We start from the raw sequence: 129,324 nt of genomic DNA, 5'->3' as shown, positions 1-129,324 counted from the left end.
TTTCCACAAATTTGCAGAATTTTTGCCAAATTCTGAATCGAGTATTCACATCAAAGATTTAGTTTTATCTGTATTATTTCTTTCATCATTTTATTTCAAATTAAAACCAACATCACCATTCAAAACCGTATAGTTTATGGACTATATGAGTATATTTAGTGGGGGACCCCCACAGTACCCAGTTTCTGAGACAGACTCATATACACAGAGAGAGAGAGAGAGAGAGAGAGAGAGAGAGAGAGACATACAGACAGAGAGAGAGAGAGACATACAGACATACACAGATTGAGAGAGAGAGACATACAGACATACAGAGAGAGAGAGAGAGAGACATACAGACATACACAGATTGAGAGAGAGAGACATACAGACATACACAGATTGAGAGAGAGAGAGACAGAGAGAGAGAGAGACATACAGACATACACAGATTGAGAGAGAGAGAGACAGAGAGAGAGAGACATACAGACATACACAGATTGAGAGAGAGAGAGAGAGAGAGACATACAGACATACAGATAGAGAGAGAGAGACATACAGACATACACAGATTGAGAGAGAGAGAGACATACAGACATACAGATAGAGAGAGAGAGAGACATACAGACATGCACAGATAGAGAGAGACAGAGAGAGAGAGAGACATACAGACATACACAGATTGAGAGAGAGAGACAGAGAGAGAGAGAGACATACAGACACAGATTGAGAGAGAGAGAGAGACATACAGACATACACAGATTGAGAGAGAGAGAGAGAGAGAGAGAGAGAGAGAGACATACAGACATACAGATAGAGAGAGAGAGACATACAGACATACACAGATTGAGAGAGAGAGAGACATACAGACATACAGATAGAGAGAGAGACATACAGACATACACAGATTGAGAGAGAGAGACATACAGACATACAGATAGAGAGAGAGACATACAGACATACACAGATAGAGAGAGAGAGAGAGAGAGAGAGACATACAGACATACACAGATTGAGAGAGAGAGAGACAGAGAGAGAGAGAGACATACAGACATACACAGATTGAGAGAGAGAGAGAGAGAGACATACAGACATATACAGATAGAGAGAGACATACAGACACACAGATTGAGAGAGACATACAGACATATACAGATAGAGAGAGAGAGACATACAGACATACACAGATTGAGAGAGAGAGAGACAGAGAGAGACATACAGACATACACAGATTGAGAGAGAGAGAGAGAGAGAGAGAGACATACAGACATATACAGATAGAGAGAGACATACAGACACACAGATTGAGAGAGACATACAGACATATATAGAGAGAGAGACATACAGTACACAGATTGAGAGAGAGAGATACAGACATATACAGATAGAGAGAGAGAGACAGACATATACAGATAGAGAGAGAGAGACATACACAGATTGAGAGAGAGAGAAACATACAGATTGAGAGAGAGAGAGAGAGACATACAGACATACACAGATAGAGAGAGAGACATACAGACACACAGATTGAGAGAGAGAGACATACAGACATACACAGATTGAGAGAGACAGAGAGAGAGAGAGAGAGAGAGAGAGAGAGAGAGACATACAGACATACACAGATTGAGAGAGAGAGAGACAGAGAGAGACATACAGACATACACAGATTGAGAGAGAGAGACAGAGAGAGACATACAGACATATACAGATAGAGAGAGAGAGACATACACAGATTGAGAGAGAGAGAGAGAGAGAGAGAGAGAGAGACATACAGACATACACAGATTGAGAGAGAGAGACATACAGACATACACAGATAGAGAGAGAGAGAGACATACAGACATACACAGATAGAGAGAGAGAGACATACAGACATACACAGATTGAGAGAGAGAGACATACAGATTGAGAGAGAGAGAGACAGAGAGAGAGAGAGACATACAGACATACACAGATTGAGAGAGAGAGAGACAGAGAGAGAGAGAGAGAGAGAGAGAGAGACATACAGACATACACAGATAGAGAGAGAGACATACAGACATACACAGATAGAGAGAGAGAGAGACAGAGAGAGAGAGAGAGAGAGAGAGAGAGAGAGACATACAGACATACACAGATAGAGAGAGAGACATACAGACATACACAGATAGAGAGAGAGAGACATACAGACATATACAGATAGAGAGAGAGACATACAGACATACACAGATTGAGAGAGAGACATACAGACATATACAGATAGAGAGAGACATACAGACATATACAGATAGAGAGAGACATACAGACATACACAGATAGAGAGAGAGACATACAGACATATACAGATAGAGAGAGAGACATACAGACATACACAGATAGAGAGAGAGACATACAGACATACACAGATTGAGAGAGAGACATACAGACATATACAGATAGAGAGAGAGACATACAGACATACACAGATAGAGATAGAGAGAGAGACATACAGACATGCACAGATAGAGAGAGAGAGAGACACACATACAGACATACATACAGATAGATAGTTATATACACACAGACACAGAGAGAGAGAGAAAAATACATATACATATAGAGATACAGTACATACAGACAGACAGACAGACATACAGACAGACAGACGCACAGACAGACAGATACACACACACACAGATAGATAGATAGATAGATAGATAGATAGATAGATAGATAGATAGATAGAGTAACGAGTTTAGACCTAACCTCTCTATCAGCATGTAACAGACAGACAGACACCAATGTGTGTTTTTCAGTTTATTTTACATGTATTTCGTTTTGCTTTTTTCATTATTGTGAATTGTATTGCACTTACAGTATGTTTAAGAAAAAAGCAGAGCCTTTTCCAGCACTGTACTATTTTATCTTACAAAAAAATTCCACACTTTGTCCCCCTTTAAAAATTAAACAGATACGTACAGAGCCATGTACAAGCATCACAGAAAAACACCAATATCATCTAATCAATAAACAATAAATCGGAATTATTGGAACACATCAACAGCTTTTGGTTCCTAATTTACCTTGTCATTTTTGAGCTGTCCACAATGTTCGGTCCAACCGCCGAGCGCAGCAAGGTTGTTAAATACAATTTAAAATGTTATTAAATGTTTATATCACAATATCATTAACACCTTCATTAAGATGGCCTTCTCAGAAAAAGGGTGATAGTTATTTTTGAAATGTCCATGTGTTAAATCATGTGATATGTCATATAAATTACTAGAAGTGTGCAGGCCAAGTAATGGCCACCAAATTCAAACCCGAATACCTCAGCAATGATTTTTACAATTGGGGTTATTGTACAGCCGTATGCACTGATCAACTGCAAAACACAAAATGAACTGGTCCTTTAGTGTTTAGTGGTGTAAAGGCATCAGCAACTCGATCAACCATAAAAATCAAATCAACACAGGAAAAGAACTCATTCACACAATAAATAAACACACACTACTGAGCACAAATCTTTACCATCATTACCAGTGCCAGACCATCACGATGTTGATTGCTTCATCATATTACACATATATTACATATAGTTCATCAATAAATAGTTTTAAATAAATATGTAATAAGACAGCACCCTATTTGAGCAAACCCCTGCTCTGTTTAATGACAGCAAGAATACTGGAGTAACTGCATGGCAAGATCGGTGAAACTGCATGTAACCATAACGGAGCAGAAAAATGTACATCAGTGTAATATACAGTAGCCCGTCTTTCTTAATCAGACTGATATCCGATTGCAGTTTGCATATCTTAGGGAAGCCATGTTAGCCTAATGGTTAGAGAAGCAGCTTGAGGACCAAAAGGTTGCCGGTTTGATTCCCTGGACCAGCAGGAATGGCTGAAGTGCCCTTAAACGAGGCACCTAACCCCCAACTGCTCCAGGGATGTTGTACAGTATGTTGCTCTGGATAAGAGCGTCTGCTAAAGGATGCAGCTTACTGTATACTTTTAATTGCCACTCTTTACAAACGTGGTGAGCAGAAAAGCATCTCAGAATACACAACATGGTGAAACCTTAAAGCAGATGGACTAACCGCACAAAATGTCATCAGGTTCCACTCCTGGCAGCCAAGAACAGTAATCTGGTGCTACAGTGGGGGCACAGACTCCAGATTTGGCAGGGAGGCTCCAAGATGCATTCAAGATACGTTATACATGGGGAAAACCACTTCCAATAAGTATAAGCGATACACGTGCTCTGCGAATGCCAATGATGCCGCTTTTAAAAGTGGCTCGATAATAATCTCACTCCAGACAAGTCAAGATTGCATTACATCACAGGCATTTAGCAGATGCTCTTATCCAGAGCGACGTACAACACACCCAGAGCAGCCTGGAGAGCAGTTAGGGGTTAGGTGCCTTGCTCAAGGGCACTTCAGCCATTCCTGCTGGTCCAGGGAATCAAACCAGCAACCTTTTATATCTCAGTTTAGTCATTAACCAACATCTCACTTGGCATGATCGTGTTGAAAATGCTACACTCTATAGTTGCACGACGGCTTGGAGTTTTAAAGCAGATAAAACATTTGTTGCCTTGTTGTTTGCAAGGAAACTCTATGTCATGACATTAATAGCCCCTCTATGTGATTATGCGTCCATTGTCTGGAGTGATAAGGACAATTCCTGGGTTTCACATGACATCACATCCACCTCATTAGTTATTCAGAACTTTAGCTGGTGGTCTACTAAAGCTCAGTCGACAAAGCGTTTGTACGGAGAAGGTGCATTGCTTGCATGAAAAATGCCTTACGCTTGCGTTGTTCGAATCGATCAAACCGTGAAACTGATAAAAGTTTCTTCAGGGTTCGCCGTGAACTAATAAAAAAGGGTGAACGAACACAGGATTTCACAAAAAGGCGTCGAGAAAGGTGGCTTTTGAACCTCACCTCATCTCATCTCATTATCTCAAGCCGCTTTATCCTTCTACAGGCAAGCTGGAGCCTATCCCAGCTGACTATGGGCGAAAGGCGGGGTACACCCTGGACAAGTCGCCAGGTCATCGCAGGGCTGACACATAGACACAGACAACCATTCACACTCACATTCACACCTACGGTCAATTTAGTCACCAGTTAACCTAACCGCATGTCTTTGGACTGTGGGGGAAACCGGAGCACCCGGAGGAAACCCATGCGGACACAGGGAGAACATGCAAACTCCGCACAGAAAGGCCCTCGCCGGCCACGGGGCTCGAACCCGGACCTTCTTGCTGTGAGGCGACAGCGCTAACCACTACACCACCGTGCCGCCCCGCTTTTGAACCTCTCAGTGAAATCGAAGCGAGCTGAGTCGAAGCCTGATCGAGTTTGCAGTGATCACTTGGTGAAAGGTTTGTATTTCCCTCTCAGCTCTGGCCTTAGTGTTTTCCAAGTACTTTTCTTATTCGTTATTTTACGGTACTTTTTTTAGTCCCGAAGCACTAAAGTCCCCAGCTGTTTCTTTGTTTCCTCCTCACAAAGTTCATATGCATGAAGGTCGCGACAAAATTCTTCCCCAGCCATAGAGTTACAATGCGCCGTGATCACTTCTTCATCTTGTTTAACTAAGATCCAGGTCTTTAAAGGGGTTTCTGGTGATGTCTGTGAAGATTCTCAGTCATCCAGGTCATAGTAAACTGTGGGTGGTAAAAGAGAGCAACTGGACTTGCTTGAAGATTCTTGAAGACGTTTCACCTCTCATCCGAAAGGCTTCTTCAGTTCTGTCTGACTGATACCCTGTCCACACTAGGGATTTTGTACCGATACGAAACTACTTTCGTACCGCAACACCTGTCCACACTAGCAACTATACCGGTACTGTAGCGGTATAACTGTATCGGTACGAAACCCACAAATGTATGGGTTTCGTACCGGTACAGTATCGGTGCTGTAGTGTGGACAGATGAAGCGGCTCTGTATCGATACAAATATAATGCGCAAGCGCAAAGTCACACACCTCAATCGATATCTTCGCTGAATAAAATAGTGAAGAACGGAGATTCGTTTGTTTCTTTCTCAACTGCCTCGCGCGTTTTATACGACTCGACTGAATAAATGACCACCAGAAATACAGACTCTACACTGACAAAAAGCGCACACACGTTGTTTCATCCGTACGGAAGCCGAGAGAGGCCCTTCATATAATCCTTTTTTTTTATTCACCTTGTTATCCCGAGATAACGACATAATTAATTCAGGATCTCGAGAAAACACCACAACTAATTCGAGATCTCGAGAAAACAAAACCGTTATTTCGAGATCTCGAGAAAACAAAACAATTATTTCATGATCTCGAGTAAACAGCTGAGAAATGGTTCATTCAGGTGCGCCAAGAGACTTGTGATCTGCTGACTTTGGGGCTATTTCTCATTCTGTATAGACGCAAATTTGGTCATTAGAATGTCTGGAATAATCGATCACCTAATAAGGCAATATTTTGATCAGGGGTTGACACAGGGAGAGATTGCATTAAGTCTTTTAATAAGGGATAATTTCAAAATTAGTCCGCGGCACCTCCGCAGAAGACTGGCCCGGCTTCGTCTCTACCGACGGAGATACAGTGATCCAGCTGAGATCATGAAATAATTGTTTTGTTTTCTCGAGATCTCGAAATAACGGATGCCATATATTCTCGGAAGGAAGTTACTCGGTAACCATGGAAACATTTCGCGCACGCGCATTTCAACTACCGTGAAAGAAAACCGCAAACATTTCTCGCTAGTGTGGACAGATGCACTAAACTGTACCGGTATACTTTGTATCGATACAGTTATACCACTTTCGTACCGGTATAAGTGTGAACACAGCATAATAGGGAGCATCAGGTATTTATCCTCTCATGGATGAAAAGCAATCCTAAGGTGTCGTTGAGTCATCCTGTTGGTGTGGGTCACTGGGGGCTGGGTGTGAACGGCCTAGAGAGTCGTTGGGGTGATCAGTGGATTGTTGGTTCTCGCTGTCCTCCTGTGAGTCACCGAAAACAGCTGGGTTTTACTGAGCATTCAGTTGTCTTTGAAGTGTGCATAGGTCTTATGCCGCTTTTCCACTACCAACGCGGCTGAGTTGGGCTGAGCCGTGCCGTGCTGAGTTGGGCTGAGTCGAGCTGAGCGGGGCTGTTGGAGTTGCATTTCGACTACAACCGCGCTGAACCGTGCTGGCTGGAAGTGGGTGGACACACTGGGTGGAGTTAGCGAAAGTGGGTGGACGTCACGTGATGTCGTTAGGCGGCGCAAACAGTGACATCAGTGATCTTTTAAGCGGTAGTCTCACGACCCGGATAGTAAACAATAAACATGGAGGACATGGAGTCGTTAGTGTTGCTGGTCTTGGTGCTGTGGCTTGTTGTCACCGACAACGCCAACAGATACTGGCAAGAGCGTATAGATGAGGTGAGGCGCATAAGGCTTCAGAAATTCTCATAATTCGTAATTCTTCTTCTTCCGGGTTTACGGTGTTTACAGATCCCAGCGTGCTCGCGGGGCGTGTGTGGGCATGTGAGGACACTCCTCCTCACCAATCAGTGCACAGGGGAGTGTCTGCTCACGCCCCTAGCCTCATTCGGCTCGGTTTGGCTCACTTCAGCCCCACTCCAAAACCGTGCGAGTTTTAGGGGCTAAGCAGGGCTGAAGCGAGCTGAGTCGTGCTGCTCTAAGGTAGTCGAAACGTGAGCCGTGTCGGGCTGAAGTGAGCTGAAGCGAGCTGAAGTGAGCTGAAAAAGGGTAGTGGAAAAGGGCCATTAGACCCCCACTTCTGTTCAGTGATGGCTGTTCCAGGTTGACAAAAATGGCTTCTTTAACTCCTCGCTCATACCAACGATCCTCTCTGGCTAAAATGCGTATACTGCAATCCTGAAATGAGTGTCCTTTGTTAAGATGAAGATAGACAGCAGAGTCCTGGCCTGAGGAACTGGCTCGCCTGTGTTGAGCCATGCGCCTGTGAAGCGGTTGTTTTGTTTCCCCCAATATACGAGTCCGTGCATTCCTCACTGCACTGAATTGCATACACTACGTTGTCCTGTTTGTGTCTGGCTATTCTGTCCTTAGGGTGGACCAGTTTCTGCTTCAGGGTGTTACTGGGTCATCCTTTCGGATGAGAGGTGAAACGTCTTCAAGAATCTTCAAGCAAGTCCAGTTGCTCGCTTTTCCCACGGTTTCTGATGATCTTTGTGAATGATTTACCTGAGAGATAAGAGCTAACACGTGAGAATCAAGCCAACTGTTATTTGTTCACACTATGTTGTAAAGACGCCAACGAAAAGCTTAAAAAAATACTTCCACGGGCAAAAACAATACAGGATTCATTGGGCAGCGACTTGATAGCGAGGTCCTTTACCCAGCCACATACAAAAAAGTTGTAAGCCTCTGTACTCTTCGACGCTTTAATGTGTTTTGTGGTGTAGAAGGACGTCTACAACACCAGATAGTTCGAGATGTCGGGGAACTCGACTGAAGGGTAGTTTTCAAGATCGTATGACAAATCCTTCTTTCCCAGACTGTAGGGGAGTCGATTCCATTGCACATAGCAACCTTCTGAATATATCTAAAGCCAGCAGTGGCTTCTAGATTACGAGCGTACTCTGATAAAGTTATCGCTAGTTGTTTGCACTACGGCAGGCGTTTAGACCACCAGCTATTTCACTTCAGGTAAAACCGCTAAGAAAAGTCACGTGACTGAAACCCAGCAATAAAACGTTAACGAACTCACTCCAGGTACTTCATAACAAAGCAGGCAAATTAATCCTGAATCGATCACCATGGTCCTCCTCTACTGACATGCTCAAAGAACTCAAGTGGCTGGACTTCTCAGTAAAGAGAACTCCACTGCTGTGTAGAACAAAGTATCTGAAGATACATCAAGTTTCTCTCAAAGCACGGATTTCCACAAGTACAATACATGCAATAAGAACAGTTCAATCCGACATGAACTGGGGTTTATTTGTTAAAATCTTAAATCTTGTGTCTACACAGCTGGAACTCTTCACCAGGTGACACTCAACTATTAAGAAATTTGAAAGAGCGGTGAAAATTTCCTTCATATGCCGCTTTTCCACTACCAACGCGGCTGAGTTGGGCTGAGCCGTGCGGTGCTGAGTTGGGCTGAGTCGGGCTGAGTGGGGCTGTTGGAGTTGCATTTCGACTACAACCGCGCTGAACCGTGCTGGCTGGAAGTGGGTGGACACATTGGGTGGAGTTAGCGAAAGTGGGTGGACGTCACGTGATGTCGTTAGGCGGCGCAAACAGTGACATCAGTGACCTTTTAAGCGGTAGTCTCATGACCCGGATAGTAAACAATAAACATGGAGGACATGGAGTCGTTAGTGTTGCTGGTCTTGGTGCTGTGGCTTGTTGTCACCGACAACGCCAACAGATACTGGCAAGAGCGTATAGATGAGGCGAGGCGCATAAGGCTTCAGAAATTCTCGTAATTCTTCTTCTTCCGGGTTTACGGTGTTTACAGATCCCAGCGTGCTCGCGGGGCGTGTGTGGGCATGTGAGGACACTCCTCCTCACCAATCAGTGCACAGGGAAGTGTCTCCTCACGCCCCTAGCCCCACTCGGCTCGGTTTGGCTCGCTTCAGCCCTACTCCAAAACCATGCGAGTTTTGGGTGCTGAGTAGGGCTGAAGCGAACTGAGTCGTGCTGCTCTGAGGTAGTCGAAACGCGAGCCGTGTCGGGCTGAAGTGAGCTGAAAAAGGGTAGTGGAAAAGGGCCAGTAGTAAATAATTAGGCTTTGTTTTTTTTAATCGACATCACTGCTAATTTTTTACATTTTTTATATTAGAATCACTCACTAACTGTTTCCTTAAGTGTAGTTTTTATTTTTTTAGTTTTCCAATTCATACCGTGTAACGTGGGTCTTCTGAATAAAAATAAAATCACACATTTGGTCCGAAAGCTGCTTCCCGAGCCATTAGGTCATGGTTTCCCTCCATCATAGTTCGAACAGCAAGAGCTATTTGTTTTTCAGATGTGTGAAATGACCAAGCGTAATCCATTGAACAACCTGGAGAATGGTCTTGATTTGCTCCTGAGATATATTTGTAATTTTGGGTTTCATAAATAAACCTGCCCTGACTATCCCGGTGTCCAAAATCGCTCACTTCTCCCTATATAGGGAATTACTATATACAGGACTATACAGTGAGCTCATTGGTAAAATGAAAAAACGCTTTCGGACACTACTCCGTCGCGCTGGTATTTACGTCGTTACTGTCGCACAATTAAAACGTGCCGGATCAGTCGGCTGGTGGGTTTTCGTTCAAAATAATAAATACATGCGTGTGTTTTTGTGATAAATCCATATTATACTGAGCGCATTTCCCACATTAATCAATACAAAGTACACTACCGTTCAAAAGTTTGGGGTCACCCAGCCAATTTTGTGTTTTCCATGAAAAGTCACACTTTTATTTACCACCATAAGTTGTAAAATGAATAGAAAATATAGTCGAGACATTTTTCTGGCCATTTTGAGCATTTAATCGACCCCACAAATGTGATGCTCCAGAAACTCAATCTGCTAAAAGGAAGGTCAGTTTTATAGCTTCTCTAAAGAGCTCAACTGTTTTCAGCTGTGCTAACATGATTGTACAAGGGTTTTCTAATCATCCATTAGCCTTCTGAGGCAATGAGCAAACACATTGTACCATTAGAACACTGGAGTGAGAGTTGCTGGAAATGGGCCTCTATACACCTATGGAGATATTGCACCAAAAACCAGACATTTGCAGCTAGAATAGTCATTTACCACATTAGCAATGTATAGAGTGGATTTCTGATTAGTTTAAAGTGAACTTCATTGAAAAGAACAGTGCTTTTCTTTCAAAAATAAGGACATTTCAAAGTGACCCCAAACTTTTGAACGGTAGTGTACCTGCAGCTTTCATTTTTTAAAAATCAAGCCTGAATACTTTCTTCTTTGCCGCTGCCTTTTATTAAATCACATTTGAGACTTTTAATTTGATTTCTTTCAGCACGACCGCAATGCATGCTGGGATATATTGCTTTGGTTAGTGACCGTCGTTGTACGCTACTTTTCGTGATGCATTGTGGGATACTTTGAGTGCACTATATAGGGTGTAAATAATCCTCACTAAGGTTTCGGACAGCACTACAAAATGGCGTCCTCACTATATAGTGCCCTATATAGTAGGGAGCGATTTCGGAATGGTGCGAAAAACAAAAAACATCGAGTGAGTCAGGGTTATGTGTCGGAGATTTCTGCTGTACATTTGACACACTATCAGAAAACATGTCAGTGTGACTACGTTCAGACTGCACCCTGAAACGACCCATATCCGATTTTTTTGCCCATATGCGACCTGTATCCGATTTGTTATTGACAATCTGAACGACACAGATCCGATTTTTTCACATGCGACCCAGGCCGCTTGGATATGTGGTCCTAAATCTGATGCATATCCGATATTTTCACATGCGACTGCAGTCTGACCGGACAGGTCGCATTCATGCCACCTACACGTCATCAACAAGAGACAAACGTCACTATTCTGCGTTGGCTAATCCCGCCTCTTTGGTGGAAAACAACAACATTTGTACAGTTTTCAGAATTTAAATAGACTTTTATAGAATTGATCAAGCTAATGGTGGATTTGGTAGGGACCTGGATGTTGATCTGTTAGCCTGATTAAATAAAACAGTTTCTATAACTGATTTATAACTTAAACCATCCTGTATTACAAGATTATAAGATTGTTCTGGAAATTTCCAGTAATTTGACACCTTCGGTCTCATTAGTCTGCTGCCCACATTAATCAGATTATTGTGTGAGTTCCGCCGCCGCCACAAAAACCACATCGCCAGGTCTCGCCTCGTCTCCATAGCAAACTGCACTGGTGTTTCTGCACCTTGAGCCAGCGCTGAGAGAAGTTGCAGAATTTAGCTGGCTATAAACAATCTAAATAAATATTTATAAAAATGTAGAAAAAAAGTTTATTAATATGACGAAATAAATATGTGCAAATTATTAAGCCTGAATTAAGAGTTTGGTAATACAGCGGCCGCATCCCAAATGACTGCCTACTGAAGCTCGAGTGCACTATATAGAGTTTAAAAATCCATTACTTCCTAGTAACATGTAGTGCACTTATACAGAAATTAGAGAGACATTTAGGAGTCAACCCTCGTTACCAGGCTACACGTTTTCATTTCAGTTCAGAAACAAAAACACACACGAGACCTCACACTTTAACACTAACCAGATACTTAAACAAACAAACAAACAAACAAAAAATCATTAAACTTGAAGAGTGCGCTTTTTTTTTTGTTTACGTATTACGTAGATGTGCTTATTACGTGTCAATTTGTGCATGCGGGACACTTTTGGGTCGTTTTCCGTTCATATTGGAGATCGCATACAAGTCTCATATAATTGGTAATGTGAACGGCCTAACAAAAAAAAAATCGGATTTCACAACAAATCGGATACGGGTCGTTTCAGGTTGCAGTCTGAACGTAGTGTTAGTGTCACTAACGACTAACTAACGTTGATATGTGTAAACACAGAACACACACGAAAAACATGTACACTGTAAGAGCAGTAAGCGTTCAGCCAAAAGGTCCTGACTCAAAAAAAAAAAGTCAAATCAACAACAAAAAAATTTATACTCCTGATCACCCCTGGTTCTCTCCTCTTTGCTAGCAAGAGTTAGCCATGCTACCAGGTTCCCACCATCTTGAAATCATTATGACACAGTACACAAACTGCCCAGTGATGGTTACTGTTCACACAGGTGTAGTGCTGCCGTGCTGTGCTTGAATCCGTTAATGCCGCGATGGCTGCGCTTTACTGGAAGATCTCCTTGTTGATCCACATGAGGCTGCGCGTCTCGTTGGGTTTCACTTCGTACTCGATGCAGCTGAACTTGTTGCCGAACTGGCAGTGCTCACGCTTGTAGTAGTTGTAGTACTTCACCTGCCACACCGTCTCGAAGACGCCCGCCTCCTTGAACTGACGACGAGACAGAACATCAGACATGGGTTTCAACAACAGCTATTTGTTTTTCATTTAGTTTAGCAATGAAACCACTGACAAGCCTTTCCCCTCCCCCACTGTCCAAATGACCACACCCCCTCAGATGAAACCAGGAAATGAGAAGTCGCCGCCTCATTTCACATGTTTGTCTTTTATTAGCAACAATCTAGCTGGCTAACATTAGCGATATGAGTGATGGATAAATATATACTGTACTACAACCCCGATTCCAAAAAAGTTGGGACAAAGTACAAATTGTAAATAAAAACGGAATGCAATGATGTGGAAGTTTCAAAATTCTATATTTTATTCAGAATAGAACATAGATGACATATCAAATGTTTAAACTGAGAAAATGTATCATTTAAAGAGAAAAATTAGGTGATTTTAAATTTCATGACAACAACACATCTCAAAAAAGTTGGGACAAGGCCATGTTTCCCACTGTGAGACATCCCCTTTTCTCTTTACAACAGTCTGTAAACGTCTGGGGACTGAGGAGACAAGTTGCTCAAGTTTAGGGATAGGAATGTTAACCCATTCTTGTCTAATGTAGGATTCTAGCTGCTCAACTGTCTTAGGTCTTTTTTGTCGTATCTTCCGTTTTATGACGCGCCAAATGTTTTCTATGGGTGAAAGATCTGGACTGCAGGCTGGCCAGTTCAGTACCCGGACCCTTCTTCTACGCAGCCATGATGCTGTAATTGATGCAGTATGTGGCTTGGCATTGTGATGTTGGAAAATGCAAGGTCTTCCCTGAAAGAGACGTCGTCTGGATGGGAGCATATGTTGCTCTAGAACCTGGATATACCTTTCAGCATTGATGGTGTCTTTCCAGATGTGTAAGCTGCCCATGCCACACGCACTAATGCAACCCCATACCATCAGAGATGCAGGCTTCTGAACTGAGCGCTGATAACAACTCGGGTCGTCCTTCTCCTCTTTAGTCCGAATGACACGGCGTCCCTGATTTCCATAAAGAACTTCACATTTTGATTCGTCTGACCACAGAACAGTTTTCCACTTTGCCACAGTCCATTTTAAATGAGCCTTGGCCCAGAGAAGACGTCTGCGCTTCTGGATCATGTTTAGACACGGCTTCTTCTTTGAACTATAGAGTTTTAGCTGGCAACGGCGGATGGCACGGTGAATTGTGTTCACAGATAATGTTCTCTGGAAATATTCCTGAGCCCATTTTGTGATTTCCAATACAGAAGCATGCCTGTATGTGATGCAGTGCCGTCTAAGGGCCCGAAGATCACGGGCACCCAGTATGGTTTTCCGGCCTTGACCCTTACGCACAGAGATTCTTCCAGATTCTCTGAATCTTTTGATGATATTATGCACTGTAGATGACAGACATGTGGACTCGAGTCATGTGACTTGGACTCGAGTCAGACTCGAGTCACCATTTTGATGACTTGAGACTTGAAATCCCTAGATGAAGAATGACTTGCAACTCGACTCGGACTTGCACGCTGTTGACTCGAGACTTGACTTGGACTTGACAGTTTTAGCTTACAGTGACTTGGTGTATCAGGTATAAATATTCTCCCCCCCCCGATTTTGAATCCAAGTACACTCGTTATTATTTGAATGCGGTGTAGCTCCTTGTCCTAGGCTACGGCAGCTCAATCCACTAGCACTAGGTGTCACTCAAGCACTTCAACTGGTTCAAATGAAAAACCAAACGGTGATGGGCAACGAGGACGCTGAATGATGAACGGACGGATAAAAACATGATTCCCCGCGTAATTTCCTTTGGATTTAAAGAATACTCCAATACAGATGGCAAACGCATTGCTACGTGCAGAACATGTGGAGCCACAATTTCGGACAGCCAGTCAACCACATCAAACTTCGCTCGTCACCTGAGGCTGCATAAGGAAAAGTAAGTAACAAAGCTAGGCTACAGCTAGCAATAATCTGTACAGGCTAGTTGGTGGCTAGAAGTGGAATGTGTTAATGTATTAACGCTGTCAAGGATTTGTTTTGCTTTGCTGAATGTAAAATAGTGAAGTAGATTTTTTTATTGGATTGCTTTTGTGTTCAGTCTAGTGTTAGATTATGTGGGCTAGGCTACCAGTTAACACACATTGGGAAGGCATAGCCAGAAGGTGGTGATTTGGTCAGAGCAGAGAACGTTTACAAGATTGTTATTTGGCTCTGGTCAGAACGACACAGACTTATGATAAGAACCGGACAGCAAAGGATAAAACGTGAATCAAATAAACAGTTACCCAGGCTGCAAACTAAGTATGTAAAACAGAAGTTCGCTCTTTGCAATGGGAAAGTCAGTGCTTGTCATGAAAGGCATTTAAACCACTGAGACGAGATGACTAGCAATGCAAGTTAAACCAGGCGTTTAACTGTTTGCTACGTACTGCACCAAGTCGTGGACGCTGTGCGATGTGTGTTATTAGTGCTGGGATTACGTGTCATCAGAGACATTCAATTCTATTCTCTTCCTCTCTCTGGTGTCATGTAGGCAATGTGAATAATGGGCCATTTGGGCTATGTAAAATGTAAGCTCAGCTGACGTTTTATAGCGCAGTACATCCCGACAGATTGGAGTGTAGCCTACTCCGACGCGAAGCATTATCCCACAGTCTTACCCAAACGACAGGGCACACAATGCCTCTACATAGCGTGGCTTTACCAGTGCATTTATTAGTCTCTGGCAAGAAACCAAATTCGCCAAAAGCACACAACTTGGATTTGGAGGATTCCGCTGAACATTCTGAAATTCACAACAACTGTTTATTCTACTTTATTATACGGCTCTCTAGAATGTTGCCAGGGCTTCATTCTCACATTCTGGCCAGAGCCCTAGAGGACTCTGATTCTGGCTACATCGTCACAACGTTCTGTGTTTACTGAGGCTACCGGTATTTTAGCGAGTGCTTAGTGAATGCATTGTGGTCTAGCTGAACTGCTTAAGGGAACATCCTGGCTGGCTTGTATTAAACATTATACTGTGTATAAACAAATATGTTCAGATTAAATGAACTCAGACTTTGATATTGAAAATGATAAAAACATGTTAATGTCTACATGATTAAAAACAGAAAACAAGTAGGCCTACTAATTTTACATTTTTTTCTTGTTTAGATTTGCAGAATATCTGAAGAACAAGATCATCCCAAGTGAGACAGAGCAGCCGTCCATTTCTAGATTCCTTACTGCAAAAGATACACAGTACAATGCTCCCCACCCACAACAAAAAGCCATCACAAATTCAATACTAACAGATTTGGTCATTGGATGCAACATCCCTCTCTCAGTAGTGGAGAACAGATATTTCCGGAATTTTTTATCAGTTAGTTGGTCTCTCTCTCACACACAAACGTACTCAAGTCACGTTGTATTGTGTTAAAGGCGTGTCATGTTGAATGTTGGGACAGTGCCTAACTTCAGAAGGAAAACCATTCTTTGATTCTAAAAGTACACAGATCATCTGTTAGCTTGGACTTTGAGTTTCATGTCTTAAAATGCACATAAAAAGCATTTTTATGTGAAAAATGACATGAATGAAATGAAAAGAAAATGATTTTTGTTACACAGTACCAGTACTAGTTTTGTTTAGAATTTTGTTTTAATTTCTCACTAATTTTCCAATAAAAAATTTAAGGAAATGGTCATACTTTCACTCATTCTCACACCCTTAGCCTCAGATGTACACTGACTCACTCAAACTAAACTCACTGAAAATTTAGGATGCTTTACTAACGTTAACTAACTAATCACTGTCTCCTCTGAGATTCTTTGATTGTCTTGGGGCACAAGCTCTAAAACATTTTAAAACGGAAAAGAATGGGTGTACTGTAGTTACTTGTGCTGACTCTATCAATCATTGACATTACATTAAGCAGACATTTTTATCCAAGGTGACTGGCAAAGGACGACATACACTGCAGTGTGGAGAGGTAATACATTTGTGATCAAAAATGTGTTGATTGCCTGTAGAATAAATGGTGACTTGTTAGGGACTTGGAAAAAAATGAGACTTGGACTTGGACTCGACTTGGCTTGGGTAGGACTTGGACTTGACTTGGTCAAAAGTGCCTTGACTTGTGACTTGACTCGGACTTGAGTGGTAGGACTTGAGACTTACTTGTGACTTGCACATTAGTGACTTTGTCCCACCTCTGGTAGATGATGATATGTTCAAACTCTTTGCAATTTTACACTGTCGAACTCCTTTCTGATATTGCTCCACTATTTGTCGGCGCAGAATTAGGGGGATTGGTGATCCTCTTCCCATCTTTACTTCTGAGAGCTGCTGCCACTCCAAGATGCTCTTTTTATACCCAGTCATGTTAAAGACCTATTGCCAATTGACCTAATGAGTTGCAATTTGGTCCTCCAGCTGTTCCTTTTTTGTACCTTTAACTTTTCCAGCCTCTTATTGCCCCTGTCCCAACTTTTTTGAGATGTGTTGCTGTCATGAAATTTCAAATGAGCCAATATTTGGCATGAAATTTCAAAATGTCTCACTTTCGACATTTGATATGTTGTCTATGTTCTATTGTGAATACAATATCAGTTTTTGAGATTTGTAAATTATTGCATTCCGTTTTTATTTACAATTTGTACTTTGTCCCAACTTTTTTGGAATCGGGGTTGTACACTCACCGGCCACTTTAATAGGAACTTGTTCTTGATTCTAAGCAATGCGCTCTTCTGTTCTGCTCACCACAGTTGTAAAGAGTGACTATGAGTTTTTATATCCTTCCTGGCATAAAGAAAGCTCGAACCACAAATCTGTCCATTTTCCTCTGATCTCTCTTATCAACAAGGTGTTTGTTTCCACCCACAGAACTGTCCCTCACTCACTCGATGTTTTTTGTTTTTCGCACCATTCCGTCTATGTAAACTCTACAGCCTGTTTGTTGTGTGTGAAAACCCCAGAAGATCAACAGTTTCTGAAATACTCAAACCAGTCCACTTTAATCGGAACTTGTTCTTGATTCTAAGATCCCTGTTCTTGGCTGTAGGAGTGGAACCCAGTGTGCTCTTCTGTTCTGCTCTTGACATGCCGAGATGCTTTTCTGCTCACCACAGTTGTAAAGAGTGACTATATGAGTTACTATATCCTTCCTGGCGAAAAAAAAAAAAAAAAAAGATCAAACCACAAATCTGGCCATTTTCCTCTGATCAACAAGGCGTTTGTTTCCACCCACAGAACTGTCACTTATTCACTCAGTCAGTGTTTTTTGTTTTTCGCACCATTCCGTCTGTGTAAACTCTCGAGCCTGTTTGTTGCGTGTGAAAACCCTGGGAGATCAGCAGTTTCTGAAATACTCAAACCAGCAGTCCATCTGGCTCGAACCAAGACCCATACCACAATGAAATGAAAGTCACACTTTGAGATCGCAATTTTTCCCATTCTGATGTTTGAACATTAACCGAAGCTCTTGATTTGTATCTGCAGGATTTTATGCATGTCAAGAGATCGGCTGATTAGAAAACTGCATCAAACAGCAGGTGGATGTATGGGTGTTCCTAATAAAGTGGCCGGTGAGTGTGTATATTGCTGTTATACTGGTACGATAGTGGTATAACTGTATCGATACAAAGTATACCGGTACAGTTTAGTGCATCTGTCCACAATAGCGAGAAATGATTGCGGTTTTCTTTCACGGTAGTTGAAATGCGCGTGCGCGAAATGTTTCCGTGGTTACCGAGTAACTTCCTTCCGAGAATATATGGCGGATGAAACAACGTGTGTGTGCTTTTTGTTGTCAGTGTACAGTCTGTATTTCTGGTGGTCATTTATTCAGTCGAATCGTATAAAACGCGTGAGGCAGTTGAGAAAGAAACAAACGAATCTCCGTTCTTCACTATTTTATTCAGCGAAGACATCGATTGAGGTGTGTGACTTTGCGCATGTGCATTATATTTGTATTGATACAGAACCGCTTCATCTGTCCACACTACAGCACCGATACTGTACCAGTACGAAACCCATACATTTGTGGGTTTCGTACCGATACGTGACGTCACAGGTGACGTGACGCCCCGGTGTCCGCCATTTTGAAGGTCAAGCTAGCTAATGTCAACAACAGTAGCTAGTATGTTACTGTAGCAATGTTTACGTTCAGTCATTTGGATGACTGTTAAAACCTTTCAGTCTCAAGTTTTTCCTTTACTGTATTTACTAGTTTACTGAGCTAGCGCGCTCGCTCCCAGCCTGCCTGAGCGCGCTAGCTCAGTAAACTAGTAAATACAGTAAAGGAAAAACTTGAGACTGAAAGGTTTTAACAGTCATCCAAATGACTGAATGTAAACATTGCTACAGTAACATACCAGCTACTGTTGTTGACATTAGCTAGTGCTAACAGCTAGCTGCTAGTGCACTGCTACAACTACACCGACCCTAATAATACAGTTCTTGGTCATTGCCTGGTAACAGCAAATTTATAACGGGTCATGTCTCAACAGACTAAGAAGTTATTTCAATGACATTTAATAACATTTTGTTTATCCTGAGGACCGAAAGTAAATGAAAATGTGAACAAACCTTAGCTGTAATAAGATGGCGACCACCGGCTCCAGGGACGACCCGCTGATGTAGGCATGTTACCCAGCCTGGTTTTTAACGACATAGGTATACAGATCATGTGGGCCGAAGTCAGGTAAAGACGAGGGCTTCGTGTACTTCCGTACGTCAGTGAACAATCCTGGTGGAAGCAGGTAAACGTCGTTCTCTAAGCCTGCTAACCTCAATTTTTGCAAATACCTCTCCCTCTGCTCGCCCTGTAAATGCCCTACGTTGCTGGATAGCGAAGGTGTTTTCTGCATCTCGCTCCTTTTTCTTTTATGTTTTTCCCTGGTATTTCCCACACGCCTGACTGCAGGTCAGGAAGATCACCTGCGCTGCAGCGCCAGAAAAAGATAGCCTGGTAACGTGTACGGATCACGTACACCAGCATCCTTGATTTTCTGGTGATATCGCTTCTTACTCGCGTCATCTAGGCCGGATAAAATACTTGACAATGAGACTTCGTCATGATCAACAGTGTATCGCTACCGGTAGTCGCCATATTTGTGACCGTCAAAATGGCGCCGTCTACTTGTTGACATGGCAACGGTCACGTGGGTCGAAAACCTCTATAGTTGCTAGTGTGGACAGGTGTTGTGGTACGAAAGTAGTTTCGTATCGGTACAAAATCCCTAGTGTGGACAGGGTATAAGTTGACTTACCTAAAGCAACCGCTTATACACACACACAGTGTAACTTATTTAAAGGTAAGACGTGCATCTTTGTTTACTGTTGATGCCGTGAGCTGCATCATGTCGATTTGACCTTCTTGTTCCGAAGTCTTGGATGAGGAGACTGACTTTCTGTGGAGCGATACTGAATTCAGGGGGCGTTTGCTCGTTTTCCTAGTCAGAGGTCAAAAATTGCAGAGTTTCGAACTTCAGCCAAATACAGCATATGTAAACATTGGGAGTTGCCTTTTAAAGAAAAGGAGCAGAGCTTATTTCCAGGCCAAAATAAAATAAAACCAAAGTCTCATCTAATCTCATCTCATTATCTCTAGCCGCTTTATCCTGTTCTACAGGGTCGCAGGCAAGCTGGAGCCTATCCCAGCTGACTACGGGCGAAAGGCGGGGTACACCCTGGACAAGTCGCCAGGTCATCACAGGGCTGACACATAGACACAGACAACCATTCACACTCACATTCACACCTACGGTCAAAACCAAAGTCTGGCATGAAGAAACAATCCAGATGTGTTACTTTGCAATATTGTGAATGACAGTTTTATGAGAGTAACTTTGAAAAGATCTGATGTTTTACAGGTCTAGAATGAGGTGGAACATTTCCACATTGCACCTTTAAAGGAGCAGGAAAGGAGTTTTTCTGTCTGAGAATCTCGAATATCACAAATATGAATTGTTTTGCGATCACTGCATGGTTGTGCGAGACATTGAGACACTCACCATAAGGTGAATTTTGTATTGATATTTATCAACATTACATCACAACACTGTTGAATCTGATTGGTGAGAAGGTTGTTCATTAATTTCCTACAACAGCAGCTGCAAATCACAATGCACTCATTTTGATACCTTATCGTTTCTGGAGTGACAACTTACACTGGGTCTTATAGCGGAGCCTCATAGGCATAGAGTTTGGATACATAAAGAAACCCATTGAGTTGTTTTCTGATGGTTTCGGTCCTGCGCCTGCCACCATACCAGTGTACCAATCATACACACCGCCGGTGGCACGGTGGTGTAGTGGTTAGCACTGTTGCCTCACAGCAAGAAGGTTCTGGGTTCGAGCCCCGTGGCCAGCGAGGGCCTTTCTGTGCGGAGTTTGCATGTTCTCCCCATGTCCGCGTGGGTTTCCTCCGGGTGCTCCGGTTTCCCCCACAGTCCAAAGACATGCAGGTTAGGTTAACTGGTGACTCTAAATTGAGCGTAGGTGTGAATGTGAGTGTGAATGGTTGTCTGTGTCTATGTGTCAGCCCTGTGATGACCTGGCGACTTGTCCAGGGTGTACCCCGCCTTTCGCCCGTAGTCAGCTGGGATAGGCTCCAGCTTGCCTGCGACCCTGTAGAACAGGATAAAGCAGCTACAGATAATGAGATGAGATGTTGATTTGGGGCGGCACCACTGTCGCCTCACAGCAAGAAGGTTCTGGGTTCGAGCCCAGTGGCTGGCGAGGGCCTTTCTGTGTGGAGTTTGTATGTTCTCCCTGTGTCTGTGTGGGTTTCCTCCCACAGTTCAAAGACATGCAGGTTAGGTTAACTGGTGACTCTAAATTGACTGTAGGTGTGAATGGTTGTTTGTCTCTATGTGTCAGCCCTGCAATAACCTGGCGACTTGTCCAGGGTGTACCCCGCCTCTCGCCCATAGTCAGCTGGGATAGGCTCTGCGACCCTGTAGAACAGGATAAGCGGCTACAGATAATGGATGGATGGATGTTGATTTGGGTCAGTTTTAGAAATGTGAAAGAAAAAGGAGTCAAGACAATTCTCTATGCCATCACAAAACGTCAAAATGGCTTTATTTTATTTGAATATAAAGTACACTTTTTATTATTGCTGCTGTTTTGTGTACAGCCATCCAAAGTGTTAGAAAGGCGCTCCAAGACATTATTGTTATATTATTTTGGTTATTTATAAGATTTATAATATTTAGAGGGGCGGCACGGTGGTGTAGCGGTTAGCGCTGTTGCCTCACAGCAAGAAGGTCCGGGTTCGAGCCCTGTAGCCGACGAGGGCCTTTCTGTGTGGAGTTTGCATGTTCTCCCCGTGTCCACGTGGGTTTCCTCCGGGTGCTCCGGTTTCCCCCACAGTCCAAAGACATGCAGGTTAGGTTAACTGGTGACTCTAAATTGACCGTAGGTGTGAATGTGAGTGTGAATGGTTGTCTGTGTCTATGTGTAGCCCTGTGATGACCTGGCGACTTGTCCAGGGTGTACCCCGCCTTTCGCCCGTAGTCAGCTGGGATAGGCTCCAGCTTGCCTGCGACCCTGTAGAACAGGATAAAGCGGCTAGAGATAATGAGATGAGATGTGTATAATGTGTGCCATTTAATATAAATGAAAAACAAGCGGCTTAGTGGTTACCGTAAACCCCAGATGATAAGCGCACATCAGTTTCCCCAGCAGAGGGGAAAGATCAGGTTGTTATTACTCCACACACAGCATCATCTTCCTTATACACAATTATAAACCTTTAGTAAGCTGTAAGCTCGCTGTAGATGGTAGTTTACCTGTATGGAAACCTGCACAGGTTGTCTGTCTCCGCTTTTGGTGTGAGGGACGCCCTCAGTGTCGTAAAACCCGTGATAGACGGCAGATTCTTCATCTTTAGACTGCTGCTCCAGATCAAAGCCTTTTCCGCCGATTCCCATCGTGCTGACATCATCAACAACAACAACAACAACATTTTTAGTTTAAGCTTAGGGCTTTGATCACATGTCATTACCCAACAGTATTTGTATTTTCACAGTAAATGTGCACATTTTTAATGCATCACGCGCTCATGTCTGCTACGTGCCGTTTCCCGGACAGGTGCACCGAGCGCCACGCCCAGAACCTGCGTGAAAACGCACGCGCTTTATTTCAACCAGACCCCCATAATCCCATTGTGTGAGTCTCCCGTTCGTGCACGCGCTTCCCGCAGGACACTTACACGGGTTCGACGCTGCCCGGTTTGATCACCACCTCCATCTTATATTTGGAGCCCGTCAGCAGTTTTATAGTCCGGGTCTGTCCGAACCGCGAGCCGTCCGCTTTAAAGAACACCGGGCCGTCATTGGGCTGGATCTTTAACGACACGCAGATGTTAATTAACGCTGGAACTTCTGCCATGGTGAAGGAACTGATAATAACGGGCCTGTATGCGTCTCGGGCGCTCCCTGCATGGAAATGGATGGTGGAAGATCCCAGGCCGGGTTGCCAGATCCGCGTGAGAAACTCATGACCCAAACAAGACCGATGCCCAAGCAAAACCAGCCCCCAAACAAGATACATGTCCAGTCGAAACTATCCCACAAATAAGACCCATATCCAATCAAAACCAGCCCCCAAACAAGACCTGTTGTCTGCTCAAAGCCAGCCCACAAACTATACCCATGCCCGGTCGTAAGCACCCCTCAAATAAGGCCCATGTCCAATCAAAACAAGACCCCATGTCTTGATCACCACCTCCAAACCAGACCACAAAATATACCCATGTCCAATCGAAACCAGCCCTCAAACAAGACCCCATGTCTGCTCAAAGCCAGACCACAAAATATACCCATGTCCAATCAGAGCAAGGCCCCAAACAAGACCCCATGTCTGCTCAAAGCCAGACCGCAAAATATACCCATGTCCAATCGAAACCAGCCCTCAAACAAGACCCCATGTCTGCTCAAAGCCAGACCGCAAAATATACCCATGTCCAATCAAAACAAGACCCCATGTCTGCTCAAAGCCAGAATGCAAAATATACCCATGTCCAATCGGAACAAGGCCCCAAACAAGACCCCATGTCTGCTCAAAGCCAGAACGCAAAATATACCAATGTCCAATCAAAACAAGGCCCCAAACAAGACCCCATGTCTGCTCAAAGCCAGAACAAAAAATATACCCATGTCCAATGAAAACAAGACCCCATGTCTGCTCAAAGCCAGACCGCAAAATATACCAATGTCCAATCGAAACCAGCCCTCAAACAAGATCCCATGTCTGCTCAAAGCCAGACCGCAAAATATACCCATGTCCAATCGAAACCAGCCCTCAAACAAGACCCCATGTTTGCTCAAAGCCAGACCGCAAAATATACCCATGTCCAATCAAAACAAGGCCCCAAACAAGACCCCATGTCTGCTCAAAGCCAGAACGCAAAATATACCCATGTCCAATCAAAACAAGACCCCAAACAAGACCCCATGTCTGCTCAAAGCCAGACCGCAAAATATACCCATGTCCAATCAAAACAAGACCCCATGTCTGCTCAAAGCCAGAACACAAAATATACCCATGTCCAATCAAAACAAGACCCCATGTCTGCTCAAAGCCAGAATGCAAAATATACCAATGTCCAATCAAAACAAGACCCCAAACAAAACCCCATGTCTGCTCAAAGCCAGATCGCAAAACATACCCATGTCCAATTGAAACCAGCCCTCAAACAAGACCCCATGTCTGCTCAAAGCCAGATCGCAAAATATACCCATGTCCAATCGAAACCAGCCCTCAAACAAGACCCCATGTCTGCTCAAAGCCAGACTGCAAAATATACCCATGTCCAATCAAAACAAGGCCCCAAACAAGACCCCATGTCCAATTTAAATCAGGCCCCAAATAAGACCCCATGTCTACTCAAAGCCAGACCAAAAACAAGACCCATGTCCAATCAAAACCAGCCCACAGACAAAAGATTCAGATAGCTGTCATTATATTGGAGTTAGACAGCAACAGTATAATGAGATTCAGATAGCACTCCCTGAGGGACAAACAGAACAGTTAAAAACAATAAAAAGATTCCTAAACAAAACAAAACAGTTACAAAACAAACAATTCAGAACAAAAGTCCATGTCTACTCAAAGTCAGCCCGCAAACTAGACCCATATCCAATCAAAAGCAGCACCCAAACAAGACCCATGTCCATTCAAAACCAGCCCCCCAAACAAGACCCCATGTCTGTTCAAAGCTAGCCTGCAAACTTTCCCCATACCCAATCAAAACCAGACCCCAAACAAAACCCATGTCCAATCAAAACCAGTCCACAAACAAGCCCTCATGTCCAATCAAATCCAGCACCCAAAAAAGACCCCATTTATACTCAAAGCCCGCCCGCAAACTAGACCCATATCCAAACAAAATCAGGCCCCAAACAAGACCCATGTCCAATCAAAACCAACCCACAATAAAACCCATGTCTACTCAATTCCAGCCTGCAAACAAGACCCATATCCAACCAAAACCAGCTCCCAAACAAGACCCCATGTCCATGCCCAGACAAAACATTTCAGTGTCCAATCAGAAATTGGCCAGAAACCAACTCAATATCAAATGAAAACCATCCCAAACCAAACCATTATCCTATTTTTAAACCAACACCCAAACCATACTAATATCCAATCAAAAACACCCTCTAAACACCCTTATCCAACCCAAACCAGACTGCAAAAAGCAGCCCAATGTCAGATAAAACCGGCCGAAACTGGACTAACGTTTTCAAAACTAGTTCTAAAATGAGCAAAATGTCAATCAAAACTTACTTGAACCAACCCAATATCCAGTGAAACCTGGACCCAAAACCAGCACTCCATGATAAAATAAATTATCTCGGAGAAATCCAAAATCCAGTCCAATGTCCGATCAAAAATATGGAGAATTTAGATATTTGTTCAACTTTCATACTGTGTACAAAGTAACTGCCAATTACTGATATCAATATTTTATTTTATGTTACATTTATGCTACATTTAAAGACCGATTACCTTAAAAGCATATTTTACAAAAAAAGAAAGGAAAAAGAAAATACTTCAAAATATATATTATTGTACTTCTATATACACTGATGTATAGAACAGGATAATAGTCTTGCTGTAAAATCCATAAACATATCAGAGCCATTTTAATGTAGCAGAAGCAGGACAATCACACATAGTTGATTTACATTTGTTAGTGAAATAGTAATGAGACCAATTTCAGTGGCATGCACAGATAGACACAAGGTGGTGCTCAAGCACCTGCCCCTCTGCCCTCTGTCCAAAAAAGTGCCCTTTTGAATTTTTTTTTTTACAGTTTACTGAGGCCAATGTCGACATGATCTTTTAGAAAAACCGCGGCATTAAAAGCGTGTGTGAAAATAATGCCCCGATGTGTGCCCCCTCCGCACACACACCGGACCTCTGTCTCTCTTGCTCTGTCACGTGAACAAGCGTGCAGTGCATTCAATGTGAGGTTGCAGCAGCATAGCGTCCTGGAAGCCACGGCCTTGTCGTAGCACAGACAACACATCGGGCAGTCAGTCAGCTCTTCCCCTGCCCCACCAGCCAGGTAACACATGAATCGAGTGAAAATGTATTGTTTGCCCTCTAAGCCCAAGCTGTAATTATTTTGTCGTGAAGTAGCCCGTCGCATACAGAAACAACTGCACATAAGTATTATATTTTTTGCTAGACCATTTTCAGATTTAGGAAAACAAAAATTTCTTTTTCTATTTTGTTCAACTAGAGATTCCTGGCAAAGTCAATAAGCCTTGATGTAATAAATTAAGTGGTTGTTTTACACCTTTAAAAACTAAAACGGGTCAGTGGTGACCCGAACACAAGAGGAGGGTTAAATCTCAGACTTTTATAATAAGGTGTTCCACATGCGCAAAAAAGTGCCCTTTTTTCCCCCTAGAGCACTTGCCCCCCAAAATGTCTGTGCACGCCACTGAATTTATTGACCTAAATACATTCATACGTAAGAGTACAGTTAAATCCCAATCAGAAAAAAAAAAACCACTAATAGAAAGAAAGAAATCAACAGGGGCGGCACAGTGGTGTAGTGGTTAGAGCTGTTGCCTCACAGCAAGAAGGTCCGGGTTCGAGCCCCGTAGCCGGCGAGGGCCTTTCTGTGCAGAGTTTGCATGTTGTCCGCGTGTGTTTCCTCCGGGTGCTCCGGTTTCCCCCACAGTCCAAAGACATGCAGGTTAGGTTAACTGGTGACTCTAAATTGACCGTAGGTGTGAATGTGAGTGTGAATGGTTGTCTGTGTCTATGTGTCAGCCCTGTGATGACCTGGCGACTTGTCCAGGGTTTACCCCGCCTTTCACCCGTAGTCAGCTGGGATAGGCTCCAGCTTGCCTGCGACCCTGTAGAACAGGATAAAGCGGCTACAGATAATGAGATGAGATGAGAAATCAACAGCAACAAATGTGTCCGATTTAACTCTTGAAAAACGAGGACTTGGCAACCCGGATGCTGGCTGCACCCAGGAAGCTGCAGTGGAGGATGCTGTGATGGAAAAACAGTTCACAGAAGTAAATAAAGTGAAGTGTTGAGGCATATTTAGGGTTCCATCAGGTAAAAATAATGGCTCATAAAATCAAATTATGTTCCTTAAACATTCCATTCCTCTGATTAAAGGTGCAATAAGCATTTTCTCACTGATCACCACACTGAAGTATGTTTATCTTTAAACTCTAGTTTATCTCTTCTTAATTATGTATAGAAGCATATCACTAATTTTTGGTCTTTTTTTTCATCAGTTAAATGATCAATAACCTGAAGATCTAATCAACATAATTTTTCCGGAATGCATTTCAGATAAACAATCAGTTCAGGAAATATAACTTACATCATAAAAATATCCCATAATTGGTGCGTTTGCATTAAATGAAGCATTTTCTTTGTTATTATAAAACCTGATGTACATTTCCCCATGCAGCACACATTTTAATGGGTTTTACATTATTTTTTTGTTAACAGAACTAAAGAAATTAGTACAATGCATCAAAATGAAAAAGAAACAATCAAACAGACGCATTATTCAAGTTTTGAATTTAATAAGAAGAAATGAAAAGGCGTGTGACATCATATATTATGTTTTTTCTTTCATGTAGTTGACACAGCAATATGAGTGACAACTTTAGATATGAAAATTAGCAAGATAATTTAATTTATAGGTACAGTAATATATTACATTTAAAAAAAATTTCAAATAATAATAATGATTTCAGTTGTTATCTTTGGCTACGGTCACACTACAGCTCGTGATGGGTTTGCGAATACTTGGCGAAGAAAATGTTGTAGCATCGCCACCAATCGTACAAAGCACGGTGAATGTTCTCCGAGCTTCACGAGTTGCTTTTTGGTGTGTCTCCACCTCATGAGTTGCCAAAAACTTTGCGAAAAATTTCAATGCATGCATTGAAATTTAGTGGTGATGTTTTCGTTGGCAAACTCCGTGGCGAATACTCGCAGATGGGTTGGGGAATATTTCCCGAAACTTGGGGAAGCATCGCCACCAAATGCTTCACTTTCATCGATAACCCATCGCAAAGCATCGCGAGCTGTAGTGTGACCGTAGCCTTAACAGTACATAAGCAGGTGATATGTATATTCTGTTTTGAAATCTTTGATTCACAATTCCAACCCTCCTTTCTGACAAATTTTCTGGTCCTGGTTAGCTGGAGGAATAAGATCATTTCTCACACCAACATCCTGGCAATTATGACATTCAGTAATCATTTTCTAACACATTCTTTTTAAAATATTTAAAAAATAAATTATATATATATATATATATATATATATATATATATATATATATATATATATATATATATATATTAGTGCTGTCAAGCGATTAAAATATTTAATCGCGATTAATGTCGCGACTGTATTTTTGTCACATGAAGAACCATTGTAATTCTCTTATCAGCATAAAAAAGTGAATGGGCTTGCTTTGTACCAATTTTATTTTTATTGCAAAGCATAACACGTCTTGACACAGCCACTGCAACGTGAAACCTAAGCCGAGCACCGGTGCTAGCAAAAGAACCATGAGTGAAGTGATCTACTGCTTGAGTTAGTCTACAACTCACAGTGACGGTAGGCTTGACATGCTTGATTATAATATAAAGTACACTATTATATTAACTTTAAGTTGTTCGTTGATAAATATTGCATTGAATCTGATCTTTACTGTTTCAGCTCACTTAACATTTTGTACTTTTACACTTTCTGCCTGTTGATGCGTCGCGCTGTCCAATCAGAGGCGGCCAAATTTGCATATTACAGGAAGGATTTCTGGGATAGCATTGAGTTTACAGTTCAGAGGGATCTGGCTTCTTTAGACGCTGTCTTCTTAAAACTGAATAAATATTTAAAAAGAGCCAAATGAGCCAGTCTTTTGAACGGCTCTTTTCAAAGAACGGATCACAAAGATGCGGATCCCATCAAAGAGCCATAAATCCCATCTCTACTAGCGCGCCCTGCCCGCGCTGGTTCTTTGGGGGGGGCAAAGGACTCTGGCTGTGCGGGGCATTACAGTCTAGCTGCTATCGGTTTTCTGTTCCAAGTTCCTGGCAGTTTCAAAAGCTTATGAAAAACCTACATCATGTCACAGAGCGTTAATCGCACGATAAAAAAATTATCGCCGTTAAAATTGAGTCAAGTTAACGCGTTAATAACACGACATTTTTGACAGCACTAATATATATATATATATATATATATATATATATATATATATATATATATGATGTGGAAGGTCAAGGGTTGCGTGGTCCCCGTGGTAGTGGGGGCACTTGGGGCAGTAACCCCCAAACTGGGAGAGTGGCTCCAGCAAATCCCAGGAACAACATCTGAAGCCTCAGTCCAGAAGAGCGCAGTCCTAGGAACATCGAAGATACTGCGCAGAACCCTCAAACTCCCAGGCCTCTGGTAGAGGACCCGAGCTTGAGGATGACATGGATACCCCCCCCCCGCCGGGGGTGAGAAGGAGATTTTTATATATATATATATATATATATATATATATATATATATATATATATATATATATACAAAATCATTATGTTAAGAGTAAAAGCAAGTGCTTCAGACAAGTTTGTGCTCAGCAGATAGTCCGTCCATCGTTTCATCTTCATTGTAAAAGTCTGAGTTGTTTATCGGTCGAGCTCTGCCTCCAGGATTTCCCCCCAGGTCTCCACGTCCAGAGGGCACATGCTATTCAGGGGCAGATCTTCAGCACAGCAGATATTGCTGTACTTGCCATTCAACCACCTTCTTTTCACACGGCTCTTCTGGTAATTACGCACCAGAGTCACCTAGAGGAAAAAATAAAGAAATGAAAAGTGTAAACATACTGAGTAGACAGATGTTCCTCACCTCCGTGAGACTTACAAGCACAGAGGTCCCGTTCATACTTTGAATTGTTGATTTCTGTCCCTACCATATATTCCCATATACACTCACAGAGCAGTTTATTAGGAACTCTATACTGATACTGAGCAGGGCCTCCCTTTGCTCTCAGAACAGCCTCAATTCTTCGTGCTATGGATTCCACAAGATGTTGGAAACATTCGTTTGAGATTCTGGTCCATGTTTATGTGATTTCTGTGTGATTCAAATCTGTGATTTCAAATAGACTGTGGCATTCAGCTGATTGGTATTAACAGCCCAAATGTGCCAAGAAAACATTCCCCACATCGTTACACAACCCCCACCAGCCTGGACTGCTGACACAAGGCAGGTTGGATCCATGGATTCATGCTGTTGGTACCAAATTCTGATCCTGCCATCTGTGGTGAAAAGTGGTTCCATAATGTAGTGGTTATCGTGTCTGCTTTACATGCAGAAGGTCCTGGGTTCAAGCCCCAGTAAAACCAGATGTTTGGGGCAGGGCTTTACATTAATCAAATCAAGTTTATTTGTATAGCGCTTTTAACAATAAACATTGTCGCAAAGCAGCTTTACAGAATTTGAACGACTTAAAACATGAGCTAATTTTATCCCTAATCTATCCCCAATGAGCAAGCCTGTGGCGACGGTGGCAAGGAAAAACTCCCCCAGACGACATGAGGAAGAAACCTCGAGAGGAACCAGACTCAAAAGGGAACCCATCCTCATTTGGGCAACAACAGACAGCCTGACTATAATATTAACAGTTTTAACAGGTATAACCCTCAACTGTCCTCATGGGGCCGTCCTTCACAGGAGTGGGGCGATAAAACTCCGACCAGACACAGGGCACCAGGATGGATCAAGCAGGTCCGAGGGGCAGAAGAGGCCAGCATCTCAATCCCAGGATCAACATGTAACTCAGAGACATGTAACATTAACTTTTTTGCTCACCGGCCACTGTGGCTAGTGGTTTTCGCGAGTCACTAGCCACTCAGCCTTTTCACTAGCCACAATTTTGTTGCCAGGAAATCAAAGTTTTTTCATCACCATGATACGTTAAAGTTCGGAAGATCTAGATTTAATTATGAATGGCAGCGTGTAATGTATCTCTACAGTAGCACTCAAGTATTCAGTGCTGTTAAGGTCGCTCCCTATATGAAAACATACAACCAATTCAGACAAAAATATAAACAGAGTATTCTGTTTATTGAATTCAAATTCAAGCCCCTTACAATATGAAATATTGTATAATATGAAAAATAACATTCAGTACAACTGAACTGATTCTAATATTAAAAGTCCAATTCAAAACATTTATCATTGAAAAACATTTGATGTTTTGACATGCAAGTATTACGTGTATTAAGTATTATTATGCATATTATGTATTATGGGGCGGCACGGTGGTGTAGTGGTTAGCGCTGTCGCCTCACAGCAAGAAGGTCCGGGTTCGAGCCCCGTGGCCGGCGAGGGCCTTTCTGTGCGGAGTTTGCATGTTCTCCCCGTGTCCGCGTGGGTTTCCTCCGGGTGCTCTGGTTTCCCCCACAGTCCAAAGACATGCAGGTTAGGTTAACTGGTGACTCTAAATTGACCGTAGGTGTGAATGTGAGTGTGAATGGTTGTCTATGTGTCAGCCCTGTAATGACCTGGCAACTTGTCCAGGGTGTACCCCGCCTTTCGCCCGTAGTCAGCTGGGATAGGCTCCAGCTTGCCTGCGACCCTGTAGAACAGGATAAAGCGGCTAGAGATAATGAATGAGATGAGATTATGTATTATCTATTAATAGTGTGTGAACATGTGTAGAGAGAGACATTAAATGTCCTTATTACATTCAGGGGAATTAGCTCAAGTGGTAGAGTGTTTACTTAGCATGTAAGAGGTAGTGGGATCAATACCCATGTTCTCCAAAACAGCAACTGCCCTTGCTTGTATTTTCTTAATTTCCTGAGGGAACCCGCCCAAAGGGATCAATAAAGTTTTATCTAATCTAATCTAATCTAATCTAAATCATCAGATGAGTCTGAATGGTCCATGAAAAATAGTCTTCGTGAACTGAGGCTTCCAGCAGGCCATAAGTCGATAGCTGGGGCAAGATCGACTTCTTTACAATCGCGTGAACGTTTCTAAACAGCAGCTCCATCCTCTCCAGCTCAGCCGACTTCATGACAGCCAGGGACATGACAGCCAGGGACTCAACACGACAAGTTGAGTTTTTACCAAAAAGTTCTATTTTGGTTTCATCTGACCATATGACATTCTCCCAATCCTCTTCTGGATCATCCAAATGCTCTCTAGCAAACTTCAGACGGGCCTGGACATGTACTGGCTTAAGCAGGGGGACACGTCTGGCACTAGAGGATTTGAATCCCTGGCGGCGTAGTGTGTTACTGATGGTAGCCTTTGTTACTTTGGTCCCAGCTCTCTGCAGGTCATTCACTAGGCCCCCCCCGTGTGGTTCTGGGATTTTTGCTCACCGTTCTTGATCATTTTGACCCCACGGGGTGAGATCTTGCGTGGAGCCCCAGATCAAGGGAGATTATCAGTGGTCTTGTATGTCTTCCATTTTCTAATAATTGCTCCCACAGTTGATTTCTTCACACCAAGCTGCTTACCTATTGCAGATTCAGTCTTCCCAGCCTGGTGCAGGTCTACAGTTTTGTTTCTGGTGTCCTTTGACAGCTCTTTGGTCTTGGTTGGCCATAGTGGAGTTTGGAGTGTGACTGTTTGAGGTTGTGGACAGGTGTCTTTTATACTGATAACGAGTTCAAACAGGTGCCATTAATACAGGTAACGAGTGGAGGACAGAGGAGCCTCTTAAAGAAGTTGTTACAGGTCTGTGAGAGCCAGAAATCTTGCTTGCTTGTAGGTGACCAAATACTTATTTTACCGAGGAATTTACCAATTAATTCATTAAAAATCCTACAATGTGATTTCGTGGATTCTTTCCCCCCATTCTGTCTCTCATAGTTGAAGTGTACCTATGATGAAAATTACAGGCCTCTCTCATCTTTTTAACTGGGAGAACTTGCACAATTGGTGGCTGACTAAATACTTTTTTGCCCCACTGTAGCTACTTTTGTCTTTGCTAATTTCTTCTATCTTAACTGTTCAAGCACCAATCACCAAAGCAAATTCCTTGTATGTGAGAATGTACTTGGGAATAAACTTGATTCTGATTCTGGTCATCCTGTTCCTACTGCAGCTCAGCTTTCTGCTCTTGGCTGACAGAAGCGGAACCCGACGTGGTGTTCTACTGTTGTAGCTGATCCATTCCAAATTCTGACGTGTTGTTCATTCTGAGATGCTTTTCTTCTCCTCACAATTGTACAGAGTGATTATCTGAGTTACTGTAACCCTTCTGTCAGCTAAAACCAGTTTGGCCATTCTTCATGAACCTCTCTCATCAGCAAGCTGTTTCCATCCACAGAACTGGTGCTCACTGGATGTTTTTCTTTATTCTGAGTAAACTCTAGAGACTGTTGTGTGAGAAAATCCCAGGAGATCAGCAGTTATAGAAATACTCGCACCAGCCCACCTGGCACCAACAATGTCACGTTCAAAATCACCGAGATAATTTTTTTTTTCCCTCAATTTGATGATTGATGTGAACATTACCTGAAGCTGCTGGTCTGTATATACATGATTTTATGTATTGCACTGTTATCACACAATTGGCTGATTAAAAAATTACACGAATGAGTAGGGGTACAGGTGTTTCTAATAAAGTGCTCACAAGACACTAACCTTCCAGGACAATCCGTCACTCCGGTCCCCGTCCACCTCCCTGCGGCAGACAGCCAGCCCGCTCAGACAGTGGCTCCTCCACAGGTTATCGCTGCTCTCGATGATCACGTTCCAGCGCTTGCAGGTGACTGAGGCACGACACAGGCTCCTCACATCCAGCTCACTGAAGATCCTTACAGTCATCTCTGTTGGAAGCATCTCCATGATGTTCGGCTCAGGTCTTCCATTCCTGATGGACATCAAGGAGACGACATCTTCTCCAATAGCATGGGGGTTGAGGTTCCTTTTAGAGACATGTGGCATCTCTCTGCATTGCCATACACTCCTTTTAACGAAAGCTGCAACAGATGAGAGTGGAATTACCGACGAGGTTTTGCAGACTTTGACAGTGATGCACAACATGGCAACGCAGCTCCACTTGATCATGACAGAGCTTAGTCCTGATTGGCTGGATGCCAATTCTATGACCTTCCATAGTGGAATATTTGAGAATTTAAGAAGAAATCTTTATTCGTCACATGCACACTTCAAGCACAGTGAAATTCATCCTCTGCATTTAACCCATCTGAAGCAGTGAACACACACTCAGAGCAGTGGGCAGCCACACCAAAGCGCCCGAGGAGCAGTCAGGGGTCAGGTACCTTGCTCAAGGGCACCTCAGCCCAAGGCCGCCCCACGTCAACCTAACTGCATGTCTTTGGATTGTGGGGGAAACCGGAGCACCAGGAGGAAACCCACGCAGACACGGGGAGAACATGCAAACTCCACACAGAAAGGCCCTCACCGGCTGCTGGGTTCGAACCCGGAACCTTCTTGCTGTGAGGCGACCGTGCTAACCACTACACCACTGTGAATAATATTGTGATTTTAGCTAAATACTGTATCCCAAAATGTCTTGAAAGTATAGTGTCTTCTGCTATTCTCTTTATTATATTTTCTACTACAAAAATAGATATTGCTGGGTTCTTTTTTTATGTTTGGTGCTCATGCAAAGGAAGGTGGAGTAATAATAGTAATTCTTCTTCTTGAGCCTCCACAGATTATGGATGGATGGATGGATGGATGGATGGAGCCTTCATGACTGTGTCACATAGCACCTCAACCATTGACCATTCCTTTCTGTCATTGGCAATTGTTACTGTTTCATCAAATGTGATCCTTCTAGGTCTTTGATAACACTCTATCTATCTCATTCTTTGTCGACCAGGTTAAAGAGGGGTTAAATGGCCAGTGAAGCATCTCTATTGGGTATTACACTTGGCAATACCCTGGATGTCTATAGGTTCATCCTGGAAAAGCTGAACATTGGTAGGCCTGACACTAACAGCCTCTTCTGAGCAAGTCCTACTGTACCTGCACATGCTGACCCCTGCTGTACCGAGGCTAGATACTGATCTAGGGACCAACACAGAAGGGGTAAGGGAAGGAATAACCCTGACAAAAACCCTCCACAGTGTGCCAGCAACTCACTTGGAGTATTTACTCGCGACACCCAAGTGAAATCCCAAATGTATGGAAGTGAAACATGGAGCTTATACCAGCATGAAGTCAGACAACTATGTACCATCCAACAACGTCACCTTTGTCTTATTATGAATATCAAATGGGACCAATATGTTAGCAATGGGGGTGGCACGGTGGTGTAGTGGTTAGCGCTGTCACCTCACAGCAAGAAGGTCCGGGTTCGAGCCTCGTAGCCGGCGAGGGCCTTTCTGTGCGGAGTTTGCATATTCTCTCCGTGTCCATGTGGGTTTCCTCCGGGTGCTCCGGTTTCCCCCACAGTCCAAAGACATGCAGGTTAGGTTAACTGGTGACTCTAAATTGACCGTAGGTGTGAATGTGAGTGTGAATGGTTGTCTGTGTCAGCCCAGTGATGACCTGGCGACTTGTCCAGGGTGTACCCCGCCTTTCGCCCGTAGTCAGCTGGGATAGGCTCCAGCTTGCCTGCGACAGGATAAAGCGGCTAGAGATAATGAGATGAGATGTTAGCAATGAAGAAGTCTTAACATGTGCAGGTGCTGAAGACATAGAACTGAAGTTGATTAGGAATCGCCTTCACTGGTTCGGCCATGTTTGCAGGATAGATGATGACAGACCTGTAAAAGCACTTCTATATGGTGAACAATCTCAGGGAACTAGGGTTCGGGTTAGTTTTTGTTCTTTGTTTTTTTGTTTAAGGTTTAAAGACACTTGCAAAAATGCCTTGAAGGATGCTCATGCATTAAACCAATGGAAAGCTGCTGTAAAGAATAGATAAAGATGGAGAGAGCTGGTTCGAATCATGTGTGACAGTCAGAATGACACAAGGATAGAACTTTACGAGAAAAGGAGAAAGAGAGGAGAACAAGCTGTGCTATAACCATTTGCGGTTCACAATGCGCTTATTATTTTGAATCCCAAATTATTGTTAATTACAATAAATCTAATATCTATTTTTGTCTGTAGCTCTATGTGGTAATGAGATGTGTAATACATCCTTACACTAGAGTACAGTCTCTTTTTAAGTGATCATAATCATAATTTATCCAAATAATATGAATCAAATCTCAAACTCAGATAACAGTCGTGAAGGAATCTCTTGAAATAGATAGAAACCATTACTTCTGCTATTATACAACCCTAAATACATAATAAAAACACTACACTCTCACTAAAAAGCTGTAGAAAGCTAACTTCTTCACTCAAATACATATATGTTCAATGACCTAAAGTGCAAATGAGATAATAAGTTACAATAACATTATATTGTTGTATACAGTAGGCACTGAACCCAGGCCAAGAAAATAGAGATCAATAAAATATGAAGTTCAGAGTCTTTTCCCAAAATTAATAATCGTAAATATAAAGCATGCACTGTATAATCCATTATTTGAGAATCTTAATCATAACAAATTAACAAAAAATAGTTAAATATACCCCCAGGGTCTCCAGTTAGTTTCCCTTTCGTGACAGATCACACTTTAAATGTCTTGTTTATTGACAAGCAGGACACCGCCTATCTTCTCACTGCGCATGCGCAGCGGTTTCGAAACCTTACCGAAAAGACGGTTCTATTTCCCCCCCCAACATTTATATATTATAAACAAATTTACACAACCATTACACATAACTAAAAACAAAATACAAGTTTTCGAATTGTTTAAGTAGGTGAATTAGACAGTGAATAATAAAAAAAAGGTTTCATTTCTTTCGATAAATAACAGCTCTTCTGCGCATGCGCGACGGTTTCCAAACCTTTCCAAGACAACAAATATTTAAAAAAAAAAAAATATATATATATATTACTCATAATAAAAAATAAAAATAAAATTATCTAATAGTTCGATTACAGCATTAATTGTTTATTTTAAAATGTTCGAGTTAAAAAAAAACAACGCGCATGCGCATGCGTCGGAAAACCCGGAAGTGTCTGCAAAAACGTGCAAGAATGGAGGGATTGTTTTGCTGCTGAATATTTTTGTCTTTTTTTTTTTTACGTGCACAAAGTTGTTCGAGCAGGTAGACCATAGTTTATAAGCACAGTTTATTTAGTTGGTTACATATAAATAAAGTTTTGAATGCTGGATCTAATTAATTCACTAACCTTAATGCACTTCATTAAGAGATCACTGCATAGACTGGCATTTATATCTCAGGGTCTATGTTATAAATGTGTGTAGGTGGTTAACGTGTGCTGATTAGTGTTGTATTAAATAAAATGTGTCTCATTATTAGGTCGTTTACTCAGAATGCCAAGCTTTGAGTTGGAGCAGGTGGATGAAGGAGGGGGAAGAAGAGAAGAGCCTATTGACCTGCCACATGGAGACTCTGTGATTGGGAGAGGACCATTTCTGGGAGTGAGTCATTTATTATTATTATTATTATTATTATTATTATTATTATTTATTACTACAAGATGGAGGACTCACAGAATGTAAAATATGTCATTAATCCCTGTGGAACCTTAGTCCTGCACATATTAGTGTTTATCCTTCTCTAACACCTGATTAAACTAATCAGCTCCTTCCTGAGTTGAGGTGATAGATAGATAGATAGATAGATAGATAGATAGATAGATAGATAGATAGATAGATTTACTTTATTGATGCCAAGCTGGGAAAATGTTGCTACAGCAGCAAGTTCTCAGACATGCGAAAAGAAAAAGACACACTGTACAACATAAAATAGAATCTTAAAAAAAATCCCAAGAGCATACGGACTATAAAATACACAAAAATCTATCTATCTATCTATCTATCTATCTATCTATCTATCTATCTATCTATCTATCTATACAAAGCATATACGGTATATGTATGTGTGTGCTTTGTACAGATGAATGTGCATTATTAGTAGTGCAAAAACAAGAATTATGATGAATGAAAATAAAAACTGTGCAGAAGTGCCAGTATTGAATGGAAGATAAGTAAACAAATAACAAAAAACATTAAAAGGTGCAAAGTGATTAATGGCAGTAAACAACTAAGCTCTGGAGGTGCAAAGTTACAGGAGTGTGGTAAAGCAGGGAAAACACAAGAATGTCCAGGACAATAGGGTTTCTCCTTGATCAGGGTTGCGAACATATGCTCTGTCATGTCAGAAAATGAGAATAATGACAATCACAATCCAAGTTTCAAGCAGCAACTTCAGAATCCTGGATCAAACTTTCACTTTCAGTTGCACAAGAAAACTTTTCCTCCTGTTGTAATTACAATCTCAGTCCTGTAGATAGCACTGTACTGTGTCTCCACCACATGTGTGTTTCTTTCTTATTTCTTTTTAAAAATCATCAAAGAGGCTTTTAAATGTTAAATTCACCAGTTTCTCCTAAAAAAACAATAATAGTAACCATGTGAAGAGTTACAGTGGTATGAAGGGTTCATAACAGGAGTCTTATGGTCTCTAACGGCTGTGGTGTCGTTGTAACGTAACAGACCTAATTACCTTCGTCATTTACATCTGCAACGATTCTACATAATTCTACACTTCAACCATGAAAAGAAGTACATTACGTATATGCAGCCATCCTGCTGAATTAGATCATATACAGTATATACACCATATGGCCAAAAGTATGTGGACACCTGACCATCACACCTGGATGTGGTTCTAAATCAAGCCGTGAAGCACACAGTTGCATAGAGTGTCTGGATTAGAATGTCCATAGCAGGAGAAGAACCGAAGAACCTGAGTGTCCTGCATAGGATCCTTGACATTATGTCTGAGATGGTCAGGTGTCCACAAACTTTTGGTAATATTCCATAGTGTGTGGGTGGTGCGTGAAAGTTTGTGAACCCTTTAGAATTTTCTATATTTCTGCATAAATATGACCTAAAACAACATCAGATTTTCACACAAGTCCTAAAAGTAGATCAGGAGAACCCAGTTAAACAAATGAGACAAAAATATTATACAACCCTGATTCCAAAAAAGTTGGGACAAAGTACAAATTGTAAATAAAAACGGAATGCAACGATGTGGAAGTTTCAAAATTCCATATTTTATTCAGAATAGAACAGAGATGACATATCAAATGTTTAAACTGAGAAAATGTATCATTTAAAGAGAAAAATTAGGTGATTTTAAATTTCATGACAACACCACATCTCAAAAAAGTTGGGACAAGGCCATGTTTCCCACTGTGAGACATCCCCTTTTCTCTTTACAACAGTCTGTAAACGTCTGGGGACTGAGGAGACAAGTTGCTCAAGTTTAGGGATAGGAATGTTAACCCATTCTTGTCTAATGTAGGATTCTAGTTGCTCAACTGTCTTAGGTCTTTTTTGTCGTATCTTCCGTTTTATGATGCGCCAAACGTTTTCTATGGGTGAAAGATCTGGACTGCAGGCTGGCCAGTTCAGTACCCGGACCCTTCTTCTATGCAGCCATGATGCTGTAATTGATGCAGTATGTGGTTTGGCATTGTCATGTTGGAAAATGCAAGGTCTTCCCTGAAAGAGACGTCGTCTGGATGGGAGCATATGTTGCTTTAGAACCTGGATATACCTTTCAGCATTGATGGTGTCTTTCCAGATGTGTAAGCTGCCCATGCCACACGCACTAATGCAACCCCATACCATCAGAGATGCAGGCTTCTGAACTGAGGGCTGATAACAACTTGGGTCGTCCTTCTCCTCTTTAGTCCGAATGACACGGCGTCCCTGATTTCCATAAAGAACTTCAAATTTTGATTCGTCTGACCACAGAACAGTTTTCCACTTTGCCACAGTCCATTTTAAATGAGCCTTGGCCCAGAGAAGACGTCTGCGCTTCTGGATCATGTTTAGATACGGCTTCTTCTTTGAACTATAGAGTTTTAGCTGGCAACGGCGGATGGCACGGTGAATTGTGTTCACAGATAATGTTCTCTGGAAATATTCCTGAGCCCATTTTGTGATTTCCAATACAGAAGCATGCCTGTATGTGATGCAGTGCCGTCTAAGGGCCCGAAGATCACGGGCACCCGGTATGGTTTTCCGGCCTTGACCCTTACGCACAGAGATTCTTCCAGATTCTCTGAATCTTTTGATGATATTATGCACTGTAGATGATGATATGTTCAAACTCTTTGCAATTTTACACTGTCGAACTCCTTTCTGATATTGCTCCACTATTTGTCGGTGCAGAATTAGGGGGATTGGTGATCCTCTTCCCATCTTTACTTCTGAGAGCCGCTGCCACTCCAAGATGCTCTTTTTATACCCAGTCATGTTAATGACCTATTGCCAATTGACCTAATGAGTTGCAATTTGGTCCTCCAGCTGTTCCTTTTTTGTCCCTTTAACTTTTCCAGCCTCTTATTGCCCCTGTCCCAACTTTTTTGAGATGTGTTGCTGTCATGAAATTTCAAATGAGCCAATATTTGGCATGAAATTTCAAAATGTCTCACTTTCGACATTTGATATGTTGTCTATGTTCTATTGTGAATACAATATCAGTTTTTGAGATTTGTAAATTATTGCATTCCGTTTTTATTTACAATTTGTACTTTGTCCCAACTTTTTTGGAATCGGGGTTGTACTTGGTCATTTATTTATTGAGGAAAATGATCCAATATTAAATATCTGTGGCAAAAGTATGTGAACCTCTAGGATTAGCAGTTAATTTGAAGGTGAAATTAGAGTCAGGTGTTTTCAATCAATGGGATGGCAATCAGGTGTGAGTGGGCACCCTGTTTTATTTAAAGAACAGGGATCTATCAAAGTCTGATCTTCACAACACGTTTGTGGAAGTGTATCATGGCACGAACAAAGGAGATTTCTGAGGACCTCAGAAAAAGTGTTGTTGATGCTCATCAGGCTGGAAAAGGTTACAAAACCATCTCTAAAGAGTTTGGACTCCACCAATCCACAGTCACACAGATTGTGTACAAATGGAAGAAATTCAAGGCCATTGTTATCCTCCCCAGGAGTGGTCGACCAACAAAGATCACTCCAAGAGCAAGGTGTGTAATAGTTGGCGAGGTCACAAAAGACCCCAGGGTAACTTCTAAGCAACTGAAGGCCTCTCTCACATTGGCTAATGTTAATGTTCATGAGTCCACCATCAGGAGAACACTGAACAACAATGGTGTGCATGGCAGGGTTGCAAGGAGAAAGCCACTGCTCTCCAAAAAGAACATTGCTGCTCGTCTGCAGTTTGCTAAAGGTCACGTGAACAAACCAGAAGGCTATTGGAAAAACATTTTGTGGAGGGATGAAACCAAAATAGAACTTTTTGGTTTAAATGAGAAATGAAAACACTGCATTCCAGCATAAGAACCTTATCCCATCTGTGAAACATGGTGGTGGTAGTATCATGGTTTGGGCCTGTTTTGCTGCATCTGGGCCAGGATGGCTTGCCATCATTGATGGAACAATGAATTCTGAATTATACCAGCGAATTCTAAAGGAAAATGTCAGGACATCTGTCCATGAACTGAATCTCAAGAGAAGGTGGGTCATGCAGCAAGACAACGACCCTAAGCACACAAGTCGTTCTACCAAAGAATGGTTAAAGAAGAATAAAGTTAATGTTTTGGAATGGCCAAGTCAAAGTCCTGACCTTAATCCAATCGAAATGCTGTGGAAGGACCTGAAGCGAGCAGTTCATGTGAGGAAACCCACCAACATCCCAGAGTTGAAGCTGTTCTGTATGGAGGAATGGGCTAAAATTCCTCCAAGCCGGTGTGCAGGACTGATCAACAGTTACCGCAAACGTTTAGTTGCAGTTATTGCTGCACAAAGGGGTCACACCAGATACTGAAAGCAAAGGTTCACATACTTTTGCCACTCACAGATATGTAATATTGGATCATTTTCCTCAATAAATAAATGACCAAGTATAATATTTTTGTCTCATTTGTTTAACTGGGTTCTCTTTATCTACTTTTAGGACTTGTGTGAAAATCTGATGATGTTTTAGGTCATATTTATGCAGAAATATAGAAAATTCTAAAGGGTTCACAAACTTTCAAGCACCACTGTATGTGCCATGAGAAAACCTATTGTTCTTTCGATCTGCCTTTGAACAGGTGAGTGATAAACGAGTGTCCAGGAACCACGGGATTCTGGAGAACGTGGACGGACAGCTGCGTCTCAAACCCGTAGGTGCTCCAGGACCCTTTTTTGTTTTCTAACCTCATCTGCGCTGATGGTGTCATTATTGTGGAGTGTTTGCATGAGAGGGTTGGACATCAAACGAAGGACAGGATCAAAAAGTCTTTGATGTCCTCCTCTCTCTCTCTCTCTCTCTCTCTCTCTGTCTCTTTAACAGCTCTGTAATGACTGTTCGTGACTCAGAATGAATTTCTCTGACATCCTTGTGGTTGTCAGAGATTTGTCGTTTTTACAGACATACAGAAGAAGCCTGTTAGTTACAGATCGCTGATAAAGATGTGCTGTACACGAGGCTTGGTTTGCCTTCAATGCTTTTTTCATGGATCCATAATCCGGAAATTTTCCAGACGATTATCAATTTTTATTAGTAATTTACAAATCTAAATCTCCAGCGCATGATTAAATCAGGAGCGAAGGCCGACGTGTATCCTGTTAACACCACATGTAACAGTGGCGTATCAGGAAAACCCACTAGATAAATCCGTGTTGCGTGTCAGAGGAGTGATGGAGATGAATTATATCTCCAGGATCTGTTATATCTCCTCCCTGTGGTCTTGTAAAAGCAGTTACGCCCGGGAATATTAAATACTCATCTAATAGAATACAACATGAAACAGCTAACATAAGCAAATCACCAAATTCAATGTAATTTTAATCCATTGCTATCTCGAAGACATTGAGAAAATAATTAGGGATGTTTTATGACATCAGTAAAGGAGAACTGAAGGCAAATTTTTTATTATCAAAATTCTGTTTCTCTCATTTTATTAAATATCGGAATGCATTTTTGATCGCTATTTTGTCGCTGCTATAGCAAGTTATGAGTGTTTGAAATATGCTCTGTAATATATCAGTCCGTATGTCAAAGCAATGGCCGTAAACGAGATTCGCTGAGACCTGTACGAGACATCGTAGGACGGAAGTAAAACGTACAGCGGAAATCAAAGCGACCAACATCTGCCAACATTGTCAAAAGACGCGCGCGCCCTCTTTCGAATGCTGAAGTAATCAGTCCGGAAGTTTTGTTTGTTTTGATAGCAGTCAGGAAAGTTTGAAAAAGAAGGCAGTAATTGTCATTTAAACTCGTTTTTGTGCAATACTTCGTTTGGAAAACGGTTTTCAAAATGGCGGCACTGACACCTGGCTGACACTTCACGTTTCGAAGTCTCGCACAAGTCTCGTGAAGATTGCGCGGATAAGCGACGCCTGCCGTGGACCAAACGAACTAAATTCAACATGGCTAAAAACTGAATAGGCCGATAAGTATAATATTTAATTGCAATTAGTTGCCTATACGAGTCACGATATAAGGTTACTAAAACCAAAAACGTAATTGAATAACATGTTAATTAAGAAATAAAGCAAGTTTAAAAATGACTTCAGTTCCCCTTTAATATACCCTGATTAGTTTTCCTCTGAAATGTAAGATATACAGCGGTCTGAGAAAAGCAGTCGGATGTCAGCTGTGACCGAATTCCACCAAAAATGATAATTTTTTCCATTATATTTCTCCAAAGCAACATGATAATGTTTCTATTTAAATCTAGGCAAAGATCTAGGCAAAACCACAGAAATAAATGCAGCCTGAAATTATTCTATCCACGTTCACTGGATATGAGCAATCGTGTGCTCTGATTGGCTACTCTACTACTAGGATATCAGCTCATATACCGTGAGTAGAGAAAAACAAAATGGCAGAGCGCATCAAGTCAGACATCACTTTTTTTTATCAAGTATTTAAAAGAAACAGAAATAGCTAAAAGAACGTAGGTTTTTTTCCCCCAAATATCTCCTGTTCCACACTCCAACCCAGTCGAAAAAACCCTAAAGAAGAAGAAGAAGAAAATGGCAGAGCGTGTTGCTGAACGAACCGGGGATGAAATAAAAACTACTCGAAAAACAAAACCCCAAAAATACAAAAACAAAAAAGCAACAAAATATACGGAATAAAAGTATTTGATGGTAAGAACGTCTCTTTTTCAATAATAATAATAATAATAATAATAATAATAATAATTATTATTATTTTCGCATTTTTCACAAATTGCTCCTGTCACCTCGCCGGTTTGCTTACATTCTAAGCGGAAATGATTCGTCGGACGTTTTGTGTAAAGTTTTTATTTATCGGATTTGCAGAAAATAAAAATAAAAATGCTCCGTTTCTCAAAATCAAGTGAATGTGGAGAGAATAAAACAGTTATTCCACTCAATCTCGTCGTACACGGATTCTATCAGCTCATCTATCAGCTCATGTACGACTCGATTTCGTGGAATCATTGTTAATTATCTAAACCTCTTCGTGATTATTTGAAAATTTTCAGTAGTTAGATGCTGTAGAGAAATGGACCAGTTCAGTTTATCAGATATGTCCGTGATGCTGCTACTCTGTCTCATCATCATCATCATCAAGACAAAGAGCTTTAAATTGTTGAAAGGGTCTCGTAAACGACATTAACTAATGATTATTCACTGAAGACTAAGTGAATATTGGTGAATAATAACCAAGACAAACACTACGTTCAGACTGCAACCTGAAACGACCCGTATCCGATTTGTTGTGAAATCCGATTTTTTTGTTAGGCCGTTCACATTACCAATTATATGAGACTTGTATGCGATCTCCAATATGAACGGAAAACGACCCAAAAGTGTCCCGCATGCGCAAATTGACACGTAATAAGCACATCTACGTAATACGTAAACAAAAAAAAAAAAAGCGCACTCTTCAAGTTTAATGATTTTTCTTTTTTTTGTTTGTTTGTTTAATTATCTGGTTAGTGTTAAAGTGTGAGGTCTTGTGTGTGTTTTTGTTTCTGAACTGAAATGAAAACGTGTAGCCTGGTAACGAGGGTTGACTCCTAAATGTCTCTCTAATTTCTATATAAGTGCACTACATGTTACTAGGAAGTAATGGATTTTTAAACTCTATATAGTGCACTCGAGCTTCAGTAGGCAGTCATTTGGGATACGGCCGCTGTATTACCAAACTCTTAATTCAGGCTTAATAATTTGCACATATTTATTTCATCATATTAATAAACTTTTTCTACATTTTTATAAATATTTATTTAGATTGTTTATAGCCAGCTAAATTCTGCAACTTCTCTCAGCGCTGGCTCAAGGTGCAGAAACACCAGTGCAGTTTGCGATGGAGATGAGGCGAGACCTGGCGATGTGGTTTTTGTGGCGGCGGCGGAACTCGCACAATAATCTGATTAATGTGGGCAGCAGACTAATGAGACCGAAGGTGTCAAATTACTGGCAATTTCCAGAACAATCTTATAATCTTGTAATACAGGATGGTTTAAGTTATAAATCAGTTATAGAAACTGTTTTATTTAATCAGGCTAACAGATCAACATCCAGGTCCCTACCAAATCCACCATTAGCTTGATCAATTCTATAAAAGTCTATTTAAATTCTGAAAACTGTACAAATGTTGTTGTTTTCCACCAAAGAGGCGGGATTAGCCAACGCAGAATAGTGACGTTTGTCTCTTGTTGATGACGTGTAGGTGGCATGAATGCGACCTGTCCGGTCAGACTGCAGTCGCATGTGAAAATATCGGATATGCATCGGAATTAGGACCACATATCCAAGCGGCCTGGGTCGCATGTGAAAAAATCGGATATGTGTCGTTCAGATTGTCAATAACAAATCGGATACAGGTCGCATATGGGCAAAAAAATCGGATATGGGTCATTTCAGGGTGCAGTCTGAACGTAGTCAAAGTTGAGCCTAAGGTGGATAATTGTTTTAGTATAAATACATATTAAAAAAAAAATATTATATGAGTGATTCCACGCTTATGGGTACTGAAATGTGGACATTAACTTATTTTTAAAAATTCACCTAAAACCATTTCTTTTTTTACCATCAGGTCACAAAACATGTAATCTTTAATGAATGATATGTTAAAAGATAACTTTAATTTTCTGAGATGTAATAAAAACATATTTATATGCCAAAGTCAGAACGTAACAGAAGTGTTGTGGACATATAGATTCTCAATTTTAACAATGTAGAATTACTTTTTGAAACATAGGAAGGCGATGTTTTAGCAAATATAATTAAAACATGTGTAGTAGAATAAACATGCACATTCTTTCAATAAGATTAACATGGTATAGAGCTAGATTGTAATTAATTTGTAACAGACGCGAGATGGACAATCGTAACAGAAGTAATGTAACAGACATCATTTTGGAACTCATAGGCTTGACTTTGGCATATAAATATGTTTTTATTACATCTCAGAAAATTAAAGTTATCTTTTAACATATCATTCATTAAAGATTACATGTTTTGTGACCTGATGGTAAAAAAAAGAAATGGTTTTAGGTGAATAAGTTCATGTCCCCATTTCAGTACCCATAAGCGTGGAATCACTCATATAAAAAAAATAACTTGTACCAATCTTCAAAAGCGGCATGTAAATGTAATAACGGTGCGGCGCAGACTTGTCACTTATTTACGCCGAATCGCATAAAATCCTTTGTTTTGAAATCGATAAAATAAATCCCAACTCCACCTTATCTTTTAATAATTTTAGACCAAACTTCATAGCGTCTTTAGTGCTTTTATTTTAAGAACAGCGTTTTCTTTCATCATTTGTAATTCTTCCTCACTTACAGTGACGAAGCGATCGGCCGATATTTTGCCGGGTCGCTCGAGGTGATTATCGAGAAATGGTTCGAATCTCTTGACCAGTCAAAATCAGAGCGCACAATTTCTTTTAATCACCTCTGTATTTATCATCATACCATTAAATTTAGCCAGCGTGAATGAATTTCCTCACTGACCTTGGCGTAAAGTCTTGAGTGAAGAGACGACGATGAGGATCAGCGACTATCTGAAATTTCAGCGTGCGAAGGATTTTTCCTAGGCAGCAATCACACACACGTTCACTGTTCGGTCTCAAAGGATCACATAATCTTACTGTGTCCACTGCAGACGCATGTGAACCCGTGTTTTGTTCAGACATCTCTGGATGCGTCGCCGCAGCCGCTCGAGAAGGACCGATGGCACTGCCTGAAGGACGGCTCCATCTTCTCCCTGCTCCCGGGGAAGTACATCTACAGAGTGCATGCTGTCGCAGAGGAAAGTACACCCACGTAAGTGAAACACACACACACACACACATTTGGGATCCAAAGTCTTTTCAGCTTTCCTTGAAGATTATTACTTTGCCACGTCGAACGAGAGCCGAATAAAATTCTGTCAAACGGACTTACCGCGTCAATCAGGTTCAGATCCAAACGTTCTGCAGAGTGAGCTCATGGTAAGAAGGTATTTTCTGGCCATAACCATGTTTCGTTTCGTCATTCATCAGTCATATGACTGTATTCGTAGCTCAGATTCCTGTGAGATCGCTGTCCTCCTTCTTCATCCCTCTATTGCTGAAGTTTAGATGAGAATTTAATCAAGGAATTTCTGACTGAAATTTGTTGGCGGCCATCTTGTGGCGGTCACTGATAATGTGCGATGGTCAGGTCACAGTGTACATTCTAATACCTGAATACACCCCCGATTCCAAAAAAGTTGGGACAAAGTACAAATTGTCAATAAAAACAGAATGCAATAATTTACAAATCTCAAAAACTGATATTGTATTCACAATAGAACATAGACAACATATCAAATGTCGAAAGTGAGACATTTAGAAATTTCATGCCAAATATTGGCTCATTTGAAATTTCATGACAGCAACACATCTCAAAAAAGTTGGGACAGGGGCAATAAGAGGCTGGAAAAGTTAAAGGTACAAAAAAGGAACAGCTGGAGGACCAAATTGCAACTCATTAGGTCAATTGGCAATAGGTCATTAACATGACTGGGTATAAAAAGAGCATCTTGGAGTGGCAGCGGCTCTCAGAAGTAAAGATGGGAAGAGGATCACCAATCCCCCTAATTCTGCGCCGACAAATAGTGGAGCAATATCAGAAAGGAGTTCGACAGTGTAAAATTGCAAAGAGTTTGAACATATCATCATCTACAGTGCATAATATCATCAAAAGATTCAGAGAATCTGGAAGAATCTCTGTGCGTAAGGGTCAAGGCTGGAAAACCATACTGGGTGCCCATGATCTTCGGACCCTTAGACGGCACTGCATCACATACAGGCATGCTTCTGTATTGGAAATCACAAAATGGGCTCAGGAATATTTCCAGAGAACATTATCTGTGAACACAATTCACCGTGCCATCCGCCGTTGCCAGCTAAAACTCTATAGTTCAAAGAAGAAGCCGTATCTAAACATGATCCAGAAGCGCAGACGTCTTCTCTGGGCCAAGGCTCATTTAAAATGGACTGTGGCAAAGTGGAAAACTGTTCTGTGGTCAGACGAATCAACATTTGAAGTTCTTTATGGAAATCAGGGACGCCGTGTCATTCGGACTAAAGAGGAGAAGGACGACCCAAGTTGTTATCAGCGCTCAGTTCAGAAGCCTGCATCTCTGATGGTATGGGGTTGCATTAGTGCGTGTGGCATGGGCAGCTTACACATCTGGAAAGACACCATCAATGCTGAAAGGTATATCCAGGTTCTAGAGCAACATATGCTCCCATCCAGACGACGTCTCTTTCAGGGAAGACCTTGCATTTTCCAACATGACAATGCCAAACCACACACTGCATCAATTACAGCATCATGGCTGCGTAGAAGAAGGGTCCGGGTACTGAACTGGCCAGCCTGCAGTCCAGATCTTTCACCCATAGAAAACATTTGGTGCATCATAAAACGGAAGATACGACAAAAAAGACCTAAGACAGTTGAGCAACTAGAATCCTGCATTAGACAAGAATGGGTTAACATTCCTATCCCTAAACTTGAGCAACTTGTCTCCTCAGTCCCCAGACGTTTACAGACTGTTGTAAAGAGAAAAGGGGATGTCTCACAGTGGGAAACATGGCCTTGTCCCAACTTTTTTGAGATGTGTTGTTGTCGTGAAATTTAAAATCACCTAATTTTTCTCTTTAAATGATACATTTTCTCAGTTTAAACATTTGATATGTCATCTATGTTCTATTCTGAATAAAATATGTAATTTTGAAACTTCCACATCATTGCATTCCGTTTTTATTTACAATTTGTACTTTGTCCCAACTTTTTTGGAATCGGGGTTGTACTTGAATACCTCGACTCGCCAGCAAAGGATTCTTTTACAATCTCTGGTTGTACAAATATAAAATTGGGCCAAATATCATAAAACATGATTGCTATTGAAATGCTTCAAATCACGAAGAGGTTTAGATTTTTAACGGTTATTCCACGAAATCGAGTCGTACATGAGCTCATAGCCGATGAGTCATGTAGCACCGAGTTCACTATAATCCATGTACGACCAGATTGAGCGGAATAACTGTTTTATTCTCTCCACATTCACTGGATTTTGAGAAACTGAGCATTTTTTTTTTTTTTTGCAAATTTGATAAATAAAAACTTTACACAAAATCTCATCTTGTCTCGTTATCTCTAGCCGCTTTATCCTGTCCTACAGGGTCGCAGGCAAGCTGGAGCCTATCCCAGCTGACTACGGGCGAAAGGCGGGGTACACCCTGGACAAGTCGCCAGGTCATCACAGGGCTGACACATAGACACAGACAACCATTCACACTCACATTCACACCTACGCTCAATTTAGAGTCACCAGTTAACCTAACCTGCATGTCTTTGCACTGTGGGGGAAACCGGAGCACCCGGAGGAAACCCACGCGGACACGGGGAGAACATGCAAACTCCACACAGAAAGGCCCTCGCCGGCCACGGGGCTCGAACCCGGACCTTCTTGCTGTGAGGTGACAGCGCTAACCACTACACCACCGTGCCACCCTTTACACAAAATGTCCAGCAAAATAATTTCCGCTTAGAATGTAAACAAATCGGCGAAATGACAGGAGCAATTTGTGAAAAATTCTATAATAATAATTCTTGAAAAATAAAAAGATACTTTCATTCCATATTTTGTTGCTTTTTTGTATTTTTTTGGTGTTTTGTTTTCGAGTAGTGTTTTTTTTTTTTTAATTTCGTCCTCGGTTGGTTCAGAAACACGTGCCGCCATTTTGTTTTTCTCTCCTCATGGTATATGAGCTGATATCCTAGGAGTAGAGTAGCCAATCAGAGCACGCGATTGCGCATATCCAGTGAATGTGGATAGATTAATTTCAGATATCTCGACTACATTTACTTCTGCATTTGTTTAGCTGACCTTTGCCTAGATTTAAAGCTAGACGGCCTTTCGATTTCATAAAATCGGTGAAATTTAGTTCCTTCTGAAACGTGGTCATTGTGATATACACTATATTGCCAAAAGTATTTGCTCACCCATCCAAATTATCGGAATCAGGTGTTCCAATCACTTCCATGGCCACAGGTGTATAAAATCAAGCACCTAGGCATGCAGACTGTTTTTACAGTTTGGAGCTGGCCCCTTCCTCTTCCAACATGACCGTGCACCAGTGCACAAAGCAAGGTCCATAAAGACATGGATGACAGAGTCTGGTGTGGATGAACTTGACTGGCCTGCACGGAGTCCTGACCTCAACCCGATAGAACACCTTTGGGATGAATTAGAGCGGAGACTGAGAGCCAGGCCTTCTCGTCCAACATCAGTGTGTGACCTCACAAATGCGCTTCTGGAAGAATGGTCAAAAATTCCCATAAACACACTCCTAAACCTTGTGGACAGCCTTCCCAGAAGAGTCGAAGCTGTTCTAGCTGCAAAGGGTGGACCGACGTCATATTGAACCCTATGGATTAGGAATGGGATGTCACTTAAGCTCATATGTGAGTCAAGGCAGGTGAGCAAATACTTTTGGCAATATAGTGTATGTTTATTTCTGTAATATCTCACAAAATATCAGGCCATTCTGTTCTGTGGCTGGGAAGTTGTTTAATTTGAAGGGATTAAAGCAAATAATGTGCATGAACTCGCTCGCTTTGTGCAGTCAAGCAGACAGAGGAAGTCCGTGTGTGTGTGCACGCATGTGCAGGTTTACCTTTAAGCGTACACTGACAGTTCCATCCAGGGCTTTGAACCAGAATTTTTTTCCTATTGGTTCATTCCGAACAGAAACGGAATTTTAACGTTTCCGGTTTTGGGTTCCACCATTAAATAGACATTCCCGAACCGGTTAGAACAAAAAAATTTCGTTCCCGGAACGGTTAATTACGTTCCCTGTCAGCTGTTTAACAAATGGCTATAAAATGATGTCTCTGTCTCATCCAGCTTAAGCCAAATGTAGGCTAATTCTATTACAACCTTCATTAAATAAGACAAGAAATAATTCAAAACAATTATTATTTCAAATGTTGGCGATTTGGATTCTCAGTACGTCTTCCCATCTACACAAACAGAAAAAGTGCCAAAAATGAAAGATAATTCGTTTAGTGTGTTACCAAAGGCTAGTCAGGCCCTATAGAGGGATCCCGCATGACGTCACCGCGCCGCGAGATTTTGTTAGGCACCATATTGGAAGACCAAGTACACATCTATGCAAGTACATACATACATAAAACACACTACACCTGAAATGTAGCCAGGGCCGGTTCTGCCCTAATCTGGACCCGGGTGCAACATCGCGCAAACCCCCCCCCCCCAAAAAAAAAACACCAGTCTAAATCAGGACAACCATCACATAACTATAATTATAAACATTTTATATCAACTATTTTAACTAAATGGGCTATAATAAATAAGCCTGCAAGCAGCCACGGCGGGCTGCCTCAGAAAAATAACCATTTGTCCTACCTTAAAACTCGTTTTGCATTTTCTGCCTCCTTTTTTGTATTTTCGACCCTCCGTTTATTTTCTTTCCTTTTCTGAAAACCCGATTTGTGTCCAGACATTTTGTTCTGCTACCAATGAACTAACTCGTCAGGTCTCGTCTCTCGAGCCCGCGATGATTCCCGTGGGAAGGGCAACAATTGATACATTTTTACAAACAGCCAATAGGGAGGTTGCATCGTTCAGGCTCTTCTTTGCTCAGACACTCAGTAATGGAGACGTGATAGCAGTCCACCTTCCCGCTCTCTCCATTCAGTCAGCGAACGTCACACAGGAAGTGAACCCCAGCGGGTCATAGAAACTTGTGCAGGAGAAGAATGGCTTTTTTATTTGTAGGCTACGGAAACTTTGAGGAACGAAATAAAAACCGGCATTAACCGGTTACCATTATTTTTAATAAGCGTTTCTGTTCCGGAACATAAAAAATAATAAAGTTTCTGGTTTCGTTTCTGTTCCATGTGAAATAGAAAAAGTTCCCGGTTTTCGTTTTCGTTCCTTGAACCGGTTCAAAGCCCTGGTTCCATCATTCTGTTGCTAAACGAACAGCTGATCACACCGAGGTGCTCGCTGAGCGCCGATATTTATTAGATATTTCCTGCGTTTCCTTTCCTTTGTATATAACATAACGTCTTTTCTTCTCTCTTTGCACTACTGTAGTCGGTCTTTCACGTTTCATTCACACACTCGCCTCGTCCATTTTTCTCTCCTGTTTCAAATTTGTATCCCACAATGCCTTGTGCGAACGGGGAAAGCCCACCACAGGATGTGATGCATGATGTAGTATCTTGTATTGCGTCATGGTGAAGCAGGAAAAAATAGCAGAGAATTTAGGGCCATGTGGAGATAAATTCATTATTTGTTCTATTAGAAAAAAGCCTAATAAAATTGGAAGTCTGTGATTCGAATTCAGTAGCTTTCGGTCCACTAAAGAAAAATAATCAGGTGTCGGGGAAAATTCTTTTTATGACCTACACTTGAAAAATCTGAAAGGCAGTCTAGCTTTAAATAGAAACATTTCCATGTTGCTTTGGGGAAATATACAGGATGCTACAGGCAAAAAAATAATTTTTGGTGGAATTCGTTCACAGTTGATATCCGACCGGTTTTGCCAGACCGCTGTATATCTTACAATACAGGGGAAAACTAATTCAGGGTATATCAAGGATGTCACAAAAAGTGTGACATTTGTCATACTTGTTCGGATTTGGTTCGACTGTGTTTTTGTTATCTGTCTGATTGATTGTTGTAGTGTTGTAGGTTTGACTTAATTCACTTTTAATTTCTGTGTTTGCATGGGTTTTTTTTTGCAGATAAATTCTACTGCTACATTTTCTGTTTTGTGTTCAAAAATCCAATGGGGGACACAAACTTTTGCACTTTTTGTATAACTTGTAATCACAATCGCACTACTGTCCCACTGTGTTATTCCTGTCCATGTGGTACAGCTCTGGACGAAAGTGCAAAGACCTTTTTTTTTTTTAAAAAAAAAGCTGGACGTGTTCCAATATTTAAGGAAAAAATCCACCACATCAAAAGACGTAATGTGTGTAAAAGAAAGAACAGTGTGAAGTCACCAGGAATCGTATAACTGTTGAAAATTCATGACTGAATATCAGGTCTGGGGTGGCCAGTGATACAGTGGTGCTTGAAAGTTTGTGAACCCTTTAGAATTTTCTATATTTCTGCATAAATATGACCTAAAACATCATCAGATTTTCACACAAGTCCTAAAAGTAGATAAAGAGAACCCAGTTAAACAAATGAGACAAAAATATTATACCTGGTCATTTATTTATTGAGGAAGATGATCCAATATTACATATCTGTGAGTGGCAAAAGGATGTGAACCTTTGCTTTCAGTATCTGGTGTGACCCCCTTGTGCAGCAATAACTGCAACTAAACGTTTGCAGTAACTGTTGATCAGTCCTGCACACCGGCTTGGAGGAATTTTAGCCCATTCCTCCGTATAGAACAGCTTCAACTCTGGGATGTTGGTGGGTTTCCTCACATGAACTGCTCGCTTCAGGTCCTTCCACAACATTTCCATTGGATTAAGGTCAGGACTTTGACTTGGCCATTCCAAAACATTAACTTTATTCTTCTTTAACCATTCTTTGGTAGAACGACTTGTGTGCTTAGGGTCGTTGTCTTGCTGCATGACCCACCTTCTCTTGAGATTCAGTTCATGGACAGATGTCCTGACATTTTCCTTTAGAATTCGCTGGTATAATTCAGAATTCACTGTTCCATCAATGATGGCAAACCGTCCTGGCCCAGATGCAGCAAAACAGGCTCAAACCATGATACTACCGCCACCATGTTTCACAGATGGGATAAGGTTCTTATGCTGGAATGCAGTGTTTTCCTTTCTCCAAACAGAACACTTCTCATTTAAACCAAAAAGTTCTATTTTGGTCTCATCTGTCCACAAAACATTTTTCCAATAGCCTTCTGGCTTGTCCATGTGATCTTTAGCAAACTGCAGATGAGCAGCAGTGTTCTTTTTGGAGAGCAGTGGCTTTCTCCTTGCAACCCTGCCATGCACACCATTGTTGTTCACTGTTCTCCTGATGGTGGACTCATGAAAATTACCATTAGCCAATGTGAGAGAGGCCTTCAGTTGCTTAGAAATTACCCTGGGGTCCTTTGTGACCTCGCAGACTATTACACGCCTTGCTCTTAGAGTGATCTTTGTTGGTCGACCACTCCTGGGGAGGGTAACAAGGATCTTGAATTTCCTCCATTTGTACACAATCTGTCTGACTGTGGATTGGTGGAGTCCAAACTCTTTAGAGATGGTTTTGTAACCTTTTCCAGCCTGATGAGCATCAACAATGCTTTTTCTGAGGTCCTCTGAAATCTCCTTTGTTTGTGCCATGATACACTTCCACAAACATGTGTTGTGAAGATCAGACTTTGATAGATCCCTGTTCTTTAAATAAAACAGGGTGCCCACTCACACCTGATTGCCATCCCATTGATTGAAAACACCCGACTCTAATTTCACCTTCAAATTAACTGCTAATCCTAGAGGTTCACATACTTTTGCCACTCACAGATATGTAATATTGGATCATTTTCCTCAATAAATAAATGACAGAGTATAATATTTTTGTCTCATTTGTTTAACTGGGTTCTCTTTATCTACTTTTAGGACTTGCGTGAAAATCTGATGATGTTTTAGGTCATGTTTATGCAGAAATATAGAATATTCTAAAGGGTTCACAAACTTTCAAGCACCACTGTACATGAGGGGGCGGTTATGTTCCCACCCAGTGCCCTCCCATTCCTTATCTCCGCCCCTGATGTCTTCTTCTTTTGGCTGTTCCCGTTAGGAGTCTCCGCAGCGGATAATGTCCCTCCATCTCTTCCTGTCCTCCGTATTGTCTTCTGTCCCACCAACCGTCCTCATGTCCTCCTTTACCACATCCATAAATCTCATCTTTGCTCTTCCTCTTTTCCTTCTACCTGCAGCTCTATCTCCAGCATTCCATTTCCTGATATACCCTGGATCTCTGCTCTGTACATCTCCAAACCATCTCAATCTCGCATTTCTTATCTCACTTTACCTTCAAGCCGTCCTACATGTCCTGTCCTTCTCATATCCTCGTTTCTAATCCCGTCCATCTTTGTTGCTCTCAGTGAGAATCTCAGCACCTTCAGCTCCGCTCCCTCCAGTTCAGTTCACTTCCTGTCTTTTTGTCTCTAAACCGTACACCATCGCTGCTCTTATCTTCACTATTGCTGGTAACCTTCTGTCCCAAATCACTCCTGACATCCTCCTCTCCTCCATCCATTCCAACCTTCTTGCGCACTCTTCTTCACTTCTCTTCTGCACTTGTCATTACTTTGTCCAGATATTTGAACTCCTCTGCTTTGACCACCGCTATTCCTTGTCGCTGTACCATTCCACTATCCTCCTCCCCCTCATTCACGCTCCATTCATCTTTCTCCTACTGACTTTCTTTCTGGGGCTCTTCTTTCTAGCCCCTGCATATAAATCTCCGCTCCTGATGGATGTTGTGGGTTTAAACAGTAGTTAAAACTCAAGCATATGTTCATCATTAAAACCAAAAACACTTCGGAGGCACTTTCAGGTTTGTTTTGTTTCGCCATCAATCACGCAGGCTGCGCCGTTCCCGTTGCCAGAACTTTCCCACACGGCACGCAGCTGATAGAGGAGAAATAAATGATGCTAACTTGTTCTGCCGCGCGCTCATGAGGAATTGATTCACGATGCCGTCATTTGCATGCGTTTAAACGTCAAAGCGTTCGTGTGTGAAATGCAAGAATTAAACCATCACTCGGGTCTCTGAGCTTCCACAGGCTGCTGATAAAACTCATAACGTTCCCTGTCCGGCCTGTCGATCGCATCAGGCGCAATGTTTTTGATCGTATTTCTGTCTTGCGTGTACTAATAGAGTATTTCACAACGTGAATTACACTCACCGGCCACTTTATTAGGAACACTCATACATCCACCTGCTGTTTTATGCGGTTATTTCATCAGCCAATCCGTTGATGCATAAAATCACGCAGATACAAATCAAGGGCTTCAGTTAAGGTTCAAACATCAGAATGGGAAAAATTGTGATCTCACAGTGAAGTGTGACTTACTTTCTTTCACTGTGGCATGGGTGTTGGTTTGAGTCAGATAAATTGCTGGTTTGAGTATTTCAGAAACTGCTGATCTAATCCTGGGGTTTTCACACACAACAGTCTCTAGAGTTTACACAGACAGGATGGTGCGAAAAACAAAAAACACAGAGTGAGTGAGCGAGTGACAGTTCTGTGGGTGGAAACAAACGCCTTTTTGATAAGAGAGGTCAGAGGAAAAATGGACAGATTCATGGTTCGAGCTGCCAGGAAGGAAAGATATAGTAACTCATATTAGGCATATCAGGTGAAAATTCAAATTCAATCCAAATTGCTTGAAACTGGTTTCATTGAATTCAGAATTGAATGCAGAACATTAGACTTTTTACAGAATTAAAATATGCTAATCCGTTCTTCAGATATTACAAATCAAGGATTGAAAGAAAAAAAAGGCTTAATTTTTAGAAAACGGCTGTAATATACTGTATAAGGGCCACATGGTCCAAAATGGGCCTCGTTAACCATTATTCTCATTATCTCTAGCCGCTTTATCCTGTTCTGCAGGGTCGCAGGCAAGCTGGAGCCTATCCCAGCTGACTACGGGCGAAAGGCGGGGTACACCCTGGACAAGTCGCCAGGTCATCACAGGGCTGACACATAGACACAGACAACCATTCACATTCACATTCACACCTACGGTCAATTTAGAGTCACCAGTTAACCTAACCTGCATGTCTTTGGACTGTGGGGGAAACCGGAGCACCCGGAGGAAACCCACGCGGACACGGGGAGAACATGCAGACTCCACACAGAAAGGCCCTCGCCGGCCACTGGGCTCGAAACCGGACCTTCTTGCTGTGAGGCGACAGCACTAACCACTACACCACCGTGCCGCCCCCTCATTAACCAATGAGATTAAATGTTTTTTCGTCATAACTTTTCTATTTTTCAAGACATTTACATGGAAATTGGTGGCACATAGATGGTTGGATACTGAATACAAAGTTTGAAAAATTAAGAAAAAACAATTGGGTAAAAGCGTTAAATCAGTACAGTCAATAAAAAAGTACTAAAAGATTATTTCTAAATCCCGTCTTTGTGCTCTGTAGGGCCCACTGGTGTTTATATGAAAGAATATAAATGATTATTTCGATTAATATTTGCAGCTTTCAAGGCGAACCTCGAAAAAACTGTCTGATCCACATCCAATAAACAATTCACATTAACTCAACTGAAATTGACACTCGCGTTTCTGACTTCTGGTTTTTTAAAATCTCATTCCGACCACAAAGATCGCAATATCTTTCATTAAAACAACTCATTCTAAAATAGTTATTTATTCACATGAATGAGTTTGATTTGAAAAAAATAAGTAGGTAAAGCTACGAAAACTCACTTCAAAGTCTTCAGTGAATCATAACATCAAAATTAGCAGACGGAAAATTTTGCTGAATCCTTCATCAGAAACTGAGAGTCAGAGAACATCCCTATTAAAAAATTTATCTGATTGATATTGATGAGTAATCCAGTTGTAAACCGATCAGAAGAGAGAGAGAGCCTGACTGCTTTCCCGTGACTCAGAAAGAAAAGCACCGGCAGTTTCCCGACGTCATGTTAGCAGAGTTTTTACTCTGTTATACCGACTTCAACCTGCCGTTACTCCCAAAGTACTGAACAGATCTTAATGAGATGCATTTCTTTGGAAAGCAGAGATAAGATTTTTAATTAATGATCGTGTTCACGATAGAAAATATTCAAGAGTTAAGCAATGACAGGTTTGGAAACTTAGATGAGCGTCTGCATGAACAATTTTCACAGCACAGCCAGCGAGTGTCTAATATGATGACTTATATAATCACTCTTTACAACCGTGGTAAGCAGAAAAGCATCTCGGCATGCAACAGCAGAAGAACACATTGGGTTCCAGTCCTGCAGCCAAGAACAGGAATCTTATCTTAGAATCAAGAACAAGTTCCTATTAAAGTGACCAGTGAGCGTATTTGCCTTGTGTGAGTTTGTTCTTTTATGAGAAGATGAAACTCTAACGGATTATATCTCGTAAAGGTTCCTTGTAAGGCTCCAGGTGATTTCCCTTGCCGATTTGCTTCACTGCTGATTAAAAGAAAAAAAGGCATATATGACTTGATTGTGTCGGAATGCAGAGGGAAATAAATCAGATTTATTTTGTGTCTTTTTAATCAAAACCACACAACGCAGAAGAACTGGGTCAGATTTGTTTTGTTCGGCAGGTTCCTGGCAGATCTTTAGTGAATTGATTGATCGTACTGTAAAAAAACGAATCCAAAAGTTCATTAGATGTTTTGTGAAGTTTAAAAGAGAAGAAACTCAGAAAGCATGTATTATTTTATTGCAACAACAGGAACAGCCAGGGGTTTGAGGAGAAGGAGAAGGAGGTGATGGGGACGGTGTCCGAGACAGACCAGAACTCTAAATCTTCCCGATCGTGTGAGGAGACGTTAGCGTACACTCCTCAGGCCAAGAGCACTCCGTCTTTCACCTATGAGTCAACGATGAGGGACGAGACTCACACAGCCGGTCCTGCTGCATGTAATCAGGTGCGGTTTAGGTTCTATAGTTACCTGGAAAAGGTGTGACAGCATATGGCCAAAGGTTTGCTGTTATAATGAGCTTGAATCTTCTGGCTATTAGATTTTTGGGGCGTGGCTATGGCGATCTGTGTTCGTTCAGAGTCCGACACAAGTTCAGTCTGAGTTCAATGGGGATGAGATCAGGGTTCTGTCTGGGACACTCGAGTCTTGTGTCCTCTCTTTGTGCACAGGAGCATTGTCGTGCTGGAACAGATTTGGACCTCTGAGTTCCAGTGAAGGGAAATTGTAACGCTACAGCAAACAAAGACGTTCTGTACAATTCTGAGCTTCCAACTTTGCAGCAACAGTTTGTGGAAGAACCACGTATGGCTGTGATGGTCAGGTGTCCACCTATTTTTGGCCATATAGTGCATCCTAAACCTGTTTGTTTCCTTTAAAGGTGCAATAAGCAACATTATCATGATTCACTATCAGTGCAATCAGTGCAGATCTTTAGATATTACCTACACCTGACCTTTCTTATGGTTATAAGTGAAAAGATATTGTCCATAACGAGCGGAACAGATATATACAGCCTGTTCATTCCCTTTAAAGGTGCAATAAGCAACATTATATAACCGCTAGTTCTAATTTGATTAGTTAAGTGTGTTTGCGAAATAAAAATCCAATTCTAGCAATAGCTTGTTACACTGAAGCTGTTACTACACTTACTATAGCTTGTCAGTCAGTCTGCATGTTACCATGGCAACATGCAGTACTCTATCCAGCTGTGTCCTCTTTGGAAACTATTTCCATGAACAGAGCAAAAAAATAAACAATATTTGGCCATATTGTGTCCGAAATGTCAGTTACTTATATTAATTTCTTATTCATAGAGCTGTTGTGTAAAAGCAATACCCCACTCACCATCATACTGTTGTAGAGATGTACATTCCTTTTTAAAGGGGCAATAAGCAACATCCAGCAACAGGTTCAGCTCTTATAGCAGCACTTCACATACAACACATCACCAACACCTGACCTGTATTACAGTTATGACTGTTAGGTGTGGAATGTCGTGTCTTGTGTCTTGAATGTAGTGTGAAATATCGAGAGTCTGCAGATTTCCTTTTAAAGGTGCAGTAAGCGACATTATCAAGTTCAGCTGTCACTGGAACACTTTACACCTCACTACTCGTGAGCTGTATTAGAGTTATGACTTGTTAGGGGTGGAATATCGTGTCTTGTGTCTTGAATGGAGTGTGAAATATCTAGTCTGCAGATTTCCTTTTAAAGGTGCAGTAAGCAACATTATCAAGTTCAGCTGTCACTAGAACACTTTACACCTTACTACTTGTGAGCTGTATTAGAGTTATGACTGTTGTTAGGTGTGGAATGTCATGTCTTGTGTCTTGAATGGAGTGTGAAATATCTAGTCTGCAGATTTCCTTTTAAAGGTGCAGTAAGCAACATTATCAAGTTCAGCTGTCACTAGAACACTTTACACCTTACTACTTGTGAGCTGTATTAGAGTTATGACTGTTGTTAGGTGTGGAATGTCGTGTCTTGTGTCTTGAATGGAGTGTGAAATATCTAGAGTCTGCAGATTTCCTTTTAAAGGTGCAGTAAGCAACATTATCAAGTTCAGCTGTCACTGGAACACTTTACACCTCACTACTCCTAATCTGTCTTACTGTTATAATTGAGATATTTGTACATCACTAGCTGTAGTTTAGACATATATAAAGGGTGGAACAGATATGTAGAGCAGGTCCATTTCTTTTTAAAGGAGCAATAAGCAACATTTTGATATTTGGGTTTTGTAGTAACACTTGACATAAATGTAAATTACATACATACTTCACCTACACCTGACTGACTTTACTGTTATAACTGTTCCTAGCTGTGGAATATACTGTAGTTGTATATGTGCACATGTTCTAGTACAGTGTTTCTCAACCACTGGGCCGTGAAGCACCATCTAGTGGGCTGCGAATTTTTTTCAAGTTTGAATCCAAATACTTAATAGTTCAGGATGTTGCAGGGTCCTAAATCCAGTAACTGGTTAGATGAACACCTTTCAAGTGGAATAAATACATTTGTGGGTAAATTAAGAAGAACAAGTCTTTATTATTGTCACGTTCCTCCGTTGCATAATGCAAATGACCAGAAGTCATTAAAGGAGACAATCTGAAGTGACATATCACATTCTATAGTTTTTATAAGTTTTGATGTCTTCAATGTTGTTCTACAATGTAGAAAAAAAAGTTAAAATACAGCAAAACATCTGAATGAGTAGAGTAGGGGTGTACAAACCTTTGACTGGTTCTATTATCCCATCCCATCCTGAAAACTGACATAAACCTACATACAGTGGTGCTTGAAAGTTTGTGAACCCTTTAGAATTTTGTATATTTCTGCATAAATATGGCCTAAAACATCATCAGATTTTCACACAAGTCCTAAAAGTAGATAAAGAGAACCCAGTTAAACAAATGAGACAAAAATATTATACTTGGTCATTTAGTTATTGAGGAAAATGATCCAATATTACATATCTGTGAGTGGCAAAAGTATGTGAACCTTTGCTTTCAGTATCTGGTGTGACCCCCTTGTGCAGCAATAACTGCAACTATATGTTTCTGGTAACTGTGATCAGTCTTACACACCAGCTTGGAGGAATTTTAGCCCATTCCTCTGTACAGAACAGCTTCAACTCTGGGATGTTGGTGGGTTTCCTCACATGAACTCCTTGCTTCGGGTCCTTCCACAACATTTCGATTGGATTAAGGTCAGGACTTTGACTTAGCCATTCCAAAACATTAACTTTATTCTTCTTTAACCATTCTTTGGTAGAACGACTTGTGTGCTTAGGGTTGTTGTCTTGCTGCATGACCCACCTTCTCTTGAGATTCAGTTCATGGACAGATGTCCTGACATTTTCCTTTAGAATTCGCTGGTATAATTCAGAATTCATTGTTCCATCAATGATGGCAAGCTGTCCTGGCCCAGATGCAGCAAAACAGGCCCAAACCATGATACTACCACCACCATGTTTCACAGATGGGATAAAGTTCTTATGCTGGAATGCAATGTTTTCCTTTCTCCAAACATAACGCTTCTCATTTAAACCAAATGTTCTATTTTTGTGGTCTCATCTGTCCACAAAACATTTTTCCAATAGCCTTCTGGCTTATCCATGTGATCAAACTGCAAACGAGCAGCAATGTTCTTTTTGGAGAGCAGTGGCTTTCTCCTTGCAACCCTGCCATGCACACCGTTGTTGTTCAGTGTTCTCCTGATGGTGGACTCATGAACATTAACATTAGCCAATGTGAGAGAGGCCTTCGATTGCTTAGAAGTTACCCTGGGGTCCTTTGTGACCTCGCAGACTATTACACGCCTTGCTCTTGGAGTGATCTTTGTTGGTCGACCACTCCTGGGGAGGGTAACAATGGTCTTGAATTTCCTTCATTTGTACACAATCTGTCTGACTGTGGATTGGTGGAGTCCAAACTCTTTAGAGATGGTTTTGTAACCTTTTCCAGCCTGATGAGCATCAACAACGCTTTTTCTGAGGTCCTCAGAAATCTCCTTTGTTCGTGTCATGATACACTTCCACAAACATGTGTTGTGAAGATCAGACTTTGATAGATTCCTGTTCTTTAAATAAAACAGGGTGCCCACTCACACCTGATTGCCATCCCATTGATTGAAAACACCTGACTCTAATTTCACCTTCAAATTAACTGCTAATCCTAGAGGTTCACATACTTTTGCCACTCAGAGATATCTAATATTGGATCATTTCCCTCAATAAATAAATGACCAAGTATAATATTTTTGTCTCATTTGTTTAACTGGGTTCTCTTTATCTACTTTTAGGACTTGTGTGAAAATCTGATGATGTTTAGGTCATATTTATGCAGAAACCTACAGTAGAAAATTCTAAAGGGTTCACAAACTTTCAAGCACCACTGTATATATGTTCATAAAGGTTTGTTCTGATGGCTTTTGTTCATTTAGGCCTCGATTTTTGATGTCAAGTTGATTTATAAAGCCTTATTCCAACAGACATCAGCTGTTATAAGACACACTGTTTATCTACTTTGATATCAAGTTGATGATAAAGGCTTATAACAGATATGAGCTGTCGTAAGAACTACTTTTGCTCATTTAAACATCAATGTTAACGTCAAGTTGAGGATAAATGCTTGTAACAGGCCTAAGATGTCATAAACGCTGCTTTTGCTTTTGTTCATGTAGCCATCAAATATATGATGTCAGGTCGATATGAAGGCTTATAACACCAGTCATCAGCTGTCATAAGAGACTGCTTTTGCTCATATAAACATCCGTTTTAATGTCAAGTTTATTAAAGCTAGACGGCCTTTCGATTTCATAAAGTTGGTGAAATTTAGTTCCGTCTGAATATCTCACAAAATATCAGGCCATTCTGTGGCTGGGAAGTTATTTAATTTGAGGGGATTAAAGCAAATAATGTGCATGAAATCGCTCGCTTCATGCAGTCAAGCAGACAGAAGAAGTCCGTGTTTGCATGTCTGTGCGCATGCTCAGGTTTACCTTTGTCCATGCACTGACGGTTCCATCATTCTGTCGCTAAACGAACAGCTGATCACACCGAGGTGCTCGCTGAGCGCCGATATTTATGAGTTTGATATTTCCTGCGTTTCCTTTCCTTCGTATATAACATAATGTCTTTTCTTGCGTCTCGCTTTCCGTTACTGTAGTCGGTCTTTCACATTTCATTCGCACTCTCACGTCCTCCATTTTTCTCTCCTGTTTTGAATTTGTATCCCACAATGCCTTGCGCGAACGGGAAAAGCCCACCACATGATGTGATGCATGACGTAGAATCTTGTATCGGGCCATGGTGAAGCAGGAAAAAATAGCAGAGAATTTAGAGCCATGTGGAGATAAATTCATTAATTCATTCTATTTAAAAAACTAATAAAATTGGAAGTCTGTGATTTGAATTCAGTAGCTTTCATTCCACTATACAAAAATAATCAGGTGTCGGGGAAAATTCTTTTTATGACCTGCACTTGAAAAATCTGAAAGGCGGTCTAGCTTTAAAATCCGTAACCACTCCATGTTTTGTATCCTTTTTTATTATATCGCCGTAGTCCGTGACCTATCCATATTTGCCAGAGATATTGTAATAAAATACACTATAGTATCTTAAGGATTGGAGGAAAAAACATACTTTGACTTAATTTGACTTTGTGTGTGTTTGTGTGTGCAGGTTGGTGTTGATTCTCCTTGCAAATATGACACTCCTGACCCTTTGACTCCCCGTAAAAAAAGACTTCTTCCTGACTGGATGATGGATGTCGCTCCTGCAGTTCCGAGCACATCATCCGCAAAAGGTATCCACGAAAGAGAATGTCATGTTCACGCCAGTGATAGTTCGCTTAGTGGCCTTTTCCCAGTGGTCAAGCACTGGCTGTTTAGTTTGGGATGGGGGTGGGGTGGGGTGTGGGGTTATTCCACTCAATCTCATCGTACATGGCTTATAGCCAACTTGGTGCTACACGCCTCGTCGGCTATCAGCTCATTGTATGACTCGATTTCATGGAATAACTGTTAAATATTTTACATCATTTGTTTTGTTTGTCCTGTTTTGTCGCATTACAAACTGGAATTAAAATGGATTTTTGGAGGGTTAGCACCATTTGATTTACACAACATGCCTACCACTTTAAAGGTGAAATTGTTGTTTTATTATGACACAAACAATAATTAAGATGAAAAAACAGAAATCTGGAGTGTGCATAGGTATTCACCCCCAAAGTCAATATTCTGTAAAGCTGCAATTACAGCTACAAGTCTCTTGGGGTATGTCTCTATTAGCTTAGCACATCTAGCCACTGGGATTTTTGCCCATTCCTCAAGGCAAAACTGCCCCAACTCCTTCAAGTTAGATGGGTTGTGTTGGTGTACAGCAATCTTCAAGTTATGCCACAGATTCTCAATTGGATTGAGGTCTGGGCTTTGATTAGGCCATTCCAAGATATTTAAAATGTTTCCCTTTAAACCACTCCAGTGTAGCTGTAGCAGTATGTTTAGGGTCATTATCCTGGTGGAATGTGAACCTTCGTCCCAGTCTCAAACCTCTGGCCGACTCAAACAGGTTTTCCTACAGAATTGCCCTGTATTTAGTGCCATCCATCTTTCCTTCAGTCCTGACCAGCTTTCCTGTCCCTGCAGATGAAAAACATCCCCACAGCATGATGCTGCCACCACCATGCTTCACTGTAGGAATGGTGCTCTCAGGGTGTTGGGTTTGCGCCACACATGGCGTTTCCCATGATGGCCAAAAACATCAATTTTTTTGTCTCATTTGACCAGAGAATCTTCTTCCATGTGTTTGGGGAGTCTGTAACATGCTATTGGGCAAACTCCAAATGTGGTCCTATGGACAGATACTCCCATCTCCGCTGTGGATCTTTGCAGCTCCTTCAGTGTTATCTTTGGTGTCTTTGTTGCATCTCTGATTAATGCCCTCCTTGCCCGGTCTGTGAGTTTTGGTGGGCGGGGCCTTCTCTTGTCAGGTTTGTAGTAGTGCCATATTCTTTCCATTTTGCTATAATGGATTTAATGGCGCTCCCTGGGATATTCAAAGTTTGGGATATTTTTTATAACCCAACCCTGACAGGCGCGCGGGAACACATTTTAGGTCAGGGGTGCTGCATATTAAGTAGCCTAGTTAATGAGGGTCATGGGTTTATACACATATGTATACACACACACACACACACACACACACACACACACACACACACACACACACACAGGTCCATATATATTTGGACACTGACACAAATTTTGTTTTTTTACCTGTTTACTGAAACATATTCAAGTTATAGTTATATAATGGACATGGACATAAAGTCCAGACTTTCAGCTTTCATTTGAGGGTATCCACATTAAAATTGGATGAAGGGTTTAGGAGTTTCAGCTCCTTAACGTGTGCCACCCTGTTTTTAAAGGGACCAAAAGTAATTGGACAATTGACTCGAAGGCTATTTCATGGGCAGGCGTGGGCAAGTCCTTCGTTATGTCATTCTCAATTAAGCAGATAAAAGGCCTGGAGTTGATTTGAGGTGTGGTGCTTGCATTTGGAAGATTTTGCTGTGAAGAAAACATGCGGTCAAAGGAGCTTTCCATGCAGGTGAAACAAGCCATCCTTAAGCTGCGAAAACAGAAAAAACCCATCCGAGAAATTGCTACAATATTAGGAGTGGCAAAATCTACAGTTTGGTACATCCTGAGAAAGAAAGAAAGCACTGGTGAACTCATCAATGCAAAAAGACCTGGACACTCACAGAAGACAACAGTAGTGGATGATCGCAGAATAATTTCCATGGTGAAGAGAAACCCCTTCACAACAGCCAACCAAGTGAACAACACTCTCCAGGAGGTAGGCATATCAATATCCAAATCTACCATTAAGAGAAGACTGCATGAAAGTAAATACAGAGGGTTCACGGCACAGTGCAAGCCACTCATAAGCCTCAAGAATAAAAAAGCTAGATTGGACTTTGCTAAAAAACATCTAAAAAAGCCAGCACAGTTCTGGAAGAACATTCTTTGGACAGATGAAACCAAGATCAACCTCTACCAGAATGATGGAAAGAAAAAAGTATGGTGAAGGCGTGGTACAGCTCATGATCCAAAGCATACCACATCATCTGTAAAACATGGCGGAGGCAGTGTGATGGCTTGGGCATGCATGGCTGCCAGTGGCACTGGGTCACTAGTATTTATTGATGATGTGACACATGACAGAAGCAGCCAGATGAATTCTGAGGTATTCAGAGACATACTGTGTGCTCTGTAGGTACACACAGTCCCTTTAAGAAACTACATTTCCCATCAGCCAACTTCCGCGTTGACCTACGTCACGCGTGGGCGGGATCATCTACGTCACTTCCTCCACGACTCCATAAGGGACCCGGAAATCCGCCATACTCTCTCTTTCCGTCTTGGACTTCAAGCCGTCTGGACACAAAGAGATTTGCTCCACCAGAAAACCAGATAAAGACGTCTTTTCTTTTCCTCAAGAATCAGAGTTTCGCGCTTTCCTTTCACCTTTGGCCACGGTAGATTCTGGAATCGCGCGATTTTAAACTCCGCTTGAGCTACAGCCAGTTTGTTTGTCTATTATCAAGTACGTACCAAACTGCCGCCAAGCAGTTAATTTAAAAGTTAGAAGCGACCGGATCCTTCTAATATTAAAAAGCTGTGCACATTGTCTGATCAGAGACTTTCTTTTCATCACGAGCGACCACGCGTCGGACCAAGAAATTCTCTGTGCTTCATGTGCTCCACCACGGTGAAACTCCAAAAGTCTCGGAACATCTTCCCATAATCTCGCGTAGAGACGAGATACTGAAGTAAGACTGGCATTTGGGCAAAACCTAGTCTTAGGAATTAGTTTTATGAAGAAGTGTGAATTTAAACTCAGGAACGGTTTAATTGTTTACACTGTAGACACGCAGTGTGTTGAATTGATGATTGTTCTAATTTTGTCCTCTTAATTGTTTAATAGATAGGCTTTGCATGCTCTCTCTCTATTCCTGTCTAACATTTTAATTTCATTATTACACGCATCTTGACCGCATCAAGATTTCAGTGGATTTAGTACTGTTATAAGCTAGTGAAATTAGCCTATGGCTAATTCTTTTGTTCCATTAGCATCCAGGGCTAAGTGTCTTGTCTCAAGGGAACACGTGGCGGCCCTCCTCCACACTCACATACATACCTTTTGTCTTAACTCCACAAGGTAGGATCCTTGGGCCTTAGCTAGCCACATACGGCTAATTCTTTTGTCTAATTAGCAACCAAAGCTAACTCTCTTGCTTTACTCAGAAACATGTGGTCACCAGGCCTCACACAAACACATCTTAGCTAGCCAGACGGCTAATTCTTTTGTCTCGTTAGCAAGCTAAGCCACAAGGCCTACACCACGTGGACACATCTTAGCTAGCAACTCAGAGCTAATTCTTTTCCACGTGGTAACACACATACCTCAGATAAAACACGCACGCACGCACACATGCTCATTAAGTATATATCATATTTGTATATATTTCAATTGACATTAATTTTTTTCCCATTGTTATAATAAATTCATTTATTATTGAAACTGTGTGTTTATTTGCTGTTCCGATATTTTTGAAGTACCCAACCTCAAAGAATTCCAAGGTGCATATGAGTTATGTAATATGGTAAGTGATCATAATAATTTGGAATATACCATAATTTAGCTGTTTGATAATTTATTATTAAGCATAAAAATTAATGGTATAAATTAATGGTATTATTAATGAGACTGATTTAATGAGACTGATTCAATGATTTAATGAGATTGATCACTGAATTACCAATTGCACCTACAGCTCAAATCCAGCCAAACTGATTGGTCGGCGTTTCATAATACAGATGAACAATGACCCAAAACATGAAGCCAAAGCAACCCAGGAGTTTATTAAAGCAAAGAAGTGGAATATTCTTGAATGGCCAAGTCAGTCACCTGATCTCAACCCAATTGAGCATGCATTTCACTTGTTAAAGACTAAACTTCAGACAGAAAGGCCCACAAACAAACAGCAACTGAAAACCGCTGCAGTAAAGGCCTGGCAGAGCATTAAAAAGGAGGAAAAACAGCGTCTGGTGATGTCCATGAGTTCAAGACTTCAGGCAGTCATTGCCAACAAAGGGTTTTCAACCAAGTATTAGAAATGAACATTTTATTTACAATTATTTAATTTGTCCAATTACTTTTGAGCCCCTGAAATGAAGGGATTGTGTTTAAAAAATGCTTTAGTTCCTCACATTTTTATGCAATCATTTTGTTCAACCCACTGAATTAAAGCTGAAAGTCTGAACTTCAACTGCATCTGAATTGTTTTGTTCAAAATTCATTGTGGTAATGTACAGAACCAAAATTAGAAAAATGTTGCCTCTGTCCAAATATTTATGGACCTAACTGTATATATGCCGTTATAATGCACTTTAAGATTGATACCTTGACATCGCTGCAGCGCGGTACCCGACGTTCCATAATCTACATGTAAGCAGAACCAACCTGTGATTTTGGCCGATATGCCTGAAGACTCTGAAGAAGCTCCATTCCTGAGGCAAATTAACTGAATATTTTCCATCATTAACAGATTGTTTTAACTACATGGTGACAGAAAGATATAAAGACTAACTATTATTTTAACATATCCTGAATAATTGGTGCCGGAACCAGTTTTAAAGTGATGTAAGAATAAGCGGGGGTTCGGGGGTTTCTCCCCCGAGAAAAGTTTTAATGTTGTAGAGGCTAGATAGCGGGTTTTGCGCAATTTTAGACAGAAAGAGAACGGTCTTACTATGCTACCAGAAAACATGTTCTCATATCAGTTAGGCTGTGAAAACCATGCAGGCGAAATTAGTAATGATTTAAAACGTTTCATCCCTGCTCAGTAGGGGTGCGCAGCACCCTCAGTACTCCAGTAGAGGGCACTGCAGCGCCCTTAGCACCCCACTTCCCGCGCCCTTGAACCCTGATCTATACTTCTCCACAACTTTGTCTCTGACCTGTTTGGAGGCTCCTTGGTTCTCATGTTGCTTGCTTAGTCGTGTTGCAAAGTCAGGGTCCGTCCAGAACAGGTTGATTTATACAGACATCATGTGACAGATCATGAAGTGAATTGTTTGGACCAGCTCTTATTTAAGGGTTTCATACGAAAGGGGGTGAATACTTATGCACACTCCAGATTTCAGTTTTTTCATCTTAATTATTGTTTGCGTCACAATAAAAAAAAAAAAAAAAAAAAAAACGGTTTTCACTTTTAAAGTGGTAGGCATGTTGTGTAAATCAAATGGTGCAACAAAACAGGAGAAACACCAAGGGGGATGAATACTTTTGCAAGACACCGTATGCTTCTTAACGCTCACAAAGCTATTGCTGTACCTGTCCATGTACCAACATCTTTAGCCTCCTTAGAAAATACACTACCGAAATCTATAAATATTCATGAATATGCAGTTTCTGACCACAAGCAGGCTTGTAAACTATTTCATGTGTTGCAGGGTTTTAGTAGATTTCTTAAGGATATATTGAACTTGTTGCCATAACAACCATGATTTTGTTCTTCGCTTCACGTTCGCATAAAAAGCTAGCTTGCTAGTCAACTAAGCACGCATAACAACTGACCGTAATTTGCATATCAGACGTGATGGGTTTAAGCTGCTGTGGCAGTTTTATGCAGGGATGAGAGTGGGTGGTCACCAAAAAAGCAGAAAACAAGATGGCGCCCGAAGCCGGGGGTCTGGGAGGAATACCCCCCCAGGAAAATTTTGAAAAATAAGGCCTTACAAACCACTTTTCCTGCAATCTGAGCTGTAGTAGATAAAAAAATCTGTTGTCTTTTTTATATATTTACATGAAAATATGTTTCAAATCAATAGGAGTATTGTTTGAATTCAAAATAAAATCACATTCTACATTCAAGGGTATGGTTATAATTTATGAAATATATTTTGAATTACTTTTGAAATATTTAAGTTTTCAAAACTGTCAGCATTAATTCAGATTTACTGACCATCATATACATGTTCAATGTATTAAATCAAACGAATGCTAAGTTTATGGGATAATGTCTATGTACACTTTATACAATTATTTATAGTTCACAGTCACTTCTCATTTTCATTTAATCATTTCGACTTCTTCTTCAGCCTTTTGGCCAAAGATAAAAGCTTGTCAGTCCTCTCTCTGTTTTTTATACCAGCATCGAGTTCACGTACCTTCGCTTCCTCTCGCTTGTCAATTGTATTCGACATTTTTGAGTAAAAAAGCCGATACAAAAGAGAAACGTATTTTTGAAGCACAGCGACGATGAACATGTGCAAGTTTTGATAAAATAGAACAGATGCGGGTACTTTTGTAAGAACTGTTATGATTGGCTTTTGTTCTCTCCCACACGCTTGTAAGAACTGTTATGGTTGGCTATCATGCTCTCGCCAGCGATGTTTTGGCCAATTACATTGTAGATAACACGTATTCTACCGCGAGACTAAAGATGGCGAAAATGTAAACATGTAACATCGTCGTACGCTTGAGTATCACGAAGGAACATATCCCAGCCCCCCTCAATGAAAAAAAATCTCAACGGATTTGGCATAATATCGATTTTTGCTCAGAAAAAGCGGAAATCCGCTGAAAAGCGGAAAACTCTCATCCCTGTTTATGACATCACACCCCAAACTCATGTGCAACTCTCTGTAAGTCATTCGTGTACAGGATTCGTGAATAATATTTCCATTTTAACCAGAACAGCATGCCAACACATTTCACCTTAATAGGAATCTGGTATTTGCAAGTAGTGAATTTGTGACATTTTAGAAAGACAATAATTGCTATAATTACAAGCTTTCACTTGGCTTAGAAAAAAAAAATGCACGTCTTTGTGAAGGCTGTAATTACCCGTCAGGGGGGTGAAATTAACTGAAAGCCCGAACAGTAAAACACTTTTTCAGAAGCAGTAGACGTTCAGTACACTCTCAGGAAGTAATTTGTCAGTAAACATTTTTGCATAATGTGTATTTGTATATTTTTCAATGAAGTCAAAGGTTTATTTTACTATTATTTTTTTTTATTCTGTATCTGGACACTTTGTCTTTTCAGAGATATTCCTGCTCTTAGATTATTATCCATCCATCCATCTTCTACCGCTTATGAGTATGCCATGTCTGTGTCAGCCTACATAAATAAATGCATGGAGGATGTCAGCAACATAAAGAGCATCACCACCCGGGTCAACCAAAAGCCCTGGATGACTTATGAAGTATGCAAAATGCTAAAGGCACGGAACTTAGCCTTCAAGTCTGGTGACAAGAAGGCACTGAGAACATCTCATCTCATTATCTCTAGCTGCTTTATCCTGTTCTACAGGGTCACAGGCAAGCTGGAGCCTATCCCAGCTGACTACGGGCGAAAGGCGGGGTACACCCTGGACAAGTCGCCAGGTCATCACAGGGCTGACACATAGACACAGACAACCATTCACATTCACACCTACGGTCAATTTAGAGTCACCAGTTAACCTAACCTGCATGTCTTTGGACTGTGGGGGAAACCGGAGCACCCGGAGGAAACCCACGCGAACACGGGGAGAACATGCAAACTCCGCACAGAAAGGTCCTCGTCGGCCACGGGGCTCAAACCTGGACCTTCTTGCTGTGAGGCGACAGCGCTAATCACTACACCACCATGCCGCCCGCACTGAGAACAGCGAGAGCTGATTTGAACCGTGCCATCAGATTAGCAAAGCGTGCTCATAGTCAAAAAATCCAGGACTTTTTTCACGACACCACCAACACCAGGGATATATGGAAAGGCATACGGGCTATCACAAACTACAGGATAGCCCCTCCCGAGTGTGATGATGACGCGGACTTCCTAAATAAACTCAATAACTTCTTTGGGAGGTTTGAGGCACTAAATAACACTCCTGCAATGAAAGCTGTTCCCCATCAAGATGAAAAGGCACTTTGTCTTGATACAGCAGAGGTGTGGAGGACTCTGAGGAGAGTCAACACATGAAAGGCCCTGGGCCCCGATAATATTCCTGGTTGGGTGCTCAGGGAATGTGCAGACCAGCTGGCTCATGTTCTAACGGACATCTTCAACACCTCACTGGATCAAGCCAAAGTCCCATCATGTTTCAAGACTGCCACCATCATCCCAGTGCCAAAAAAACCTCATATCACATCACTCAATGACTACGAGCCTGTCGCACTCACTCCCATTATGATGAAGTGCTTTGAGAGGCTGGTAAAGGAGTACATCTCCTCCAGGCTCCCTCCCACATGCGACCCCTTCCAGTTTGCCTACCGGCCAAACCACTCCACTGAAGACACCATCTCCTCCGCTCTTCACCTGAGCCTTGCACACCTTGAGGAGAAGAACACTCATGTGCGGATGCTGTTCCTGGACTTCAGTTCAGTGTTCAATACTATCGTTCCACAGCATCTGGTGAACAAACTGGGTCCCCTGGGCTTCAGCACCCCCTCTGCAACTGGCTGCTGGACTTCTTCAATGAAAGACCACAGTCAGTGCGGGTCGGACAGAACACCTCCAGTGTCATCACCCTTAGCACAGGCTTCCCTCAGGGCTGTGTCCTGAGCCCTCTGCTGTTCACTCTGATGACACATGACTGTGTCCCCAGGGCTACCAGCAACCACACTGTGAAATTTGCGGATGACACAACAGTGGTGGACCTCATCAGGGACGATAACGACCTGGCCTATAGAGAGGAGGTGGAGCAGCTGGTGGGCTGGTGCAGGGAAAACAACCTGATCCTGAATGTGGACAAAACTAAAGAGATCATTGTCGACTTCAGGAAAAACCAACCCAGCCACGCTCCACTTCTCCTCAACAACATGGCCGTGGAGGTGGTCAATAGCACCAAGTTCCTGGGGGTGCACATCACAGACAACTTTACCTGGTCTGTGAACACCGCATCACTGGTCAAGAAGGCACAGCAACGTCTGCACTTCCTGCGTAGGATGAGAAGAGCCCGCCTGCCCCCACCCATCCTCACTACATTCTACAGAAGCACCATAGAGAGCGTTCTAACCAGCTGCATCTCTGTGTGGTCTGGAGGCTGCAGTGCCTCTGACTGGAAGAATGTGAGGAAGTGGTGAGGACAGCAGAGAAATTCATTGGGACTTCTCTTCCCTCCATTCAGGACATTGCACCAAGGCGTTGCATGTCTCGAGCCAGGAACATCATCAGTGGCCCCTCACACCCTCACTATGGACTCTTCTCCCCTCTGGCCTCTGGAAAGAGGTTCCGCAGCATTAGGTGCAGGACCACCAGGTTTTGTAACAGCTTCTTCCCCCAGGTCACCAGACTGCTGAACTCCAAACCCAAACTCTAAACTTCTATTTATAACTTGAACGTTCCAAATTCCACAGGTCACTTTATACTACTGCACTTTATAATATTTTTGCTGCTGCATGGTTTAATTTAATACACTTCATATTTATTTCTGTGCTGAGCCAAATTGCAACGAAATTTCGTTCGGTGTACACTTGTTGCATGATAAGAGAATGACTTGTTGAATGACAATAAATGTTGTCTATCCATCCATCCATCCATCCATCCGGGTCGCGGGGGTAGCAGCCTAAGCAGAGCAGCTCAGACTTCCCCTGGCCACCTCCACCAGCTCTTCCGGGGGGGAATACCGAGGCATTCCCAGGCCAGCCGAGAGATGCAATCTCTCCAGCGTGTCCTGGGTCTGCCTCAGGGTCTCCTCCCGGTGGGGCATGCCCAGAAAACCTTCCTTGGGAGGCGTCCAGGGGGCATCCTAATAAGGTGCTCAAACCACCTCAACTGACTCCTTTCGATGTGGAGGAGCAGCGGTTCTACTTGGAGTCTCTCCCGCATGACCAAGGTTCTCACGCTGTCTCTAAGGGAGAGCCCAGCCACCCTGCAGAGAAAACTCATTTCTACCGCTTGTATCCGTGATCTCATTCTTTCAGTCACTACCCATAGCTTGTGACCATAGATGAGAGTGGGAACGTAGATGGACCAGTAAATTGAGAGCTTTGCCTTTTGGCTCAGCTCTCTCTTTACCACAACAGACCGGTTTAGCGTCCGCATCACTGCTGATGCTGCCCCGATCCGTCTGTCCAACTCCCGCTCCCCTTTACCCTCACTCGTGAACAAAACCCCGAGATACTTAAACTCCTCCACTTTAGGTAGCAACTCTCCCCTGACCTGGAGTAGGCACTCCACCCATTTCCGGCTGAGCGCCATGGCCACGGACTTGGAGGTGCTGATCCTCATCCCAGCCGCTTTGCACTCGGCTGCAAACCGTCCCAGGTTGGCTTCATCAATCTGTGACTTAGAGTATTATAATAAGTGAATTTTGTGTAAACAGGTCTCTGTTCTTATCTCAGTGCAGAGAAACATGTTAAAATTCCAGTCAGTGATAATCACACACGTGCTACTGACACGGTGGATGGAGATTTGATTGAGATACAGTACCAGTCATAAGTTTGTACACCCCCTACTCTGGTCATTCATAGGTTTGTCTGTATTTTCTACACTGTAGAACAAAACTGAATACATCAAAACTATGAAATAACATCTGGAACATATATACAGTTGTGGTCAGAAGTTTACATACAGTGACATGAATGTCATGGCAATATTTGAGCTTTCTGTAATTTCTTTGAACTGTTCTTTTTCTATGGCAGAATGATTGTACAGCATACATCTTTAATTAAAAAAAACCACTAGAATTTGGTGCACGTTTTAATTTTCTTTGGGTTTTCTGAACTCAACACAGGGTCAAAATTAATATTTGGGTAAAATGTCTCTTCACAAGATTCACCTTGACCAAACATTTTTGTTTACCACGAACAAGCTTCTGGCAGAATTCTGGTTGGATATTTCACGACTCTTCATGATAGAATTGGTAGAGTTCAATTAAATTTGTTTTTTTTTCTTGGCATGGACTCGACTTATAAGCACGGTCCATATATTTTTAATAGGTTTGAAGTCAGGACTTGTTTTAAGCTTAATGCTAGCCTGCTTCATCCTCCACAACCAGCTCTGATGCGTGTTTGGGTTCATTATCCTGTTGTAAGTCCCAAGTCGTGTTCAAGTTTCTGATGGTTTATGCTGAAGAATTCTGAGGTAGTCCTCCTCCTTCATTATTCCATCCACTTTGTGCAATGAACCAGTTCCACTGGCAGCAAAACAGCCCCAGAGCATGGTGATCCTACCGCCACCACCAGCTGGTACAGTGTCCCTCTGTACATGATGGTCATTGTGGCCAAACAACTCAATCTTTGTCTCATCTGACCATACAGCTTTCCTCCAGAAGGCTTTTTCTTTGTCCGTATGGTCAGCTTCAAACTTTAGTTAAACTTGAAAGAGTCAGTTTTGGAGCAGGGGGTTATTTCTTGGATAGCACAGGGCTCGACATTAAGGACTGCCCGATTACCCAGGGCAAGTGAAACATGCATTCGGGCAAGTGGGATATGTCCCCGGCATGCCCGACCGGGCAAGTTGGAACGAGCATATATTACAAACTAGCACCACAAAAATTAGGCTTTTTGATCTTTTATTTCAGTTCCTAAAAGCGTCCCTCACTACGTATCCACCATTATATCTTGGCTGTTTTCTTAGTCTCAGTTTCATTTACTGCTTTGCAAGTTATTTTCTGTCCCCCCGCTGTTGTAGTATGGTACGCGTACTGTTTATAGACCCCTTGTGCATGATGTCACACATCATGTTATCATTACAGCTGGGGTCAGACAGACACCATCTTTCATGAAAGCAGCTTAATCTGTCTTCAGTATGGTTAATTTTTGCGCTGTTTTTGCTTGTTCAAACAGAGAAATAGATAAAAGGCATTACCGTCTCCTCGCTATCAAGAAAAATTTTAACAAATAGAAGAAATGCTTCAAGAACAACAATGAACGACATGCGCAATGAATCCTGAAAGAACAGAACAGATTAAGAGCAGAGAGAGCTGGAGCTTTGTTTCTGTTAGCAGAGGAACACAGTCCTGTGCAAAATATTTCATCTCTCAAATATTTATATGTCTTTTTTTTTGTGATATCATTCACCTCTAGGTTTATTTAAAAAAAAACTACATCAGGACAGGCCGGCTGCACTGATTCCGTTACAGGTTGCCAGGTCTGTATAAAACACCCACAACCTACACACTAAACAATCATTTTAAACTCAAACATTATCCTGTCTGTCATGACGCAGTGTGGTTTTTTTTCCTTTTAAACCTAGAGGTGGATGATATAACCAGAAAAAAAGATATATTCTCAAACACAGTACTGTTCAAAAGTCTTGGCATCCTATTGTTTTCTTTATACAAACTTTGTTATAGATTTCTGTTTTATTATTTCTATATTATAGAGTAGGCGGCACGGTGGTGTAGCGGTTAGCGCTGTCGCCTCACAGCAAGAAGGTCCGGGTTCGAGCCCCGTGGCCGGCGAGGGCCTTTCTGTGTGGAGTTTGCATGTTCTCCCCGTGTCCGCGTGGGTTTCCTCCGGGTGCTCCGGTTTCCCCCACAGTCCAAAGACATGCAGGTTAGGTTAACTGGTGACTCTAAATTGACCGTAGGTGTGAATGTGAGTGTGAATGGTTGTCTGTGTCTATGTGTCAGCCCTGTGATGACCTCGCGGCTTGTCCAGGGTGTACCCCGCCTTTCGCCCGTAGTCAGCTGGGATAGGCTCCAGCTTGCCTGCGACCCTGTAGAAGGATAAAGTGGCTAGAGATAATGAAATGAGATGAGAAACTATGGAGTAATGAACCTACAGTCTGAGAGAGAGTTCTACACAAGCACACTGAATTTTATAACAGCTGCATGCATGTGAAATGAAAATAAATCGACTAAGGCAGGAAAAACTATTTTGGATAAAATTGTTATTGTACGTTACAAGTAAAAAGTAACCAATAATCAAACTTAATAATAATCAATAACCAAATAACTGTACATACGGGACATGGAATAAAAACGTGTTCTATTCAGGGCTTTGAACCAGAATTTTTTTCCTATTGGTTCGTTCCGAACAGAAACGGAATTTTAACGTTTCCAGTTTTGGGTTCCACCATTAAATAGACGTTCCCGAACCGGTTAGAACAAAAAAATTTCGTTCCCGGAACGGTTAATTACGTTCCCTGTCAGCTGTTTAACAAATGGCTATAAAGTTATGTCTCTGTCTCATCCAGCTTAAGCCAAATGTAGGCTAATTCTATTACAACCTTCATTAAATAAGACAAGAAATAATTCAAAACAATTATTATTTCAAATGTTGGCGATTTGGATTCTCAGTATGTCTTCCCATCTACACAAACAGAAAAAGTGCCAAAAATGAAAGATAATTCGTTTAGTGCGTTACCAAAGGCTAGTCAGGCCCTATAGAGGGCTACCGCATGACGTCACCGCGCTGCAAGATTTTGTTAGGCGCCATATTGGAAGACCAAGTACACATCTATGCAAGTACATACATACATAAAACAAACTACACCTGAAATGTAGCCAGGGCCGGTTCTGCCCTAATCTGGACCCGGGTGCAACATCGCGCAAACACAAACTACACCTGAAATGTAGCCAGGGCCGGTTCTGCCCTAATCTGGACCCGGGTGCAACATCGCGCAAACCCCCCCCCCAAAAAAAAAAAAAAAAACAACAGTCTAAATCAGGACAACCATCACATAACTATAACTATAAACATTTTATATCAACTATTTTAACTAAATGGCTATAATAAATAAGCCTGCAGGCAGCCACGGCGGGCTGCCTCAGAAAAGTAACCATTCAATGACACAACTGAAAGCCTGCAGCCACGGCGGGCTGCCTCAGAAAAGTAACCATTTGTCCTACCTTAAAACTCGTTTTGCATTTTCTGCCTCCTTTTTTGTATTTTCGACCCTCCGTTTATTTTCTTTCCTTTTTTGAAAACCCGATTTGTGTCCAGACATTTTGTTCTGCTACCAACGAACTAACTCGTCAGGTCTCGTCTCTCGAGCCCGCGATGATTCCCGTGGGAAGGGCAACAATTGATACATTTTTACAAACAGCCAATAGGGAGGTTGCAACGTTCAGGCTCTTCTTTGCTCAGACACTCAGTAATGCACTTACTCACTTATTATCACGTGGAGACGTGATAGTAGTCCACCTTCCCGCTCTCTCCATTCAGTCAGCGACCGTCACACAGGAAGTGAACCCCAGCGGGTCATAGAAACTTGCGCAGGAGAAGAATGACTTTTTTATTTGTAGGCTACGGAAACTTTGAGGAACGAAATAAAAACCGGTATTAACTGGTTACCATTATTTTTAATAAGCGTTTCTGTTCCAGAACATAAAAAATAATAAAGTTTCTGGTTTCGTTTCTGTTCCATGTGAAATAGAAAAAGTTCCCGGTTTTTGTTTTCGTTCCTTGAACCGGTTCAAAGCCCTGGTTCTATTCCTTGCTAACGGGTTTCATTCATTTGGTTCAATAGCATGCAATATTGTTAGCATATCGCTTGTCCTACTTGTATTACGTCACTTTAAGCAATGGAGAATGAGCGTTGAATATGGTTTATGATATTGCATGGTTGTCAAGACAACATGACGTCACACGTCGAAGACGTAAAACTTCTGCGCTAGTGAGCGACTGGGACAATTTGTAAACAAACGTGGCCACCAGGTTTGCTTAGTTAAATACGGAAGATTTTGAGAGAATTTTGAAAGACAAAGATGCATTGAACACCCGAAAGTAATGTGTATGTATAATAATAATAATAATAATAATAATAATATGTTCAATTTATATAGCACCTTTCTCAAAACTCAAGGTCGCTTTATAATAATAGGCAGAAAAAAGAAAAAAAAAAGTCCACCAAATAGAGGTCAGGATATCATTCCAATGGTGTAGCAGCCACAGTCCCATCAAAAGGCGCACAAAAACAAGTCCCACGTCTCCAGCACAGCCGCCGTGACGCCGCCAGCAACATCGCTCGAACACCACGCCATGGATCCACAAAGCAAGTACAGAAGCACCGTCACGCAGAGCGCTGGTATGTCCCAAACCGCCTGCACAGCTGCTGCGACACCACCGAGCAACATTGTTCGGAACATCACACCAAGCATTAAAGCACAGAGCGCTGGACAACCACGATGTTAAAATGAGCAACAAGCTCACTGCAGTCCATAACTGGGAGCACAGGCATCACCCACAGCGGACCAAGGCCTGGAGGGAACCGACGCCCAAAACTGGGTCCGGAGCTACACCACTACCGGCGGGCAAAAACACTCAAACAAACATCAGACACAGAAAAAAGAAAAAAATTCAAATAAAAAAAGGAGAGAAAATAAAAAAATAAAAAAGCTCCGGTGAGAAGCGGTAGCCAGAATGCGCACGACGTACTCTCAACCGGAAACCGGAAAATAATAATATTGGCTGTTTTTTTTTCGTGGTATATCAGATATATTCCATTCAGCTACTCGTCTTTGACTCGTTCAGTATCATGCTAGCTGAATGGAATATATCTGATATACCACTCAACGTCAGCCAATATTATTTCAGTATGTCCCTCAGATCCGTGATGTATTTCATACAAAAAATGCAAGTTTTTCTACACAAGAAGATAAATTTCATATCTTTAGGCCAATGTGATTTTTTTTTTAATTATACTGACACATTCACAAACAAAAAGTGCCCAAATTTATCAAAACAATTAATCGATTTCTTCACAAATCACATATAGAGATTTATGTCACGGTTTTGGTTCTCCATGTCCCGGATGGAGCTCGGATGAAAAATACAAGTTGCGTATTTCCCAGTAAAACATTCGTTTCCATATCTCATCTCATTATCTCTAGCCGCTTTATCCTTCTACAGCAGGGGTCACCAAACTACGGCCCGCGGGCCAGATCCGGCCCGCCACCCCCCTTTGACCGGCCCCCCAGCCCCTCTGCCCCCCATCACTTGAACCGGCCCTATCCCCAAAAGTGGTCATGGCCTATTTTTTAAATTGCTTTTTGGCAAATAATAACATGTCTGCATCTTGTATTTTGTTGATTTTATCAATTAAAATTGATATTTAGTTATAAAATGAACTATTCATATTTTCCGAATTTTCGTCATATGCTCGCGATCAAGCAGTGACAGGCAGCGCATGCGCAAAGAACTGTCAGTGTTCAGGACAGCAAAGTGGCTAGCGGTAAGCGAAAAGCTGACAGAGAGTGCAGAGTTTTTAAAGAACAGTGGACCACCGATTATTTTTTTCGTTCAGTGTAAGGACCGTGCAGTTTGTCTTGTATGTAAAGAAAGTGTGCCGGTTTTCAAAGAATATAATCTGCGTCGTCACTATGAAACCCGCCACAAAGCAGGGTTCGAATTATAAATTTGACCCTATGGGGGTCTCTATTTAAAAAAAAAAAAGCAGTGCATACTCGCTCTCCTGGACCAGCGCACTTTTGCGCACTGCAGTGCACAGCTTTCACACACAGGCGCGCGCATGCACGCACGCACGCACGCACGCACACGCGGTGTTGCATGCATATTATATATATATATATATATATATATATATATATATATATATATATATATTGTTAAACAAATTATATATTGTGTATTGTTAAACAAAGGAAGCTCGTTGTGAGATAAAGGACAAGTCTTCTTCGGACTTAACTTCACATTCGATTTCGCAGGCTGCAAATTTCAGTTTGCGCGCATCGTGGTGTGGTGGTGAAGTACAGCCGCACATGTTGCGGTTTAATAACACGTTCAATACAAAGTTATGGCTGCATGGCGATCGGAAATGAAATGAGTTTTATTTATATTTATATGGTGATATAGGCTATTCAAGCTTATTATGGTGATATATGACGTATTTGAGAGAGTTGCACAGAAAATTAAGTTTGCTTCTTTCATGGGAGCCTGAGGGAATGGGAGCTCAGCTCCTATTGGCTCCCACGTAATTCGAACTATGCCACAAAGAGTATGCTAGTTTGCGAGGCCAAACAAGAGAAGACAGGATTCGGAGGATGAAATGCGGACTGGCTGCACAACAGAATGTATTCCTTCACCAAACCCAGATCAACCAGGCTGCTGTCCGAGCTCGCTATAAGGTAGCTCACCTACTAGCTACCCATGGAAAGCCGTTTACTGATGGGGACTTTGTTAAAGTATGCATGCTTGCTGTGGCCGAGGAGGTGTGTCCCGACAAGAAGGATATGCGCTCAACGCAGTGAGTCTCTCCGCATCTACTACGACCAGGCAAACTGAAGATTTGGGGGACAACGTGTATGACCAGCTGAATGAGAGAGCGTCAGAATTCGAGTTTTTTGCTTTGGCTATGGATGAGAGCAATGACGTGCAGGACACAGCACAACTGCTGTGATCTATTGCTCATATTATTATAATTTCACTGTTTTTTAAAATGTATTTATTTTATAGGCCTATTTATTTGACCTTTATTAAGTGCTGCATACAATTATTATTAATATTATTAATAATATCAACAGGCTTACCTACAATTTATAATTTTCCACTCACCTTTGCCAGTGTCAATCACCTCAACTAGACAGATGTTTCTTACCTTGACAGCTTTGATATTATTTTTATTAGAAAATAAATAAATGGAATATCAGTGGTATTTCAAATTAAAACAAAGTGTGAAGACTCGATTACTACTTTTGCAAACCACTAGTAAAGATAAACAAATATGTGCCAGGAATCAAGTGTTGATATAGTAGTGTGGATATAGTAGTATGGATATAGTAGTGGGGATATAGTAGTGGGGATGGCCGTGCCAGGCTAGTAATCTCTACTACACAATGAGGCCTGCTGGTGGTCATATTTGTCTGGGTTATACAATTCTATGTGATATAGCTGACCCGACCCCGGCCCCCATCACAGTCAGGAACGACAATGTGGCCCCCAGAGAAAAAAGTTTGGTGACCCCTGTTCTACAGGGTCGCAGGCAAGCTGGAGCCTATCCCAGCTGACTACGGGCGAAAGGCGGGGTACACCCTGGACAAGTTGCCAGGTCATCACAGGGCTGACACATAGACACAGACAACCATTCACACTCACATTCACACCTACGGTCAATTTAGAGTCACCAGTTAACCTAACCTGCATGTCTTTGGACTGTGGGGGAAACCGGAGCACCCGGAGGAAACCCACGCGGACACGGGGAGAACATGCAAACTCCACACAGAAAGGCCCTCGTCGGCCACGGGGCTCGAACCCGGACCTTCTTGCTGTGAGGTGACAGCGCTAACCACTACACCACCGTGCCACCCCTCGTTTCCATATAATAAATGGAATTATGTGGGAAACAAAGAAGCGTTTAAACAAAATATGTTTAAGATTCTTCAAAGAAAGTATCCAGTGTTTACCTTGATGGCGCTTTATACACTATTAGCATTATCTTAACCAGCTTCATGAGGTTGTCACCTGGAATGCTTTTCAGTTAACAGCTGTGTCTCGTCAAAAGGTAATTAGTGGATGAGTTTCCTGCCTTCTTAAAGGAACAGTCCACCGTACTTCCATAATGAAATATGATCTTATCTGAATTGAGACGAGCTGCTCCGTACCTCTCCGAGCTTTGCGCAACCTCCCAGTCAGTCAGACGGGCTGTCACTCCTGTTAGCAATGTAGCTAGGCTCAGCATGGCCAATGGTATTTTTTGGGGCTGTAGTTAGATGCGACCAAACTCTTCCACGTTTTTCCTGTTTACATAGGTTTATATGACCAGTGATATGAAACAAGTTCAGTTACACAAATTGAAACGTGGCGATTTTCTATGCTATGGAAAGTCCGCACTATAATGACAGGCGTACTAACACCTTCTGCGCGCTTCGGCAGCGCATTGATATCTGAGCTCCGTATCAATGCGCTGTCGAAGCGCGCAGAAGGTGTTAGTACGCCTGTCATTATAGTGCGCACTTTCCATAGCATAGAAAATCGCCACGTTTCAATTTGTGTAACTGAACTTGTTTCATGTCACTGGTCATATAAACCTATGTAAACAGGAAAAACGCGGAAGAGTTTGGTCGCATCTAACTACAGCCCCAAAAAATACCATTGGCCATGCTGAGCCTAGCTACATCGCTAACAGGAGTGACAGCGCGTCTGACTGCGTCTGACTGACTGGGAGGTCGCGCAAAACTCGGATAGGTACGGAGCAGCTCGCCTCAATTCAGATAAGAGCATATTTCATTATGGAAGTACGGTGGACTGTTCCTTTAATGTGTTTGAGATCAAAATACAGTAAATAACTAGCCTTATTCCACACCACAGCTGCAGTAATCTGTAAATATTACATCAAGAACCGAACAACTGAGTAAAGCGAAATGACGTCCATCATTACTTTAAGACATGAAGATGTGACTTAATTCATTAAAAAATAAATTAGAAGGTGTGTCCAAACCTTTGACTGGTACTGTATGCCATTCCTTTAATGGTAAAATGCCTTTTAAATCCGACGTGTAATGTGATAGAAGATGACAAGATATGCAAATTAGTTGTTGGTTTAGTCTAATAATGAGCCAAGTTTAAGTGAGTCTGATAAAAGGGAAGGTAGTAAGCAGATAAGGTAAGTTTGTCCTTAAAGTGCATATCACGGGTAAATTCAAGAGCAAGATCAGTGTAATTCTCCTATTTTATATTAAACTTTGGTCAAATATCTGTCACATTTTGCATTTTGTGCAATTTTTTTACCTTGCACAATACCAGAAAAATTCAGTTGAAATCAAGCCATTTGAGGCGAATTGGTCCGCCTCTGAAAAAACTTAGCATTTGGATTTCCTGGGAAACATTGATTTTCGTGACGTCACATGCGGGACGCCTCCCTCTGAATCCTACGTCAGCGCTGGTTTGTTTATGAGAAAACGACCTGGTGGTTTTCTGCAAATTTCTTCAACGTTATTGCGTAATTATTAAAATGGTTAACAGATGTATCGTAGGAGGGTGTAGCAACACCAATCTTGATGGGATTAGTGCTCATCGTTTCCCAAAAGACCGGACAATGAGAGAGAAATGGGAGCGCTTGGTCTACACAGGCTGTGCACTGAAACCGTGCAAAGCTCGCACAGCCTGCTGGCACTTCCGCAGGTGACGCCACGAATCTGGCTCCAGACTCCCTTGGGATTTTTCCAGACGCGTTTTTGTTATTTTATTTTTTTCTGCTGTAGACAGATGGCCTTGTGCAAAATTACCCTTCTGGATGAGTGTGTAAAGGGACATTCTTTCATATAAAAAAACATGAAATTGGATCCAGAATATGCACTTTGAAAACAAAACATTACTTGAAGTCTTTGCTAAAGTGGCTTTTCGACATGTGTTTTAGCATCTTTTTTACTGCCTCCTTTAAAACCCATCATTAATGTCACCGTGTCCTTTTAAAGACATTTTGTCTCCTGTAAACTGTACAGAGATTCTTCACTGAAAGACAAACAGCGCTTTTGCAGGCTGATAAAACCTGTCTGTCAACACACAGCACACAGAGACATTCAAAAGGCACCTCGTTTTATCTGTTCTTTTTTTTTCATCATTCTCACTCTTTCTTGTGTACACAGTCACACACTCACCCACTCTCACCCTCGCCCAGTTCCAGAAACGTGACCTGCACTTTACTTAATATTTTGTGGTGTCCCTGTACCATCAGGAAACTGGACAGTTGAAGACTGAAAGATTAAAAAAAAACAAACCCTCATCTGACTTTAACTTTGCAAAATTCAGAATTCTGGCTTTTGTTAAACTCATTGTCTCCTTTTCACCGTATAACAATTATTTTTAACAAAAATTAACTGAGGGTTAACTAGACAACGTTCAGTTCATTTAGCCCCTAGGCACAAAACTTCAAAACAACATTTTTCTTTTTCCTCTCTCTCTCTCTCTCTCTCTCTCTCTCTCTCTCTCTTTTTCTCTTTTGTTTTTTTTAAAGTCATTGTATGTTTTTATAACTCTATTGTAATCCGTGTTTATATATACCAGTTAAAAGTTTAAAATTTTGAACACACAAGATTGAGTATATATTATTCACTGATTTTAAAACATTTAATAAAGTTAAGACAAGGACGCAATGAGGGAAAAAAAAACATCTGATTTTCAGCAGTCCAGTTTCTCCTCATGGTTAGACCTGTTGTGTGTTCTGAAATGCTTTTCTGCTCACCACGGCTGTAAAGAGTAGTTATTCGAGTTTCTTCAGAGGTGGACAGTAACGAAGTGCATTTATCTGTACTTTACTTGAGTATTAATTTTTTTGGCAAGTTATGACTTTAGCTTCACTACATTTGAAAGGCAAATATCGTACTTTTCGCTCCACGACATTTCTATCAAGGTCCTCGTTAATCATTCCTATGAAGCAGCTTTGAAAGTGGATGTTTTTTCTTTTCTTTTCTAAAACGTGATGGCTTTTTCCTAGGTGACACTGAGACAGCCGATCAGTAATCACTAGGGTCACGTCACGTCCATAGACTGGATAAAATCAAGTTCAGTGATTCCTCAGCAGCGTTATTTAACCTGATCAGTTGATGGCAGAATGGAAGGAGGCAGTTCTTCGGGGAATGCACGCACTCATGGCCCATGAACCCACGTTTCAGTTTTCTGAAAGGAATAAAGAGTCATTTCGTTTTAAATATTTGCTTTGTTTGCCTAAAATGAACCACATCACGGCCTACAAAAACTCGCCATTCAACCTGCGGAAGCATATTGAGGTATATAAATGTTTTATTACAAGAGCAAGCTTGCAACAAAGTTGTCTGTGCTTTTAGAGCTAGCAGTAACATTGCAATAGCTATGCAGTCTGGTTAGTCAAATGACTTTCTATGGGTTTGCCCGCCAACTTGCCATCGCCTTGTCCACGGCTAACGATAAAGCATAGCTAGTTAACTTGGACACTGTTAGTTAGGATGTAAAAATGGAGTTATACTAACATGAATAACGTTAACTTATCTGAAGTCCTTTCAGAAATATGTTTTAGTATAATCTTGCCAAATAAACAGAATGTAGAAATCTTTCTTTTCTAGTAGCGTTAGCTACCCAATATGATTTTGAGTTTGAAAAGCATTTGCTAGCATGTCAGGTGGAGCTTCACTGACTAGCTAGCTTAACGTTGAACCACCATGATTTCACATGCAGATTCATACGTGCATGACTACACACACACACGTACGTGTGAGACCTGTGAGATGGACAGTATTGTGCTAGTCAGTCACAACAATTTGTTGGAATTCTTTGTTTTGATATCAGATGATTCTCTTGCTTAAAGCAGTGTTGCTGTTGGGCAGTTATTAAAGGTCCCATGGCATGGTGGTTTGTTGATGCTTTAAACGGGCTCGTGGAGGCTTCCGGATGTTATATCCGCAGCCTTTCTCGAAATGAACCCTCGGCACGTAAATATAGCCTCCTGGGAGAAAGCCCCATTTCAGCGCTTTTCCCAGTGTGTCGTTTTGCTAATGAAAAGCAGGAGGCGGGGAAGGGTAGAGGGTGGGGGCGGGCCATGGGGGGAGGGGCTTGACCAAGCTGCGCACACACATACATGCTGCTATCAGCGCCTGTAGCCACGCTGCTAAGACAAAACCCCGTTCTCCCTTGGACTCCTTTCGTAAACTCAACGTGACACAGAGAACAGAGTGTGAGAGTGTTCGGAGTGGTAGTTTACGAACATATAATACCCTAGGCTTGAACACGCACTCCATAACCAAAGAGGATAGAAGCAGCAACTACAGCAACATATCGCTTATCCAACAGAAGACCTGCATTGCGGAGCAATAGTCAAACATAAGCTCATAAGTTACAGTCAATTTCCAGACTAAACTCAGTTTAACAGAGCATGCTGCATGCTCTTTAGTTTTGTAGCGCAGAGTACCTGGCTAACTGCAGGAAGCGGTTAGCTGCACAGCTAATGTAGCCATTGCTAGGCTAACGCACCGATTTTAAAACACGGCAAAACGACTTAACAGTTATACACTTACTTGTTCGGTGTTTGTGGCTGATGCGGCAGGGATGCTTGGTACGGACCCAGGCTTCAGTAACAGTTGATGTGCAAAACCTGCCCTGTACTGTCCCAAGTTGTGGAAACATTCCTCAGGAAAATGCTTCCGACAAACATACACTGTCTTAGGTAGACTCGACGGCGTATTATTGAAGTAAATAAAATTAAGCCACTGCGTCTGCAGGGGCTCTCCCGTCGGCAGTAAAAACACTCTTTTCTGTGTTGTCACATCCATGTACAGTGCAATTTCCATGTTTCGCTCGCTTAGGTGATGCCATGTTGTTGTGTCCTCTATGGTCTCCTCACTACAACTGGGCGGGCAATCCATACAGTGGGTGGGAATCCAGAGGGGGGGCGTGGGGATCATCTCCCTTGCTGACGTAGTAAAGGGAAGAGCTTATCAACGCGCCGTTTTGACGCGCCATTCTCAAATGTTGGCCATAGTTTGGTTTACACATTATGAAATTTCTAGCCACTGGGGTGACTTAAGAAGGTCAGAGGAACTCATTTTAACGTTAAAAAACCTCAGAAAGTGAAAATTTCATGCCATGGGACCTTTAAGCTTGAGGTGTGGACCTGGGTTTTAATCAGGTCGGATTGTCCTTTTTATTTTCTGAGCAAGCTGCATTTACAGCTGTCTTTCGGATTAACATACACATACATGTGTGCGCACACTGCCAGAGCTGGGTCAGAACACTACCATGCTGCTTTGTGGGAGTGGGGAGGAGTGTTAAAATTAAAAAAAAAAAAGAAAATGCCAATGGCTGTTCTTTTTTCAGTTCAGTTGTGTTTCATTTTGTAACGTTCTACCAGGTGTTTATTCTACAGGTTCTACAAGCTAATCAGTAAATCCAGTCGGTTGCTTCAGAGGCATTAGGTTTTGTAAGCACTGTGGCAATAATACAACAATGCGTTGACAGAAAATGTACTTTTAAGACTTAAGTATTTTTAAAAGCAAGTACTTCAGTACTTTAACTTAAAGGAGAACTGAAGGCAAATGTTTTATTATGAAAATTCTATTTATCTAATTTTATTAAATATCGGAATGCATTTTTGATCGCTATTTTGTCGCTGCTATAGCAAGTTATGTGTTTGAAATATGCTCTGTAATATATCAGTCCATATGTCAAAGCAACGGCCATAAACGAGATTCGTTGAGACCTGTGCGAGACATCGTAGGACGGAAGTAAAACGTACAGCGGAAATCAAAGTGACCGACATCTGCCAACGTTGTCAAAAGACGCGCGCGCCCTCTTTCGAATGCTGATGGAATCAAGCCGGAAATTTTGTTTGTTTTGATAGCAATCAGGAAAGTTTGAAAAAAGTAGGCAGTAATCGTCATTTAAACTCGTTTTTGTGCAATACTTCGTTTGGAAAACAGATTTCAGTAGAGTCTGGCTATCCTTCTCCACCGCAAGGAGTTTCCGCTCGCAGAACTTCCATTCACTGGATGGTGATTTATTTATTTATTTTTCATTCTTTCAGCAATTTCTGAAATACTCAAGCCAGGTGAATTTATCTTTCGTACTATGAGAAAACCTGCACTCGATTAGTTCTGCCCCTTATTGTATGTCCCTGTGTTAAAATGTGTGCATGCGTGTAAACTGAAAATCATACAATGTGAGAACAATATGATTTTCAGTAAGGCTCTGGAAATTTTGAAAAAAAAAATAAATAAAATGCATATAATCATTGATAAAAACTACACTTAAGTAAACAGTGAGTCATTCTGATAAATAAATAATATAATAAAAAACAACATGATAATGAAAAAAATAATAATGTCCATAAAATAAATATATTTAAAAAAAAAAGAAACAAAGCCTTCATAGTGAATAATTAGGCTCTGGGCTTATTTGTTTATATATATATATATATATATATATATATATATATATATATATATATATATAAAATCAACATTATTCTTTTTTTTTTGTCATTACCATGTTGGTTTTTTTGTTATATTATTTATTAGAGTGACTTACTGTTTACTTAAGTGTAGTTTTTAGCTCATCCAGCCGCAGGAAAGGCCGGATGAGCTTATGTGATCAAGTGTCGTCCATCCGTCGTCCATCCACAATTTACAAAAATTGCTGCTACTCCTACAGGAGTGATCATATTTTGATCAAACTCGCATACAATGTTTCCCAGGTTGGTTGGTGTGCATAAAAGTTGTCAAGACGGTGGCGCCACCTGTCATATTTAAGTTTATGGGCGTCTGAAAATTGTGTGTGACTCGTCACATTAAACGTTGCTCTTCGTAAACTGCTGGGATGTTTTCACTGAAACTCACCCACCCAGAAGACTCTAAAGACATATTCCAACAAGAGTTGTTCACCAGGTGGCGCTGCCTACCATGGATGAGGCTACAGAGGGGTCATGTGCAATTTCACGAAAATCGCTACTCCTCCTACAAGAGTGATCAGATTCTGATCAAACCCGTATGGAACGTTCCCCAGGTTGGTCTGTATAAAAGTTGTCAAGACGGTGGCGCCACCTGTCATATTTAATTTTATGGGCATTTGAAATTTTTGAGTGATTCGTCACATTAAACGCTACTCTTCGTAAACTGCTGGGACATTTTCACTGAAACTCACCCACCCAGAAGACTCTAAAGACATATTCCAACAAGAGTTGTTCACCAGGTGGTGCCATCTGCTATAACTGAGGCTACAGAGGGGTCACATGCAATTTCACGAAAACCGCTACTCCTCCTACAGGAGTGATCAAATTCTGATCAAACTCATATAGAATGTTTCACAGGTTAGTATGTATAAAAGTTGTCAAGACGGTGGCGCCACCTGTCATATTTAAGTTTATGGGCATTTGAAAATTTTGGGTGACTCGTCACATTGAATGCTGCGCTTTGTAAACTGCTGGGACATTTTCACTGAAACTCACCCACCCAGAAGACTCTAAAGACATATTCCAACAAGAGTTGTTCACCAGGTGGCGTTGCCTACCATGGATGAGGCTACAGAGGGGTCACGTGCAATTTCACGAAAATCGCTACTCCTCCTACAGGAGTGATCGGATTTTGATCAAACTCATACACAACAACAGTGGGTGGTATGAGCTCCAGGTTCATTGGGACTATTTTTATTCATGATTATATGCATTTTATTTTTATGTGTATATATATTTATTTTTTCAAATATTCCAGAGCCCTACTGAAAATCATATTGTATGACGCAGGTCTTCTGAATAAAGATTCTTTCTAATTGCTGGTTCTGAGGTGGCCATTTTTGTTCCTTGCCTTCATGTGATTTGTTTCTTTATCCAGTAGCAGCTAAACGACATCCAAAACCCACAGTCCGAAGCACGCCTTCATCCAAACGCTCAGCAGGACCCAAACGACCCCGGGCGAGGCTTCCTTCATTATCAGGAGACGAGGAAGAGGAGAAAGAGGTTGAAGAGGATGAGGAAGAAGAATGCAGCAAGGCTCCCAGAAAGAGAGCGAGGAAGCTGGAAAGCGACCCAGAGGAGAGCCAGGTACACTCGGAACCTGGAACAGGGCATTTACGGATATCATGAAAGACATTCGTGCTGGATTCGTGACATGAATGTGTTTCTAATCATCTGCAAGTGCAGTTGAGTTAATTTGCTTTAGAGGGATATAAAGATACAGCAACAAACGTCTCGAGTTTTATTTTTCTTATTATAATCATATAAAATAATGATGTAAGATATCTTATAGTCTTCGTCTTGGTTAAATATGATGCATGAGAGAACTGGTGTGTGAGACGTCATGATTTTTAGGTTAGCTTCATCAATAGTGAGGCTTGTCTTCATCGTAGTGCCATTACACGGGGATAAAGTCATTTCCTCATCAACAGGACCAGGCTCCGGTGTCAAAGTCCAGCCAAGAGACGCCACCAGAGGACGAAGACGCCAGCGTAGCGCAGGAAAAGGAAAAAGAATGCAAGAGAGCTGAAGGCGCGACCTCAAGGCCGGAAAGCTCCAGAAAGTCTCAGACAGACGGGCAGCAGAAGGCTGAAGTTCAGCGCAGGACGCCGTGTCCCTATGGCACTTCCTGTTACAGGTACTAATCCAAACCAAATAATTTTATTTTCCAAAAACCAGAAATCTTCTGCATCCCTGAGCAGGATCTCATAATTATGTAAATCAAAAGGACATTATGCCCATTTTTTTTTTTTTAATGTCTGATTGCTAAGAGGACAAGAGTGGTTTGCAGTTTCTAATCAAGTCTAGAGGAAATCCAACATCTTTTGTCCATTAAATAATTATTTAGGTTGAAAGAGCACATGACACATCATTTTATGATGAATCTCCTTCAAACTTCTCTTGTTAAAGCAAACTTTTTCACTCGTTCGCTGGAGTGCACCAGGCCCAGCGTCCCAAAGCAGCTTAAAATCTTCCCAAAGATCATCATAACTAGCAGAGAGAGAGAGAGAGAGAGAGAGAGTTCACTATGATGCCCGCTCAACCATTTAACAGTGATCTTTCGATTGCGCCACACAATCATTTAGAGTGTCATGCTGTCCCAGGATACAGCTGTCAGAGCCAAGATCAGCAAAATACTGTACAGCTGTTACGTTTTTTAATTCACAACAAAACGGCATTCATCGGCGAGATCACTAAATCGATTCAGACATTATGTCACATGGTGTTTTTATCCCCCACTGGCTGAAAGGCCCGAAGGGGGATTATGTCGCGGTGATGTCCGTCCCGGGAAGGGTACTCGCCTTCTGAAATCAACTCCTCTCACAATTTTTGGAGGAATTTCACGAAACTTGGCAGGATTCTTTGTTATATGTTGGTAGTACACGTATTGCAATTTTGTTCAATTCAGTCGCATTTTCCCAGAGTTACAGCCTTTGATTAAGGCCCGGTCACACAGCGCTTTACGGCTTTATCACGGCCAAAACCCGTCAAAAAGTGCTCTCCCGTGAAGCAGACGATATTGTTCGTGTTGATGTCGAAGTTAAGACGTGTTACAGTCGATATACAGACGTGACAGGACGCAGGGGAAAATCGGAACGGCGTCGGACGCGGCAAAAAGTTTTGGACTGCTCAAAACTTTAGACCGCGGACAACCACGGCCGGCACACGTGGTAAAGACGTGCAACACAGGTGAAAAACACGTGATAATCAGTGTCCCGGCCGTTATTAAAACTTGGGGAGACGTGGTAAGACGCGAAAGTTTGGCGGTCTATCACGGGCAGAGCACGGTCATCGGACGGGTGTTACGCGTTGGTATCACGGGATATAGCGTGTGTTTAGCGGCTTATCACTGAGAAATGGATTTTTCCGCGTACATAGCACTGTCTAAGCCCGTTAAACGACGTCTCAAACAAGTTCTAAATTCGATTGATCACTGTCTAATCACTTCTGCATCACTTCTGATTTGCGGCATGTAAATACCGTAATTTTCTGAGACTTGCACTTGCAGTCTAGATGTCAAGGGGTGAACATGAACCCTCAACTCTGTGATGTCCTCATCTTAATGCTCCAGCACCAACAGAACCAACTGATACAGGCTCAACATATCCTACCGCTTTTATATGCGCAGCAAGCCGCTCTTCCAACGACGCTGAGCCGCGGTTACCCGTGATTTGGCAGTGCTATGTCAGTGAAACAGCCGCCGACGGCCATACCCCGTACAAAGCACGGCAAAGCCAAAATTGACCAAAAATTACCACTTACGACCACGTCCACCAGATTTTTGTATCTTTTTGTACGTGATATAGACGCGGAATGCTGTGTGACCGGGCCTTTAACAACCTTGTACTTTCACAATTTCATGAAGGTGCGCTCGCCTTCTGACATCAACTCCTCTCACAATTTTTGGACGAATTTCTCGAAGCTTGGCAAAAAGCCTTGTTGTATGACGGTAATACGCATATTACAATTTAATTTTGTTTGTGAAAATTTTCCCAGAGTTTTGACCCTTGATTAAATAACTTCGGCAATTTCATGAGGGTGTACGTTCTTCTGAAATCAACTATTCTCACAATTTGTGGAGGAATTTCACCAAACTTGGCAGAAGGCTTTGTTACATGACAGTTATACGCATACTGAAATTTTGTTTAATTTGGGCACATTTTCCCAGAGTTATGTCCTTGATTATTAACAAACTTGTACTTTGGCAATTTCATCAAGGTGTGCTCGCTTTCTGAAATCAACTTCCCACACAATTTTTATCCCCCGCTGGCCGAAAGGCCCGAAGGGAGATTACGTCGTGGTGACGTCCGTCTGTCCGTCCTGGGAAGGGTGCTCACCTTCTGAAATCAACTCCTCTCACAATATGTGGATGAATTTCACGAAACTTGACAGGATTCTTTGTTATATGTCGGTAATATGCATATTACAATTTCGCTCAATTCAGTCACATTTTACCAGAGTTATAGCATAGTTGCCAGCGGGGGATATTGTACTCTCAGAGCACTCTTGTATCACATGCTGTTGCCATGGCGTTGCATCCGTCATCCACAATTCAGTTAAATCGTATCTCCTCCGTCAGTTCTCCATGAATTTCCGTTCCGATTGTTTTGTTTGAAAGAACTCATCACTCCGCACAAAACTTGGTCATTGTTTTTATCAAAATTTTTTGCTGATGAGTTACTAATTAGGCCAAATTAACAAATTTTCCAGGCCTCTCACTAGAATTGGATCTCCTCTCTGATTGCGGCTAGAGATAATGAGATGAGATGAATGAAACAGTTTGTTTACCACTTTGTTTATTTTCAGTTAAATCGCGTCTCCTCCCTCCTTCAGTTCTCGGTGGATTTCAGTTATGATTGTTTTATTTGAAAGAACTCGACCTTCTGCAGAACCTTCTGTTGTTGTATTGTTAATTTTTTGCTAACTAACTGCTAATTAGGTCAACTTAACGAGTTTTTGGACTTTTCACTAGAATTGCGTCTCCTCTCGCAGTTCTCACTTGATTTCAGTTCTGACTGATTGACGTTTTGGGTCGATCTTCACTCAAGGAACAAAACTTGGTCATTTGTTTGTTGATGTTCTTGTAAACAATTTGTTTACAACTTTGTTTACAACTTTGTTTATTTTCAGTTAAATCGTGTCTCCTCCCTCCTTCAGTTCTCAATGAATTTCAGTTCTGATTGTTTCGTTTGAAAGAACTAGCCCTTCTAAAACAAAACTTGGTTGTTGTATTGTCAATTTTTTGCTAACAAATTAGTAATCAGGTCAACTTAATACATTTTCTTCTGACTAGAATTGTGTCTCCTCTGTCATTTATCATGCGAATTCAGTTCTGATCAATGTTTTGGGTTGATCATCTTCCCTTGAGGAACAAAATTTAGTCCTTTGTTGATTTTCCTGTGGGCGGCACGGTGGTGTAGTGGTTAGCGCTGTCGCCTCACAGCAAGAAGGTCCTGGGTTCGAGCCCCGGGCCTGGCGAGGGCCTTTCTGTGCGGAGTTTGCATGTTCTCCCCGTGTCCGCGTGGGTTTCCTCCGGGTGCTCCGGTTTCCCCCACAGTCCAAAGACATGCAGGTTAGGTTAACTGGTGACTCTAAATTGACCGTAGGTGTGAATGTGAGTGTGAATGGTTGTCTGTGTCTATGTGTCAGCCCTGTGATGACCTGGCGACTTGTCCAGGGTGTACCCCGCCTTTCGCCCGTAGTCAGCTGGGATAGGCTCCAGCTTGCCTGCGACCCTGTAGAAGGATAAAGCGGCTAGAGATAATGAATGAATGAATGAATGATTTTCCTGTTGTAAACAGTTTGTCGTGGAGGTTGGTCGTCTGTAACATCATCACATTTCAGTTCTGTTTGATGTTTTGGTCATCATGGGTGTTTTGATGGCAGGCCAAATGAGCTAATACGTCCTTGACGTTCTGGTCTTGATATCAGGGCTTGACATTAAGGACTGCCCGATTGCCCAGGGCAAGTGAAGCATGCATTTGGGCAAGTGGGATATGTCCCAGACATGCCTGACCGGGCAAGTTGGAACGAGCATATATTACGAACTAGTACCACAAAAATTATGCTTTTTGATCTTTTATTTCAGTTCCTAAAAGCATCTCTCACTATGTATCCACCATTATGTCTTGGCTGTTTTCTTAGTCTCGGTTTCATTTCCTGCTTTGCAAGTTATTTTCTATCCCCCCGCTGTTGTAGTGTGGTACGCCTACTGTTTATAGACCCCTTGTGCATGACGTCACGCATCATGTGGTAATTACAGCTGGGGTCAGACAGACACCGTCTTTCACGCAAGCAGCTTAATCTGTCTTCAATATGGTTAATTTTTGCGCTGTTTCTGTTTGTTCAAACAGAGAAATAGATAAAAGGCATTACCGTCTCCCCGCCATCAAGAAAAAGGTTAACAAATAGAAGAAATGCTTCAAGAACAACGAGGAAATGAGCGGTTAAAGAATACGAGGCGAGGAGCTCAGCCTGAAAACTCCAGAGAAATTCACGATTGTATTTAAAATGTATTTTACAAAAGCAGAAAGTCGGAAGTGAGGATGGAAGAGTTTGCTTAAGAATCTCGGTTTAATTTTTTTTCTGCTTGCATTTGAGTTAGTGCCTTCGTGAAAGTGTTTGATTTTCTTACAGGTGTAGCCGCTTCCTTATTCGACACAGAAAACCCAGGTTGGTTTCAAACAACTCGGGCATGAAAAACTCAACAAGGAGCGACATGTGCGATAAATCCTGAAGGAACAGAACAGATTAAGAGCAGAGAGAGCTGGAGCTTTGTTTCTGTTAGCAGAGGAACACAGTCCTGTGCAAAATATTTCATCTCTCAAATATTTATGTGTCTTTATTTTGTTATATCATTCACCTCTAGGTTTATTTAAAAAAAAAAAACCTGCGTCAGGACAGGCCGGCTGCGCTGATTCAGTTACAGGTTGCCAGGTCTGTATAAAACACCCACAACCTACACACTAAACAATAATTTTAAACTCAAACATTATCCTGTCTGTCATGACGCAGCACGGGTTTTTTTTCCTTTTCAACCTAGAGGTGGATGATATAACCAGAAAAAAAGATATATATGTTATTTACCAGTTGGGAGGTCCGTATTGTGAAATACCGTGACCAAGGTCTTGAAAGTACTGAGCGAGGCCCTCTGGGCCGAGGTCAGTATTCAAGGCTGTGGTCACGGTATTTCACCATACGGACCGACCTTAAGCTGGTAAATAATATATTTATTTTTTTCTTTACCAAATTCTAACAGAAAATGAGAGCGGCCGAAAGGGAAAACCGAGCCGAGCAACCATTTTGAATCCTCATTCACGGCTGTAATGCAAATTGCTTCCTCCTCGGTATACAAGTGCACTTCCATGGCAGGAAAAAAACTACATTTTGCTGCCTATGTAGTCCCCTATTTATACAAATAGGAGTCATTCAGGATTCAGCCATGTTTTTGCTCGGCGTTAGCAATAGAGGTTTTTAGCTTTCTCCTGAAATGTTTTCTTTTATTTCTTCTTCCTCAGGGTAGTAAAACTCGCTTTCGCTGTGAACACTGTCGTTATCGCTGTCCATGCTGTAAAATTAATGCTATTCTCCTGAGAAATGCTGGCAAAAATTTATAAGATTTTTGATAATCTTATAAATAAATATTATTAAAAAAAAGATAAATGTTGACAAAAAATGCTACTATATTTGTTGTTATGAACGAGTGAGTCGCCAGAGGTCCATAACCGGGGTCCGTAACTAGGGTCCGTACCGTAGGATACGGACCCGCTCAGCAGCCAATCAGGGCACAGGATTTGATGGAAACCAGACCACGAAAAAAATAAATATAAATATTCTCAAACACAGTACTGTTCAAAAGTCTTGGCATCCTATTGTTTTCTTCATACAAACGTTATCGATTTCTATTTTATGATTTCTACATTATGGAGTAATGAACCTACAGTCTGAGAGAGAGAGTTCTACACAAACACGCTGAACTTTACAACAGCTGCATGCACGTGAAATGGAAATAAATCGACTAAGGCAGGAAAAACTATTTTGGATAAAATTGTTATTGTCCGTTACAAGTAAAAAGTAACCAATAACCAAACTTGATCATAAACTTAATCAATAACCAAACTTCAACTCAGTGTGTGAGCTTCATTTTATGTTGCAATTCACAACTATTCTATGGTTTTCCTAAAAAAAAAGTAGTACTCGCAAAATAGGGGGCAAGTGATGATATTGCGGGGCAAGTGGAAATTTACTGCTGGTTTGAGTATTTCAGAAACTGTTGATCTCCTGGGCTTTTCACACACAACAAACAGGCTCGAGAGTTTATCCAGAATGGTGCGAAAAACAAACAACATCAAGTGAGTGAGTGAGTGAGTGAGTGAGTGAGTGAGTGAGGGAGGGACAGTTCAGTGGGTGGAACCAAACACCTTGTTGATAAGAGAGGTCAGAGGAAAATGGACAGATTTGTGGTTCAATCTTTTTTTATATCCAGGAAGGATATAGTAAGTCGTATAATCACTCTTTACGACTGTGGCGAGCAGAAAAGCATCTCAGCATGCAACACGTTGGGTTCCGCTCCTGCTAAGAACAGGAATCTTAGAATCAAGTGTATGTGTGAGTGTGTAAGTGTATAAGTGTATGTGTTCACTGTGTTGCCCCTTGTTTGCCAGTTGCCTAGCAACAGTGTCAACTTGAACAGTGAGTGCATCCGGTCTTCGCATCGCCATGTCAGTAAAAGCTGTGTTCATGGTCTCTCTCCAGGAAAAACCCGATCCATTTCCAGGAGTGCAGCCACCCCGGAGACAACGACTATGAAGAAAAGCAGAACGACAAGGATGACGAAGATGACGATCGGCCGGAGTGTCCGTACGGCACTGACTGCTACAGGTGGCTTTTTTAAAAATCTCATATTCTACCCAGATCTCAGATCTCATTAAAGCCTTAATTTCTTCCTCAGAGCATTTTTAATGTACAGCTTTCCACTAAAATCACTTCCACCTTTAAACTCATCATGCCCTGAGAAAGGAAGTAGCTGTGTATCAAATGGTACACGTTGTGCACTGATAATCTTGGAAAAGATAATAAAATAAAAAGAAATTAATAAACTCTGGAACACTAGACACTTTTTTGCACTCAGATCTCACAGCCTGTCTATGTAGAAGAATGGGCGGAGCCACCAGACGGCACTGTCGGTGAAAGACTGAGTGAGAAACCAGAACGTCAAGGAAGTCGTAGCTCATCTGGCCTGCCATTAAAACAACCACGGCGACCAAAACATCAAACTGAAGTGTGACGATGTGAGAGAGGACCAACCTCCACGGCAAACTGTTTACAAAAGGAGAGTCAACAAAAGGACTAAATTTTGTTCCTCTAGGGAAGAAGATCGACCCAAAACATCGATCAGAACTGAATTCGCGTGATGAATGAGAGAGGAGATACAATTCTAGTTAGAAGTAAATGTATTAAGTTGACCTGATTACAAATTTGTTCGCAGAAAATTGACAATACAACAACCAGGTGTTGTGCAGAAGGTCGAGTTCTTTCAAATAAAACCATCAGAACTGAAATCCATCGAGAACTGAAGGAGGGAGGAGACATGATTTAACTGAAAATAAACAAAGTTGTAAACAAGCTGTTTACAACAGGAAAATCAACAAAGAAATGACCAAGTTTTGTTCCTCGAGTGAAGATCGACCCAAAACATCGATCAGAACTGGAATCAAGGGGGCGTCGTGGCTCAGGTGGCTAAGGCGCCATGCCATAAATCCGGGGACCCGGGTTCGATTCCGACCCGAGGTCATTTCCCGATCCCTCCCCGTCTCTCTCTCTCCCGATCATTTCCTGTCCTGTCTCTACACTGTCCTATCCAATAAAGGTGGAAAAGCCCCCCCAAAAAAAAAAATCTAAAAAAAGAACTGGAATCAAGTGAGAACTGCGAGAGGAGATGCAATTCTAGTGAAAAGTCTGAAAACTCGTTAAGTTGACCTAATTATCAGTTCATTAGCAAAAAATTGACAATACAACGACCAAGTGTTGTTTTAGAAGGCCGAGTTCTTTCAAATAAAACAATCAGAACTGAAATCCATCGGGAACTTAAAAAGGGTGGAGATACGATTTAACTGAAAATAAACAAAGTAGTAAACAAATTGTTTACAACAGGAAAATCAACAAAGAAAAGACCAAGTTTTGTTCCTCGAGTGAAGATCGACCCAAAACATCAATCAGAACTGGAATCAGGTGAGAAATCGGAGAGGAGATCCAATTCTAGTGAGAGGCTTGGAAAATTTGTTAATTTGGCCTAATTAGTAACTCGTTAGCAAAAAATATGACAAAACAACAACCAAGTTTTATGCAGAGTGATGAGTTCTTTCAAACAAAACAATCGGAACGGAAATCCGTGGAGAACTCCATGGAAATCTGTGATTTAGGAGGAGATGCAATTTAATTGAATTGTGGACGACGGATGGACGCCACGCCAACAGCTAATGGCCTTATGGACAGATGAGCTCAATATGTTTTGCATTAAATTTGGAGTTTGTAGATGGATGCTGTTCCGGTACAAGATAACGACGTGATGTATGATGTACGGCGACACAACATGCCTCGGACAGTCAAAAGATGGATGCTGTTCATCAGAAACAGTGAGAGCGAGAGAACATCCCTATACAAGTTATCTGATTGATATTGATGAGTAATCCAGTGGGAAATCGATCAGGAGAGAGAGAGAGAGAGAGAGAGAGCTAAATACTAAAAATATGTGAATATTAATCAAAATAATAGGCCGATGTTAGGCGTATCAGACGCTCACTGGCTGTACTGTGAAAATTGTCCATGCAGACACTCATCTAAGTTTCCAAACCTGTCATTGGTTAACTCTTGAATATTTTCTGTCGTGAACACTATCATTAATTAAAAATCGTATAATCTCTGCTTTCCAAAGAAATGAATCTGGTTAAGATCTGCTCAGTACTTTGGGAGTAACGGCAGGTTGAAGTCGGTACAACAGAGTAAAAACTCTGCTCACGGGACGTCGGGGAACTGCCGGTGCTTTTCTTTTTGAGTCACGGGAAAGCGGTCAGGCTCTCTCTCTCTCTCTCTCTCTCTCTCTGTCTCTCTCTGTCTCTCTCCTGATCGATTTCCCACTGGATTACTCATCAATATCAATCAGATAACTTGTATAGGGATGTTCTCTCGCTCTCACTGTTTCTGATGAAGGATTCAGCAAAATTTTCCCTCTGCTAGGTTTGACGTCCTGATTCACGAGAGACTTTGAAGTGAGTTTTCGTAGCTTTACCTACTTATTTTTTCAAATCAATCCGATTCCTGTAAATAAATAACTATTTTAGAATATAACTGGAGTTGTTTTAATGAAAAATATTGCGATCTTCGTGGTCAGAATGATATTTAAAAAAAACAGAAGTCAGAAACGCGAGTGTCAGTTTCAGTTGAGTTAATATGAATTGTTTATTGGATGTGGATCATACAGTTTTTTCGAGGTTCGCCTTGAAAGCTGTGAATATTAATCAAAATAATCATTAATATTCTTTCATATAAACACTAGTGGGCCCTACTTTTGAGAAATACAAAGGCCTACAGAGCACAAAGAGGGGATTTAGAAATAATCTTTTAGTACTTTTTACTGAGTGTACTGATTTAATGCTTTTACCTAATTAGCATAATTAATACTAATAAAATGCTAATTTGCTTAATTTCTCATCTCATTATCTCTAGCCGCTTTATCCTGTTCTACAGGGTCGCAGGCGAGCTGGAGCCTATCCCAGCTGACTACGGGCGAAAGGCGGGGTACACCCTGGACAAGTCGCCAGGTCATCACAGGGCTGACACATAGACACAGACAACCATTCACACTCACATTCACACCTACGCTCAATTTAGAGTCACCAGTTAACCTAACCTGCATGTCTTTGGACTGTGGGGGAAACCGGAGCACCCGGAGGAAACCCACGCGGACACGGGGAGAACATGCAAACTCCGCACAGAAAGGCCCTCGCCGGCCACGGGGCTCGAACCCGGACCTTCTTGCTGTGAGGCGACAGCGCTAACAACTACACCACCGTGCCGCCTTTGCTTAATTTCTCATCTCATCTCATTATCTCTAGCCGCTTTATCCTTCTACAGGGTCACAGGCAAGCTGGAGCCTATCCCAGCTGACTACGGGCGAAAGGCGGGGTACACCCTGGACAAGTCGCCAGGTCATCACAGGGCTGATACATAGACACAGACAACCATTCACACTCACATTCACACCTACGGTCAATTTAGAGTCACCAGTTAACCTAACCTGCATGTCTTTGGACTGTGGGGGAAACCGGAGCACCCGGAGGAAACCCACGCGGACACGGGGAGAACATGCAAACTCCACACAGAAAGGCCCTCGCCGGCCCCGGGGCTCGAACCCAGGACCTTCTTGCTGTGAGGCGACAGCGCTAACTAGACCCCGAAGCCGCCGCCAGGCGCCGCTAAAACCGCCATTTAGAATTTGAGCCGCCGCCAGCCAATAATTTTGTAAGCCAATTTGAGCCGCTATCTAATAAAATTTGGCTGAGCCACTAAGAATTGTGTACATCAAATAATGGGTTTATCCACATCATGAGCTACAAGAAAAGTGACACAAACATGATCAACTGTACACACTAGTAGTAACACAATAGAGACGTATAGGCATACACTGTAGAGATTTAGAACTGATATCACAGCACAGAGAGCCACCACAAGCTTGCCGTTGTGACTACCTGTCTGGCTTCCCGCCCCTCACACCGTTACCACGATACACTGGGGAACCCGGGAACCCACCCAGAGCATCAATCGACTCCGATATCGACGAGATGGCTGCATTCTTTGCCGCTGCTGAGGGAAAGTGTAAAGGTTTTTTTTTGTTTGTTTGTTTCACATACTTCGAGATTGATAAAAAAAAAAGTACTCCACCACTCTACTTTCATCATAGTAAGATAGCTGCCAGTCCTTCACTGGTCATTGCTAGTGAGAGTAGATAGCTAGATGCCTTCCTCGAACAATCCAGATTAGCTTATTATTAGCATTGAACTACAATCTTGCTAGATTTATATTTACAATGAAGTAAGAGACCAGGGGACCTGTGGTAATTTGCTATTTATTCCCCCCATTTGTTTGATCCGTTCGCCCGGATATATGCCACACAGTGACGTCCAGTATCAGTCATTTGTAGCCATAAACATTTTGGTGGCTGCAGCAGCCATTAAGGTTTTGGCTGAGTCAGCTAGCCAGCCAATAATTTCATCAGCCAGCCATTATCCTGAAAACAAACGGCTTCGGGGTCTAGCGCTAACCACTACACCACCGTGCCGCCTTTGCTTAATTTGTTTTTACTAATTTTTCAAACTTTGTATTCAGTATACAACCATCTATGTGCCGCCAATTTCCATGTAAACATCTTGGAAAATAAAAAGTTATTTAAAAAAACCATTTGATCTCATTGGTTAATGAGGCCCAATTTGGACCATGTGATCCTCAGACAGAATATTATGGCGGTTTTCTACAAATTAAGCCTTTTTTTTTTCAATCTCTGATTTGTAATATGTCAAGAACGGATACACATATTTTAATTCTGTAAAAAGGATGTTGTTCTGCATTCACTTCTGAATTCAGTGAGAGCAGTTTCAAGCAATTTGGATTGAATTTGAATTTTCACCTGATATCCATACTAAGGGGTTCGTTAAATCCGGCTTTAACTGTGAAATAAATTCCGCCGAACCGCGTGTTGGGTTACGTCGTGGTGCAGCAGTTATCACTGCCACCTCACAGCAAGAAGGTTCTGGAAGAAGGTTCTCCGCCTCACAGCAAGAAGGTTCTCTCGTGAGGAATTTGCGTCTTCTCTTCGTGGGTTTCTTCCATGTGCTCCAGTTTCATCCTCCAGTCCAAAGGCATGTGGATTCGGTCAACGACTCTAAATGACCTGAGTGTTTGTTTGTCTCGGTGATGGCCAGCGATCAGCTCCAGCTTCTTCAGCGACCCTGACGGATAAACTGCTTTAACACTGGTGAAAAAATCCAGCTGTCAAAACACTCCTCAGACTGGTCTGACCGACTGAATTACAAAGCGGACTGACTGAAAACCGTGAAAGACTTTTTTGTTCCTGCTTGTTAGCTCAGATTTTTCTCTCATACATATTGTTCCAGATGTTACCTAAAGTGCTTTTTCTTTTTTTTTCCCTAACATGCTTGTGTTTTTTGTTGCTTTTTTTCCCACCAGGAAGAATCCACTACACAAAAAAGAGTACAAGCACACTAAACCTCCAGGTTGGTATGTTCCCCCCTTTAAATCGCAGTCATTGAAACATATGACGTATTGTGACAAACACCAGACTCGGTGTTCAGTTGAAAAACAATCTTATTTAATCTGAATTTTATACGCGGCCAACTTAGACCGAGTACACTCATGTTCCAGGATGCTTTCCAAACTACGTCTGCCAAATGCGCACCAATGACGAGCTAAGTTGACCAAAACAAACAGGAGAGGAAAAAAAAAAGGAAAGGACGGCCACAGTGACGCAGCTCTTCAAACCGTCCTCTTTTTGTGACTCTCTCACTGGCTGTCTACTCGAGACACACTGAATAAAAGGACATTGAGCTCTCATTGATTAGGCAGCTTTTACAAGAAGGATCTGAGCAGCCTCTCAGGAGGAGGAGGACGGTTGTAATAACTCGCCTCTTTTATTCACACCCACCTAGTTTACTCTCTTCTCTTTGAAACGCGCATGATCGGATCGCGTCAGGACAAAACGGACTCGCTTCAGATACCCGATACAGAATACTCTGAATACATCTGCGGTAGATGCTGTTGTTGAATTCACAGACTTCTGGTCTTGGCAACAATTCCAACAGCAGCCTGAAAAATGGAAAAAATCAAGGGTCGTCTTAAATCGCCATCAATCCCGAGCAAGGATTTGTGATTAAAGGGGCAATTTGTATTTTTGAACACTCTTTGAGAGCAGGTGAATTGCTGTTGCGATGAAAACACTGACGAATCATCGCCATTGTCGTCTTCGTTTCTGCTCTGTATGGTTAAGCGACTCATCTCATCTCATTATCTCTAGCCGCTTTATCCTTCTACAGGGTCGCAGGCAAGCTGGAGCCTATCCCAGCTGACTATGGGCGAAAGGCGGGGTACACCCTGGACAAGTCGCCAGGTCATCACAGGGCTGACACATAGACACAGACAACCATTCACACTCACATTCATACCTACGGTCAATTTAGAGTCACCAGTTAACCTAACCTGCATGTCTTTGGACTGTGGGGGAAACCGGAGCACCCGGAGGAAACCCACGCGGACACGGGGAGAACATGCAAACTCCACACAGAAAGGCCCTCGCCGGCCCCGGGGCTCGAACCCAGGACCTTCTTGCTGTGAGGCGACAGCGCTAACCACTACACCACCGTGCCGCCCGGTTAAGCGACTCCTCCAGCTTAAAAAGAAGGGCTCGTTTCAGGGCCAGAAAACTGTACTTCGCTTATAAAACAAAGAACCTGTCCATAGCCATGTTTTTCGTACATAAAACGACGTACAACAGATTAAAACTTGAGACTCAAAACCATGAATGATAAGAATTACTTCATTTTAACTTGGATTTGTTAAGTAACAAATGCAGAACAGGGAAATGAAAGAATTTCTTTTTTATAGTCTTGACATTTTTCTGGCCCTGAAATTAGCGCTGCCTCCTGAGCCAGAACAGAGCTGCTCAGCTTGGTTGCCTTTGCTTAAACGTATTAACATTGGAGAAGACGTTTTCATTAATTTGTCTAAAGAAAAAGTAGTTGTGCATGATTTATATACAATGGTGCTTGAAAGTTTGTGAACCCTTTCAAATTTTCTATATTTCTGCATAAATATGACCTAAAACATCATCAGATTTTCACACAAGTCCTAAAAGTAGATAAAGAGAACCCAGTTAAACAAATGAGACAAAAATATTATACATGGTCATTTATTTATTGAGGAAGATGATCCAATATTACATATCTGTGAGGGGCAAAAGGATGTGAACCTTTGCTTTCAGTATCTGGTGTGACCCCCTTGTGCAACAATAACTGCAACTAAATGTTTCCGGTAACTGTTGATCAGTCCTGCACACCGGCTTGGAGGAATTTTAGCCCGTTCCTCTGTACAGAACAGCTTCAACTCTGGGATGTTGGTGGGTTTCCTCACATGAACTGATCGCTTCAGGTCCTTCCACAACATTTCGACTGGATTAAGGTCAGGACTTTGACTTGACCATTCCAAAACATTAACTTTATTCTTCTTTGGTAGAACGACTTGTGTGCTTAGGGTCGTTGTCTTGCTGCATGACCCACCTTCTCTTGAGATTCAGTTCATGGACAGATGTCCTGACATTTTCCTTTAGAATTCGCTGGTATAATTCAGAATTCATTGTTCCATCAATGATGGCAAGCCGTCCTGGCCCAGATGCAGCAAAACAGGCCTAAACCATGATACTACCACCACCATGTTTCACAGATGGGATAAGGTTCTTATGCTGGAATGCAGTGTTTTCATTTCTCCAAACATAACACTTCTTATTTAAACCAAAAAGTTCTATTTTGGTCTCATCTGTCCACAAAATACTTTTCCAGTAGCCTTCTGTCTTGTCCACATGATCTTTAGCAAACTGCAGATGAGCAGCAATGTTCTTTTTGGAGAGCAGTGGCTTTCTCCTTGCAACCCTGCCATGCACACCATTGTTGTTCAGCGTTCTCCTGATGGTGGACTCATGAACATTAACATTAGCCAATGTGAGAGAGGCCTTCAGTTGCTTAGAAGTTACCCTGAGGTCCTTTGTGACCTCACCGACAATTATATGCCTTGCTCTTGGAGTGATCTTTGTTGGTCGACCACTCCTGGGGAGGGTAACAATGGTCTTGAATTTCTTCTATTTGTACACAATCTGTCTGACTGTGGATTGGTGGAGTCCAAACTCTTTAGAGATGGTTTTGTAACCTTTTCCAGCCTGATGAGCATCAACAACGTTTTTTCTGAGGTCCTCAGAAATCTCCTTTGTTCGTGCCATGATGCACTTCCACAAACATGTGTTGTGAAGATCAGACCTTGATAGATCCCTGTTCTTTAAATAAAACAGGGTGCCCACTCACACCTGATTGTCATCCCATTGATTGAAAACATCTGACTCTAATTTCACCTTCAAATTAACTGCTAATCCTAGAGGTTCACATACTTTTGCCACTCACAGATATGTAATATTGGATCATTTTCCTCAATAAATAAATGACCAAGTATAATATTTTTGTCTCATTTGTTTAACTGGGTTCTCTTTATCTACTTTTAGGACTTGTGTGAAAATCTGATGATGTTTTAGGTCATATTTATGCAGAAATATAGAAAATTCTAAAGGGTTCACAAACTTTCAAGCACCACTGTACAGTATGTCACACATTTAGAAGTTTATATAAGAATATTTAGATTTAATTCCTGCCCCCCCCCAAAAAAAAACATGGGTTCATGTCAAATCATCAGTAATGCAATCCAGGTACGTCTGTAATACAGAAATATCTGATTAATACAGTTCTGGAAACACTTTGCAAGATTACTTACTGCCGCGTTAAGATGTGCATTTTCTTGACAAATGAATGCTTGGTCCAAAAATATTACCACAAATGAATTTCATGTTTTGCAGTCATGTTTATTATTCTTAGCTGCCTTAGCGCCAGTGTTTTAGTCACTGATGGTGCACTCATTTATTTATTTATTTGTTTGTTTGTTGATTGATTATTGGTTAAACCATGTCCAGCTGTTCGCGTTTGGCTGACGAAGTTGAAGTGCTCATTCCACCACTTTTGCTTTCTGTAAGAAATCTTCAGTCTGCGTGCGAGCATTCATTTAAATGTTGGCACCTTGCTTGGACATGTTGTGCTCACACACACACACACACACACACACACACACACACACACACACACACACACACACAATTTCTTGATGTTAGGGAAACAGCTTTATTTTGTGTGTGGGGGGGGGTGCACAAAGTTTCTGGTGAAAAAAGCTGAATTTTCACGAATCTCGCACACAAATATTATAATCAGGGCTTTGAACCGGTTCAAGGAATGAAAACGAAAACCGGGAACTTTTTCTATTTCACATGGAACAGAAACGAAACCAGAAACTTTATTATTTTTTATGTTCCGGAACAGAAACGCTTATTAAAAATAATGGTAACTGGTTAATACCGTTTTTTATTTCGTTCCTCAAAGTTTCCATAGCCTACAAATAAGTCATTCTTCTCCTGCGCAAGTTTCTATGACCCACTGGGGTTCACTTCCTGTGTGACGTTCGCTGACTGAATGGAGAGAGCGGGAGGGTGGACTACTATCACGTCTCCACATCTTAAATAAGAGGTAAATATTGCAGTCTATCGTTATTCAAAAACGTCAATTTCAAACACGATATCAATATATTTGTCCACGTTAATGAGAGGCTCGCGAACATTAAATGACGTTAACCTCTGTTAGCCTATCAATGCATACAGGGCTTTCCACTAAGGCTCATACTAGCCAGCCATGACAAATAAGTAGCCAGCCGGGGGTGTTAAACACAAAATAAACTCCGCCGAGTGCGCGCGCGCACACACTACTGCCTCCGCCGAGTGCGCGCACGCGTACACTGCATGTCGGGGCTGCGGATCAGCGAAGTCGGCGGGGAATTTGTGGTTATTATCGGTACAAACAGCGCGAATCACAACTTAAATGAGTGCGGTTCAGTTTGACATTGTCAGTCCATTAGATAAACATTTAATTTTATTAAAATCGAAAATTAATATTTAGAACCTGTGGGCTACAAAAATAAGTCATTAAAGTAGCCGGCTGGACTTAATTGTGTGCCGGCTGTATGGCCGGCAGCCGGCGCTTGTGGAAAGCCCTGTATAGGGCCTGACTAGCCTTTGGTAACACACTAAACGAATTATCTTTCATTTTTGGAACTTTTTCTGTTTGTGTAGATGGGAAGACATACTGAGAATCCAAATCGCCAACATTTGAAATAATAATTGTTTTGAATTATTTCTTGTCTTATTTAATGAAGGTTGTAATAGAATTAGCCTACATTTGGCTTAAGCTGGATGAGACAGAGACATAATTTTATAGCCATTTGTTAAACAGCTGACAGGGAACGTAATTAACCATTCCGGGAACGAAATTTTTTTGTTCTAACCGGTTCGGGAACGTCTATTTAATGGTGGAACCCCAAACCGGAAACGTTAAAATTCCGTTTCTGTTCGGAACGAACCAATAGGAAAAAAATTCTGGTTCAAAGCCCTGATTATAATCCATGTATCAGCTGTCTTACCTGCATAACCTTTCAACAGGCTGGTTTTCAAATAGCAGAAGTTTCACCATTCTTATGTTCATACACGAGACAAAAGAGACTTGTTTATGTTTCTTCACTGGCCTCTTTTCCAGGATTTTTCAGAAGGCAGCATGATATTTAACAGTTATTCCATGAAATTGAGTCATACATGAGCTGATAGCCGACGAGCCGCGTAGCACCGAGTTGTCTATCAACCATGTACGATAAGATTGAGTGGAATAACTGTTTTATTCTATCCATATTCACTGGATTTTGAGAACCAGAGCATTTTTTTTTTTTTGCAAATTCGCTAAATAAAAACTTTATACAAAACGTCTGACAAAATCATTTCTGCTTAGAATGTAAACAAACCGGAAAAATGACAGGAACGATTTGTGAAAAATGCGATAATAATAATTCTTGAAAAATAAAAAAAGATATGTTCTTACCATCAAATATTTGTATTCCGTATTTTGTTGCTTTTTTTAATTTTATGTGGTTTTGTTTTCGAGTAGAGTTTTTATTTCATCCTCGGTTGGTTCAGCAACACGCTCCACCACTTTGTTTTCCTCTACTCATGGTATATGAGCTGATATTCTAGGAGTAGAGTAGCCAATCAGAGCACGCGATCGCTCATATCCAGTGAATGTGGATGGAATAATTTCAGATATCTCGACTACATTTACTTCTGCATTTGTTTAGCTGACCTTTGCCTAGATTTAAAGCTAGACGGCCTTTCGATTTAATAAAATCGGTGAAATTTAGTTCCTTCTGAAATGTGGTCATTGTGATATATGTTTATTTCTGTAATATCTCACAAAATATCAGGCCATTCTGTTCTGTGGCTGGGAAGTTATTTAATTTGAGGGGATTAAAGCAAATAATGTGCATGAAATCGCTCGCTTCGTGCAGTCAAGCAGACAGAGGAAGTCCGTGTGTGTGCGCATGCGCAGGTTTAGCTTTGACCGTGCACTGACAGTTCCATCATTCTGTCGCTAAATGAACAGCTGATCACACCGAGGTGCTCGCTGAGCGCCGATATTTATTCGTTTGATATTTCCTGCGTTTCCTTTCCTTCGTATATAACAACGTCTTCCCACTTTCCGTTACTGTAGTCGGTCTTTCACGTTTCATTCGCACGCTCACGTCCTCCATTTTTCTCTCCTGTTTCAGATTTGTATCCCACAATGCCTTGCGTGAACAGGGAAAGCCCACCATGTCATGCATGATGTAGTATCTTGAATTGGGTCACGGTAAAGCAGGAAAAAATAGCGGAGAATTTAGGGCCACATGGCCTTAAATTCATTAATTGTTCTATTAAAAAATCCTAATAAAATTGGAAGTCCGTAATTCTATATTTAATTTTTTTACAAATTCAGTAAATAAAAACTTTATACAAAATGTCCGACAAAATAATTTCCACATAGAATGTAAACAAACCGGCAAAATGATAGGAGCAATTTGTGAAAAATGCGATAATAATAATAATTCTTGAAAAATAAAACAATACGTTCTTACCATCAAATACTTTTAGTCCATATTTTGTTGCTTTTTGTCTTTTGTATTTTTGGGGTTTTGTTTTCGAGTAGTTTTTATTTCGTCCTCGGTTGGTTCAGCAACACTCTTCACCATTTTGTTTTTCTCTACTCACGGTATATGAGCTGATATCCTAGTAGTAGAGTAGCTAATCAGAGCGCGCGGTTGTTCATATCCAGCGATTGTGGATAGAATAATTATAGATACACCGATTAAAACAAATCCGTTCAGTGAAACGCATCAATTAGCATGATGATAACCACCACATGCACGTTTTTGTTCTTTAACATGAGTTAGCCTGTGTATAAGATGGCAGTTTAACTTCTCTTAAATTTCCCCGCTGTCCAGCACCTGTTAAAGACGATAACGATGATGAAGATGAAGACCAATACGAGAACAGCTTCATTAATGATGACAGCGAGGAAGAGGACGAGGACATGGATGAGGATTCCGACTACGTTCCCGAGTCAGATGACGATGAGAAAGAGGACATTAAACAGCTGCAGACGGAGGCCAAAGCTTTTCTCCAGAGGAAGAAATAACTGGAAAACTGAAATTTATGGTCTTAGAGAGCACTATTGAATTCCAAGCTAGTCTAATCTTCTGGGTCTGAAGATGCTGATTATGTAAGTTATTTCAGGGTGGAGGTGTGGTGTGGAACATCTGCAGGAACAGGAATGTTGGGCATCATGTCAGTATCATTACAGTTGAATGTATTTTCCAAAGATTCCAGGTTTCCAGCATTACTGAGCAATACACAGCCTTTGGGTTTCATGTTGGTCTGTGCAGCACCTGGCCTCTGGAATGACACAAACGCAGGGATAATTTTAATCTGGCGCTTCATGTCATTGTTGATTTTGAATGTTTTTCAATGTTCTTGCAGACTAACAAATTTTTAAGATATTTGTGGCCTTAAAGTCCACAACATGATTGCATTTCGAGCCATTTTTTCATTATGTTTCAGGCAATACTTGTTGTAAAACCCTTTTTTTTTAAACGAATGTTCCTGTTATTTGTTATTTTAGTAAACTTTCATGCCAGCAATGTTCACAGTATACCTGTATTTTATTTACAATCTCCCGAGGTGTAATTGAAAAACTTTATGCACCTTTTTAGAAGTATTTTGCTACATTTACATATAGGGTATTTAATATCAGAGGTGGACAGTAACGAAGTACATTTACTCGAGTACTGTACTTAAGTACACTTTTTGAGTATTTGTACTTTACTTGAGTATTATTTTTTTTGGAAACTTATGACTTTAACTTCACTACATTTGAAAGACAAATATCGTACTTTTCACTCCATGACATTTCTATCAAGGTCCTCGTTACTCGTTACCATGAAGCAGCTTTGAAAGTGGATGTTTTTTCTTTTCTAAAACGTAATGGGTTTTTTTTCCCCAGGTGACACTGAGACAGCTGATCAGTAATCACTAGGGTCACATCACGTCTATAGACTGTATAAAATCAAGTTCAGTGATTTCTCAGCAGCATTATTTAACACGATCAGTCGATGGCAGAATGGAAGGAGGCGGTTTTTCCTGGGAATGCACACACTCATGGCCCATGAACCCATGTTTCAGTTTTCTGAAAGGATTAAAGATTTGTTTCGTTTTAAATGTTTGCTTTATTTGCCAAAAACGAACCACATCACGGCCTACAAAAACTCGCCATCCAACCTGCGGAAGCATATTGAGGTATATAAACATTTTATTCCAAGAGAAAGCTTGCAACAAAGTTGTCTGTGCTCTTAGAGCTAGCGATAATGTTGCAAACGTAGCTATGAAGTCTGGTTAGTCAAATGACTTTCTATCGATTTGCACGCCAAGTTGCTGTAGCCTTGTCCACGCCTAACGTTAACACATAGCTAGTTAACATGGATGCTGTAAGTTAGCATGTAAAAATGGAGTTATGCTAACATGAATAACATTAATTTATTTGAAGTCCTTTCAGAAATATGTTTTAGCTTAATCTTGCTAAATGAACAGAATGTAGAAATCTTTTTCAAGTTTGAAAAGAGTTTGCTAGCATGTCAGGTGGAGTTTCACTGACTAGCTAGCTTAACGTTAAACCACCATGATGGCACAACATGCATTCATTTTGTGAATTCACATTTCTGTCTTTGGTCACAGTGTTAGGTTTTGTAAGCATTGTGGCAATAATACAACAATGTGTTGACAGAAAATGTACTTTTAATACTTAAGTATTTTTAAAAGCAAGTACTTCAGTATGTTAACTTAAGTAAAAATTTGACTGGACAACTTTCACTTGTCACCGCTTCGGGCTGAGCCCAGCCGGGCCCCATGGGCAAAGGCCCGGCCACCGAGCGCTTGTATACGAGCCTCAACCCTGGGCCTGGCTCCAGGGTGGGGCCCCGGCTGCGCCATACCAGGTGACGTCACGGTCCTTGATCGATTGTTATCCATAAGGGGTTTTGGTGAACTGCTCTTAGTCTGGCCTGTCACTTAGGACCTGTCTGCCTTGGGAGACCCTAACAAGGGCATAATGCCCCCGACAACATAGCTCCCAGGATCATTCAAGCACACAAACCCCTCCACCACAATAAGGTGGCAGTTCTAGGAGCGGTGACGTGAGCCCGACCTCCTGTGGGTTCACCACCCACAGAGGTAGCCATAGGGGATTGGTGCAGTGTGGATTGAGCGGCAGTCGAAGGCAGGGGCCTCGACGACCTGATCCCCGAACACAGCAGCTAGCTGTTGGGACATGGAATGTCACTTCACTGGGGGAGAAAGAGCCTGAGCTTGTGCGGGAGGTTGAGAGGTACCGGCTAGAGATAGTCGGGCTTGCCTCCACGCACAGCTTGGGCTCCGGAACCCAACTCCTCGAGAGGGGCTGGACTCTCCACTTCTCTGGAGTCGCCCATTGTGAACGGCGGCGGGCTGGTGTGGGCTTGCTTATAGCTCCCCAGCTCAGCCGCCATGTGTTGGAGTTTACCCCAGTGAACGAGAGGGTCGCCTCTCTGCGCCTTCGGATTGGGCTCTTGCTGTTGTTTGTGCCTACGGGCCGAATAGCAGTATAGAGTATCCGGCCTTCTTGGAGCCCCTGGGAGAGGTACTGAGAGGTGCTCAGACTGGGGACTCCATTGTTCTACTGGGGGACTTCAACGCTCACGTGGGTGACGACAGTGATACCTGGAGGGGCGTGATTGGGAGGAACGGCCTCCCCGGTCTGAACCCAAGTGGTGTTTTGTTATTGGACTTTTGTGCTAGTCACGATTTGTCCATAACGAACACCATGTTCGAGCATAGGGGTGTCCATAAGTGCACGTGGCACCAGGACACCTTAGGTTGGAGGTCGATGATCGACTTTGTTGTCATTTCATCGGATCTCCGGCCCTATGTCTTGGACACTTGGGTGAAGAGAGGGGCTGAGCTGTCAACTGATCATCACCTGGTGGTGAGTTGGATCCACTGGCGGAGGAGGAAGCCGGACAGACCTGGCAGGCCCAAACGTATGGTGAGGGTCTGCTGGGAATGTCTGGCCAAGCACTCTGTCGGGAAGGTCTTTAACTCCCACCTCCGGGAGAGCTTCTCCCAGCTTCCAAGGGAGGCGGGGGACATTGGGGGGACAAGGGAGTCCCTGCTTGTACTCAGTGCAATATGTATACTGTTCCTACTTATTCAGGTGACATTGGGCATACCTAACCACCTGCTTTTTCTTTCCCTCCCCCCCCAAAATCTGTCCCTCTGAGTTACATGGAGTCAACAGAAAATCTTTTGGTGGAGAGGGTGGAGACCTCGACTGGCTCTCGTAGCCTGCAGGGAATTGGCCATCAGACATTCTGTCGCATGTCCCAGACCCGGTGAAACGTAACTGAATTGTCTTGGCCAGCCCTAAGGGTCCCATCTGCATCTCATCATTGCTGAGGAGTGTGCTCCCATCTAGCATCCAGCCAGAGCTGGTCATGATATTTTTTAACCATATTAACGTGCCATTGTTGTGTGTTATGCCTGATGTCAAGAGACTCGTCTCTGCGAGCCTACCACACAGATTTAATACTTGTGTCATTTTTAGGGCATACCTAACAATCTGTGTTTTCTTTCTCTCTCTTTCTTCCCCCCCCCATCTGTCCCTCTGAGTTACATGTTGGTCCTGGGATTGAGATGCTGGCCTCTTCTGCCCCTCGGACTTGCTTGATCCATCCTGGTGCCCTGTGTCTGGTTGGAGTTTTATCGCATCGCTCCTGTGGAGGACGGCCCCATGAGGACAGTTGAGGGTTATACCTAGAGGATGCTCTGGATTCTTAAAGTAATGCTTTTATGGCTGAGGACTACAGTTGACTTGCTAACTTTAGGACTGCAATTGTCATGAACAGTTTTGCACTCAAGTTTCCATCAATGAAGAGTTATAACATCAATGAAACTGTCTTCATGTTAAAACTGTTAATGTTATAGTCATGCTGTCTGTTGTTGCCCAAATGAGGATGGGTTCCCTTTTGAGTCTGGTTCCTCTCGAGGTTTCTTCCTCATGTCGTCTGAGGGAGTTTTTCCTTGCCACTGTCGCCACAGGCTTGCTCATTTGGGATAGATTAAGGACAAAATTAGCTCATGTTTTAAGTCGTTCAAATTCTGTAAAGCTGCTTTGCGACAATGTTTATTGTTAAAAGCGCTATACAAATAAACTTGACTTGACTTGACATTGAGTGGACCATGTTCTCTGCCTCTATTGTTGATGCGGCTGTTCGGAGCTGTGGCCGCAAGGTCTCCGGTGCCTGTCGTGGTGGCAATCCCTGAACCCGGTGGTGGACACCGGAAGTAAGGCATGCCGTCAAGCTAAAGAAGGAGTCCTATCGGGCCATGTTGGCCTCCGGGACTCCTGAGGCAGCTGACGGGTATCGGCAGGCCAGGCGTGCCACAGCTCGGGCAGTTGTGGAGACAAAAACTCGGAACTGGGAGGAGTTCGGTGAGGCCATGGAGGACTATTGGCCGGCCTTGAAGAAATTCTGGCAAACTGTCCGGCACCTCAGGAGGGGGAAGCAGTACTCTGCCAACACTGTTTACAGTGTGGGTGGGGAGCTGTTGACCTCGACTGGGGACATTGTCAGGCGGTGGAAGGAATACTTTGAGGATCTCCTCAATCCCACCATCACGTCTTCCATTGAGGAAGTGGAGGCTGATGACTCAGAGGTGGACTCGTCCATTACCCAAGCCGAAGTCACTGAGGTGGTTTGCAAGCTCCTCGGTGGCAAGGCACCGGGGGTGGATGAGATCCACCCCAAGTATCTCAAGTCTCTGGATGTTGTGGGGCTGTCTTGGCTGACACGCCTCTGCAACATCGCGTGGCGGTCGGGGACAGTGCCTCTGGAGTGGCAGACTGGGGTGGTGGTCCCTCTTTTTAAGAAAGGGGACCGGAGAGTGTGCTCCAATTATAGGGGAATCACACTTCTCAGCCTCCCAGGGAAGGTTTACTCCAGGGTACTGGAGAGGAGAATTCGGCCAATAGTCTAACCCCGGATCCAGGAGGAACAATGCGGTTTTCATCCTGGTTGTGGAACACTGGACCAGCTCTATACTCTTCATAGGGTGCTCGAGGGTTCATGGGAGTTTGCCCAACCAGTCCACATGTGCTTTGTGGATCTGGAGAAGGCATTCGACCGTGTCCCTCGTGGTATTCTGTGGAGGGTGCTTCGGGAGTATGGGGTTCGGGGCTCTTTGCTAAGGGCTGTCCGGTCCCTGTACGAACGGAGCAGGAGTCTGGTTCGCATTGCCAGCAGTAAGTCAGACCTGTTCCCAGTGCATGTTGGACTCCGGCAGGGCTGCCCTTTGTCACTGGTTCTGTTCATAACCTTTATGGACAGAATTTCTAGGCGCAGCCAGGGGCCGGAAGGAATCCTGTTTGGGAACCACAGGATTTCATCTCTGCTTTTTGCAGATGATGTTGTCCTGTTGGCTTCTTCAAACCAGGACCTTCAGCATGCACTGGGGCGGTTTGCAATCGAGTGTGAAGCGGCTGGGATGAGAATCAGCACCTCCAAGTCAAAGGCCATGGTTCTGGACCGGAAAAGGGTGGCTTGCCCTCTCCAGGTTGGTGGAGAAGTCCTGCCTCAAGTGGAGGAGTTTAAGTATCTCGGGATCTTGTTCACGAGTGAGGGAAGGATAGAGCGTGAGGTCGACAGGCGGATCAGTGCGGCCTCCACAGTGATACGGTCACTTTACTGGTCCGTCGTGGTGAAGAAGGAGCTGAGCCAAAAGGCGAAGCTCTCGATTTACCGGTCGATCTACGTTCCGACTCTCACCTATGGTCATGAGCTTTGGGTAATGACCGAAAGAACAAGATCGCGGATACAAGCGGCCGAAATGAGTTTCCTTCGCAGGGTGGCTGGGCACTCCCTTAGAGAGAGGGTGAGAAGCACAGTCACTCAGGAGGAGCTCGGAGTAGAGCTGCTGCTCCTCCACATCGAGAGGAATCAGCTGAGGTGGCTCGGGCATCTCTTTCGGATGCCTCCTGGATGCCTCCCTGGGGAGGTGTTCCAGGCATGTCCCCTGGGTGGAGGCCCCGGGGAAGACCCAGGACACGCTGGAGGGACTATGTCTCTCGGCTGGCCTGGGAATGCCTCGGTGTTCTTCCCGAGGAGCTGGCCGAGGCGTCTGGGGAAAGGGAAGTTTGGGCTTCCATGCTCAGACTGCTGCCTCCGCGACCCGGCCCCGGATAAGTGGAAGAAGACGAGACGAGACTTTCACTTGTATCGGAGTAACATTTGACCAGTGGGATCTGTACTTTGACTTTAGTAATGAAGTTGGGTACTCTGTCCACCTCTGTTTAATATAGAGCATCAACAACACTATGCTACAATACTATTCGCAATATAAACTACAAAATGCTGCAGAAATGCAAATTAGCACAAACTGAAACTGAAAAATACACAGGATCCATTTTCTTTTTAACATGACAAGATTTAATCTTCATTCATTGTTGCAATATACAATACAGTAAATTTATTGAACAGAAACTTGTAACATACAGTACATTTCAGCTTACAGCATTTGGACAGTTTCACTGACATTTGTGTCTGACATAAAAATTGAAATTTATGGACTAAGTTGATACCTAAGAAGATTTTTATGGGTAACATCTGTTTCAGAATACTAAAAACATATAAATAGAAACAGTAATCATTCAAATATGTTGTTTCATTCATACGATGTGTCAAATTTTGATTTTCGCCATTGCTGAGGCAGCCATCTTGGATTTTTGCTTGGCTCATTGGCTAATTTTGAAGAGTACTCCAAGATGAATGTTCTTGCCAAGTTTCATGCTTGTATCATCATTTGAATGATTTATATGACTGACCTACCATGATAGTCTAAGGGGGCACAAAAAGAAAAGAAAAATCTTTTAGTTGCTTTCGCTGATATCGAGGTGCAGTAACTGAAAGAAAAAAAAAACTCTGTGACCTAGAGCCTTATATAAAACCAAATACTTATATAACAAATGACTTTACTGGTCAGACGGTGTCCATGAACTAAAGATATTACAGAAAAAGGGGGCCATTGTATAGCATCAGTATGAATATTGCTAATGCCTTGAGGTATGCAATTTAACTTTTACTTAACAGAATTCATCTCATCTCATTATCTCTAGCCGTTTTATCCTGTTCTACAGGGTCGCAGGCAATCTGGAGCCTATCCCAGCTGACTACGGGCGAAAGGCGGGGTACACCCTGGACAAGTCGCCAGGTCATCACAGGGCTGACACATAGACACAGACAACCATTCACACTCACATTCACGGTCAATTTAGAGTCACCAGTTAACCTAACCTGCATGTCTTTGAGCTGTGGAGGAAACCGGAGCACCCGGAGGAAACCCACGTGGACACGGGGAGAACATGCAAACTCCGCACAGAAAGGCCCTCTCCAGCCATGGGGCTCGAACCTGGACCTTCTTGCTGTGAGACGACAGTGCTAACCACTACACCACTGTGCCACCGCTTAACAGAATTAAGAGGTATAAACTTAATTGCTACTGAGGAGTTGTTAATACCTCCATCACGATATATAAACACAATCTACCTCGTAATTACCCTGTAGGTTGTCTATTTTCAAGAAAAGCAGCAGCCTCGGCGGGGGTTTTAAACTCGTACCTGGCTCCGTCAACGATCACCTGGAGCTTAGTGGGGAAGAGTAAGCTGAAGTGGTAACCGGTTCTCTTCAGCTGGGCTTTGATGGGGGTGAATAGGGCTCTCTTCCTGGCTACCTCAGCACTGTAGTCTGTATATATGTGGATCTCTGATCCTCTGTAAGACGGGGGGGCTTTCTCTCAGGTAAGTTGCGTTATTCGCTGTTTCGTCTGGAAGTGGTCAATGCAGGCTATAAAGGGGCGAGGGGCGCCGTCCTGTCTCCTCTGGGCAGCCACCCTATATGCCCTGTCTACGGTCAAGGGCCAGGGGAAGGTGTCGATGCCAAACATCTCTCCCAGGCAGGTTTCAATGAAAGAGGTCGGATGGGTGCCCACGGCTTTCTCCGGTATACCTATTATGTGGATGTTGCATCTCCTGGATCTATTATCGAGGTTGTCGGTCTTAAACTTCAGCTGCTCATTTCCCTTCAGGAGGCTACTAACTGTAGCTTCTAGTTTAGATATTCTACCCTCAAAGTCGTTCAGTGACGTTTCAATAGCCTGGATTGACTAGTCATGTTTCACAATTGTGGCATAGTTGGAGGAAATTTGCGCTGTCAGTTTTGCGATAATTCGCTCTTCCATGCCAGTGAGCAGCTTCTCTATGTCAGCCAGGGAGACTGCCGATTTGCTGTCCTCGTTGTGTGTGAGGTCGCTGCTAGCTGTTAGCTCAGATGCTAATTTGTCATCATGTCCGTCCTCGTTCCCATTTTTGGCTTTTTTTACCTCCATTTGTGCCCATGCTGAACTGAATATGATGGGCGTCAGTTTGAAGTCAGTTTTGAAAGCGAGCTCACCAAATTTTAGCGAGTGAATGATATCGTAATTCTCAAATAAATGTCAAATGGCGACAGAGCCCTCCCGGCTTGCTGTTTACTCCGCCATCCGCCACACCGGAAGTCCGTAGCCATTTTTTAAATTTCATTGATTCAAATAATCATAAATTTATATCGTGATGTATCCTAACCTGGAGAAGCCATGATGTACTGGTTAGAGAAACAGCTTTGGGACCAAAAGGTTGATGGTTCAATTCCCTGGACCAGCAGGATTGGCTGAAGTGCCCTTGAGCAAGGCACCTAACCCCCAACTGCTCCTCAGGCTGCTCTGGGTACATTGTACATCACTTTGAATAAGAGTATCTGCTAAATGCCTGTAATGTAATATCGTGACATACCTATTCATTACAGTTGTGAGCTTGTTGCTAAGAACAAGAAGGTAAACTTGTTTTTTTCCCCAATTTGTAGGTTGAAAATGATGCAATTCTGGGGGCGTCGTGGCTCAGGTGGATAAGCCACCATATCATAAATCCGGGGACCCGGGTTCGATTCCGGCCCGAGGTCGTTTCCCGATCCCTCCCCGTCTCTCTCTCCCACTCATTTCCTGTCTCTACACTGTCCTATCCAATAAAGGTGCAAAAATCCCCCCAAAAAATCTAAAAAGAAAATGATACAATTCTGAGCTCGAACTTCCTGCTTCCTTTTATTAAAAATGAAAACGTTAATAACCAATAGGTATTTTCTTAATAAACTTCTTAATAAACTTTTATGAACATTTGTACTACCTCTATCTGGTTCTCTTTCCTCTATCTTTCAGCAGACTATAAAAAGCAAGCTCTGATTTCTTGTTAAATCAATTTGTAAACAATCACACAACAGCTCTTTCCCATTTTACATCTGATTTTGTGTGCTTTCACAGCATTAGAGCTGTGTTACTTCCACCTACAGTGAAGTCACATGTGTTCCATGTATTGTATATTATTGCACCCTCTGCTATATAAATAATGCAGTTATCACTGGGGAAAACAAAGCTATTACACAGTCTGATAATAATCACGATTAATTTTTAAATTTCATCTATTCAAATTATCATAAATTTGTATTGTGATGTATCGTAGTATGATATATTGTGACATGCCTATTCATTACAGTTGTGAGCTGGCTAGCTTGTCGCTAACAAAAGAAGAGCATGGAGGCGAACTTGTTTTTTTCCCCCAATTTGTAAGTTGAAATGATGTAATTCCAAGCTTCAACTTTCCGCTTTCAGGGAAAGTTACAAAAACAACAACAACAACAACAACAACAAATAACCGCTACCAGAAGCAAATGTGTGTTTTTCTCGGATCTCGTGCCTTTTCTCCTTCGTTGAATTGCTATTTACTTCCAGGTAAGTTCCATTCGCGTTTGTTCTGACCACTGTTTCATCTGAGAATACAGAAATGTATAAAAACCATGGCTAAGCTGGAGAATTAGCATCCTTTCCCATAAACACAAATTCTTTAAAGGGCTGATGACACGAACATGACTCTATGCAATTTCTTAAATAAACTATACAACATGGCAAACATGTTAGATTTCTGTTATAATTACGTGAAAAGAAGCTGTTGTTACGCGAATATCCAACTTTTAATTGCACAGCGCAAGAAAACTGGGTCCGTGGCTCGCGGCCATGTTGTGATGTCAGCGGAAGAACACGCTGCGGTTCACTGGCTGTCTACTCAATGGAAATGGCGCATGAAAACGCCGGTGAACTCTCTAGCTCTTCCTCTTCTGGGAGTCTAGAATTGTGTTGTGAGTGGGATAGATCGGAAGAATCAAGTGATGACAAACACGGGTGCATCCAACCGTACAGGTTTGAACCTGTTACTGTGCAATCTGAGAGCGACTCCGACTCTGAGATGGACAGCGGACAGGCAGACAGCCCAGCATTGACTACGAACTTGGATGCGGAAAGACAGGATAGTGAGGTAAATAGAAGGTGCTCCATCTGTGGGAGAAGCTTTAAGAACGAGCACGGCGTGAAAATTCACCAAGGCAAATCCAAGTGCAAAGAGCAGTTGCAGCAGCGCAAAACAGCTAGCATAACCCAGAGTTTAATCTCAGAGTTTGTTAGTCCTGTTTGTCAGTCGATGGAGGTCCAGAGTCAGGAGGCACACCACAGTGCTCAGGACCCCCTAGCTGTACCTGCTACGAGTTCAAGGATGAGCCAAGAAGCCCAGCGCATGGAGGGCTTGCCAAAGAAGCCGCGGTTAAACCTACCATCCGCCACGGACCACAGGTGGGCGCAACTGGATGAAGACCTCAGCATCATCCTAGACAACACCTTGAAAGGGGATGCTGTGAAAAAGATCAAGACTCTGGTGGAGACAGTGTACCAAGCATGCCACGACAGATTTGGAGTCAAGGAAGGAAAGCCTGAGAAACAGCCATCAGGCCCCAGTAGAAGGCAATGCCGCATTGCTGAAATGCGTAAAGATCTGCGAGAACTCAAGAAGAGGTGGCGGAAGGCAGAACATCAAGAGAAGGAAGCCTTGAGCGAGCTAAGTTCAGAGGTGCGGAGAAACCTACTCCAGCTGCAAAGGGCAGAGACAACGCGGAAAAGACAGAAAGAGAAGCGTCGGCAGAGGAAATCTTTCTTCAACAATCCATTCCGCTATACATCGGACCTCCTCGGCCAGCCCAAGAGCGGGAGACTGGCATGTTCCAAGGAAGAAGTGGAAGATGCTGTAAAGGCAGCACATAGCGACCCCAACAGAGACCTACCACTAGGAGAGTGCCCCTTCCCTATCCCAAAGCCCAATCCAAGCACCCCGTTCAACATGGCAGATTTCACTTTTGAAGAAGTAAGGTCAGTAGTGAGACGAGCTCGGGCGGGATCTGCTCCTGGTCCATCAGGGATATCATATAAGATTTATAAGAACTGCCCGCAATTGCTAAGGAGACTGGCCACACTCCTGCGCACACTGTGGAAGAAGAAGCAAGAACCCTTGCTGTGGACACTGGCAGAGGGCTGTTTTATTCCCAAGGAGCTGAATTCATCAAGCCTTGACCAGTTTAGAGAGATTTCCCTATTGGACATCGAGGGGAAGGTCTTCTGGGCAATCATTGCTAGAAGGTTGACTTCATACTTACTTGCCAATGGCTATGTCGATGCAAGTGTCCAGAAAGGAGGAGTACCGGGGTACTCTGGGTGCTTGGAGCACACATCGGTAATCAGCCAGATAATTAAGGAGGCAAAAAGTAATAAGAAGTCTCTCTCAGTGGTCTGGCTGGATCTCGCCAAGGCTTACCCAAACGTCCCACACCAGCTTATCTGCAAGGCATTGCAACATTACCAAGTGCCATCAGAGGTCATCAACCTGGTGATGTCGCATATGGGCTCTCTACACATGAGGTTCACCGTGCAGGATTTTACCACCGAGTGGCAGAGGCTGGAAAAAGGGATAATGGCTGGCTGCACCATATCAGTTTCTCTGTTTGTGGCAGCTATGAACCTGCTGCTCAGAGCCGGAGAGTCTCAGTGTAGAGGGCCAATGGCAGCGGATGGGACAAGGCATCCAGCCTGCAGAGCCTTCATGGACGACATCACCGTGATGACCCCATCCATTCTTGGGACACGATGGGTCCTGAGCTCACTGGAGAAGATGGCCACCTGGGGCCGTATGCAGTTTAAGCCTGGCAAATCCAGGAGCTTGTGCATGGTGAAGGGTAGTCTGTCGAATAATACCTTCAGCATCCAGGGATCACAGATTCCAACCATCCAGGAGGAGCGAATCCGGTGCCTGGGGAAGAGCTATGACAGTACCCTGAAAGACAGCGGGAACCTTGAGGATACTGCAGCCCAACTAAAGGAGTGGCTGAGAAGAATAGACAGGAGTTTGCTGCTGGGCAGGTTCAAGGTATGGAGCTTTCAGCATGGCATCATACCAAGACTTCAGTGGCCATTTCTGCTCTATGACTTCTCTATGACCAGAGTTGAAGCAATGGAGAGGGTCTGTAGCAGGTTTATCCGTAAATGGCTGGGCGTTCCTCCAGCTTTTAGCTCAGTCAACCTCTACAGCAGGTCATCAATTCTCCGGTTACCATGTTCCTCTGTCATAGAAGAATTCAAGGCCACCAAGGCAAGGGCAGCATGCACGCTTTTGGACTCTAGGGACACAAAAGTGAGGCATGCAAGTGCCGCCATCAACTGCGGTAGGAAGTGGAAACCCCTTGAGGCGGTGAAAGAAGCAGAAGCGTACTGGAGGCACCAGGAAATTGTGGGCACTGCGTGTCGCGGACGGCTCGGGCTTGGCAACTACAGCGTCAAGAGCTGGTCGAAAAGCAACATCAGAGACAGAAGGGACTTGGTGGTACAGAGGGTGCGGGAGGCAACTGAAGAAGACCGCCGAGTTAAAGCAGTGGGGTTGGGCTCCCAGGCGCGCTGGATGCAGTGGGAGGGGGTACTCGAGAGATCATTGTCTTGGAAGGAGCTCTGGGGCACTGACCAAGGCAAGCTGAGTTTCCTGCTGCGCGCTGTGGCTGATCTCCTACCCACACCAAGCAACCTAAAGGTCTGGGGCAAGGAGCAAGAGGCATCCTGTGGCCAGTGCGGCGCCAGCCTCTGCACACTGAACCACATTCTGACCAGCTGCCCAAAAGCCCTGGCGGATGGGCGCTACCGGTGGAGACATGACAAAGTCCTCACCGAGGTCGCTAAGTGGGTCGAACTACAGAGGTGCCACGCCAACAAACAGCCACCAATACCACCAAGGCTCACAGGCTTCCAGCCAGAAGGCAGCAAAGTCTCAAAGAAAAGACCTGACTGCCTACCATCAATGCTATACCGCGGATCAGATTGGGAGCTGAGGGTGGATCTTAGAAAGAAGCTGGTCTTTCCTCAGGAGGTGGTGGCAACTACCCTCCGACCGGATATGATCCTTCTTTCAAGGAGCTCAAAGTCCATCATCCTCGCCGAACTCACTGTTCCCTGGGAAGAGAGGCTAGCCATATCCCACCAGGCAAAGAAGGCTAAGTACCAGGACATAGTGGATGAGGCGACCCTTGCAGGGTGGCATGCCACCCTCTACCCAATTGAGGTTGGGGCTCGGGGTTTCCCTGCCTCATCTATGCGCAGTTTTCTACAGAAAATCGGACTTGACTCCAGACAGGTACAGAAGGCTATCAGGGAGATAGCCGCAGTGGCCGAAAGTTGTTCCAGGTGGCTGTGGCTGTCAAGGGATCGTAGTTGGACCCCCTCCGCAGGTGAAGGCTAACTCAGCCCTCGCTGCCCCACTCAGGAGAGGTGTACAGGTTAAGGGGCGAAACACCTGTGACCCTGAGATACCTGCTGAGGATGCGGAGGGGTCCCTGTGATCACCGTGGTATTCCACCAGATAGAACCTAAACATCCACATCCATAGTTGCTCCTGCAGTCTCTGCTTGTAGCAAAGCACCTTTGGTGTTTATTTCATCTTGAACACCACAAGGTTGGATAACAAGGATTGGTAGGTCAACCTGCCTTTGTTCAAAATGTTACGGAATCAATATTATAATATTGTGTATTGTTGTCTTGCATGTGTAAACACTGCTTATATCATATAAGCCGCATGCTACACTGAATACATAGTTCCTAATGGAGCATGCAAACGGCTAACATAAAAAGCTTACGACTATGCCTGATCCGTGATACATTTAGGATAATATTGGCAGGCACGTCTTCTAGTTTATGGCTTCTTAGTTTTATCCTTGAATGAAGCAAAATATTTGATAACCTACATCAGCGTAAGCAAATGACAATCTGTAGCCTACTTGTCTGGCTAAGTTAGCTTTCCCTCAGTGTTTGCTTTGAGAAACAAGCTTTCACAAGCAAATACATGACTGATATCACGCCGACTTTATGATTACATTTATGATTATCATGAATGTGTACTCTATGATGTGTACTCTATGAGCGCTCTGGAGCGAGTCACTTCCAAGATGGCCGCGCAGACTGCATGGTTACTATTTTTAGCATCATGTCGGAGCACTCTATAGCTCTACGTACCTTTATCTTATGTCGTTTCTCAACACATGTTCTGACAGTTGGACTGTCTTTGGAGGAGTCGGCTTGTCCCAAGCGACTGCTGGATCCGGCATAGCTACTAGTAGACCCCCTCTGGAATACTGCTGATGGTAGCAGCACACGTTTGTGCTGAACTGAACACCCAAGAGATTCCTTTAAGCTGGGAAGGGTGTCAAAACAATCCAAATCGAAGTGTTCAGAGCACAGGACGGATGTTGGTGAGGGCTCCCACTTGTCACGAGTGCGCCTGACTTGCTTCACCGACTTCGCATGCAGCTCGGGATCTCTGGGAAACTTGAATAAACTTACCCCATCCTTGTGGGTTTTGGAGCAAAAGCTGGCAACACAAAGCGAAGGCATAATAACTAATATATATATATATATATATATATATATATATATATATATATATATATATATATATAAAATGTATAATAATGTATAATAAAAATACTAATAATGATAAACTGAACACCTGCCGCATCAACAACAAACTGGTAAGTGAGGAGGAAGGTTCTTTCGCTGACGTCATATAGCTCCTCCTCCTCCTTCGTCTCCTGGGTGCTGCAGCCCCGTCAAATTTGCCCAAATAGCCGCGTTTTTTATCATAACTTGTAAAATAGGCGCCTTCGTGAATTAATATATGGATCATCGGGAATTACTTTTTATGTTATAAAACATTGCCAAAGATGTCAAAAATGTGTCATCAGCACTTTAAAAAGGACCTCTTTAAACCTTATAGCAGATTTAGAGCTCAATTTACACACACTTGTAAGAGAAGAATTCATGAAACAGTCCCAAAAAGAAATGTCATAAATCTTTATTCATCCCACTGTCATCTGGTGTACATTTTTACGATTACTGAACAAGACCAACATGTGTTCATGTGATATGTTTGTGTGATCTTGACTGCTCTACTTGTCTCTGTTTTCATTATCCATGGCGTCATGCCCGACAGCTTGGTGTCTTACATGAAAATTTCCCTCCATTCATGCCAACTCCATCCAATGTGAGGAGTGAGAGCTTTCCCCTCTGAGACTGAAAAGCATGATGTTGTTATTATTCTTAATCAAATCCATTCTCTTCATTGTATCATCTCCATGGAAATATCCTGGGCTCAGAGCATGACATTCCTCTTCTCTCTGTGGACCATTTAGTTAAAATAAAGTTTTGGGTTTTTTTAAAGCAATGAAATAATAATTATAATACAAAAAAAAAAAAACCTTTTTGAATTCCTCTTAAAACACGTCTTCATACTTTTTTACCCAGCGTTAATTTGTATATAAAATATAGTATATTTATTGGGGGCGGCACGGTGGTGTAGTGGTTAGCGCTGTCGCCTCACAGCAAGAAGGTCCTGGGTTCGAGCCCCGGGGCCGGCGAGGGCCTTTCTGTGTGGAGTTTGCATGTTCTCCCCGTGTCCGCGTGGGTTTCCTCCGGGTGCTCCGGTTTCCCCCACAGTCCAAAGACATGCAGGTTAGGTTAACTGGTGACTCTAAATTGACCGTAGGTGTGAATGTGAGTGTGAATGGTTGTCTGTGTCTATGTGTCAGCCCTGTGATGACCTGGCGACTTGTCCAGGGTGTACCCCGCCTTTCACCCGTAGTCAGCTGGGATAGGCTCCAGCTTGCCTGTGACCCTGTAGAAGGATAAAGCGGCTAGAGATAATGAGATGAGATGAGTATATTTATTGAGTTTTAAACTAAACTGTTTGTCTCTTTGGAGGTCTGTGAGCTATTCTGCTTTCAAGCGTGATGGTTAATGCTAACGCTAAGGCTCAGTCAGTTGATTAGCAAGCTGGATGCTAACTAGCTGTTTATCCTTCGCTAAGACACTGGAGATAAATGTAACTTTGTCAGTGGAACAATAAGCAAAACACTTTACTGAGTGACATTTCAGGATTTAGTGCAGACCATGAGTGTGTTTTCTGAAGGATATAGATGATTTGCAACCACATAATCAAAATGTGCTACGTCATTCATGAGCATCCGCCACGATGGTGGATATACAAAGCAACTAGGATGGCAACCACTAAAAGCGTGTCTGTAACAATGCTTTTTTCATTGGTTGTTGCGTTATCTGGGTCGATAACGCAACAACCAATGAAAAAAGCATTGTTATCCCGGGAATTGTTCACGTGATTCTGCTACAACCATCTTCTGAAAGTTTTGTTCAGTGGACACCATGAGGATGAGCTCCGAGCAGCACAGAGACCAGAGGAAGTCATATCCTGTTTTAATGTTACAACAAATTCACACCTTGTTTGACACAAGAAATGACAACTTGCCTGCTGTGAGAGAATGTTACCCAGATAATTAGCATGGACATGGTAAGGTTTTACAGGAGCTGAGCTGTATTGCACCTGTTTAAATGATCCCCTGGCGAGCAGCTCCACTTGTTCACAGGCAATAACAGACGCTGGTCAGTAATAATAACAGCGACACTAACGTGTGTTTAAAGCAGCATGTGAATACCAGTAAGCGTGAAGATTTTTTTTTAATTTGTCAGCAGTTATGAAAGACCCGTTTGTGAAAGATTAAGTTTTTATTGTTCATAATATAGAAACTGCGTGACTCCAGGGGAAGATATAGGGAAGAGGAAAGTCCAACTATTACAGATTACAGGACCCAGCATCCTTTGACGTTGAGGAGTTTTGGGGAAGAATCTCATCTCATCTCATTATCTCTAGCCGCTTTATCCTGTCCTACAGGGTCGCAGGCAAGCTGGAGCCTATCCCAGCTGGCTACGGGCGAAAGGCGGGGTACACCCTGGACAAGTCGCCAGGTCATCACAGGGCTGACACATAGACACAGACAACCATTCACACTCACATTCACACCTACGGTCAATTTAGAGTCATCAGTTAACCTAACCTGCATGTCTTTGGACTGTGGGGGAAACCGGAGCACCCGGAGGAAACCCACGCGGACATGGGGAGAACATGCAAACTCCGCACAGAAAGGCCCTCGCCGGCCACGAACCCGGACCTTCTTGCTGTGAGGCGACAGCGCTAACCACTACACCACCATGCCGCCCTTTGGGGAAGAATGTCCTCAAAATAGAACAAAGTAAGAAATTTTTTGCACACAACATGACTTGCTCATTATTAAGATAAAAGGAAAACATTTAAGTAATAGAGGCCCTTGGTTCCTTTTTCAAAGGTGACTGGCTTGAACCAATTTGGGAGGTTATCAAAGATAACAACCTTGGTTTTGGTGCTTCCTCATTCAAATGCTGACGCCGAGAGGGTATTTTCAATGGTCAGTCTGAACAAAACCTCAACCCGAAACAGCTTGTCTCTTGATGGGACATTGGCCTCTATCATGACCCTGAAAATGGCTGGACTTGAGCTGAACTGTTTTAAGTGGGAGCCAACAACACAAATGATGAAGGACTCCAAAAAGGCAACAAACACTTACAATAAACAACACCAGTCATAAT

At 42.3% G+C, this 129,324-nt stretch overlaps 3 protein-coding genes and 1 non-coding gene across 8 annotated transcripts; 2 read left to right on the top strand and 2 right to left on the bottom strand.

Annotated features, from left to right (window-relative positions):
• Positions 1-9,621: 9,621 nt before the first annotated feature.
• On the bottom strand, positions 9,622-23,349 carry cnrip1a (cannabinoid receptor interacting protein 1a). The gene is made up of 3 exons (XM_060899059.1): positions 23,131-23,349; positions 22,709-22,853; positions 9,622-12,952 (listed from the first exon to the last, which is right to left on the bottom strand). Exons 1-3 carry the CDS (start codon positions 23,307-23,309, stop codon positions 12,788-12,790), a joined length of 489 nt encoding a protein of 162 aa, XP_060755042.1. The 5' UTR covers positions 23,310-23,349; the 3' UTR covers positions 9,622-12,787.
• Positions 23,350-28,772: 5,423 nt separating this feature from the next.
• LOC132866791 (F-box only protein 48) lies at positions 28,773-37,069 on the bottom strand. Its single transcript, XM_060899569.1, has 3 exons — positions 36,993-37,069; positions 34,077-34,414; positions 28,773-30,256 (listed from the first exon to the last, which is right to left on the bottom strand). The coding sequence occupies exons 2-3, from the start codon at positions 34,377-34,379 to the stop codon at positions 30,095-30,097; spliced, it is 465 nt and encodes a 154-aa protein (XP_060755552.1). The 5' UTR covers positions 34,380-34,414; positions 36,993-37,069; the 3' UTR covers positions 28,773-30,094.
• Positions 30,745-30,817, top strand: trnav-uac (transfer RNA valine (anticodon UAC)). The gene has a single exon. It is a non-coding gene; the product is annotated as a tRNA-Val (tRNA).
• Positions 37,070-37,473: 404 nt separating the features above from the next.
• aplf (aprataxin and PNKP like factor) lies at positions 37,474-111,920 on the top strand. Of its 5 annotated transcripts, none has more exons than XM_060899056.1 (11): positions 37,474-37,574; positions 37,791-37,912; positions 42,568-42,639; positions 47,633-47,766; positions 59,416-59,611; positions 64,851-64,974; positions 91,423-91,631; positions 91,976-92,181; positions 98,799-98,924; positions 104,286-104,332; positions 111,273-111,920. In XM_060899056.1, the coding sequence occupies exons 2-11, from the start codon at positions 37,805-37,807 to the stop codon at positions 111,464-111,466; spliced, it is 1,416 nt and encodes a 471-aa protein (XP_060755039.1). In that variant the 5' UTR covers positions 37,474-37,574; positions 37,791-37,804; the 3' UTR covers positions 111,467-111,920. The 5 variants fall into 5 exon arrangements, with proteins under 5 accessions (XP_060755039.1, XP_060755038.1, XP_060755037.1 ...); XM_060899055.1 differs by having other exon boundaries at positions 47,606-47,766; positions 91,426-91,631; XM_060899054.1 differs by having other exon boundaries at positions 47,606-47,766.
• The last annotated feature ends 17,404 nt before the right edge of the window (positions 111,921-129,324 follow it).

The sequence above is a fragment of the Neoarius graeffei genome, chromosome 18, assembly GCF_027579695.1.
Source record: "Neoarius graeffei isolate fNeoGra1 chromosome 18, fNeoGra1.pri, whole genome shotgun sequence".
Taxonomy (NCBI): domain Eukaryota; kingdom Metazoa; phylum Chordata; class Actinopteri; order Siluriformes; family Ariidae; genus Neoarius; species Neoarius graeffei.
The sequence above is the reverse complement of the archived record's forward strand: the minus strand, read 5'-3'. Positions and strand labels throughout refer to the sequence as shown.

What these genes read in the sequence shown, in the direction of transcription:
- cnrip1a (XM_060899059.1), bottom strand. Translation starts at nt 23,309, where the DNA reads ATGGCAGAAGTTCCAGCGTTAATTAACATCTGCGTGTCGTTAAAGATC. An exon ending in CCGGGCAGCGTCGAACCCGT is followed by an intron (nt 22,854 to 23,130) that starts GTAAGTGTCCTG and finishes TGATGATGTCAG; the next exon opens with CACGATGGGAATCGGCGGAA. An exon ending in CTGTGCAGGTTTCCATACAG is followed by an intron (nt 12,953 to 22,708) that starts GTAAACTACCAT and finishes TCTCGTCGTCAG; the next exon opens with TTCAAGGAGGCGGGCGTCTT.
- LOC132866791 (XM_060899569.1), bottom strand. Translation starts at nt 34,379, where the DNA reads ATGCCACATGTCTCTAAAAGGAACCTCAACCCCCATGCTATTGGAGAA. An exon ending in GTGACGGATTGTCCTGGAAG is followed by an intron (nt 30,257 to 34,076) that starts GTTAGTGTCTTG and finishes TTTTTCCTCTAG; the next exon opens with GTGACTCTGGTGCGTAATTA.
- aplf (XM_060899054.1), top strand. Translation starts at nt 37,805, where the DNA reads ATGCCAAGCTTTGAGTTGGAGCAGGTGGATGAAGGAGGGGGAAGAAGA. An exon ending in GACAGCTGCGTCTCAAACCC is followed by an intron (nt 42,640 to 47,605) that starts GTAGGTGCTCCA and finishes TGTCCACTGCAG; the next exon opens with ACGCATGTGAACCCGTGTTT. An exon ending in CAAGCACACTAAACCTCCAG is followed by an intron (nt 104,333 to 111,272) that starts GTTGGTATGTTC and finishes CCCGCTGTCCAG; the next exon opens with CACCTGTTAAAGACGATAAC.